The sequence below is a fragment of the Carassius carassius genome, chromosome 19 (genome assembly GCF_963082965.1).
Source record: "Carassius carassius chromosome 19, fCarCar2.1, whole genome shotgun sequence".
NCBI lineage: Eukaryota > Metazoa > Chordata > Actinopteri > Cypriniformes > Cyprinidae > Carassius > Carassius carassius.
The window spans coordinates 26244703-26385117 of NC_081773.1; the positions used below are offsets into that span (position 1 = coordinate 26244703).

The 140415-nt window shown below is 38.0% G+C and overlaps 4 protein-coding genes and 1 long non-coding RNA gene across 5 annotated transcripts in view; 3 read left to right on the forward strand and 2 right to left on the reverse strand.

Moving 5' to 3' along the window:
* The first annotated feature begins 26113 nt into the window (after positions 1 to 26113).
* Positions 26114 to 57316, forward strand: LOC132095478 (integrin alpha-4-like). Its single transcript, XM_059500525.1, has 28 exons — positions 26114 to 26489; positions 27175 to 27290; positions 28904 to 29001; positions 29636 to 29765; positions 29892 to 29959; positions 30039 to 30168; positions 31447 to 31532; positions 32675 to 32737; positions 32823 to 32960; positions 34429 to 34537; positions 43180 to 43274; positions 44036 to 44126; positions 45478 to 45523; positions 46382 to 46536; positions 47650 to 47804; positions 51638 to 51790; positions 51913 to 51989; positions 53718 to 53865; positions 53976 to 54074; positions 54148 to 54224; positions 54793 to 54882; positions 54980 to 55067; positions 55163 to 55270; positions 55521 to 55646; positions 56266 to 56391; positions 56511 to 56609; positions 56701 to 56820; positions 57127 to 57316. The coding sequence occupies exons 1-28, from the start codon at positions 26140 to 26142 to the stop codon at positions 57211 to 57213; spliced, it is 3228 nt and encodes a 1075-aa protein (XP_059356508.1). The 5' UTR covers positions 26114 to 26139; the 3' UTR covers positions 57214 to 57316.
* Positions 57317 to 58764: 1448 nt separating this feature from the next.
* Positions 58765 to 115913, reverse strand: cerkl (ceramide kinase-like). The gene is made up of 13 exons (XM_059500526.1): positions 115452 to 115913; positions 103423 to 103656; positions 89012 to 89143; positions 84966 to 85029; positions 79143 to 79285; positions 71098 to 71172; positions 67641 to 67818; positions 67345 to 67401; positions 67052 to 67083; positions 66274 to 66382; positions 64298 to 64394; positions 61224 to 61423; positions 58765 to 59413 (listed from the first exon to the last, which is right to left on the reverse strand). Exons 1-13 carry the CDS (start codon positions 115774 to 115776, stop codon positions 59332 to 59334), a joined length of 1728 nt encoding a protein of 575 aa, XP_059356509.1. The 5' UTR covers positions 115777 to 115913; the 3' UTR covers positions 58765 to 59331.
* On the forward strand, positions 73258 to 73915 carry LOC132094789 (uncharacterized). The gene is made up of 2 exons (XR_009422398.1): positions 73258 to 73334; positions 73427 to 73915. It is a non-coding gene; the product is annotated as an uncharacterized LOC132094789 (long non-coding RNA).
* Positions 115914 to 117714: 1801 nt separating the features above from the next.
* LOC132095480 (neurogenic differentiation factor 1-like) lies at positions 117715 to 119926 on the reverse strand. The gene has a single exon (XM_059500527.1). The coding sequence runs from the start codon at positions 119736 to 119738 to the stop codon at positions 118692 to 118694; it is 1047 nt and encodes a 348-aa protein (XP_059356510.1). The 5' UTR covers positions 119739 to 119926; the 3' UTR covers positions 117715 to 118691.
* Positions 119927 to 126863: 6937 nt separating this feature from the next.
* Positions 126864 to 140415, forward strand: part of LOC132095481 (protein ITPRID2-like) — a 46514-nt gene continuing 32962 nt past the window's right edge. The window contains exon 1 of the mRNA XM_059500528.1: positions 126864 to 127002. The gene's annotated coding sequence lies outside the window, so the exon portion shown is untranslated. The remainder of the gene's footprint in view (positions 127003 to 140415) is intronic.

A 140415-nucleotide genomic window follows, 5' to 3' on the forward strand; every position in this document is an offset into this window, starting at 1 on the left:
ATTACGATAAATGTATGAATTACTGGATCATTCATTCCAGCTATGCAGTACTTTCCCATGCATCCAGGAAACGTTAACATATATATATATATTTTTTTTTATAAAAAAAAAAATGTGTAATGTATATTGAACTATTATTTGTTATTGTTTAGCTAAAGCAGATGTTTCCAAAGAAAACTAAATATTTTCTTGGTAATAGTGTCCCTCACTATCTTTATTCCATCCTGTTTGTCTTTTGTAATATAACAAAGACTCTTTTTTAATGACATTGCCATGCAGGAAGTGACATCATATTGGAGAAAACCAACAGCACAAACATTGAGTATTCAATGGATTTAGTCTTGTTTTATGGTATTGGTTTGTCTCATTTGAAAAAATTGCACCCTGTTAGATAATATGACAGATTTCATTTTGCTAATATCAAAATGTCAAAATAAGGTTATAAATGTCACAATAATCTTTGCATTGGATGTGTTTGAAACCTGTTTGAGCGCAGTCATTATATTTGTGGTTCTGATTTATACCACTTGTGCTCCACCTGTTTATTTTGAGACTACTTTGCAGTTTTTGTACAAACATTCAATATTCAACAGCCTTTATGCTTTAACCGGCTGAAATTATTGACATTGCTTTTGAGGAAAACGCAAACTTAAAAAGCCTTAAAGAGCCAAGGGAAGTACCCTGACTCACTCAGTAGTAGTCTGCCAGGAACATGACATCTAGTTATAGACTAACTTTATAGTGTTTCTTGGAACTTCTACTTTCCAGTAATTATGGTTGTACTTTTCTAATGAAATAGTAGTGATATGAATTGCAAGAAACTCCCAAACAATTCCTGAGTACTAAGATCAGCTGAAAGATAATGGAAAAACTATGACAATGATGTGAATAAAATGAGCGGTCATTGTGTTGGTCTGTCATATCGTTCAGAACCCTTCTGTGTTTTCTATATGTTTAATGCAAAAGATCATGATACCACAGACAGCTAGTATATGTAGGCAATCATGTGTTTTGGGAATTGGCAAGTAGCCATCTGAAAGTCCCTAGATGACTACTAATGAATTGGGCTTTCAATGGCTACTGCAGCTTGGGGACTCCAACCTCAGCTTTCACACAATGTTTTTGTGTCTGGTGGTAAAATGTTTTGCATTGTTATAAGACTATTTGATAATCATGAACTTGTTTGTCTACACTGAAGCCCATATATTTTCTGCCGATTTTCCTGTAGCTGTAACTAGCAATGGTCATGGATTTAATTTATATCGAATTATATTTACACCTTAAATGCAATGTAAGTTGATTTTGATATTGTTTTTACAGGGTTGATATTGTTTGAGCGTTATGTCATATATATTTTTTGTATTTTCCAAGCTTTACTTGTAAGGTTAGCTGCCACTTCCATGATGTCAACAACCTGTTTCAGTTTGTGTAAATAGATCTAGCATGCAGCACTGTTACTTTGCAGATTCAACATTATTTTCCAAAAAGAAAGAGCTGAAGTTGAATTCCTTCCTCCGAATGGCTAGCTAATGAATAATCATCGGTTGGGGGCCAATTAAATGATCTTCAAAGGCATTTTGGGCAATGAACTCTGATATTAGCTAGTGTGTGTTAGCATGCAGAGTCTTGGTGGATAAGTAATAAGACCCACTTAACTCTTCAATTATTTTCCATTACAGGGGAGCCACGGCAGTGTTTTGCCTGCTCAGTTTATTGGTAATGGAAGGCTTCATACTGGGGAGTGTTAATTGGTAGGTGTCAGAACTAGAGAGTTGCGGGTTATGTTTAGAGAATCTTCATTAACGCATAGAGCCTTAAGTGAAACTCGTCACTGCCTGCGTGTATGAAAGTGTGCATTTTATTGTACTGCTTACATGGCGCTTTTTTCATGCTGGTCTCCAAGCTGAGGCCCTTTCAGAAGGGTGGATAAATTATGTACATTTTTTAGCATTTAACTGAAACTCTTTCATTGGGCGCAGCTGCACTCATGGGCACTTTTTTGATTTCCGTGGTGATTAATTCAGTACACATCTTTATTTTCAAAAGACGATTACTTAATTTAAAGTCATTACAGATTTATTCTCATTCAATGTCTCTGGATAATTCACACAGCCAGAATTAATAGGCTCGCTGTCCTTTGAAATTGACCATAAATATCTGAAAAAATGCACCATCGATTTTTTGCTGTTGTTATTTTTAATTATAGTAAACAAATATGTTTGAGTGTTTTTATTCACACTACCTGCTGAAATAATTTTTGAATAAAATAAAGTGCATTTAATTAAGCAAAAATGACCTAGTTAAAGGTTAAAAATGCTCTACTTCAAAGCAATTTTGTTTATATATATATATATATATATATATATATATATATATATATATATATATATATACTTATGTACAGAAATATATTATTTTAATAAAATATAAAAAATAAAATGTTATAAAAATAAAAAAGGAAAATACAATAAAAACATATTAAAACAAATTTGTTTATTATAATTGAAAAAAAAAGTCTATGAGACCCAAAACAGAACAATGATGGTCAATAATACGTTTTATTGAACTTTATTATCTTTTATTGTATTACCGTTGCATCCACACTGTAGTGCATTGCCTCTTGTGGGTTATTTCTTTAATAATAAACTCAGATTTCAGAGAGTGCCATTTGATCAGAAGGGACATCAGTGGAGATAAAAGCCATTTGTTCTGACAGAGCATTTCGGTTTTGTTTAGGGGGTGTGAGGACACTACATGGACTATGTGCATACAGTCATTCCTCATTGTGTATACGGTTTCATTAAACTTTAACTGCAGAGCCCCTCTGGCTCAAAATCTGTTTAGTTTAGTCCCAAATCCTGCACCCCTCCCCCCAAAACCACCCTGTCTCCCACGTCTCACGGGACAGCTAGATCCCATTTAAACACGGCCAAGTCACACGAACACATTCGCCCTAGAGAAGTTTGCTTCCTTTGACAGACTACCCTTCACCGATAGCGCATTTTCATTAAGGCTTGCAATTTGGAAACTTTCCAAATCACCTCTATTCTTTCGGGCGAGAAGCACACTAATTATGCCAACGTCTTAAGGAGAACTGGAAACACAATTACGCATCTTCCTTCTGGTGCCTGTGCACAGTGGTTTGTAGGTCAGAGGGACGCAGGCCCATTTCATCACAATGAACGCATGAGCTGCATGGCTAATGTTTTAATCGTAATAATTAATACCACTTCGCTCTCATGCTGCTGCTAATTATGCATCCACACGTTACAGCGACGACCTCATTGATATCTGGAAAGAGGGGATTTGAGCCAGTTTTCCAAACCCCTAGGAAGTCAGGGTTCATTTGGCAAGCCAAGACATTTCCAACACTTTATTTAAATGCAAAACGTGCAAAAAGTTGTGCACTATGTTTCAGCTATGTTGAAAAAGCAGACTGAAAATGGTCTGTTCACACCAAACATAACATTTATATTAGCAAGTGTTTACAATATGTGCCACTGTTTGATGATCAAATGTAACTAGTAGGTAATTTCGGGTGGGGGGTTGAGATTTTTGTAAGCAACTCAACTGACATTCACTGTATGGACAAAACAAAACCAAGACATTTTCAAAATATCTTCTTCTGTGTTCCACAGAACAAAGAACATCAAACGAAAGACATGAGTGAAATATTAGGGCATTATTTGCAAACATTTTCAGGACTCTTAATAATTCACTCATGTCTCACTTTGTTCTGTGGAAAACAACAGAAGATATTTTGAAAAATGACTTTGTTTTTTGATTCATAAAATGTAAGCTAATATAGTCCAATGTTGTTTGAATTCCTAAGTTTTTCAAATATTCTTTTGTATTTCGTAGAACAAAGAAAGTCAAACAGGTTTGTTATGACTAGATTGAATTTTTAGGGCATTATTTGCAAACAATTTCAATTTTTCTTACAATATTTTTTTTTTTTTTTTTTTTGGAGAACTCTTGATAATTCACTCTTGTTGTTCCAAACAGCTTTGACTTTGTTTTGTGGAGCAAAAATTTTTTGAAAAATGTCTTTGTTTACTTGTCCATCCATGTTGTTTGAAAATCAGCGTTGTTCAAATTTTTTTTGTGTTTCACAGAAGAAAATGAGGTTAAGTAAATGATGACAGAAAGCTTATTTTGGGGTAAACAAACCCTTTAAACGTGTGAAATTAATTTGTTTAATTGACTTCCTGTTGTAAGCAGTTAGTGGCTGGCTCAGAAATTGACTTTGTGATCAATTGCCGTTGAGATATATGGGAATGTTCATTTTCATTCATGACCATTTCTCCAGGAAGCAGACCATATTGGTTCTCCAGATCTTTCCCCGTTTACAGATCCACAGATCATTTTTCTGAGGAAACACATCACTTCCCAACTGACAGGAACACTTCAGCGCAGACGGGGGTGTAAGTCGGATCATGGGGGAAATTTTTTAGCAGCAAGGTTACTAAGGAGATGAACGGAAACGTCCGTTAGTGGGTGGAGGTCCTTGGAGATAATAAAAGAGCAGCTCCACCACTTCAGATCAGGACTGAAATCAGCACAAACACTCCAAACGCAGATGTTCTTCAAAAGACCTCTGATAACATGGAGATATCCCCCTTCATTCAGAGACATGTTTAGTCTGTCTGTATCTCTCTGGCCTGTAACCTAAGCTCTCCAGGGCAAGTGTGACTTTACAACCCTATATAATTCTATAGTAGTGCATAAATCCTGTATGTATTCATTATAGACACTGTTAAAGAAATGTTCAGAGTAATAAAAACTTTCTTTAAAGATGCAGATAAACGTTTGTGTTTTTCTGATCAAATTCCAAAGTGTCACACATTATTAATTTTTACTTGTTTTAAAGCATCGACTATAATATCAGTTGGAGACTCACACTGTGCATTTAATGTATCTATCTACCCAATTAAATAATGTCACAACCATGCAGTTCATTAACATGCAAATGGCGTCTTATGAAGAGATTAGTTAATTGCAACTCATTTGCATAATTAATGAACACTCGAATGAATAATGCTTTAGTGAATTTGTGCTGCGCTGTCAAGAAATAAATTATAAAAGACAGGCTGAGACCATTGTGTGAAATCCCTGTGAACTGCATAAAATAATAAGCAGGTGAGAGATGTATAATAAAATCAGAACATGGGAGAAATATGCATGTATGGTCATTTGTACACATTACTTAAAGTTGGATGGTAGCCTGCCACAGTGACAGCACGCAATATCTCTGTAGGGTATCTGACTCTGTAATGAAGAAGACTGATTGTCACTGGGAAAAGTTATGATGGCAATTTATAATACAAAAGCGACAGAGGGTCTATCAGAATGATTTCGTAACCTCTTTGAAGTGTGTGGTTATGGTTTGAAGTTAAGATTTTTGTCCTCTAGTCAGAAAAACAGACACGATTTATCCATTTTTAAGCTGATAGTCTCTTTGTGAATTCCAAATGTCATCTAGTCAGCTGAGAAGGGTACTGGGAAAGGATATTGCTAATTAACTTCAGCAACCAAATCCATTCACTACAAGGTCTTTCTAAAAGACTTTCCATGTGATGAACAATTTAGATAATAATTTTGTAGTTTATGTGGTCCTGGTTGATGCCTGTCGGTCATTCATTTTGAAGTCTTTACCTGAGATTATGTAGAAAATATTCATTGTATGTTACATAATCTCAGGTAAAGACTTCAAAATGAATTTCCGTTTGTTTGTTTGATTTTAATAGCCCCAGTTGGAGAGATGCGTCTTTACACCCAGTACACTCTCACTGGGATGCTTTTGTACCTTATTTACCACTAAAAGGTGCATATTGGTACCATAATGGTACATATTAGTACCTAAAGTTTAGTTTTTTACAATTGCTAGCATCCATTTGTCTAAACACTAGTAACATTTTCAAAACTCTAAACACAATTAGCATACCATCCATCTGTTGTGACCATACCATTAACACAATTTTTGTTGTTTTCCCGCAATATGCAGTCAATTACCATGTTTCTAAAATGCTTACATTTTCTTTTTATTTAAGCTTATCCAAAACCATGGATCTTTTTAGTATTATTTACAAATTCTTAAACCCAGCATGTCAGAAATGAAGACCTAATGTTCCAAACTTGAAATGTAGTATAAAGCTTCTACTTCTGAAACAAAAGTATTGAAAAAAATCCTTCTGTATAAAATATTGTAACAACTGAAAAGCATTTTTAAGTAACAGATCACTGAAATAGCTGATTCCAGTCTCAGTTGGAGGAATAGTCAGGTGTTGAAGCTCTTTGCATTACATCAACAACATAGAGTAAAAAATGCCTTTTTGAATTGGTTTTGTGGATGCAGAATGCATAATTAGAGAGAGAGATAAAAAATAATGCCTGGAAGAGGGAGAGGAATAATTGTAGGAGGGCGAGGAGTAGTAGGATCAGAAAAAGGGAGAAGAAGAAGTAGGGTAGAGGAGTGAGAATGTGTGTTGGACTGTGCATTTTTTATGTTTGTTTATTTGTTTTTTCCCCTTGCATGTGGAACTTATGAAAGCTTATTTCTGCCATGGAATATAAAGATTTATTGTGATTTTATCTCAGAATTCTTTTCAGAATTCAGAAGACTTTTTTCTTGCGATTGTGAATTTACAGTATCTCACAATTCTGATAAAATCTGAATTACAAGATGTAAACTAGCAATTCCAATAATATAATTCTGAGTTGTGACATAAAAAGGTCACAATTAACATATTTACTTTTTTATTCTGTTACGGAAATAAGCTTGCATGGTAACCAAAGGCCATGTATGTTGGTATTTTTGTTGATCACTGGCATCATACCATTGATGCACCATCCACATCCAACCTCTACCCACTGGAAAGCAATTTCAATCAAGGTTCCAATGGAATTTTTGCATAAGAGACCCTTTTTTTTTTTTTTTTTTTTGACTCGTTCAGCTTTAGATAGTATGTGGCCAAGAAAGAACACGTTCAACACTTAAAAATGTAAAATGGGTTTCAGTTGAAGGTAAACTCAAAGCTAAATTATGTGTTTTGATAGAGTTAATATACAGAATGTAGAAAAAAGTATTCAGCATTTTGACATGTAGAGTTTTAACAGAATGTGGTTTTGGCCAGAAATGTCAATTAGTAAATTTTGGCCAATTGTGCGATGTAGATGTGTTGCTGGGTTAAGAGTTTAGAAAAAGTACTTTAAGTACTGGTAAATGCTTGTTAGCAATTGAAAAAAACTGTAGTATCTAAATCTTAAAAAAAAAAAATATTTGCCTGCAAATGTGAACAAGTGAGAAAACTAATTACAAGAATATATATAATTGTTTTTATTGGTTTTGTGTTTAAAAGCAATAATCTCTATATTCTGGTGAACTGTTGAGCGGGTGTGCTTTCTGAAACATGACAGTAAGATGTTTAATGATATTGCTTGAACGTGCAAATATAACCGCAACCGCTGAATCAGATGCTACTGATTTAGCACATTATTTTCCTCTTTTCTGAGATTTTGTACTTCTGAAAGTTCAGTGTCCTATATTAAGACAAATCACCGTTACATGACCCCGCAAAAAAATTAGGAAGCCAGTGTACACAGTGTCCTGTGTAGAATTAAAGAAATAGTTTGCCAAATAACATTAACTTTTATTACATCACCCCATGTTGCTTTTCTCCTATGGCGTTGCATAGAAACAAAAATCACATTTACACAGTAGCACGCCAACTTGTCTTTACTCTAAAATATATAATTTTAGGGCTCCCTGCCCTACTGACACAAAAAAACAAATAATTGTTTCAAATTGAATTGCAATATCACACAACCCCTCCGCTTTTATAAAGTCAGTGAGTCTGAGATTACATTTGCTTTTACTTGCCTTTAATCTTTCGCAGCATTCATATTACATTCTTTCTGGGGATTTACTTGCTGCAGTTATTAACCTGCGACACTGAATTATATTTGAATTTGTTTCCCTGCAGATTTGCTCATAAATCACATTCACAGTGATTACTATGGTTGTTATGTTGCTTTTTGTATACTGGACAACTTTAGTACCAATTTTGAACCATAATGATGTTGTCCTTTTCAGAAACTCTTCAGGACGCAAATTGCTTGATGCATTCATGCAAATAAACAAAATGGTGTTATGACTGAACTCATTGAAACACTGTGTTTAAGTGCTGAAGCAGTGGTTAATGTAGCACTTTCTCAATGTTTTGCTGAGAATTTCAAAAGCTAGGCATATCATATCTAGTGCAGTGGTCTGGGGTGGTCAGGAAGGAAGCTGTAATCTTTGGGGAATATTGCAGCTTTGGGCTTGGGGGGGTTAAACGGCATTCAGATCCTGCTGACTGCTGGTTTATTTAGACGAGACACAAGTAGGTCATTGATATATCACTAATCAGTGTTCCCTTCACATCCCTGACTTTGTATACAGACCTAGAAAATCCTTGACGGTTTCAGTGTGTGCTTGACCATTGTGAGGTCAGATTCCCCTTCTGTTTATTTGGACATGCAGTTTAAGGTAAACTGTTGAGCAAATATGGTCTACTGTACGTCTTTGGGGTGGTTTAAATGACATTTGTACTTAATAGACCAACTGTGACTGCACATTCTTTGTTCTAATGGATGATGTTGAGTAACTTCATGTCATTGAACTTGTTAAACTGGCTTTATATTATTTTGTGGACAGTGTTGCAAATGCAGTTGAGCAATGTCATTCCATTTAACCTTCACTGAGAAAACAGTCATCAGCTAACCACAATTCTTTCCTGCATCCCTCGTCGTCTACTTCATTTTGACCTCCCAGGGTAGTTCTCCATGACTTTGACCCTCAGAATCCTCTAAACACAAGGGGACCTTTCTGAGAAGGTCTTAATAAACTTGTGAAGATGTTGCTTGACTGTTTTATAGCCTCTAACACAATGAGTAGTATAGTGTGATAGAGGAGAACCAGGACTATATGACAGGCCAAGGATATGTACACAGGGGGTTCGAATCCCTAAAATAATTTTAATCATGTAAAGATCTTTACATTAGATCTTTAGTACTCAAAAACGTACAGTAGTTGATACTGTATCCTGCCTAATGTCAGTTGCCTTCCAAGGCAGAACATTATAGTTTAGTTGTGCAAATTTGATTTCATGCATTTAGAAATGTGTCAGACTTCAGATTATATTGAAACTTTAAAGGGATAGTTCAGCCAAATATGAAAATTCTGTTCTCATTTCCTTCCAGCCCCATATGATTGGCTGTTATCTGCAGAACACAAAAGATAATAGTTTTAAAAATATCTTTGGGTAAAATGGAAGTCAGTGGGGTCCAGTGTTGTTTTTCAAGAAAGAAAGTAAGTCCTAAGATATGAGGATGAATAAATGATTACAAAATGCTTAATTTTGGGGGTAAACTGTCAGATTAATTTTGCATTACATGATGGCGTGATTGTCTCGTGGGCAGAGCACCGTCATGTTTATTTTACTTAATCCACCACCTTGAATGCATTATGAACTGGCAACCCGACTGAGCTTCTCCCATGTTTTTTTTTGTCTTCTCTCCATTTCTGTCAATGATGGAGTTTGGGTTCCTTGCCACTGTTGCCTTTGGCTTGCATAGTTGGGGACACTTCATTTTTGCCAATATTGACGTCTTGATTGCACAGACACTTTTAAAGAGAACTGAACCAAGCTGGACAATGAGCTTATTTTAGCTGAAAAATTGACTGTTTACTATTGTCTTCTTTTTAGAGCTGCTTTAGAGCAGAATTTAATTTTGTTTGCATTATTGACACACTGTTTCCTGTTTATCACTGTAAAGCTGCTTTACAGCAGCAACATCCGTGATGGATGCATGCACTGCCTTAGTATTTGGACAACACACTGTATCTAAAAAAGCAGGATTAATATGAATTTTAGGTAGGCAGCTCAAGGTAGGCTGGACAAAAATAATGTATTTGCCCATTTCTCCTACTCGCTTTGTCTTTCTCTTTTTGGACTTTTTTCTCAGTCTCTCTCTAAACCCTGAATGCCATATTACATTGTACGCTGTAGACATAGTGTGTGTTAATAAGCTGGGACATCTGGTAACCAGCTTCTTTTCTGATTCATTAACTGACGTAGTTGCAGTGGCCAGAGGGGTTTACGGTAGATATTTGAGGGGAGGTTGAGGTGCTGGAGTGGGGGAAGAGGGGTTGGGTTAACCAAGAGACATGTGTATAGTGTATATGTGATGTGAGAAAGATAGTGTGCTCCCTGGGATATGTTCTCTCTCTCTCACTTTCTCTCTCTCTCTCTCCCTCTCTCCTGCTCTCTCTCTCTCTCTCTCTCTCTCTCTGTGTGTGTGTGTGTGTGTGCGTGTGTGTGTGTGTGTGTGTGTGTGTGTGTGTGTGTGTGTGTGTGTGTGTGTGTGTGTGAGTGTGTGTATTAGTGGAAAGTCCTTGTAATGATAGGGGTGCCAGTGTGGAATGTGTGCGCTCTTACTCACCAGTGGGTTAACTATAGACCACAGACATAAATGACACCATTTTGAGTTCAGGTTCAATACAAGTTTAGCTTTATCAAATTCTGCAGTGTTTGTGGTATAGTATCAGTTTCCACAAAGTATTTTGGCTTTTTAAAATGTATGCCTCATATTACACTTTTTATTACAATTTGTCACAAAATTACACTTACAATGGAAGTAAAATAAATGTACAATGAACATGTATACACACCATTTCAAAAGATAACAAATGCAATTATTGAAAATAGTTTGTGTTAATTGAATTAAATCTGAAAAGAAATATAAATATTAGATGAAATGAGAAATAAAAAATGGTGCATCGGCAATGGATTAAAGTTATGTTACTAACTATTACTTTACTTACTAGTACCATAGTGTAACTAGCATTAATAAAACTTAAATAAAAATGAATTAAAGCTCTCTCTCTCTCTCTCTATATATATATATATATATATACATATAGGTCAATATATTAGGTTCCTTGATTTTCTTTTGTGTTTATTCCCAATTTATTGATACTGATATCATATTTGTATTGAAAAATAACAGGAAAAAGAGGGGAAAACAGGATTGGAAATGTCAAAGTGCTTCAGGCCTACTTTATATGTGTTTCCAGTATGGATAGATAGAATAAACCTGTATGAAATGTTGTTGTATTAATTGAAGTTTAATGGCAGCAGCAGTAAATAAGATCATCGGCCCGCCGCAAGAAAGCCCCTCCCACTGCTGAAGATGATTGAGCAAGAAAAATACGATTTGATGGCACACATTGAAGGATGAAATGGACAATGAAGTTTCCATATGTTGTTTTTACACAGTAATTAGAATCTGTCCTATGCTTTTTCTCTCTCTCTCACACACACACACACACACACAAACACATATTTGAACAAATACTGATTTAAAGGCTTCTCTTGTGTTTCCTCGATAAGATCTACTGACACATATGATTTCATTATTCCGGTCAGTTCTTCTGATGATGCATCTGTTCTCAGACCACAATCCGCTGAGGCCTGAACCGATTATACAGCGACAGATCATCCAAACCAAACTAAATACCTGCTGCGAACTTTGACCCCAGGAACATGCAAAGGTCGAATTCCGAGTTGCTGTTCCACTGAGAACCAGTCTGTTCGTACTGTTTGGCCTGCTTTCGATTAATGGCAGTCACAATGAGTTCCCAGCAAATAAACATAAATAAAAACAAAAGGGGAAAGCGGAGCATGCAAACCGCCTCATTTATTGTGATATCACGTCTGTTATTCATCACCATGGCAACCTACGAGAGAGCCTTGATGCGTCCCGCTCACAGATGTGACCGGTTTGTATTCATTGGATATGCAAATGTGTTGATCCAATGCTCATTGTTATTCACTGCCCCTGAGACAAATGAGGTTGATTCTGTTTGTGTATTTGCAGTCTGCCTTTAGTCCTGGGATGGAACGGCGACACAGATCACTGGATGCTTCAACAGGGCTGAAAACCAATGCTGATTTTTTTGAGGGTCGCCTCGAAGCAGCTGCGAAAGCGAGAGGTAGAGCTTTGACTCCTCTCTTCTCTAATCTCATCCCCCGTGGAGGGAGGCATTGGGCCGTGAACCTGGCTGTGAGCTGATTGGCTGCCGAGGTGATGGGTAGGGGGCTGTCAGTGTGAGGGCCGCAGCTGTTTTGGAAGAGCCTGTGTCGGTATCTGCAGCATGTCGACGTGTGAAGTACAAAAGATGAATCCTATTTCTCAAGAGAGCCCCACATATGTCAAGTATATTGTTTCATTATACCAATTCATTTATCAAGCCACTGAATGCCAATTAGATTCACAGGATGGTGCAGGTATATGGCGAGTGGTTGGTGCCAATGCTCTGCCACAGCTGAGCTCCTCTGGCTGGCTGCACCTCGAGGGCCGCCGCTGTCTCCCTCTCCACTGTGGGGCTTACCGGGGCGTTGTAACCTTCCCAAAAGGGCAAGAGGCCTCCCGGCAGTGATGCCTTGCACCGAAACCAGAGAGTTCGGTGAGTTCGGCTCGGCCCCCCTGATGAAGATGTCAGGGAGAGGGGCCCGAGCCACATGCCAAATGTCTCCACAGCCTGGAGATCAGATGAGATGAGAGGATCGGATGATGAAGCAGCCCGTTGCTCGCCTTCAGCTGGGTACGTCCCAGCTGAGATGAGCTGAGAACGAAGGAAGGGGAGGAAGCTGGATTGGAGAAGTTGGAGAGTGGAAAGAAACCGGCAAAAGGAGAAATGGATAGTGTGACATCAGACTTAACATGTGTTTTCTGTTCAGTGTCACAACTGGATTGCATTTAATAAATCTAAGATGCGTTGTGGTCAGATCATTGAAACCACATCAGGAATCAACTGATACTGTTTTTTTTAATGATATTCAAGTCTTTAATTATTGTCATGTTTCTTCTTTCAGACACAATAATAACTACAAAACTGTAAATCACTCATTTTTAGCATCAAGTGAACAATCTTTTTTTTTTTAATAGGCCTATTGCACATTGTCAAAAAAGTATTAATTTAATCTGTTTTTTGTTGTTGTTGTTGATTTGTCCAATGCTCTTCACTTTAATTAATGCACTGCATTAATTAATTAATGTAATTAATTCAGATGATTTTTGAAATCTAAGGTTTTGCACACATTGTTTTTGGTTATGTCTAACTTAATTTATAAACCCATATACTTGTGTCTTTAAACTTTGTCTAAACTTTGAATTTGTCATCTACAGGTTATAAAACTTTTAAAAAGTTTTGGTCAACAAAAACAATAATGTAAATGCTAATGTATATTAATTATTCATATTACAAATAATCATTGTGCATTTTCTGCCATGCTCTTTTTTCCTGTTTGTTGGTTTGTTTTTGTTTTTATTCTGCTCTTGTAATGTGAAAAAGGCAACACACCAATACTCACAACATTTGATCTATTTTTGTAGAGTAACTTTCTCCCCATTTTCACTGTTAATCTCCATGGCATCCTTTACTGTGTGAATGTTTTTAAAGTAGCGAAGCATAAAAAGACCACCTTGTGTTTATCTTTCAAAATGATAGGAAAGCATTTTTAATTGTCTCTATTTATTTATTTATTTATATTTTAAGTTGGTAGCTGACAGAAGATTTTGAGGAACTGTAACCTCTGATGTAATAGAATATGGTGAAACAATGATATAATTAATGCCAGGTGAAACGGGCCAATGATAGTAAAGTCATAACTGTCAAAAAGTCCCTCATGTCAATTCAAAACGACAGCCAGTGATTGAAAAGTAACGATGACTAATTACAGTCCCACATGAGAGATCTCCCCCGGTCCCCGGCAGCGTAACGTCATAAGATTTAAATAGTTTTTATTCCCATGACTGTGGTTCACATTCTCCACGGCTGTGCTCATGTGCTGATGGATTCAATTAGCTGGGCTGTATATGTGCCTGTGGACGATTAAGTGACCGTTTGTTTGCCCAATGGGCCTGGAGTTGCCTGGTTCTCTTACGAGAGCTCTCTCGTACTGCGTCTTAGCTAAGACGCTACGGGAAAAGTATCTTTTCACGAAATACTGAAGCAAAAAATTATCCTTAATTTTGTATTTTTGTAAAGCGCATTTGCAGCAGTACACAGCCATAGGCGAGACGGCTCGCTCGCTCATTGGCTTGTTCTGCGGCAACTGCACAGCCTATCGAGCGCAGGCTGATGCAACATCAGACCAATAAGGGCGCTTCGCGCCCTTCTTGCCACTTCCCGCCGAAACGGGTGTGGCCCAACCTATAAAAGGAGCTCGAAAAGGCTGACTCACCTGATTTTTCATCTCTTCAGCGAAGCTCACGCATCGCTGGATCACGAGGAAGCAAGCGCCATCTGGAAGAGCATATCTGGACGAGCCATCCTGAAGCTGCGTCTTTTTAAAGATGCCTTCGTGCGGCTCGTGCAGAACCCCGCTCAGCGAAGGAGATCGTCATGTCATCTGCGTCTCCTGTCTGGGTGAAGACCATGCAGCGCTCGCGCTCGCTGATGGCGGATGTCCTCATTGCGAGTTGATGCCTATGGTGACTCTGAGGACTCGCCTGGCATCCTTCTCGAAGCCTGCATCATCCGCTGCGCCGCAGCGCCGTAAGAAGCGCCGCTCGCAGCGCCTACCAGAACCGCCTACCAGAACCGCCTCCAGCTCGGCCGAGCTCGCCGGTTCCCTCCGCTTCGCCGGTCTCCCCTGCATCGCTTCCCGATGCTCAGCGTCCGCTGCTTGCCGACGCGTCATCGGAGGAAGTGGATCTCAGGCCCGCGTCGGAGGAAGAAGACACGTGCTCTCTGCTTGCTTCGGGCAGTGAGGGTTGGGCGAGCTCCGTAGATCTCGCGCCCGCTGCTCAGAGGCCCAGCAGACGGGGGGATATCGATAAGGAGCTGATGCGTGTACTCTCGTTGGCCGCGGCGAGCCTCGGCCTCGAGTGGTCTGCACCAGCGCCCCCTTCACGTTCCCGGCTGGATGGTAGCTATCTTCCGGATGAGCGCTCTTCCTCAAGCTCAAAACACGCCCCTTTTCTTCCTGAGCTTCACGAAGAAGTGGCGAAGGCTTGGGACGCTCCATTCTCGGCGAGAATCCGCTCATCTGTTTCGTCAGCATTCTCCACACTGGACGGTGCTAAGAACAGAGGCTACCTGTCACTTCCGCCGGTGGAACAGGCTATAGCAGCGCACCTTTGCCCGCCCTCTGCTGGACGGCGGACTAAGGCGGCGTTGCCATCCAAAGCCTGCCGCATGACGTCATCGCTGCTCGCACGGATATTCTCTGCTGCTGGGCAGGCTGCGTCTGCGTTACACACCATGGCGACGCTACAGATTTTCCAGGGCGATCTTCTCCGCAAGCTGGATGAGATGGGACCTGAAGCGATCTGTCTCGTGGATCTGAGGAGTGCTTCGGATCTCTCCCTCCACGCTACTAAGTCCGCTGCACAGGCCATGGGACGGGTTATGGCTTCCGCTACGGTGGCTGAGAGGCATTTGTGGCTGACGCTTTCTGACATCAAGGAGTCTGAGCGCGCTGTGTTTCTTGACGCTCCGCTAACTCCTGCCGGCCTCTTTAGATCTTCCGTCAACGAGTTTGTGGAGAGATTCGCCGAGGACCAGAAAGCTTCACAGGCGTTCAAGCACTTCTAGCCGAAGCGCTCCAGTTCTGCAGCTAGCCGCTCTAGACCGGCCCCACAGAGCTTTCAGTCACGCCCACCGCCTCCTGCTGCGCCATCACGACAGCGTCAGCAACGCAGCTCGGGACCCCGTTCTCGCTCTTCGAGCTGTCGCCCCGCGCCGCGGGAGCCGCGGCAGAGGATTGCGGTGAAGCCAGAAGCCCCGAAAGCATCCTAGCACTGCTGGGAAAGCGCCGGTGTTCGAGTTCCGCTGCGGCCGAGCTCTCACCCAAGCGCGCCGCTGTTGCAGTTCCAAGAGTTGCGACTGCCTCAGTGTCTTCTGCAATGCGCAAGCCTGCACGAGTGCCCGGTTGCCTGCACACAAAAGCCATTATCACGGCTACCCAGATGTTTCACAAAAACAGTGTTTTTTCTGGTGTTCCGGCCACGGCCGATGGTGCTATAAATGTTGTGACGATGCCCACTCCTCAGTGCCCATCTCCACATGTAAGCACAGCCCTACTCACAGGGCCTGCGCTCATAATGTCGACTCAAGTCGGTCGCGCACACTACATAGTAAACGTGCCCACCCCTCAGTGCCCACAATTACTATGTCACACGCGTCATGTGGTTTCTGTAAAAACGAAACCCGTGCACGCTCGTCCGGCCACGGCCGATGGTGCTTTAAATGCAGTGACGATGTCCACTACCCAGTGCCCATCCCCGCATGTAAGCACAGCCCTGCACACAGGGCTGGCGCACATAAGATCGACACAGATCGGTCGAGCGCGCCGCATAGTAAACGTGCCCATTTCCCAGTGCCCACATACACTATGTCACTCTGCGCAGGCAGACGGCGAGTTGGAAGTGGTAAAAGTGCACACATGCAGCCCACGGTTACTCGCAGATATATTGAGTCCCACGGGACCCGCTCAGCCTCCCTCCAGTCGGTTAAGCGCCGGAACGGGGTCGAGGATGAGCGATCTGCCCGCTGTGATCAGCGCGCTCCCCGCCTCAGATGCGCAGCACACTCGAGCGCCGCCGTTGCCCAGTCAACAGAGCGCGTGTCACATCCAGCCCTTAGCCATTCATGCAGATGCATGGTCAGCGCTTCCAGGGGTTTCGGATTGGGTGCTAGGCATTATAAAGAGAGGCTACTCGCTACAGTTTTCTCGACGCCCACCGCGCTTCTCAGCGCGCGTCGAAACTACGGTCAAAACAGAAGTAGCACACATACTTCGGGCCGAAATATCAAAACTGTTGAGCAAAGGGGCTGTAGAGCCTGTGTCTCAAGCTCAAAGCGAGGGGGGGCTGTACAGCAGATACTTTCTGGTGCCCAAGAGAGACGGGGGTCTCAGGCCCATACTGGATCTAAGACAGCTGAACAAGGCATTGATGAAACGCAGTTTCAAAATGCTCACGACCAGGAAGCTCCTCGCACAGATTCGCGGAGGGGACTGGTTCATGTCAATAGATCTGAAGGACGCGTATTTTCAAATACAGATAGCGTCAAACCACAGGCGGTTTTTGAGATTCGCCTTCGAGGGCCAGGCATACCAGTTTGCAGTCCTGCCATTCGGCTTGTCCGTAGCTCCTCGTACGTTTACGAGGTGCATGGATGCAGCGCTCGCTCCTCTCAGACTCAGAGGCATACGAGTGCTGAATTATTTGGACGACTGGCTGGTTCTGGCCCAATCACGAGCGGAGCTCGTGGACCACAGGGCCGTTTTACTCGATCACCTCGAGAAGCTCGGCCTCAGTGTCAATTGGGCGAAGAGTTCGCTGAACCCCAGTCAGACGATCCTGTTTCTGGGTATAGTTCTGAACTCGTGTTCCATGACGGCGCGACTGTCACCACAGCGCACGATGGGCATTCAGCACGCAGCGAGTTCTTTCCGTCAAAAGATGCTGGGTCTCATGGGCTCAGCATCTCCCGTTCTGCGGCTGGGCCTGCTCCACATGCGCCCCCTGCAGTTCTGGCTGAAGGCTCGGGTGCCGCGCAGAGCGTGGGCGTCTGGCCGGCTGCATTTCAAGGTCGATCAGAGCTGTGTTGCGGCTCTAGCACCTTGGACAGCGAACGGCTGGTACCGATCAGGTGTAAGCCTGGGGACTTCCCCGAGTGTGAAAATGGTGTCGACAGACACCTCCACTTCGGGATGGGGAGCGCTGCTCGAAGGCAGACCGTCCTTTGGCCTATGGTCAGAACGGGAAAAGCTCCATCATATCAACTGCCTGGAAATGCTGGCAGTGGAGAACGCGCTGACGCGCTTTTGTCCCCATATCAAGGATCACCACGTCGTAGTCCATTCGGACAACATGTCCGTGGTGTCCTACATAAATCGCCAGGGCGGTCTCGGGTCCCGAAACCTGTACAGGCTGACAGAACGCCTCCTGATTTGGGCTCAACGCAATGTGCGCTCGCTGAGAGCAGTGCATGTGCCTGGACTGCAGAATCTGGGTCCAGACAGGCTGTCCAGAGGCAATGTCCCTACGGGCAAATGGTCTCTACACCCGCAAACAGTTCGGCTGTTGTGGGAGAGATTTGGCATGGCGGAGGTGGACCTCTTTGCGTCCCACGAAAACGCTCACTGCCCCGCGTTCTTTTCCAAGAACGAAAGCGCGCTGTCACGGAAATGGCCGTGCTGCCCGCTTTATGCGTTCCCTCCCGTCTCCCTCCTTCCGCAGGTGATAGAACGGGTGAGAGAAACGAGATGTTCAATACTGCTTGTGGCACCTCTTTGGAAGAACCAACCATGGTTCCCAGATTTGATGCAATTAGCAGATGTCGCCCCATGGCTGGTACCGTTGAGGAGAGATCTCCTCTCGCAGGCCAGGGGCTCGATTTGGCACCCTCAACCGGAGTTGTGGTCCCTCCATGTATGGGCACTCAACGGTTACCCGCTGATCTCGCAGTGGGAGTGCTAAATACCATCACTCAGGCTAGAGCTCCGTCGACACGACGTCTGTATGCCTCGAAGTGGTCGGTGTTCTCCAGCTGGTGCACAGCTCGAGGTTATTCACCCCTTAGTTGTGAGGTGACGGAGGTCCTCTCCTTCCTACAGGAGCTGTTGGATAAGGGCAGAGCCCCATCCACGCTCAAAGTTTATGTGGCGGCCATCGCGACGTTTTCTGAAACGGCGTCCGGTCAGTCAATGGGAAGGAACGATTTAGTCATCCGGTTCCTCAGAGGAGCTAGGAGGCTGAATCCTCCCAGACCTCCGTCAGTCCCTATGTGGGACCTCGCGGCGGTTTTGGAGGCCTTGAAGGGTCCCCCTTTTGAGCCTATCCAATCGGTTAGCCTTCAGCATCTGTCGTTCAAGACAGTATTCTTGTTGGCTCTCGCTTCTGTGAAGCGTGTGGGTGATTTGCACGCGCTCTCGGTGAGCCAGTCGTGCTTGGAGTTTGGGCCCAATGACTCAAGGGTCATACTCAAACCTAGGCACGGTTATGTGCCGAAATCCCTCAACACACCATTTCGGGCTCAGGTTATTGCCCTGTCTGCCCTGCCGGTGTCAGGGGAGGATGGAGACTCGAGTCTTCTTTGCCCTGTCAGGGTTTTAAGAGCTTATGTGTCTCGCTCTGCTGCCTTTTGGCAGACGGAGCAGCTATTTGTCTCGTTCGGTGGACGTTCCAAAGGAATGGCTGTTTCGAGACAGACTCTATCCAGATGGATAGTTGACGCCATAGCGTTAGCTTACGCTTCCAGGGGCCTTCAGTGCCCGTTGGGCGTCAGAGCACACTCCACAAGAGGCGTCGCCTCGTCGTGGGCGTGGTCTACTGGGATCTCCTTGCAGGATATATGTATGGCGGCGGGTTGGGCCTCGCCGTCTACATTTATCAGGTTCTATAACCTGGAGGTTCCCGCCTTGCAAGCAAGGCTGCTGTCGGTATAGAAGAATCAGGGCCCTGAGGGGAATTCTGAATTCATGAGCGCTATGCGCGTCCGACTGTTATATGGGCAGTATTGCGTAAGACCCGCATTGCCACATTGGTCAGGCCTTGCCTCGGCTGTGTGATGTCATATTGCCGCATCTACGGATGCTGCTAGATATGGGACGGAGGGCTTTCCCCCTTTTCTGTCCCGGACTCTCTGTGAGTCCCTCAGGTGACTGTGCGCTGTAAATCCTGGGCGTTGCTTCAGGTTTATTGGTGTGTGATCCCTGCGTGCACGGCATTTTACATCGGGTTCCCGTAGCGTCTTAGCTAAGACGCAGTACGAGAGAGCTCTCGTAAGAGAACGTACTCGGTTACTAAACGTAACCTCGGTTCTCTCTAGAAGAGCGAACGAGTACTGCGTTCTCTGCCGTGCGTACGATTCACTCTGGTTCGCTTCGGCGATGAAATAAATCAGGTGAGTCAGCCTTTTCGAGCTCCTTTTATAGGTTGGGCCACACCCGTTTCGGCGGGAAGTGGCAAGAAGGGCGCGAAGCGCCCTTATTGGTCTGATGTTGCATCAGCCTGCGCTCGATAGGCTGTGCAGTTGCCGCAGAATAAGCCAATGAGCGAGCGAGCCGTCTCGCCTATGGCTGTGTACTGCTGCAAATGCGCTTTACAAAAATACAAAATTAAGGATAATTTTTTGCTTCAGTATTTCGTGAAAAGAGACTTTTCCCGTAGCGTCTTAGCTAAGACGCAGTACGAGAGAGCTCTTCTAGAGAGAACCGAGGTTACGTTTAGTAACCGAGTACGTTTTGTACATCCGTTTTAATTTGGCTTGATTGGTTTTCACTGGCTTTTTTGGAATTACTAAATTTTTACATAGAAATAGTTTCAGAAATGACTTCATGTTGCCGTTTTTTCTTGAGATGCTGGGCGGCCTACTAAAAATCCTAAACCAGTTGTTCTCTGCTGGTGTGTTGCAAACCAAAAAACGGGCACAGAGAGAAGGAAAAAAACTATGCTAAATTCTGGTGAAATCTATAGCTATAGTAGCAAAGGGAGGTGAAAAAGACCATGTATCCAACGCTTGGCAGACTAATAATTAATGTGTCATGTTATTGATTTTGCATAGTTCATGGTAATATATAAATCACTTTTTATATTTAATTTAATGTTTTTGTTTTTGTTGTTTTATTCAATTTTTTTTTGTAATTTATGGTATTGAGTTAACATTTGATGATACATTTGTTGGATGTTTGGTCCACTGCTGACTGTTTTAAAACACTGTTGTTCTTTGTCTCTTAAATCGCTTCCTCAAACAGAGGGTAGAGGAGAAAGATTTAGAGATTTAAAGCCCCCTGGAACACCGCATGCCACGGCCACAGCTGGGCTTCATCTTTACTGATAGCTTTGGGTGCCGTCACTGATGTTGCCTCTTATCATATCTCTCCTGAGCTCCCTAAACCTCCCAAACAGAGTAAAATCGTACTGCTCTGAGCTATTTCTATCATTAATGTTATGGTTTCTCACTTTAGTCTCATATTAACTTTGACTCAGATGTTTTATTTATTTGTTTCTTTGTTTGTATATTGTCCATGCATTTTGCATTTACCCAAAATAATAATGCAATATATTTTTATCATTCATTTGATCGTTTTGGTTTTGTTGTATCGATAGTATTTTATGCCTTGAAAATGATTTCTTAATGTCTTTGAAATCATTTGTCATTTGTTTTTAGTTTAATTATGGAGGTCAGGGCCATTGACACACAGGAAGTTCTACATTCTTTTTGATGAAAAAAAAACAAGGTTTCCAGTCATATTTTTTTATGTTTATACTGGAGCTGGAACTCAAGAATATTGACATTTTTCTTGTGTAAATGTAAATAACTAGCTCATATTGTAAAATAGCAAACAGAGAGCAAGTCTGGACGGTCTTAACTTTAACATCCTCTATAATGTTTGTATGTCTCCTTACATGTTTTCTTCAGTAATTGAGAGGTGATGAAGGTAGTGATCTCATGGGGAAGTGTTTCTGGGACAGTAGCGGGGGAAGGAGGGAAGGTCTCTGTCCCACTGTGAGGCCCCATTCTTGGGTCTGCATAGGTAAGAGGTGAATCTCATTAGCATTTCTGCTGATAGCGATATCTGCCAAGAACAGCCTCCTGCAGAATCTCTGCTGCTTTGAGAGATCTGAAGCCTCGTTGCAGACTGATTAGCAGGCCAGTTTGAAATCTGTGCATGTTATGGGCATTCTGCACTGATTCTGAATGGATTTAAACATGCTAAAATGTGTTAAATGAAGGTGAGAATACTATGGTTGTATTGGTGGCTAAAAGCATTAGCTAAACATATACTTCCTGTAATGACATTTGTATTCCATTAACACAATCCACAATACCCCGATCTCTCATAAATTGGACAAACAGATAGTCCTTTGATTAGTTGAGCTAATGCAATTGGGCTGGTGGGGATGTTATTATAGTATTGTTTATGTAGTATTTATTACTATTTTGATTTGGCTTTTATTTTTATGCTTTCAGTGTTCACTTTAATTTCAGCTTATTGTGTTGTATTATATGTGTAATATTATGATCATGATGTATATATATATATATATATATATATATATATATAGATTGTACACTTAGAATTGCAAATAAACTCAAAATTGTGAGATAAAAGTCAAAATTGTGAGAATAAAGTATTTATTGATTTATTTAATATTAATTCATTAATTTATTTATTTGGAATTGTGTCTATAATTTTTTATGTAGTCAATGTTAAATAAAAGCAAAAGGCCACTCATTTTACACAACTACCTCTTTTGACCATGATTACATTCACATTATTGCACTTTCAAACCTTTATGCAACTTGATGGATGTAATGATAAAATCTCCATAATCATCAGAAAGAAGGAGGTGGGAACCGGCGGACAATTGAATGATATTTTAATGATCAAAATAAAACAAAATAAAAACTCTCTCGTCCTTCACTGTCGTCGCTCCTGTTTTATATCCTTCCATCTCCTCCTTAGGACTCGAGACCGGAGGGTCGAACAGGTGTCGCTCATTTCCAATCACTCCACCGGCCTCGCTCTGTTCCCACGTCTCTCGGCCCCGCCCCACTCGTCACAATGGACATTTAAATTTTTGGGAAATCTGCAGATCTTTATATGAAGTTTAGTAGTAGCAGTATCCATGTTGACCAGCTGATTAGCAAAACTGCTTTTCTATCGCAGCTCCAGATAATCCTTATTTTATCTTAACAGATCCAGTTTCTTATCACTTTGTTTGCAGGATCAGGTAGCAGGCCCTCGATGTGTTCAAAATGGGAGCTTTCCAAAAGATCTCTGAGTCTGGAATCTGGGTCACATTTTAGAATAACTCCATTCATGTGCTACTTTAACTAATCTGCGGATTCAAAATAATCCCATAATGCTGTAATTAACCCTTTATATAATTATGTATGGCTTTTATTGCAATATATGTAGTAGTTTGAATAAGCACAACTGTGGAAACGTTCAGCGGTTCATCTGGCCGGTGTTAGCATGGACATTTTTCCCAAACTGGTTGTGAATCACTGGAAGGTCATGACCTGCAGGGCAATGAAGGGAATCTGTGACAGTAAAGCTTTTTGTTTAATATTAATGTTTAGTACAACATGGCTATGGCACAAACTAGTATATTGTAATTTGCATTGTTATGTGCACCCCATTACATGATAGTTTATTAAATATTTCAGCTAAATAATAACAAAGAATTAGATTTTTTTTAATCCAATACATTAGTTGGTAATAATAATAATAACAATAATGATAATAAAAATAATTTAACAATATTTAATAAAAGAAAACAAATTTTTAAAACAGATACTCTGCAGACTTTCCCCTAAAATCAATGTAGGAAAGTTTTGTCTGGTGTTTATGTACTGTGATGCTGAGGGGAACATGAAAAGTGAAGTTGTGAAATGCATTTGGCTGAATGTGTAATCATATATAGTGTATATGTGCATGTGTTTTTCATGCTTTGCATGTGGTGTCTTGCGCAAACATTAGCAATATGTATCGCAATGACCATGCAAAACACCCATGAAGAACTACGTAGTCATCCCTTCTATGACCTTTGCTCTCTTTTTTTGCTCTTTGCATTTGCAAGTGTTTGTAAATTTAAACTTTTGCACCTCTTAAAATTCAATTCATTCCTTTCTCTCTCTTTTTTTCAGGACCTCCCAGAAGTTTCCACAAATCAGCCCCATTTTGTCCTCCAACACACTTTAAGGATTGTTTGTTTATCCAAAAACGTATTTCATAAACTCCATCAGCAAGGGTGAAAATATCAGGGCCACTCACTTGGACAGAACAGATGTTTTTTTTTAAAGCATTTAACTCTCAGCATAGTTAAAGGTGCAGTATATAATTACGGCACCTCTACTGTAAATGTAAAAAATACTGATTGTTTTCAAATAGGTTTCCCAGATACTCCTACTATTTTCCATTGGTCAAACAAACAGCCAGTGATACAATATTGTCATATTTAGCTTGTTTCGCATGATCCAGTTAGCGCCACAACAGTTCAGAAGTTTGGGTAATTAAGTAATTAATACATACACACAATTCACAAAGATGCATTCAATTTGTAAATTATTTCACAGCATTGCTGTTTTTACTGTAGGCCTATTATAAAACAAATGAAGGATTGTAAAGTATAATTCTCTGTTGATGGCTATTCAAAATATCAAATATGTTAAGGTAAAAGGAAAAATAAAAACACTTTTAAGACGTGAAATACAACGTCCAGAATAACCAAGCAAGTGATGCAGCTGGCTGGTCATTCATTGCCTCGCATTCTGAAAGAGAGAGAGAGAGAGAGAGAGAGACAAGACTCTCTTTCACACTTATTAAAGAGTCTCTGTGGATTCCTCCCTAAGGAGGAAGGAGAGAGCGGCTGTAACTATTGATAGGTACTGAAAGAAATGCACACATAAACTGTGAGTCTCAGAGCAAAAAAGTGACACACAAATGTGCTTAAAGAGTGTCTGAGAGACTTGATGATGTCCCAGGACTCACACTGTGCTCCTGATCCACAGCACATGTGCACTCGCTATTATCACTCAGAGGGGAATTGTGTCTGAGGCATCCTGAGACTCACACATTTAATAAGGCCACGTGTGTGCGTAATAATCTGCTTTGTCATAGTCATTAGTCTCTCATGAAAGTGAAAAAGGATTTAAAAGATGGTTAGATTGATAGATTGTCTGATAGAACAGTAGTAGACAGACATCACCCAAACTAAACAAGCTTTCACAAAGCCTTTAAAATCACGGCTTTATTTGTGTACATTGTTTGTGCTGCAAGACATTACCATCTGTCCATAAAACCCATTGCATTCCTCTATAACTGCTTCCACGACCTGTAAATCTAAAGTTTATGTATAAACAAATGTAAGCGGTCTGAGTCAAGTCAACCATATGAATTGAAAAATCGACTTTCACATTGTTTTGAAAAATATTCTGTATATCAAAATGTTATTTCAGATTCTTTTAATATTCTCTACTGAGAATTCTCTACTCTGTTTTACCACAATAAGTCATGTCATTTTCAAAAAGATGATTATCAAGCATTGTAACACTTTTTTTAGGGTTAATCATTTATATTTTAAATAAAAAATAAATTTTATTAAATTGTTTTATTAAATATTAAATTTTAATTTCATTTAATTTTAAATTTAATATTTGCAGTGTAATTCCAAATATAAAATGTTGTTTTGTTTTTTTATTAGATGAACCCCTTAAGTGTCAACCTCCATTTTTGAACATAGATGTGAAAGTGGACTATCCAAACTTAAACTGTTATAATTCAGGAAAGCTTTGGAATACAGACTCTTGTTTTGGTTGAACTCTCCTTTAAGAATACAATCTGCAGATTACTTAAAAAAAAAAAAAAAGAAAAAAAAGAAAGAAAGAAAAAAAAGAGGTTCCTGTGAGATTTTATTTAGGTCATTCATTTCTACCACGAAGAGCAACCGAGTGCCATGAAAACTCCATTTAATTTTCTTGATGCATTTTCGTGTCACATGTCTCGTCAAACCAAAGATTAAAAAAAAAAAAAACTCAGACCTTTCCGGATTTTTATTATAATTTTGACTCTAAAAGACCGTTATACATTTTTTATATGACACTTGACTCCACCCACTAAGGGTTATCTACCATTTACATGGTAACGCAATGTCCGATTTAAAAATGAAGTTGGATGCTAAGGTTTTAAGCTTTTAAGTGATACCAGAGACAGTTTATAAAAAGAAAAGGACTTTGGAGATACATAGTTTATTATGATTCGCCTACTGAAAAAATGTGATAGAGAACGAAAAGGCATTGGGGCCACCGGTGGGCGGTGAATTATAAGTAAAATTAAAAAATAAAATAAAAAAGTCGGATCGTATTTCTAAGCAGTTCTCAAACAGAACATCTGACGGTTTCTACATCGTGTTCTTCATCATTTCCTCAGTTTCTGGAGTCTGGAGACCTTAGAGCGTGTGAGAAGCGTCCGCGCGTTCCCGTCCCTGCGGCGCGTCCGCACTCACTTCAAAGGCTTCCCGGGACTCAGAGCGCTGTGACGTCATGAGACGCGAGGCGCGCATACGCTCGAGCAGATGAGATGCCGGAGCGCAACAGGCGAGCGCACATCTCGAGCTCACAACTGCAATGATAACTTCCTGATATCTTTACCAAAAGTTTATTCGAACTCTTTGCACTTTCGTTCCAAGGCAGCATTGGCTTTCTTTTGTGTTCTGTGTGGTGCTATGACTGCTGAAGGGATGAATTCATCACAACTCAATAGAGATTCGCTGAAGTGGAGATGTGTAGTTGGGATCATGTGGTACCTGTTGATTCTGTGTGACTGCTATAATCTGGATGTGGAGCATCCTTTAGTTTTCCATGGACCCAATGGATCATTATTCGGATACTCTGTTCTGCTTCATCAGCATGCTGAGGACTCATGGTAAGTGACTCGTGCTTTAGAAGTTTTGATGTTGTAGGCTAATTCAGAGCTGAATGGGCAACAATGAGATTTAAACTACTGTAATATTTTCCCTGCTCAGGAGCATTTTCTACAAATTTAGTGCATTTGTATTTCTAACCCAAGTCGAATCAATTATATAAATTATATTCCCATGTGTGAATGATTATGACTTTCACCTTTACAATCAAACTTTCATGCCAGTGTACATTTTTATACGCAATAATCACTGTGTCAAGCTTTAGAGTTGTTGGGAGTGGTTTTTCACATTTATTGTTCCAGAGATTACTTTATTATTTGTTTTTAATTCAAAGTCTTAATTAATAGGCCTAGAAGAATATTGTGAATTGCATCAAATGTTGCAGAAGAACTTGCTCATGATAGGATCTCACATGAGCATATCTGAGAGTTTCTTTTGCCCCAAGCCCTGAGTAAATTCAGACCATGGATTCATGTTTGCAAAACATGCTTTTCTCCATCTAAAACTATTTTAAACTGCATGCTTGTTGCTTTAATGCTATCTTATTAATTCACTGGCAAATATTTGTACTTATATTCATTTGTCGCACTGATGGATTCATTTATAATGAATCATTCTTTCTAAAATATTGATGTTGGTTTCAAAAGTGGCAAAACCCACTTGTTTAATGTCATATTTATTGTTAAGGCTGATAGTTGGAGCGCCTGTGGCAGATTCCAGCTTTTATCCTAATACTACCAAAAAGCCTGGAGCCATCTACAGCTGCAGTGTGAGGAGCTCCCAATGTGTGCAGCTCCCTGTTGGTAGGTCTTCCCTCCCTTACCTTCAGAAATCCAGCTTCTCTAAATGTTGTTTTATCTATAATCTGAAAGGTAGAGTTGTGTAAGAAATTCTTTTTAAAAAAGGTTACTCTTAAAAGTTAAGTAATATGTGGTCATTTGGCAATGAGTTTGGAGTAACAACAAATTTAATCAGTAAACTGTTATAGAATACTTAAGAGATCAGCAGTTCAAGTGGGGTCCAAAAGTTCACCAAAACATTGAAATCCCATTTAATCCTGAAAAAAATAAGTTTTAGGATTTTGCTAGATAATCAGATCTTAAAACTGCTCTCAAATCATGATGGAGAACATGATCATCAGGTTTTAGTCCATGTCAGCTCCAGTCATTAATGCTAATGGGGACAAAGAAAATAACCAAACAAAGACTGATCATATATTTATGTATGTATGTATATATATATATATATATATATATATATATATATATATATATATATATATATATATATATATATATATATATTCCTGTGGATCTCGTTTTTGTCCTTCTGTTTGCTGTAGACCAACTCTAAACAGTCAAGCATTTCCATTTGACCACATTGTCCCGTTTAGACTTCACACTTTCTGAGAGCACTTTGATTGAACTTTAGTATGCTTTATAGACCACTGACTGTGAAAACATCCTGTGAATGAATTCCCCATGCGGGGTAAGCCAGACTGTGGAGGGTTTCCTCCTGTCAAGAAGAGGATGCTTATATTCCCAGCCTGAAACAAGGGATGGGAGATAGTCCTCTTTGTAGATCAAGCTACAGGATATATATAGGTCGCAAATAAAATATCTCTGTTTAGTTAAGGGAAATGGCATTAAACAAATAATTTCCACCAAAAGCCAGGCCGGAGAGCAAACATGTTCATTTAGAGAATGTTGATGTGTCTGAAAAGGTTTCATTATTAGTGGCATTTGCTAAGAGAGGTATCACTATTATTATTGCTTGTATCTACTGTAACTTTCCCACGTAATTCACCGCGATTCATGTGCTATAGATGGGTTTTTGAGGAGTTGTGTGCTGTTACTTTTCTAGCCAATCAGGTTTATATGGGTTTCCCCTGGGAATAATAAAATGGCAGAGAAAAACTACAGTATAATAGACTTTCATTGAGTGACTGAGCCATACATAGGGACCAGATTTGGTTCTTAGAGACCTTTTCACTTGGGCCAGGAGGCAACCACAGGCTGAAAACATTCAAAATACCTTAGCAACCACATGCAGTACCCTGGCAACCATCTACAAGACCGCATTGTGTAGTTTTGTTCTGAAATGTAGGAATCTAGTTGCTGTTAATAGTTTTACAAGAAGATTTAATATGGTTTGGAATGGACATGGTTCATAAGTGATGCTCAAAGAAATTTTTTTACATCACAACGTGATACTTTCAGATATATTTGTAGACTTGTTTTTGCAAGTTTCACCACATGCTCCTCATCCGGTGTCATTTAAAACTGAGCTTGTGAGCCACAGGTGTGAATATGCTTGAGATGAAAATAATTTAAAAACAAGTTTGGGCTCTTGATTGATTGTGTAAATATTTTATTTTAGGCATATTAAGTGTATTAATTTGACTGCATGCTTTCAGGAGGGGTACAGCGCTGTGGAAAACACTGTTTGGCAGAGAATGATAACCAGTGGCTTGGTGTCAGTCTGTCCCGGCAGCCCTCAAAAGGCCATGTTTTGGTATGTCTTTTGGTCAAAGCATGCACTTCATTCACCAAGGCTGCATTTATTTGATCAAAAACACAGCTGTAATATTATGGTTTCTATCTTAATTCATTTTGAAATGTCATTTATTCCTGTCATGACAAAGTTGAATTTTTAGCAGCCTTTGCTCCAAAAATCAGTGTCACTGGATCTTCCAGAAATCAGTCTAATATGCTGCTTAAGAAACATTCCTTAAATATTGTAAATGTTGAAAACAGTTGCCGCTTAATGTGTGTGTGTGTGTGTTTAATGGAAACTGTGACATGCTAACATATAAATGTTTGGTGTAAAAAAAAAAGAGGCAGCAAAAACAGTTTTTTAACATTGGTCGTAATAAGAAACATTTATTAATAATGGAGCACCAATAATAATTGATTATTAAGTACCAAATCAGTATATCAGAATGGAGCAGTAAAGGCTGAAAATGTAGCTTTGCCATCAAAATAATAAATTAGTTGTTAAGATATAATAAATAGAAAACAGCTATCTTAAATTATAATATTTCATAGTATTGTTGTTTTATTGTATTTTGATCGAAATATGTACTGTATGATGATGGGTATAGTGAGTAAATAATTGTTAAGTAACACTGTTCTGGTTTAAACTTTAGGCATGTGGACATCGGTGGAAGAACGTCTACTACACTAGTAAAGACAATCAGAACAAGCTGCCACATGGTGTTTGCTTCCGTTTCAGCCCAGATTTGAAAAATGCCAATCATATTATCCCCTGCTATAAAGGTACAGATATCCATAACTACTGTATTGGTTAGGTTGTGATTCACAGGTTTAAACCTAGCATATCCTACAGCAAACTAATTGTTGCTTAGTGTCAAATGAGCACCAGTGTTCACTTTCTCTACTTAGATCATCAAAGGAAGTTTGGTGAAGGATATGGGTCATGTCAAGCAGGGATATCAAATTTATTCACAGAGGTATAAGGAACTTTTATGGCATTTTGATTGAGCTGGCATTTAATTCAATCGATTTGGTAAGAATACATTGGATTTGTAGGACATGATGGTCATGGGAGCCCCTGGTACCTCATACTGGACCGGATCCGTTCTTGTCTACAACACCACAAGCAACATTTCAGCTGCTTATGTGGATGATGAAGGCGAAGTTCTCTATGGCAGCTATTTAGGTGAGTTCTGAAATTGATAACAAATCCAAGTAAGCATATACAGTAGGCACAGTTATAAGAACTTTAGGCAGAATTATTGTGCTGTCTGCTAAGATACTTCATTTTATACAAATTCTAAGGCAGCATTTATTTTTCATGGAGAAGGCCATTCCAAAATGCATTGCAAAAAGATCATTGCATAAAAAGAGTTGAAGCTTCTTAGGCAGGTGCAAGATCAAGAGATACAACAAATCATGGAAAAGGGATCTGCACACTTGTTCTCACTTTATTTAGAAAAGTTAAAAGCCACAAGATCATTACATCTATAATGGCAGGTGTGTGTATGTGTATTCCTGCCTGTGCAGGTTTTGGAACAGAAATACTGTATGGTCTGTTTTTTTGTTTATTGTTTATTGGGTCGTGTTGGTAATAAGTGCTTTTCCTTTTGGGGTTTAGAGATACAGTGGTCTAATTTTGCTAAAATGTTTATTATTAAGCATGTAAAAAGATAAATATAATCCAGGGATCATCAGCTTCTTAAGACGTGCAGCAGGATAAAGACTTTTGCTTTTATATGGCATTAAGTTTTTCAGTTTAAACAGGAAACAGACACCGTTGCATAATTTACGAGCATCACACTGTTTCAAAATATGACTGTGTCACTTTGTTTTGATCTCATGGCAACCTATTTATACTTTCTAAACAAACATACATTTCAGTAATGTTTCATTTTAGTCATGGATATTGCATTTTGTACATGCGATTTTGTGGGTTCCTCTCTTAACAGTAAAGTAGTCAGTCAAATCAAATGTATTTGTATAAATTAGATTTTCACAATACATTTGTTATAAGCAACTAATAATAATATTGTAACAATGTTAATGTTTGTATTTAATATCTTAAAATCTTCACGCCCTTCAGACACATTTTAGTGTTTTTTGTCATTTATATATATATATATTTAAAAAATATGTCTTTACAGTTCTTTTTTATTTAAATGTTAGTTTTTTAGTTATTCGAGTTAAACTACATGAAAATAAAATTTTTTGACTTGGCAAATAGCTAAAGTAAAATATAAATATTTTTATATTCAATACAATTTTTATATTTTGTTTTATTTCAGTTAATGTTTATGTCACATTTTAGTTAACCATAATAACTCTGTAGATTAGGAAGATTTGGTCTTTAAATAATTGCTTTTTACTGTTTTTTTTTTGTTACAATTTTTACAGTGTTTTTGAAGACTTTGAATGGGCATTTGGGACATTTCATCACAATGTATGCTTTCCTTCCCATCAGGTTATGCTGTTGGTGCTGGACACTTTCTAGATCCTCAAAGCACTGAGATAGTGGGTGGTGCTCCCCAGCATGAACAGACTGGTAAAGTAAGGGTTAACACCACAACCACCACCACCACCATCATCTATTTATTAGAACAGACCCAATTTTGAAGTATTTTAATGTCACAGTTCTCTAGTTTGGTCAGATTGTTTGACACAGCCTGTAGGTTTTTGTAGCTTCATAGCCAGGGGTGCACATCATTTTTTCAGCCTGGTTCTCATAAGAGAACCTGGAGTTAGGTTTGGTTCTCACACTGCATATTGCATGACACATTAAATATAACTATAAAAAATGAATTAATAATAGTTATAATATTATTGCACTTTATTCATTTCGTTTTTTTAAAATAAAATAATAGTAAATAAACTAAATAATAGTGTGTGATAATATTATTAAAATAAAAGGCAGTTCTAGTATTAAATACAAAACATTTATTTTATAGTAAACTTCAAAATAAAATGTTAATATTTACTACTACTTTCTTTGTTTGCCTCTTTAAGAAGAATCGCTTTATGTATTCCCCAATTTTAAGTCGCTTTGGATAAAAGCGTCTAAAAATAAATAAATAAAAGCGTTTTTTTTGAAAACGGCATGGCATAGCTTAGATTTATGCTTTCAAGTTGAAAATAAAACGTTTATAGTACAGTTTGTGATCTAAAATGGTAATTGTGTATTAACAGCTGTCAACCATGTCGCAAATGCGCTGTCAGAACGTATTTATATTACGCATTTTTTATTTTGGTCACGCATGCGGACCTGCGGACCACTTATGTGCACCCCTGTTCATAGCAGTCTTCTGAATACACTATACTGAATATCAGTAGTTGTGTATAAATGGATTTAAATATGAGACCCTCTTGACATCTATACTCTTTAGACAGATGTAAAAGGTAAAACACTTAAACTGAACTCTTCTTCCATCTGTGCGGAAGAGGAAGTAGGTTTTTATTTGCAGATGTGCTGAGTTTGCAGTGTTTATGAGTTTTGTGGATAACGTTATGGTGTCTGTCTGATGATTTTACCAAAGAAACAGAGACTGGAAAAAAGCTCATCAGTGAGCTACCATTCATATTTGTGTTGAAACTATGTGAAAATGTATTTAATTCACCAGAATAAACAATCCATTGTTAGGCTACTGTGTGTTATAGTTCCCATTTCCAATATTCCTGTGTTTTTTTTACTCCAGGCCTACATATTTAGGATTGAGGGCAACACTTTGAAAATCGTTGCCAAAACCAAAGGCAAGAAGGTAAGAAATGTAAAGAATTTCCTAGTGTTCCTAGGTCATGTTCCTGCTGAATGAACACAATAGTGATGTTTGCTCCTGTTTACAGATTGGCTCTTATTATGGAGCTAGTGTATGTGCTGTTGACCTGAATGCAGACGGACTGTCCGATCTGCTGGTTGGGGCTCCTATGTTCAGCTCAGTCAGGGAGGAGGGACGTGTTCATGTCTACATAAACCAGGGAGAGGTGAGTGACATGATATGTGACCCTGGACCAAAAAGACAGTCTTGAGTGCTGGGGTATATTTTTAGCAATAGCCAAAAAAACATTGTAAGGGTCAAAATTAATGTTTTTTATTTTATGCCAAAAATCATTAGGATCTTAAGAAAAGGTCATGTTCCATGAAGATATTTTGTAAATTTCCTACCGTAAATATATCAAAACATAATTTTGGATTAATAATATGCATGGCTAATAACTTAATTTGGACAACTTTAAAGGCAATTTTCTCAATATTTAGATTTTTTTGCACCCTCAGATTCCAGATTTTCAAATAGTTGTATCTCTTTGCTCTATCCTAACAAACCATATATCAATGGGAAGTTTATTTATTCAGCTTTCAGATGATCTCAATTTAAAAAAATGTACCCTTATGACTGGTTCTGTGGTCCAGAGTCACACATATATTTCATTATGTTTTGATACATACCTATGATCTCACAAAGAAATTGTTTACTCTAAAAATAAAAGCAATAAAATAATGTTTGTTTGTTTTTAGGACCACCAAAAGTACCTTTAAAATACATTTTGTGTTTACACAGACACACATAAAATAATTTTTAAAAGTGATTTTTCTGGACCTAAACTATGCATAAAAATAAACGAAATTAAAAATAATAAATAAATAAATAAATATTATTGTATTGTTTTCTATGTAAATTAGCATAAATTAAAGACATTAAATCAAATTACTACCAAAAGATTTTAAAATATTTTTTTCTAAATTGTATTTTATTTTTAAATAATAATGAAGTAAATTATATTTATTTTATTATATATATATATATAATTTTAATATACATTATATTATTTTATGTTTATTCAACTGTATATTTTTTATATTATATAATATTTACTTATTTAAATATTTTTCTAAATAATATGTTTATATTATATATTTAATAAATTTGCATCGCTAAAAAAGATGTTAAAGGATGATGAGAAAATGTGCTTAATTTTTTAAACCATAAAGCTTTGGGTGGAATATGACCAGTATGTGATCTTGATGGGTTTGATGCAATTCACCCATTTATTCCTAACCATATTAATAATTTAATGGTACGAGTTTTAAATCTGCATATTTAGGACTGTTTTATATTATTGTGTTTGTTCAGTGTAGAAGTATGTATTCTGGCTTTGACTGTGACCACCAATGCCATATCAATAGAACAGGTTTCCCTTTCCCATAATGTCAAAAATTAACCAGCTACTCCAAAAAGCACCATGCTTTTAACACTTGACATATGAGTGCTTGACTATCACCCTTTTCTGTGTTGTTTTATGCTACCGCAAACAATAGTTAGCAAATTTTTTTGGTCATTGTTGAAGTACAAAAACCGTTTGGTCAACTGTGGTCAATTGTGCATCTGCTTCTAACACTTAACACCATGCTTCTGTTATAAATATCCTCAGCATCACTGTGTCTCTTTCTCAGGCTAAACTGAAAGAGGCAGACTTTGAGTTAGTTGGGAGTGACTCTTACGCGGCACGTTTTGGAGAAACCATCATGAACCTTGGTGATATTGATGATGACGGATATCCAGGTACAGTACTGTATGTCTGACTGACACATCAATGTCTGAGTATGGATCCTTTATAAACCACTTCAGTTTTGTACGTTTTTCACGGTGAATTGCTTTATGTGACTAGCCAAAGCCCCTTTCACACTGCCATTCCAGCAAATACACGGCTAAAGTGTTCCAGCAATTGTTCCCGGGTCGCTAGATTTTGCACTTTCACACTACCAGTGATTACCTGGGATATGTGCGTGCTTTCACAAACAACCCGTAAAGGTCCCGTAATGACACGTGACATCAGGGCGTGACGTGTAATGTACGAGTCGAAAACGTTAGGCACGTTATACTTTCACTGAAGCAAGCAAACGATCTCGGCGTCAGCGCGGAAAGTGAGGAACTAACAGATCTCTGTTTCATTACAGTTTGCACATATTTTTTCGTCGCGAACGTTGATCTTCCTTCAAAACAGCCGGTAAAAGAGTCGCACGATAACGTGCGTCATCACTTCGACACGGCATTAGATCTGGCTTTTGTTCACACAGCGCTCGTCCCGAGTTGAACCCAGCAATGTTACTAGGTCCCCGACCCGGGTTCAATGCCGGAATCAATCCCAGGACGTGTTTGCTTTTACACAGAAGGCGACCCGGCAATGTTCCGGCAATATGCCGGGTCCGACATGCAGTGTGAAAGGGGCTCAAGTGTACTAAAATTGTACTGTATCATGTTTTGCTGGATTTTAAAAATGGTTTTGTTTCGTTAAGGGTTTTTTTTTTTTTCTCAAGCAAGGTTTGATGGTAAACCTCAATGTTTCACTTCCTCATTTTGTATCTTCTTTATATTTCAGTGTCTGTTTTCTGTCATAGAAACCCTATCTTCACTTTAGAGTGGTTTCATGGCTAGATATTTCTTAATGTCTGAATCAGATTTGAAGATGATCTTGATAATTTTCAGTAAATTAAAGACAGAGGTTTGCAGACAGAGCATGGTTAGAAAGAACAATCTCACATCTACTATAGTGGACCACAGTAAAACAGCTGTTAAAAGAGTGAAACACGCCTGCTCACACATACTTAAACTTGCACAGACTTTACTGTCATATTGTCACATTGTTACTGACTAGTGCCAGTGCATCAGCATAAACCAAAACTATTCTATAAATAATGTTTTCAAGACTAGGATTTTCTCTGTTATAAAACGTACTCGGTTACTAAACGTAACCTCGGTTCTCTCTAGAAGAGCGAACGAGTACTGCGTCTTAGCTAAGACGCTACGGGAAAAGTCTCTTTTCACGAAATACTGAAGCAAAAAATTATCCTTAATTTTGTATTTTTGTAAAGCGCATTTGCAGCAGTACACAGCCATAGGCGAGACGGCTCGCTCGCTCACTGGCTTGTTCTGCGGCAACTGCACAGCCTATCGAGCGCAGGCTGATGCAACATCAGACCAATAAGGGCGCTTCGCGCCCTTCTTGCCACTTCCCGCCGAAACGGGTGTGGCCCAACCTATAAAAGGAGCTCGAAAAGGCTGACTCACCTGATTTATTTCATCGCCGAAGCGAACCAGAGTGAATCGTACGCACGGCAGAGAACGCAGTACTCGTTCGCTCTTCTAGAGAGAACCGAGGTTACGTTTAGTAACCGAGTACGTTCTCTTACGAGAGCTCTCTCGTACTGCGTCTTAGCTAAGACGCTACGGGAACCCGATGTAAAACGCCGTGCGCGCAGGGATCACACACCGATAAACCTGAAGCAACGCCCAGGATATACAGTGCACAGTCACCTGAGGGACTCACAGAGAGTCCGGGACAGAAAAAGGGGGAAAAAACCCTCCATCCCATATCCAGCAGCATCCGTAGATGCGGCAATATGACATCACACAGCCGAGGCAAGGCCTGACCAATGTGGCAATGCGGGTCTTACGCAATACTGCCCATATAACAGTCGGCAGCGTCTAGCGCTCATGAATTCAGAATTCCCCTCAGGGCCCTGATTCTTCTATACCGACAGCAGCCTTGCTTGCAAGGCGGGAACCTCCAGGTTATAGAACCTGATAAATGTAGACGGCGAGGCCCAACCCGCCGCCATACATATATCCTGCAAGGAGATCCCAGTAGACCACGCCCACGATGAGGCGACGCCTCTTGTGGAGTGTGCTCTGACGCCCAACGGGCACTGAAGGCCCCTGGAAGCGTAAGCTAACGCTATGGCGTCAACTATCCATCTGGATAGAGTCTGTCTCGAAACAGCCATTCCTTTGGAACGTCCACCGAATGAGACAAATAGCTGCTCCGTCTGCCTAAAGGCAGCAGAGCGAGACACATAAGCTCTTAAAACCCTGACAGGGCAAAGAAGACTCGAGTCTCCATCCTCCCCTGACACCGGCAGGGCGGACAGGGCAATAACCTGAGCCCGAAACGGTGTGTTGAGGGATTTCGGCACATAACCGTGCCTAGGTTTGAGTATGACCCTTGAGTCATTGGGCCCAAACTCCAAGCACGACTGGCTCACCGAGAGCGCGTGCAAATCACCCACACGCTTCACAGAAGCGAGAGCCAACAAGAATACTGTCTTGAACGACAGATGCTGAAGGCTAACCGATTGGATAGGCTCAAAAGGGGGACCCTTCAAGGCCTCCAAAACCGCCGCGAGGTCCCACATAGGGACTGACGGAGGCCTGGGAGGATTCAGCCTCCTAGCTCCTCTGAGGAACCGGATGACTAAATCGTTCCTTCCTATTGACTGACCGGACGCCGTTTCAGAAAACGCCGCGATGACCGCCACATAAACTTTGAGCGTGGATGGGGCTCTGCCCTTATCCAACAGCTCCTGTAGGAAGGAGAGGACCTCCGTCACCTCACAACTAAGGGGTGAATAACCTCGAGCTGTGCACCAGCTGGAGAACACCGACCACTTCGAGGCATACAGACGTCGTGTCGACGGAGCTCTAGCCTGAGTGATGGTATTTAGCACTCCCACTGCGAGATCAGCGGGTAACCGTTGAGTGCCCATACATGGAGGGACCACAACTCCGGTTGAGGGTGCCAAATCGAGCCCCTGGCCTGCGAGAGGAGATCTCTCCTCAACGGTACCGGCCATGGGGCGACATCCGCTAATTGCATCAAATCTGGGAACCATGGTTGGTTCTTCCAAAGAGGTGCCACAAGCAGTATTGAACATCTCGTTTCTCTCACCCGTTCTATCACCTGCGGAAGGAGGGAGACGGGAGGGAACGCATAAAGCGGGCAGCACGGCCATTTCCGTGACAGCGCGCTTTCGTTCTTGGAAAAGAATGCGGGGCAGTGAGCGTTTTCGTGGGACGCAAAGAGGTCCACCTCCGCCTTGCCAAATCTCTCCCACAACAGCCGAACTGTTTGCGGGTGTAGAGACCATTCGCCCGTAGGGACATTGCCTCTGGACAGCCTGTCTGGACCCAGATTCTGCAGTCCAGGCACATGCACCGCTCTCAGCGAGCGCACGTTGCGCTGAGCCCAAATCAGGAGGCGTTCCGTCAGCCTGTACAGGTTTCGGGACCCGAGACCGCCCTGGCGATTTATGTAGGACACCACGGACATGTTGTCCGAACGGACTACGACGTGGTGATCCTTGATATGGGGACAAAAGCGCGTCAGCGCATTCTCCACTGCCAGCATTTCCAGGCAGTTGATATGATGGAGCTTTTCCCGTTCTGACCATAGGCCAAAGGACGGTCTGCCTTCGAGCAGCGCTCCCCATCCCGAAGTGGAGGCGTCCGTCGACACCATTTTCACACTCGGGGAAGTCCCCAGGCTTACACCTGATCGGTACCAGCCGTTCGCTGTCCAAGGTGCTAGAGCCGCAACGCAGCTCTGATCGACCTTGAAATGCAGCCGGCCAGACGCCCACGCTCTGCGCGGCACCCGAGCCTTCAGCCAGAACTGCAGGGGGCGCATGCGGAGCAGGCCCAGCCGCAGAACCGGAGATGCTGAGGCCATGAGACCCAGCATCCTTTGACAGTGTTTGAGCGACACAGTCGCGCCGCAGCGGAAAGAACTCGCTGCGTGCTGAATGCCCATCGTGCGCTGTGGTGACAGTCGCGCCGTCATGGAACACGAGTCCAGAACTATACCCAGAAACAGGATCGTCTGACTGGGGTTCAGCGAACTCTTCGCCCAATTGACACTGAGGCCGAGCTTCTCGAGGTGATCGAGTAAAACAGCCCTGTGGTTCACGAGCTCCGCTCGTGATTGGGCCAGAACTAGCCAGTCGTCCAAATAATTCAGCACTCGTATGCCTCTGAGTCTGAGAGGAGCGAGCGCTGCATCCATGCACCTCGTAAACGTACGAGGAGCTACGGACAAGCCGAATGGCAGGACTGCAAACTGGTATGCCTGGCCCTCGAAGGCGAATCTCAAAAACCGCCTGTGGTTTGACGCTATCTGTATTTGAAAATACGCGTCCTTCAGATCTATTGACATAAACCAGTCCCCTCCGCGAATCTGCGCGAGGAGCTTCCTGGTCGTGAGCATTTTGAAACTGCGTTTCATCAATGCCTTGTTCAGCTGCCTTAGATCCAGTATGGGCCTGAGACCCCCGTCTCTCTTGGGCACCAGAAAGTATCTGCTGTACAGCCCCCCCTCGCTTTGAGCTTGAGACACAGGCTCTACAGCCCCTTTGCTCAACAGTTTCGATATTTCGGCCCGAAGTATGTGTGCTACTTCTGTTTTGACCGTAGTTTCGACGCGCGCTGAGAAGCGCGGTGGGCGTCGAGAAAACTGTAGCGAGTAGCCTCTCTTTATAATGCCTAGCACCCAATCCGAAACCCCTGGAAGCGCTGACCATGCATTCGCATGAATGGCTAAGGGCTGGATGTGACACGCGCTCCGTTGACTGGGCAACGGCGGCGCTCGAGTGTGCTGCGCATCTGAGGCGGGGAGCGCGCTGATCACAGCGGGCAGATCGCTCATCCTCGACCCCGTTCCGGCGCTTAACCGACTGGAGGGAGGCTGAGCGGGTCCCGTGGGACTCAATATATCTGCGAGTAACCGTGGGTTGCATGTGTGCACTTTTACCACTTCCAACTCGCCGTCTGCCTGTGCAGAATGTACGTGCACGGGCCTCGTTTTTACAGAAGCCCCGCGCCGTAAGTGACATAGTGTATGTGGGCACTGGGAAGTGGGCACGTTTACTATGCGGCGCGCTCGACCGATCTGTGTCGATCTTATGTGCGCCCGCCCTGTGTGCAGGGCTGTGCTTACATGTGGGGATGGGCACTGGGTAGTGGGCATCGTCACTGCATTTAAAGCACCATCGGCCGTGGCCGGACGAGCGTGCACGGGTTTCGTTTTTACAGAAACCGCATGACGCGTGTGACATAGTAATTGTGGGCACTGAGGGGTGGGCACGTTTACTATGTAGTGTGCGCGACCGACTTGAGTCGACATTATGAGCGCAGGCCCTGTGTGTAGGGCTGTGCTTACATGTGGAGATGGGCACTGAGGAGTGGGCATCGTCACAACATTTATAGCACCATCGGCCGTGGCCGGGACACCAGAAAAAACGCTGTTTTTGTGAAACATCTGGGTAGCCGTGATAACGGCTTTTGTGTGCAGGCAAGCGGGCACTCGTGCAGGCTTGCTCATTGCAGAAAACACTGAGGCAGTCGCAACTCTTGGAACTGCAACAGCGGCGCGCTTGGGTGAGAGCTCGGCCGCAGCGGAACTCGAACACCGGCGCTTTCCCAGCAGTGCTAGGATGCTTTCGGGGCTTCTGGCTTCACCGCAATCCTCTGCCGCGGCTCCCGCGGCGTGGGGCGACGGCTCGAAGAGCGAGAACGGGGTCCCGAGCTGCGTTGCTGACGCTGTCGTGATGGCGCAGCAGGAGGCGGTGGGCGTGACTGAGAGCTCTGTGGGGCCGGTCTAGAGCGGCTAGCTGCAGAACTGGAGCGCTTCGGCAAGAAGTGCTTGAACGCCTGTGAAGCTTTCTGGTCCTCGGCGAATCTCTCCACAAACTCGTTGACGGAAGATCCAAAGAGGCCGGTAGGAGTTAGCGGAGCGTCAAGAAACGCAGCGCGCTCAGACTCCTTGATGTCAGAAAGCGTCAGCCACAAATGCCTCTCAGCCACCGTAGCGGAAGCCATAACCCGTCCCATGGCCTGTGCAGCGGACTTAGCAGCGCGGAGGGAGAGATCCGAAGCACTCCTCAGATCCGCGAGACAGATCGCTTCAGGTCCCATCTCATCCAGCTTGCGGAGAAGATCGCCCTGGAAAATCTGTAGCATCGCCATGGTGTGTAACGCAGACGCAGCCTGCCCAGCAGCAGAGAATATCCGTGTGAGCAGCGATGACGTCATGCGGCAGGCTTTGGATGGCAACGCCGCCTTAGTCCGCCGTCCAGCAGAGGGCGGGCAAAGGTGCGCTGCTATAGCCTGTTCCACCGGCGGAAGTGACAGGTAGCCTCTGTTCTTAGCACCGTCCAGTGTGGAGAATGCTGGCGAAACAGATGAGCGGATTCTCGCCGAGAATGGAGCGTCCCAAGCCTTCGCCACTTCTTCGTGAAGCTCAGGAAGAAAAGGGGCGTGTTTTGAGCTTGAGGAAGAGCGCTCATCCGGAAGATAGCTACCATCCAGCCGGGAACGTGAAGGGGGCGCTGGTGCAGACCACTCGAGGCCGAGGCTCGCCGCGGCCAACGAGAGTACACGCATCAGCTCCTTATCGATATCCCCCCGTCTGCTGGGCCTCTGAGCAGCTGGCGCGAGATCCACGGAGCTCGTCCAACCCTCACTGCCCGAAGCCAGCAGAGAGCACGTGTCTTCTTCCTCCGACGCGGGCCTGAGATCCACTTCCTCCGATGACGCGTCGGCAAGCAGCGGACACTGAGCATCGGGAAGCGATGCAGGGGAGACCGGCGAAGCGGAGGGAACCGGCGAGCTCGGCCGAGCTGGAGGCGGTTCTGGTAGGCGCTGCGAGCGGCGCTTCTTACGGCGCTGCGGCGCAGCGGATGATGCAGGCTTCGAGAAGTATGCCAGGCGAGTCCTCAGAGTCACCATAGGCATCAGCTCGCAATGAGGACATCCTCCATCAGCGAGCGCGAGCGCTGCATGGTCTTCACCCAGACAGGAGACGCAGATGACATGACGATCTCCTTCGCTGAGCGGGGTTCTGCACGAGCCGCACGAAGGCATCTTTAAAAAGACGCAGCTCTTTTGTGAACGTGCGTCGCAGGGCGAACACACACACAGATTATGACAGAACAAGGATTATAAAGGATATGGGCGCCGGATAGCGCAGCAGGAACGGCAGTGGAAGGCGGCGGTGCCAGCGGCTTCAGGATGGCTCGTCCTGCTGATGTGCTCTTCCAGACGGCGCTTGCTTCCTCGTGATCCAGCGATGCGTGAGCTTCGCTGAAGAGATGAAAAATCAGGTGAGTCAGCCTTTTCGAGCTCCTTTTATAGGTTGGGCCACACCCGTTTCGGCGGGAAGTGGCAAGAAGGGCGCGAAGCGCCCTTATTGGTCTGATGTTGCATCAGCCTGCGCTCGATAGGCTGTGCAGTTGCCGCAGAACAAGCCAGTGAGCGAGCGAGCCGTCTCGCCTATGGCTGTGTACTGCTGCAAATGCGCTTTACAAAAATACAAAATTAAGGATAATTTTTTGCTTCAGTATTTCGTGAAAAGAGACTTTTCCCGTAGCGTCTTAGCTAAGACGCAGTACGAGAGAGCTCTCGTAAGAGAACCCAGATAGCTGCCTATTATCTGAGAAAACATCTATTAAAATCTATCTATTCTAATAAACCTAAAAATGTCTAGCACACAAATTATTAGTCTATCAGTTCTTGTCAGTATTGCATGCATTTTATGTATATTTGTAATGATTTCTCTGAAATCAATGCTTTCACTGAGCCTTTTTGTGAATAATATATCATGTGACCATGAACCACGAAAGCAGTCATAAGTTGCAGGGCTATATTTGAAGCAATAGCCAACAATACACTGTGTGGGTCAAAATTGGCTTTTGAATGGTTTTATGGTCCATATGTATATTATATAATGTATGCAATGCTAGGTTAGAACTTGACCATTTGACCAAACTAAGAAAATAATAGAATGTGACCAAAATAATGTACAGAACCATTCCAAAGTTTAGGAATAGTAATTTGTTTTTAAAGAAATTAATATTTGTATTAAGCAAGGATGCATTAAATTGTTTAAAAAGTGACAGTAAAGACATTCAAAAGATTTCAAATATATGTGCTGTTTTTTATTCAGCTTTCTATTCATCAACAAATGTTTTACTGTTTCCACAACATTTATAATAATTTTTCTTCTTAATAATTCTCCAATTCCAAATCGGCATATTAGAAAGATTTCTAAACGATTCTGTGACACTGAAGACCGGAGAAATGGCTGTTGAAAATTGAGCTTTGTCATCACAGGAATACATACAAATAATATTAAAATAGAAAACTGTATTTAAAAAAAATGCAATAGTATTTTTCAGTATTGCTGTTTTCACTATATTTTGATCTTATAAATGCAACCTCGGTGAGGCTTTTTTCAAAAATATTTTAAAAATATTTTTAATGCTATACATTAAAATGCTATACCTTACAGTTTTGCAACACTCATAAAATGCTGTCTCGTTAGACTGAACACTAGGTTTTGGAACAAAGCTAACGCAACAGTGCTTGTGTTTCAGATGTGGCCATCGGAGCCCCTCAGGAGGACGATCTGCGTGGTGCTATATATATCTACAATGGGAGGAGAAGTGGTATTGGACAGAGTTTCTCTCAAGTACGTTCCCCAGCTGCTGTTTATGCTGATATTATGGGTAGGGAAGCATGAAACGGAGGCGGGAAAGGTCAGACCTGAGCAGTCCTTCCCATCCTGTGCAAATTGCCCTATTGTTTTGAGTCTTTCTTCTTCTCTCTTCCACACTGGATTACTAAGTCTTCAGTCCTGAAATCCTTCTCTCTCCATGTGTAGTTTCGAGCAGTGATCAGGACAAATCCAAATCATGAGAATCCAGTTATAAAGACAAATGTTTAAAAAGGACATCATCTAATTATATTAACTTCAGGCCAAAATGATTACATACAGGATGTTTGTAGTGATCAGCAGCAGCTCTTGTGGCCTAGTGACACTACTGTTTCTACTGTACAGGTTTTTACAATGAAACCCACTCAACTGCTACTCAAAACTAGCCCAATTATGTTTTGAAGGGGGTCCCCCAGTAAATCGCATTAAGGTGGGGGTAAAATATATGTTTTTGTTGTGGTTTCCCTGGGGCTAAATATCACGTTAATGGAATCGCTTAAACCTGCGGACATGAAAAAAAAAACTGCGGCAAGAGTATTAAAGTAGCCCAATGTTTTTCAGTAGTTGCGGCACAATTACAATGACATGAATAATCCCGCCTACTCTAAAGCGATACTAAACTGCAGTGGAAACGCAAACGGAGCCGTGCCGTACTGAGCCGCACTGAATTGTACCGCGCAGTGGAAAAGTGCCATTAATATTTTCTGAATGCTGTCTTTGTGCTTTCTTCAATGCAGAGAATAACGGGCTCTTTGTTGGGCAACAACTTCAGGATGTTTGGCCAATCAGTGTCTGGAGGAGTTGATGTTGATAGCAACAATTACCCAGGTAACGCTTTAAGCACAAAAACATAAATAGCATATGTTTCCTCTGGGAACAGGAAGCATGTTCAACCTACACTACTTTCAAAAGTTTGGGGTCAGTAGTATTTTTTTTTAACTTAATACTTTTATTCAGAATGTATGCATTGTAAAAAAAAATTGACATAAAAAATACATTTATAATGTTACAAAATATTTAGTTTAAATAAATTGTGTCCTGAAAGAATCTTGAAAAAATGATCATAGTTTCCACAAAAATATTAAACAGCACTGTATATTGAAATATTAAGCTTTTTAACATTAGGCATATTTTAGACTGATTTCTGAAGGATCCTGTGACCCTATAGACTGGACCTCAGACAAAGTATTAGAGAGTGGTGTTACTGCCTCAACATATAGTTGTTCAGTTCTGTGCACACTACTTGTATTTAATGTAAATGTGGTCACCACTCCCTGACATTTTGGGAGTGAATTCACTAGTCAAATGTGGTTTTGCTTTCTGTAAACAACCAAACTCTGCATGTACAAATGAAGAGCAGCCAGTTAGTGTGTGTACATGGCCATATTATAGCACCTCTTTAGAGGAAATGACATGGTGCGACGTTTTCAGATCACCATTTGTGTTATTAATTATGCTGTGGGTGTCAGCTGTGAAGAACTTCCTTAGTATGTATCACAAATCAAAAAGAGACACAAAATAGAGCTGACACAATATATTTTTTCTCTCAAATGTGTGTTTTTCAAGGCTGAAAAATATGCACAGAACCAGAATGGACAAGTACTACATACTGTTGTGAAATAAAGTAGTAGTACTGTATGTTTACTGTGAACAGTATGCAAATCTTCTGTATGAAGGAAATACCCTGATTACCTAGCCCACTACTTTTTCTGAAATTTGCAATTAAAGCACAGTGTGTGGAATATGATGTACTCAACTTGAACTTCCATTTAATTAAGAACAAGCTGCAGCCTGTTTTCAGGCTCGCTATTTGTCATGAACTGCCTTTTTTATTATTTTGTACTGTTCTCTGAGGTTCACTTACAATGTTATCAACCTGTGTTTGCGCCTTTGTTATTTACACTATATATTTGTGAATCTGCATTGATCTTCTTCTGTGTAGGTGATGTTTAGCCACACTATTACGTCATAGAGTGGTACATTACACAATTTGTCGTTTTCGCAATATAGCTTCAATATAAACTGTTTTTAGACTAATGGGAAAGTTTTGAGTTCTGAAGGTTCTGAGACCTTGTTTATAGAATTATTTAATATTTTAAAGAATACTAGTGCACTTAGGAATGAGTGAAAGAATAACCCAGTCAGGTATGTTTTATGGGAATTTTATGTTCTCACCCAGATGTTGCAGTGGGAGCTTTCCTGTCAGACTCAGCTGTCGTGTTCAGGTAAAAACAGCAGATGATTTTTTCACACACATTTGCTGTGGTAACTTTTAAGATTTGGTATTGTCATAGGAATTTATTTCTGCATAACTGAATGTGAATGCTCATCATTGAATTCTATACATCTTCCACTCCTAAAGTTTACTTAAGCTAATTTTATGTTGTTTTCCATTTCCAATAAGACTATATAACTTTATTTAGAACATTTAAATACATTCCATAGAATTATGTTAATTATCTTCTAAAATCAGCATGTAAATGCAAAAAAAGATAACATATTATGTAGTGTATTCCATAGCAGGCTTAGCTATAATGGAGACGGGTGCTAATTGTAAAAAAAAAAAAATTGGATCCTGCAATTAAAAATCTATATACTAACTTAATTCATCAACTAAATTTTATTAAAAACTCTAAACACTTTCGTAACACTTTATGTCAAGCCTTTTTGTACCATGCATTATAAAGGGTTTTTAAAGGGTATAATGCAACATAATGATTCATAATGTGTGTTGTAATACATTATATATTGTTGTAAATAATTGCAACCAGATTTAAAATGCATAATGTAACAATGAATCGATGGTTACAGTTTTTCACGAGATAATATAATGCATTATAAGGTGCATTAGAAGGCATAATTAATCTATTAAAACTACTTTTGTAATGCATTATGCATGAAGACTTTAAGTAATGCTACCAACACTTTAAATGGAAAAGATAAAGTTTTTTTTTTAATACAGCACAATAAAAAAATATACCAATAATTAATCACAATATGTATGACAGACTCCCTGGATAGCCCTGGCCTCCTGTGGTAATTTTTGGACCTGACAACTAACCCAGTAACTCTGGTTGTTTCAGGACGCGTCCAGTAGTGAAGGTGGATGCTGTCATGTTGCTGCCTGAGAGCTTGAACCGGTCCATAGCCCAGTGCACTGAAAACGGTCTTCCTGCTGTATGTGTCAAAGTTAAAGTGTGCTTTAGTGTCGAAGGGAAAAAAATCCCAGGACTTATAGGTAAGAGCATAACCGTTTTGAAAACTGTACTTTTGACTTAAATTCCCTTCAAATCAACAGCATTTGTTCAATAAAATTCAAAACAGTGATTCAAGACCATTACGCAACTTCCTGCAGTGCTATCTGACTTTTTAGATACGATTTGAAGTGACCTGTGATATTTTGAGCTTCCCACACATGCTCTCAGAGTTCAAGGATGGACTTTGTTTGCGAGAGGTTGTGTGTTAGCTGGTCTTATCAGCATGTGCTGAAGGCAGTGGCAGTTCGCTGTGCTTCACATCTTTCCTAGCTCTTTATCTCAGCCCCACATCCCCTCTTTTGTTGTGGCGGTTGGAGGGCTCAGGGTGTGTGTAAAGGCCTGCCTTCAATGATAGATTGACGCTCTCTGTCCAAATAGAAAACAACAGAGCCGTGCTTGATGACAAATACTCATAATCTTGAAACTGATATGAAGCAGCGACGGCAGAAATGTGCCACCCAGAGATTTTGCTTTGGCGCTTATACAACAGTAGATTGATACAGTATATCTGTCCATTTACAGGACTGCTTCATGTGTTATTTAACAGTGCGATAATAAAGAGCGGGATGTCCCAAACAAGAGTAGAACTGTTTCGTTTCATTGTTAACAGTCACACAGGAACATCATAACGGCTTTGACTGTAGCTCATCCAATCTGAATTCATAATCAAAATTGTCTATTTTATATTATTAGAAGTACTGTTTTTACCCTGATGCCACGTTTTCATTTTTTTCCCTAATGAATAACCTTTTGATTAGCCTTCATTAAAGAGAAAATAATTAACTTTTAATTTGTATTTAAGTATTTAATTCACTTGCTCATCTAAAACGGGTGTTATTTATGACCAATTTTTGTTGCATTTGCATAGAGCCTTTCTGTCCGCTAAATCTGTATGACCTCAATGTTCAAATGTTTTTAGGCTTTCTTTTTTTTTTTGCATTTGATGCAATTAAAATATTTTCAGCATCTTACACATCCCCTGAAGTTCCTTCACCATAAGATGATAATGAGATTCTGAATTGTTCTGAAGATTTAACAGGTTGTCTTTGCCTAACTGTAACTTTGTCTCTGGATGCCATATTCCTCCTTTGCAGAGCTGAAGTACAACATAACAGCCGATGTTCACCACAAAGATGGCTTCCCTTCCCGATTTTATTTCATTGGAAATGCCACATCCAATGTTACATCGGGGAAAGTGAAGGCCAAGCATCAGCAGCTCACTTGTGCCACCCATCAGGCCTTCATGAAGGTGCGAGACTCTGTTTATGTTCTTTGCCTGTATTGGAGGATGTCACGTTATGACTTTAGTCTTAAACAAATTACTGTACATTTTATGACAAAGGCAGATTCATAATTTAGTTTATTTTAGAAGTTACCCCGACACTGTTTTTTGGATTTAGAAATGTTGTTGTTTGGTGTTTTATATATTTATTATATTTATATTTATAATATATTTATTATATATATATATATATTATTTATATATATATATATATATATATATATATATATATATATATATATATATATATATATATATATAAACTTTTCATGTTTCTGTTTTGCTTTAATTTATTTTTATTGTAGTTCTAGTCATTTTAGTACTTATTCTGAGTCTTTTTATCTAATATTTATATGTAATTCCAGCTATATTTTAGTTAACAAGGATGGTTTTTATGTTTGGTTGATAACACTTGCATATTGCATGTTCATACAGAATATATAAACATGAAGGATCTTATTAGATAAGGAGTTCTGAAGGTTAAAGTGATTCAAAACATGTGTTCGTTGTAGGACATATTTTCCTCAGTTGATTGTACATAGATTTAGATTTGCCTCTTTGATGTCTTTGATTTGTCACTTGCGTGAGGGTCAAAACTAATAGTTAATTTATACCATTTATTATGTTGGAGTTCTTTTACCGTTCATCGTTCGCTAGTGAGAAACATTAGTTAGATTAAGTACAGGAACGAAAATCCCTTAGGTACAGAAAACTCCTCCAGCATTTCAGTGTATGGATGAAATTCATGTAAAAAGCCAGATGGGTCTTGATGTTTTCTTAGATCGACCCCTGCTGTGTGTCCCAAACGTAAATCCTCTATGCAAAAGTGCTGATTCAGACCGAAGCGCGTGGACTTCGCCACCGTCACTCTGCTCTTCATGCTGGAGTTAATCAGCCTCTCTGAGAAACCCAGGTGGTGTGACTCTCTCTCTAGGTTTACAGCGTGGCTCCACGCAGGAGGCCGGAATGATAAAGAGGCTCTTACAGATAGTTTGTTGGAGTCGATAGCAGGTTGTCGCTGCTGGCGAACAGGAGGAAGAGCCAGGCAGGATGGTGCAGAAAGACACCTTAGACAGTTGATAAAGTGCAGATAGATGGCTCTGTGAGTATGAGTGAATGTTCCAGGTGTTTGGTGGGCCCCTCTGGACACCTCTCCCTCTGTCTCTTCCCGTAATCAAGGCCATCTGATCCAGCTCATGTTTTACACAGTAATTAATGGAGGCCTGTGTGTAGCTTCACTGTTATTAATGGCTGCTGATGGAGACGATGGCCATAAACAAGTGTGATTATCTGTCAGAGGTAAACCTAAACAAGGAGGCTGCTATATTCCAGGTATTTTTAGAGCTTAATTATTAAAGAGCAATAAGAGTAATGAACGGAACAACAACAGATGAGGTGGACGCTTTGTGCTGTGTTTTAGAAAGGTGACAGAGGAGCTTGTCGAGCCTTGTTATATTTTGTCATATTTACTATTTATTATTAGAACAGGAAGTTTGAGATGGGTGTATCCAATGGTGTGTTAGTTTTTAAAAATAGCTATAGTCTTGTTTATGTCAGTTGCTGCTTGCTAATATGCAGGGGGTATTGGTGAGAGCGACGTTGTTGACATTTTTTTGGAAAAAGTCTCTTATGCTAAGCAAGACTGCATTTATTTGATCACAAATACAGCAAAGACAGTAATATTGTGAAATATTATTTCAATTTAAAATAAATGTTCTCTATTTTCGTATATCTTAAACTATGATTTATTTCATGTGATGGCAAATTCACATAATCCTTCACAAATCATTTTGATATGCTGATTTACTCCTTAAGAAATCTTTATCTTATTTAAATTCTCATCCTAATTAATGTTGAAAAACACTGTGCTCTTTAATATTTTCTTGTGGAGTTTTTCAGGGCTCTTTGATGAATAGAAAGTTTAGTGCCTGTCTTAAAAGTGCTAGTGTGATTTGACATCTACTTTTACATTTAATGCATTTGGCAGGCACTTTTATCCACATTGTAGCTCCTGTAGCTATGGGCTTGACTCCTAGGCAGATAATGAACTGATCAAATGTATTCTGTGCCTTGAATGCAATCTAAGTTGAAGCTGCTTTTGATAAAAATGTCTGTCAAATGCATAAATGGAGATGCATTGTAAGTGAAGTTCCACCTTGAAAACGAGTCCAACCTCAGAATTGTGGTCTAGACAGCTTTACTTTAGTGTTTATTTATTATACAATCCATTACTCCCATTTCCGGTTTTAAATACTGCAGTGCAGGAATGAGTTGATATTATTTTCTTCAATACCTCTCCACCGAAAACAAAAGGAAGCCTAACTAAAGTGCTGTTGTTTTGATAGTGTGTCACTGAGAGTTGGAAATGTACCAGGGCTGAATTTCTGAAAAAGCAAGCAATGTTTTAGCTCTTGTTTTGAGCTGAATAAAGGTGTGAAGGAAACACCCAGTTGCTTCATGACCATGTAAAGCCATTCTCACCACCCATAGTGAACCACAGCAGTTTTCTCATAAAATCATTCTACAGGTTCCTTGAAATATCACCCGTCTGTCTGGGCTGTACCTATGAGATTAGACATGCCAGTAATACACTAGATGCGTGTGAGAACATTTGGATGACTGAGTTTAGCGGCCACATCCTGAGCAAAGTATGCAAGTTCACAGCTTTGACTTTGAGTTTAGCCTTTGCTGCAGAAATGAGTGTCTCTCTGAGGTTGTTGTTGTGGCTGGAGTCCAGCTCATTTACACTGGCCATGGAAGAGCTTTCCAAAACCCCGGTCACACATCTCCCCTGCAGCTACATACGGGCCCGAGAGACCCCACAGGACAACTCCCAACCACTGAGCCCCCAATTAGAGACGGCCATCACAGCTGACAGAGCAAACCTGCATGAATTATCTGCACTTAGGTTAGGAAAATGAAGATGATAGGAATAAAAAATATTGGGTCGGTAAGGTTTTTAGATGTTTTTAAACAAAGTCTCTTCTGTTCAACAAGGCTGCATTTGTTTGTTCAAAAATACAGTAAAAACAGTAATATCGTGAAATATTGTTATGATATAAAATATCTGTTTTCTATTTTGTTATATTTTAAAATGTAATTTATTCCTGTAATGCAATGCTGAATTTTCAGCATCATGGCTCCAGTCTTCTGTGCTACACGATCCTTCAGAAATAATATGCTGGTTAATTATTATCAATGTTTGAAACATTCGTGCTTCATATTTTTGTGGATACCATGACGTATTTTTGTCCTGATTTCGTTGAGTAGAAAGTTAAAAAGAACAGCATTTATTTTAAATAGAAATGTTTTATAATGTCAAGACGTTTTTTTTTACTGTATTACTGAATTAAACGTTTTAATTTCCTTCCAAAGATAAATAAATAAATTGTACTGATTGCAGATTTTATGACAGTACTAGTGCACAAGTAGAAACTAATCGAATCATGTGAAATTTGACCAAATGGCATATAGCAGGAATGATTCAGAAACCTGTTTGGAAACAATTATTAAAAATATAAATCAATTGTAATATTATAAATGTCTTTACTGTCACTTTTGAACAATTTAATTTAAGAGTATATCGGAGCACCTTGCATTGGTGGAGGTGACATTTGGATGGAAAAACTTGCTATTATTTATATATATATATATATATATATATATATATATATATATATATATATATATATATATATATATATATATATATATATATATATATATATATATATATATATATATATATATATATATATATATTTTTTTTTTTTTTTTTTTTTTATTTCTCACATGTGCAGAAAGACATCCGGGATATCTTCTCACCCATCCATTTTGAGGTGAAATATGAACTTGGAGAGCACCACGTGCTACAGAAGGACTCCGGGGACTTGCATTCGCTCAAACCCATTCTACAGCAGAAGGACGAACAAAGCAACGTTGTGAAAAACAATGTCTGTCTTTCTTTATTTCTCAATCTTTGCTTTGTTATTGTGGTTCATTTCTGTGGCCACTTTATTAACCTCATTGTAAGTCACAATGTGTCTTGATTTGAAATCTTTCTCTGTTTCTGTAGACCATCTTTGCCAGATATTGTTCCTGGGAAAACTGTTCGACCAACCTACAGGTTTCTGCTCATCTGGTTTTACCACAGTAAGTCATCAACGTGTTTTCTATGCAGACTGGGTGCATCTCTTGGAAATTGCAGAGAAATGTATGTGTTATTTAATATGATTTAAATAATACAAAAATTACAATTGTACATATATATATATATATATATATATATATAATCTTAGAAGTCATTTATGTACTAAATTTAATTTATGCTGATTTTCATAAAAAAAGAATTGCATTTAGAAAGAAATTAAATTTATAATGACATTTATAATGTCACAATACAAAACATCTAAACAATCCTAAAATAAGCTTAAAAATACTCCTAATAAAAAATATTTATTTTGATTGTGGGGTAAAATGAGGATATTTACTCAGCTGTATTAAATGTTGTACATTGTACACTGTTGTAAGCTTAAGCTTTAATACTTATAGTTTTCTTGAGCTGATTTTCTTTTCAAGTGCACGTGAACAGGTACAGACCTCTCTAAATATTCTAGTTGTGCTGGTTTTGTTCGTGACTAACAGGAGGGCTTTTGAGATTTTCTGCTCTCCTCATGGATACACCCATTAAACCAGCAAGCACAGCAGCCAAAGCTTTATATCGATGTATTTTATGCATCACATTTCTTGGACTCGCCCGATTGAGGCGAAAGCATGAGTGTGCACATTAGCATTTTGGATCATGTTTGCAGCCCTATGCAAACTAATTTATGGACCCCCACAACCCCCCCCCCCCCCTTCACCCATTGGTGATAATACATGATCTGATTATTTATAAGGGCTGTGTGTGTAAGTGTGTATGAGAGAAAGAGAGTGAGGGGGAGAGTGTCTTGTCACTCTCCCAGATGCACCTGGTGCCTTTAGATGAGAAACATCAGGCTTTAGCTACACAAATACATGCAGGAAAAACACTGGTTCATTTTCCTATTAAATTCTACAATAATGAGTCTTTCAAATATTCTAAAAATATTCTTATATATATATATATATATATATATATATATATATATATATATATATATATATATATATATATATATATATATATATATATATATATATATATATATATATATGCAAGGTTGGGGGTTCGATACCCCGGGAACACATGATAGGTAAAAATTAATAGCATGAATGCACTGTTAGTCGCTTTGGATAAAAGCGTCTGCTAAATGCATAAATTACATTTTAATTTAATATATTTATGTGTGTGTGTGTGTGTGTATGTGTGTGTATTTACAATTATCAGTTTAGTTAATTGATCAAAACAAATATTTTAAATGTTTATATTTGTATTTTTATTTTAATTTTTAAAATGGGATGAAATAAAGAGGAGTTGATTGCAAGGAACTGATTACAGTTGCAGTGGCATTGAATTTTTATATTAAAGTATTTAATTGTCTTGCACATCCGTTGGCATACAATTATTATTCAGTTATTCACTATTTTTTAATGACCAAACTTATTATGATTTTTTTTCTAACTGACATTGTTCTTCCTTCATTTGGCAGCTTTTAAAATGTGTAATATTTTTCAAATATTGAAAATGGTATTTCATACTCAACATTTTCTGTGGTTAAAATTATGCTTAAACCATTATAATAACTATCATTATTATTATTTGTATTTTTTTTTTCCGGAGTATTTTCTTCACTCTGATATAAGAATTATACAAACTAAACAATAGATTAAATATGGATTAAAAATGCTTCATTTATAAAATGAATTCATTTATGTTTTAAATAACTGTTTCCTTAACAGGTCCTATGGGAACATGCCATACTTTGCGCTGGGTAATGGAAAAAGCATCATGTTAAACACCACACTGGTCAACATTGGAGATGATGCTCTTCTACCCAAACTTCACCTGAGGTTTCCCAGTAACCTGCATTTCATCAAAGTGCTGGAGGTCATTTCATTTGGTTTGGTTTTCAGACAGCTTTTAGCTCTATTTATTTCCAATGCACTTCACTTCAGTCTTGCCTCTAATGTGCTTTAATATTTGTGATATTATTTCAGGAAGATAAATACATCAGCTGTGTAATCGCAGAGGAGAACAAAGTGGCCATTGGACTGGACTGCAATGTTGGGAATTTATACATCTCTCCTTTCTCAAAGGTAAATGTCTTTAGCAATGGTAGATAAATGAGTTTGCTTGTTGGAATATAAACATCTCTTTGCTTTCTTCCAGATCAATATCACCTTTTTATTGGATGTGATGCAGAACAGCAGTGCGGGGAACCTTAGCATTAACATCAATGTGACGAGGTGAGAGATCTCAGCACTAGATCTGAGGAATTCATTACAAACCATGGTTTACACAAATGCAAAGACATCTGAGCCAAAAGTAAACATTTGTGTAGAGCATCTCACTACTGCTTATGGTTGTAAATTGACATCAGCACGCAAAAGACAAACAAAGGCATTAAACAGCACACTGTGTGCTTTCAGTTTTAATGTTAGAAACAAGAAAAACTGGATCTAAAGATGGATGCCTACATAGCCTATGTAATGAGTTCCTATAATGAAATCTCAGGGTATATGAGGGTTGTACTCCGATAATTAAACTCATTAAACATTTTCCCACATATACAATGACCCCAAAAAGCATTTGGACACTTACACTTCACTTAACATGACATTTCATTAGATAGGGCACTATCAAACTAAGCGGCGTCTGCAAATAAAAGCTGCTAGAGCTTTCCTCAGAGCTAACTACACCCTTTTAAGAACCATTTTTAACTGTTAAAAATGCATAAAATGGCTAGTTAATTTTTGTCGCTGTTGTATGTTCCCTTCATAGTGAATGTGAACCAATCTAATGTGTGTTTTTCAGCGAGAACTTCGAGAACACAGATCTTCAGCACGACAATGTGGCTGTTCTCACGTTGCCCTTGAGATATGCAGTTGACCTCAATGTTCACGGGTAAGTTGTCTGTTTTGCTAATGAATGTGGATCCCGTAAATGTCTGAAGAATAACAGGCCTAATTACGGGATGCTTCTCTTCATCTCTCCTCTGCAGATTCGTCTCTCCGACTTCATTTCTGATTGGAAAAGAAGAGTCGATGCCGGTCGACTGCTATCCTGAGAAGTTCAATTATACGTTCAAGGTATTTTAGCTCTCGTCAGACAGACAACAATGTCATTAAGCACTAATGAATCATTTGACATGATTTGTTTCATTACAATGTCTATTAACTCGCAGGTGATGAATATGGGTCCTAGTAAATCTCTTGATACAGGAGTAAAGATTGGCTTGCCTCTGATGCTGGTACCATACAAATACCAGCTAATCAGGATCACCGATTTACAGGTGAGATTTACATATTTAACAAATATGCAATTAGAGTCTGTAAGATTGTTTTGGAATTAATTAAATTAATGCTTTTATTCAGTAAGGATGTATTAAAATGATCAGATGTGACATTAAGACATTTATTCACAGAAGAAACACAACTATTCCTAACGGGGTCCTATTACTTGGCTTGTAATATATGCTATACATAATCTATATGTACACATCTTTTTCTTTACTTAAACTTAATTTGCCTTTTGTCTTGCAGACAACTCTTGGGCATTGCTTCCAGAGGAACGATTCAGTACAGATTATTGATGACTGTGACATCCCAGAAGCTTCCTTTATTGAAGAAATTGTTTTCTTTTTCCCCCCAAAAACCAAGCGCATAATGGTAAAATAATAGTCATAGTATTGAGTTCTAGTGTGTTTAGTGTAAATGAGGGCTGTCAAAATGGCTAAAAAACTAAATTCAAATTTTTACTTAAATATGATCAAAATCCGAATTATATTCAAATTTAAAATGCATAATTTCAGTAAGCGTGTTTTGGCTTCTCTTCTGAGACCACAAGAGGGCACATCGAGCATAAACAAACTTCTTTGTGCAAGACACGATTGAAATAGTAATAGATCTCCCTGTAGAAAATGCACGAAATATGTGTTTTGTGTGAACGGCTTGGTTTCAGTTTAATCTAAATAAGATTTTCTCCACATTGATGCTCTTTTTTTCTGCAATATTTTTAAGGAATAATGCAGCAGCGCCACATCTAGTGGCGTCAACTAGATAGGCTAACAAAAACATTATAATGCAATGAAACTTACATTATTATCATTATCTTGTGCGCCGCTGATAAGACTGCCTCCTTAATGCACATCAAAAAATTTGAATGCAACGTTTTTGCATTTGAATGTGGATTTTTATTTATAATTTGACGGATATTCGAAATTCAAAACATTTTCGACAGCCCTAGTGTAAATGTTATGAGAAGGTCTCACGCTCTGTTGTTCTGCAGTTCTGTGCTCCTGAAGATAAGACCTGTAGGATGGTAGAGTGTCACTTCGGTGACTTGGAAGTTGGAAAGGAAGTTACCATCACTATGGAAGTGGAGCTCAACCCTAGGGTTCTCCAGATGAGTCCAGTGAGTATTTGTTAGAGATGAGAAGAATAATATGGCCCAATCAAACCATTGTTTGACAGATAGATAACCTGAATTTCATAACCAAAACAGATGACCTTATGCATGTATATTTCCTACAGGGCAGACACAATGTCATGACGATACGTGGCATGATTGACCTTATTTCACCAGTGAAGGATGCCGACACCATCCTACTAAAGGATGACGTTTCTGCTAGAGTAAGTAGTCTGAATCTCTAATACCAGAAATACTTGACGAGATGCTGCATTTACAGCTTTTTGTTACACTTGAATGTTTGAAATGTTTCAGGTCTCCTTGGAGGCTCTGTACAGCAATTATCCTGTGATGGCTGTGCAGATTTTTCTAATAGTATCCAGTCTGATCGTTGGACTGATGATTTTAGCAATGCTTGTCATTGCCCTCTGGAAGGTATGTATCATATGACACATTCTCAAGTGTGACTTAATGTCATACCCTAATGCAAGACTCTTAGGAAGACTCATAGGAATTGTTCATTCATTTCACTAAAGCTAGACCTGAAATATCTGAAGATATGTCTTTTTTTAGAGATACACCATCTCACAGATGGTTTAACTTCACAGATGGTTTAAGTAGCTAAGAAACTAGTCTGATTGGTTTCTGGTAAATGTGAACCAGTTCTAATCTAGCACGATTATATATGTTTGAGACATACTTTTGCTTATTGACTATTGTGCATTCTCTTGCTTTTATTAGTTTGGATTCTTTGAGCGGAAGTTGAAGGAGGAGCAGTTTGACCAGGACAGTTGGGACTATGTACCTAAGAAAGAGTCTGTGTCATAATAAGGGATTTACATCACAAAACCAATTAGATTGGAAGGGACAAACCATGAAGGACTACTGCTCTCTCGACATCAAGAGCTGGACTCATTATAACCTACAGCCATGAACCGTAATGGCTGAGAACATTCATCACAAAGCGATGAAGAGTACAAAGACTGACAAAAGAATCTGCATTTCCTGTCAGCAGGATGAAGCCAATGCACTTTAGAGAACGGAACATACTACATGAGCTCAATGAATGGCTCCGGGACTGTCAAGGGAGAAAAGGATTCAGAATGTACTGTCGCTACAGAACGTTACGGCTCTGTTCCAAAACCTAGTGAGCAACCTAAGTAGGCAGCATTTCTTTGGAGGCGTTTCTTAAAGGTAGGAAGCGTGGCCAAATTTTACGGCAGCATTACAATTTATAAGGTGCTATTTGAGTTCAGATTCTGCATTAACAGCTGCCTATTTAGGCTGTAGACAGCAAGGCAGCTCACTAGGTTTTGGAACGGAGCCTAAATGGTTCATCACAGGTTTGCCTATGATTTCTGAACATTGGCTGACGGCCTGCTGTAGAGAAGAAATTGCACTGCTGTAGCTTTTCTTACTAAGGTTATTCCTGTGTTTATCTGAATAGAGGCTTGCTCTTTTACGCCAGCAATTTAGTATACCCTCTACAGAGGTGACACAGGATTTTCTGGCACTTTCAGTCACCCTTTGCAAAGCAGCACATTGCTGCGATAAGGGTTTTCACACCTTTGCATCACTGCAGTATCGGATCTTCTTGCAGAAAAAAGGATGCATTCTCTCCCTCCTCCCAAACTCTCTCTGCTGAGTTCAATAGTTAGAAGTTTAACTGAGACGCCAGATGGAAAGAGTGAGTGTTTGCTGTGTGCTCTGGCTGGATGCCATGGAAACGGGGCAAAGGAGACTGCTGTTGTGTGTCTATACTGTGCTACAGAAGAGTGACAGGATTGGCATGTGTCTGGCTCCCAGCCATTGCTTAAGAGAGTGTGTGTGTGTGTGTGTGGGTGGGGCGGGGGGGTGTATTCATTTATAGGACATGAAATCCACAAATATATACAAAGTACCATGACCACTCACTCATATGCAGGTCCATAGCAAATCCGTGTGCGAAATCTTTCCGCCATAATCAAATGTTAGTCAAAAATGATATTCAATACAATATATATTTAATATTATAATTTCTATACTATAATTGAAAACATTTGAAAAAACAGCACAGAGTCAATAAAAAAAATAAAAAAGGAAAAATTAGAGAGAGGAAAAAAATCTATAAAATTAATAAAATTATGATTTTTTCAATTACATTTAATTTCCCAAACGCGATTATGTCAAAGGTGTCATCATAGGCAAAATGATTTTGGTGCTGTTATAAGAAACTAAAATGTACTGACATTTTATGAATACATATGTTTCTAAATATTCAAACAAACAAAATTATGAACTAAACTGAAGAAAAAAAATGATTTTTTTATTATAATGGTTGTTGTAGTTGTTAATAAAAAAAAAACATTTTATAATTAAAAATGTATATATATATATATATTTTTATATATTCCAGATTATAAAACATCTATATATATATTTTTTTTTTACAAATCTCTTTTTCCCCAAATAATTTTACATTTTTTTCCCCAAATATTTTTTCCTCTGGTTTTGCTTGGGCCTGGTCAAAAGAGTGTGCTAGTGTATGAATAAAAAAATGATTAAAGCTGAAAATGTGGGATATAATCTTTAGATTTGGGAAGCCACATCGGATGAGTTGCTTGTCAGTGCTTTTTATATAAAATATACAAAGAGAAAAAAAAATAAGTCTCTACTGTTCAGGAAATGGTGTACGAAAAATGCAATTATAATTTTTTTTTTATCATTATTTTTAATAAGTTAATGTTTTCATTTTATTTCATGTCTTTAGAAATAATTACTTTGAAAAAAAAATTACTTTGGTTTAAGTTTTTATGCACTGGAATGTACAACAGTACGTGTCATATGTTTTTGCTCTGTCTTAACATATAAATGTTAAAGCTTGGCTCTGGGCAGTTTGTTCTTTCAGTTTCTCGTACTGTAGCTCTACTATCTAGCACAATCTCACTTTAATGTGGTTGTGTGTGTTCAGATACAGCTGCATTTAACCGGCGCCTCCTCCGCCTCCTCCATGTCTGCTCCAAAAAGTGTGAGAAGCTGCGGGTGAACTCTGGAAAATAAACAGAGCTGTCAGGACATTTAAACATTACAAGGAATTATCTGATATACGCACACGTCCCTCCCTTTTCCCTTGAAGCTCAACACTGTTCTGTTTATTCTTCTGTCACTCTTTCTGCAGCTTTAAGAAGATGAATTGAGATTTTTTTTATCAAGTTCTGCTCAAATAATGTTTGCAGTGTCTTTAAACAACACGGCCTGTGCTTACACAGGTCATCTGAAGTTCAGCTCCTACAAGTATACAGTGGCTACCTTTACTACTGTTTTGCAAATAAATAGAGATGGGACTTATTCAGTGGTTTGAAATGGAAAATTCTGACTTGGGCTAGTTTTGTAATACTTTTAGGAAATTGAATATTTGTCTTTTATGATATTGCTGTATTTGCATCTTGCAAGAGACACTCAAGGTTATGTATCACAGTGATTTTACTATAGTTATGAGTCAGTTTCCGAGTCAGAAACACACAAAACACAGTCCTCTAATGCAGGGGTTTTCAAACTGTGGGTCGCGACCCACTCGTGGGTCACGGAATGGAACAAGGTGGGTCGCACAAAGTCACTTGGCTGCAGCTAATTTTGCGTTTCAATGACACACAGACACTAACACAGTTCAGTCTAGGGCTGCACGAATGTGACGAGTGGGGCGGGGCCTAGTGCCATGGGAACAGAGCTAGGCCGGTGGAGTGATTGGGAAATGAGCAACACTCACCGGTCTCAAGAACCACGGAGGAGATCGGAAAGATACAAAAGAGGAGCGATGACAGTGAAGGACGAGAGAGGACCAGGCCTGGGTTTTATTTTGTGTTTGTTTTTTATTTGTGCACGGCAGTCATCCGAGAGGGGCTGTCGCGCTGTTTTGTGTTTATTTGGTTATTAAAACTTTGTTTGATTGTCCGCCGGTTCCCACCTCTTTCCACGAAGGAGTCATCGAGGCGGTGGGCTGGAGTGAGTTCGCCCCCCCCCCCCCCCCCCGGGCAACTCACTCCAGCCCACCACATCGAGCACCCTCGGCGGCAGACTCCTTCGCCCTGCTCGATGGCACTGCGGATTCACCCCAGCGGCGAAGGATCTTCGGCAGCGCGCCCCTCCTTCCTCCCTGGCTTCGGCACCAGTGTAAAACATTAAAATCTTCACAATCACAGGAAGAAGGAGGCGGGAACTGGGAACCCACTCATCACAACGATATAGCCCACCAACATTAATAATGAACTGCAATATCCTTAGTGTGATTTTCAAATTGCAATTAAGTCCGTGTGCGTTGCGTGTTTTGAAGGTCTCAGAGCAATGTCATTAAAAGGTTCAATCGGTCTTTTTTTACCTATTTCACAATTATTTTAATCTCCAAACTGTTTTAGATAGTTCTGCTTTGCTTCTTATGCTTTTCTAAAAAAGTGTTGGATTGTGCTCCGTTCTCGCCGACACACACGGAAGGATCATGAATGCAACAAAACACAGCAGCGCAGATCACACTTCACTGGAGTGAGCCTGCTTCACGTTTTTATGGACACTACATATTTTAACGCCAGTAAACAAAAATTAAAACTTGTAAATTTGTAGTGAAATTTTCAGTTGTACTCTAAAATAAAATGGTTATTTTTCTTAAATACTTAATTTCTGTCATAAAAATTTTAAGTAAGATTAGGTTTAAAGTAATTTCACTCGTTGTTTTTTTTTTTTTTTTAATATTTTGGTGGGTCGTGAAATATATTACACTTGTCTAGGTGGGTCGTGGAATGGAAAAGTTTGGGAACCACTGCTCTAATGGATTGCTGCTGTACATTTGTGTCTGACTGAAATTTTACCTGATCAGGAGTTCAGATGAGATCTCCAAGAGATCTCCGTCAATGTTCCAGGGGTATGTTCCTTCAGAGGAGATGATGGGCACGGTTTTTGAATCGGACTCCTCATTCTCCTCTGAGGCATCATCAGCCCAACTTCCCTGAGAGCATGGCCGCAGCTTCACAGCCTTTACGGTGTGTGTCTCAATAAATGAGAATCCAAACTGCAGAGGGATAAAGAACATTCTCTCATTTAATGATTTTGGCAATTACCAAACCTCAATGGAAAAAATATATACATATCATGTATAAAATATATATTTGACTGTACTGCATTATTTGTATTTATTTGATTAATCTGCATGGTTTATTTTTCTTTAATTGGTTTTATTGGAGGCTGTAGTTTACTTTAGGTCCACAAGGAGGCAGTAATGAACAGCTGATCCTCATCGGCTCACCTCAGTCCTTTGTGTGTGTGTGTGTGTGTGTGTGTGTGTGTGTGTGTGTGTGTGTGTGTGTGTGTGAGTGTGAGAGAGAGAGAGAGAGAGAGAGAGAGAGAGAGAGAGAGAGAGAGAGAGAGAGACCGACCTGGAGTGAACCTGGATACAGAACCAGGCCAGGACTGGCCTTTCAGTCCATCACATCATATGCCCTTATATTTAGATAACCAGGTATGTCCATCAAATTCTTAATTAGATAAATGGTTTAGCAGTCATTATAATTTTTCAGTGCCTTCAGAGGTCTTATGTTAGTACCATTTACCTAATGTAAATGTGATGTATATTAACCCTAGTGTTTTGGTGGAATAATACTGGCTCTGACCCAAATCCTTACAGCAGTCATGATTGACCCAGACAATGTGTATCAACTACAGGAATGTTCCTGTTTAGGGTCTTAGTGGGTGATGTGTTCACATGCAAATTGATTTCACATTCCCCCCCTGAATGACAGGAAATTACATTTTGCTGTCATTCGGGAATGGAATGTGACCTGGACACATGCTGTACATTACATTTAATATAGTTTACATTAATATGATGCAGGGTAACAACTCCATATATGCAGTTATGCCCTAAAATTCAAGATATTTTCACAAAATGCCCCTGTATGAGTTTTTGTCTCATATTTATACAATTAGCGATATCACACCAGCAGACAGCGAGAACAATATCAGACGAGTTCTGATTTTGTCCTGAATATCATGAGTTTAAATTTGATTTTATTAGGGCTGGGTATCGATTCAGATGTTTCAGATCGATTCGATTTCGATTCACAAAGCTCTCAAATCGATTCGATTTCGATTCTCGATTCGATTTTCTATTAGAGCTGTAATCGGGCCTTAAAAGTTAAGCCCGCCAGGACCCGAGCCCGACAAGTACATTTTGATTGACAGCTATTTAAAAGCCCGAACCCATTTACAACCCAACATTATTCAAATGTACGAACGCACCCAGTTCTTTTGCCTTTTGTCAGGAATGAGTCATTTATACATGTTTTAACATAATTTATACATGACTAACGTAATAGGCCACTAGGAGGTTTGAACAAAGAAATAAAATAAGTCCTCTGTAACATCGTAATATCTCAGCACTCTATAAATACCCCTAGGTATAGGCTCATTTAGCATATAACGCACCAATAAAAACAAGTCTTTCTTAAAAAATTTAATTAAGATATATTCTAAATTAAGATGGGTATTTGGCAATAACGAAATTAATTAAAGATAAAGGCTCTGCCGGATTTGCTTCGCCATAGCAGCTAAGAATAATGCCAACATTAGCTCATAGCCTACTCTGTCTACATTATGCATTTAAGACTCAATTAATATTTAGTTATTATTTGAAAAACATTTACTCACCAAGATTAGGTAAGGCCTACGTGTTTTTGTGGAGGAAAATGATTGAAGTACAAGTACAAGTCTCGCGGGCCGCACGCACATTAGGCTACGTCACCATCATTGTGGAACATAAGAGAAGGTATTTTGTTGGTTACAAAGCTGTTTTGGTTATCAATTACATTCACTATATGAAAAAAAAATACTGAGATGTTTCTCAAATTATCCTCTTTTATGTTTATAGTTTATGTTATGCCGTTGTAGCCTTAATGTTTATGTGTATTAAATGTTATGTTGAATCAAATAAAATATTTATTTCTAAGGCTACAATTTGTAATGTCTACTTGATACGCTCATTTAAAACAAAAATAACTCTTAACTTTAACAGTAAAATATATTTTGTGATTAATTAATCAAAACATCATGTAATTAATTAGATTAAAAGTTTTAATCGAGTGACAACCCTAATATATATAATTACATTGTATATTGTAAATTGTAATTACTTTTAATTACAATTTTCCATTACCAGAATATATTAAGTTGAAAGTAAATGATGTTTTATATTTCAGTTTTTAAACTTTTTATCATTAATTCTCAATGGTGATACACATTAATTTAATATAATTAAATGTAATTCACGTTTAAATTGTAAAAAAAATACTACAAGGATTTCAAAATATTTAAAGTGTAAATAATATATACAATTTTTTCAAAGCGCTGAAATAAGAATGTTTGTTTTTATTTTTATTCTCTTGTTTGCAATTAGTTTTAAAAATAGATTTAATTTGAATACATTTCTAGAGACATTTCTTTTTTAAATTTCAATCATATTTAAATAAATGTGACTTTCTTCATGTACAGTAAATGAGCTGAACACACACAATACAAGCTCTTTTAAAATGGGCAATAAAAGCCCAATAGGACAGCACAGAAACCCACTTTGTGGCACAATGACATCTCACGCGAGAGTGAAGAGCAGTACCTCCACAGTACACAGATTATTTATAGAATGTGGGTTAACAAACAGCACTAGATTGGATTGCTTAAGAAAAAAGAAGAAACAGGCTCTGAAATGGGCTAATCTGTATTAGCCTGAAAAGTGTTTTGTGGGAAGCTGACAATCAGCGACTAATTTGACTTGACAGTATGCTAATTCTGTTTAAGCTGGGGAGGATGTTAACTCTGTTTGCGTGGGCTGGTTTTCCTGCGTGTCTGGCTGATGTGAGTTCAGTAAGTTCCCTCAGTAGGCAGGTGAGCTCACCTGGTTGTTTCTGCTGCTGTATCTCTTCAAGTGCTTGATGAACTCTGACCTGAAGGTGTTTCCAACAGCTATCAGTGCCATACTGCCATTGTCTAACCTGCGGTAGACAGAAAAGGTTATTTGTGTTTATTGTGTTATAGTGGTACATTTGTTAATAAAATCCTCTGTGCCTGCCGTGTATGGAGAGTCTGTGGTAAGCCAGTTCAACGTTATAATAAGCCCACACTCTTTTCATATGGAAATGAGAGTTGTTGATTTAATAAAACCAGTTTCTCTTCTGGTTTACCACAGGTCTATAAATAGATGTAGCTCCTACTTGTACTGTTCCATATCTACACGTCACAGGAAAATGTAAATGGGAGCTTCAAGACATAAACAGGTCCTGATAGAATCTATTATACTATAAATGTTGTTAATCCAATTGGTTTGACCAGTGTCGTCTTTAGCTATGAGGTAGACTCTGATATTTATATATATTTATTTTAAAATTTCTTTTTTATTAATTTTTTAATTGATTTCTGTATTATCTTTTTTGAGAGAGAGCAAAAAATTATATATATATATATATATATATAATTTTTTATACACGTAAAGTTGTAAAAGTTTATGAAAAATAAAAAAGTTGTGTAACTGTATTTGGATTTGATTTTTCAATTTTTCTTGTTTTCTGCATAAGCATCACAAAGTTTTGTCCGATTTCTGCTTAGAACAAGAAAAAAAAAATTGCAAATGAGGTCAGAATAATTCAAGATATATTTTCAGTAAGCTCGTCTTCATATTTTATGCAATGTCCTTCAAATATATGTATATTATTGAAAGGTTGTTTAGATTTTTGTACTGGAAAACAAATAATATCAAATAAAGAAGTTATTTTTTGCAGGGTGAACTCTGTGACCGCATGGACTCCGTCCCCCAATAAAGATGCTGCTTACGAGAAGCTGAGCTTAACTTGTGTCGCTCTGTAAAGACAGGAAGGAGAGACAGATGCTCAGTCCTTAAGTCTGCCCGGTCACTCCCTTTAATCAGAGTAATTATGTGCTGATTAGTCCACTCAGGTGGCTTTGACCTTACGAGTCTGATTCAACCACTGATTCCAATCTCCAGGATTATGTTGGCCTACTCTTGCCAGCTTCACCCACCAAACACCCATGACACGGACCAGAAAACAGTCAGGAAACTCAGTTAGCCTTGCGTGTTGCTGACACACTGACCCGGTCTCAAGGTTTTACAGTCTACTCTCACATCAGCTTACTTGCTTTTAAGCCGTACAGTCTGAAGGATTGAGGGCAGTGCTTAGTTTGTACATTAAAAGCCAAGATATAAATAAATATAGTAGCCAACATTTAAAATGGATCCAAACCTTTCATCAACGTTGTCCAAAAACCAAAACAATACCTGTTCTTGTATTAGGACAACTTTGCTTAACTTTTTTGATCCACTTCAAATGTTGACTACTCTACATAAACAGTGTTTTAAACGGAATCGACACGAAAAACTACATCGTTCCTACTCTATTGACATTTAACAAAGCTTCCGGGCAATTCACTGAACATAGTGGGACTGATCTGGTTTTGTTAAGTTGCAACGGTCGCTTGTAGTGTAGATTCAATAGAACAGATGCATTGATATACTGCTACATCACTGGTGGTGAGTTTCATGCTTTCAACATTGATAATTATTGGAAATGTTTATTGAGAATTAAAGGAGCATATTGGAATGATTTCTGGAGAATCATGTGACACTGAAGACTGGAGGAATATGCTGAAAATTCAGCTTTGCATCACTGGGATAAATTACACTGTAAAATATATTCAATTAGAGAATGTTTTAAATTGCAAAAGAAAAATACTTTACTGTAATTTAAATCAAATAAATGCAGGCTCTGTGAGTATAAGAAACTTGGAAGAATATTGTCATGATTACTGCAAAAAAGTTTTCCCCTGAAGGGATTGAGGTGGTGTGGAGGAAGTTCTGACCTGGTGGTTGGGGCCAGGCCCCTGGGGGCCATGGAGCACAGGCAGGGAATAGCCATGATGCTGATATTCAGGTACAGGCCTTGTCTGGTCTGCCAGGATCCATCTTCACCTATCAAAAAATGGAGAGAGAGTTTTTCATGTGTATATAATACTCTTATGTGCACTTGAATGTATTTAGTGTCAAAACTATCATAGAAATAGGAAAGAACGGCAGCTAGCATTGAAGCAGGGGTCCAGCATCCATCTGGATGATTTTTCTAAATGGTTAGTTATGATGACGCTTAATAAAAATAAATAAATAAATAAATAAATAAATAAATAAATAAATATATATATATATACAATAAAATATGATATAATGTAATATAATGCAATTATAAAGTCCTGTATAAATTATATTATTATTTAATTGCAAGGCATTATAATCCAGACCACTGCTGAACTAAGATGTAAAACATTTTTGTCACATGGTGCATGTTACTATTCTCAGCGCTGCTAGAGATGGACCATATAGAACCGATCACAGTCATTTGTGATAACAGGCTATTTTAATCATTCATTTTCAGATTTGTATTGTGTATAAATCTCTAGTATGCAAAGAAAAATAAAATAAAACTATTCTCAAATTTGAATGCAGCTCATTGGAGAATTCAGCTGGTAAACACCCCCTTTGTTTGTCATAGGAGGCACTTATTATCCAAGAGCATTTGCTGCCCAATGAAGCAGATATCTAGTGGTGCATTATCTTCAGACTATCTTCTAATTTAGCTGTACTCACAAATGTCCCCTCCATCTCCATTTCGCTCAGCTCTGTGTAAAAGAAGAGATGTTTTTAGTGCACAACTATTATCTGCATTTGGGTAATAATAGATTTGCATGGGCTCCTCACAGTGTGGGGCATCCTGCCTTATTAGCATTAGCTGGGTGACCTTCAGCATCTCCAGCATTTTGATTTCTTTCCAGTGGCCAATTAAGCAGGGGTGGTTTATTTAAAATAGCATTCAAATAATTATGCTCAAAATTGGATGGGGATGAGGGGCGAGAAAACCTTAAAAATGCACTTTAACACACTTTGTCTGATCCTCGGCTCCTCTGCTGGTTATAAAGGACAGCTCGCAGTCTTCAGGTCTTCACAGGCATCGTCGGTCAATCGGGGAGGGACACGAGGAGAGAGAACAAACACGTTAGATGGAGTGTTATGATAAGAAGAGGGTGATTTCTAAGAGATGCTGCCCATGTGTGCTGTGCCAGGCGTCTCTGACACTAATCCCAGATTTGATAGAGCACCAGCCAGTCCCTTGGAGCCCACCAGATGAGAGACAGCTACAGCTGACAACACAACTGAGAAAGAAAGAAAGAGTGCTTACTTGAGGTTTGCCAGTGTTTTAATGAGAGCGAACTCGCGGCGCTGGCTGGGTGGCATCCAGCGGTGTCTCTCTGCCAGTGCTAGTGTCCGCCCACCGAAACCAAACATGGCAGAGAAGCCGAACCTCAGCAGGCGACCCATAGAGCTAAAGCTGCACACGTCCACAGGCTGATGATGACCTAGAACAAGCCACGTAATGCAGTCAGTATGCTGAGGTACCAAGGCACTGCCCTAAAAAAAGTACAAACCACTAGGAACAATGAACACTAGAGCCACAGGAGGGCTAAACACAAACCCATTACAAATGAAGATTATAGTTCTGTTACATATGACCAAATTCGAAAGCAGTATGGCATCTCATAAAGCATTTCGATGAAAAAATAATGGTAAGAGATTGGGTGTTAATTTGAAATACATTGGATTCCATACCAAAAAGTTTAAAAATCAAATCAAATTGACCATTCTACCCAAAATTTGACAGTTTTACTGATACATTTTTTTGTTAACTTTGATGAAAAAAGAACAGCATTTATTTGAATTTTTTTTTTTTACTGTCACTTTTAATTAATTTATTGTGTCCTTGCTGAACAGAACTATTATTTCTTTCTTTCTTTCAAAAAAAAAAAAAAAGTCAAATCTTTGACCAAACTTTTGAACGGTAGTGTACAGTAAGTATATGCATGTATTTATGCACATATATGTATATGTACATATTTAAGTAGAAGTAAATGTGCATCCTATAATCAGCAAATTTAATTCTAGTCCATTAGGAACAATAGAGTCATCTATCAAGTGTCAATGTGACATCTCTTGAGTTAATTCATTGCATATGTTGAAATGTGAACAGGAATGACTGGATCTGGTGGCCCATTGGTTGAGTCCAGTCCCTGTCGCCCGGCACATTCCTGACCTCCTTCTGTCTCCCCATGCATACGCTCTCCCCGCTCATGAATTATTCATCCAATACTTCCAAATCCCGCCAGTTGGCCTTATTCACATGCGTAAATATTGCTTAATTAGAAATGTACAAGCCCTATATTGGCCATCCTAAATGGGCATTACGCTCTCATTCGTGTCAGGTGTCTTATGTGCTGTTGATGTTTCTCTTGTGCCTCGCAGCGACAAAAGCCATTTTGTGTAGTACAGAAAGGGGAAAATTCAGTTCACTTAACATAAGATGCCTAATGCCTGCAAGTCAGAATGTTTTCCAAGGAAAAGCTGTCTTTTGTTGAGCGAGAGCCTACACTTAGCTCAGCGGTTTGTACCAAGAGCCACAATGTTTTGATGGAGCAATTAATCACGACGGTACGAGGATGTCTCTCAACGTTCCTGCTGAGATGGCGAGCGTACCGCGGTGCTCAGAGAAGGTGCCAATCTCAGCGAACAAAAGAAATTCAGCACTCCTTAAAACTCACACCTCCCTTTAGTCAAAAGCTATGAGTTACAATACCATATGGCTCAATTCTTAGGACTTAATGATGAGACGCATTCTCGCACACGTGGAGGTCAGACTGTGGTTAATCATCCAAGTCTGTAGCCAAGCAAGTACAAAAATGGGCCGCTAAATTTTAGGCAGCACCAGTTCTGAGGGTTTGTCATCCCATTTTGTCACACAATCCAGTTTTGTCCCTTTAAAGGATTTAATCAAACCTGCATGATTTTTTTTTTCTTTTTTGTCAGTTTTTGTCCATACAATCCAAAAAACAACATAGAACTCCATAAACGAAGACATTTTTTTAATATACACAGAAATATTTCCAATATATTTGTGTTGCACAGAAGCAAATATTTGGAACAAGATGAGGATAAATTACGACAGAATATTATCTTTTTTGGGTTAACTGTCTTGGGTTAACTTGGATATCTTATAAGTCTTAGAATATAGTGCATGAGTCATATTTATTGTCAATGTATTAAAAATGACTATGGAAATTCTCTCAAATCTCCTTTTGTCTTTTACAGATGTAAATATGCATATATCATTCTGGAATGACATAAGGGTGAGTAAATAATTACAGAATTTTCAGAATTTGTGTCTTCACACAAAGCTATGATATGACTTCAAATGACTTCGAATATATTGTGCATGTGTCATGTGGACCACTTTTTTGGTGCTTTTAACATTGTTTTTGTACATTTTGAACCCTGATTATCATTTTATGGAAAAGACCTGTGAAAATTCACTGACAATTCTTCTTTTGTCTTCTACAGAAGAAAATAACTGCATACATCATTCTGTAATGATATGAGAGAGAGTAAATGACAGGGTTTTCATATTTGGGTGAACTATCATCCTGTTCTTCACCCAAAGCTTTAGATGAGTCATTTGGACTAATTTTATGTTGCTTGCTTTTTATGCTGTTTTTGTACATTTTGAAGTTTGATTGTCATTGTATGGAAAATAACAATATTAAGGTTCCCTAAAATGCTCTTTTTGTCTTCTCCAGAAGTGTTTTTGAACAACGTGAGCATGAGTAAATAATGAAAGGATTTTCATTTTTGGGTGAACCATCCCTTTAACGCAACAAGGAACTTCATATGAAGCCTGTGATTGGAAAACAAAATATCACCAGATAATCATTTCTCAATAATCCACAAAGAAAAAAACGATACAGTGACAACAACAAACAAAAAAATAAAAAAAAATCATTAACTCACACATACAACTGATTCTGTAGTGCAATTCTGATTGTGTTCATCCCAGTTGTAATTCATCTGTAAAGCAAAGATTTTGCCAGTACGTGTTCTTTTTCTTTTTCAGTTTTTTTTTTGGAGGATGCGAGCTTAGCTTGTGCATGTAATCCCCTGACACAAGCCAAATCCGCTTGTCTGTTAAGCTAAGCCCAGGAGAGCTTGCACAGTCGACACAATGGCCCAGACATATTGGTGCTAACTTCAGAAACGCCTCGCAGAAAGACAGACAGACAGGAACACGCAGCACTAAAGCCAAAGCGAACACTGCCAGCCAGAAGTAACACTTCCAACACCGGCCCACAGCAACGTCAAAAAAACTCAGTGTTTGTGGCGAGACCGTATGGGTGATTGACGACAGACGTATCTCCACCTCTCCCGGGACGTCTATCGTTCCATGGGACCTGTTAACCGTGATCTCCAAAGCTAGAGAGGCAGAGCCCGTCCGGGGGGTTTGTCTTCTCTCGGCCCCCATAATAACAGTCTGTGCACTCTAATTAAACAACAGATTACAGAGAGCCACCGCATGCGCCGCCATTATGATACACCAAAAAGAGGGAGAGAGACTTCCAGTGGGTGAAAATTAAACCGTTGCCCCTTCACACATAACTCAGTGGAATTGAAAAGTAAATACGAATCCCATTTACGTATTATTATGATGTATATGTGTGCTCCATTAAGTCCCATGGTTCCTCGAGGCCTTACTGAGAATGACTAGAAGCTCATGCATGAAGGAAAGAAAGAAACTCCAAATTAAAAAAACATACCCATGATGATGTGGAATGCTGCAGTCACAGCGCGTCTTATTCCATGCACGGAGCAGGCCACCACATCAGTAGAACCTATAGAGCGATGATAAACACATTTTAACACAGTTTAATAGTTTATAGTGATTAAGCCCCAAAACATACTAAAAGAACCAAAAACATAGTTCATATGACAGTATTACAGTACTTAAAGTGATAGTACCAAAAACAAAAACTGTCAAGAAATAGTGTTAAAGATATCGTGTTTATATTTTTAATAATTACATTATACATTTTATTAAGAGCAAGTGAATAATGGCATATATACTTTGGTCTGCTTGTTCTACAGAGCTATGTTTTAGAAGACTTGGAATATAGCACAAGTCTTATATTTGGAGTTTGAGTCGTGGTAAGAAAATAAGTTGAGTTAAGATTAATCAGTATTTCTCTTGTGTGCCACAGACATAGCACTCAGATTTGGATTTGCTTTTAGGGTAAACTGTTCCTTTAAATGGACTTGTGCATTTCATAAACAAGCAAGCTTTCTGTTTGAATAAATTCTGTTCTCCGCACAGGTGATTTTATGATAAAGCTTTTTCTCGTTAGACACACACTGATGCTGATGCTATGAGACCGTCTGAATGCTGTGGCATATGGTCCCATGATGTTTGCTATAGTGTGTATCCCTGCACAGACACTGTTTACTCTCAGTGAGTGATGAGATTCCATTAAGAATGGCTACAGAAACGTGAAAAAATGTAGCTTTGCTTTATTATAGTAGACTCTCTCCTCTGCATATCAATGTTCTCCAGCACCTGCTACAGGGGACAGAATGGGAACCTGTCCATTCAATTTCTGTTCGACCAATCACGGCTCACTTAAAGTCCTCAACAATCTATGGCCTTTATACTCTCTAACTGCAGTTTTCTTTGTTTAGCATGTTTTTTTTCAGAGCATAACAGTATTAAAAGATGAATTTTAGCCGATATTTTAAATTATTTCTATTAAATTGATACACTATGCACTAAAACCAAGTGCATGCCTATGAGTCTGTAGTGATGCTGTTGTGACATACTGTACTGCAAAAACTTGTCCTTCACTTGTCCACAAACATCATAGCACAAGAAGTTATGGGCAATATTATTATATTATATTATATTATATTATATTATATTATATTATATTATATTATATTATATTATATTATATTATATTATTAGTCAAATATGAAATTTGTAAGTAAACATATTCGTAAAAATTTAATTTATGCTGCCTTTAATTTTAAAAACTTGTCGACCAATGGTTGTAAACCCCCACCAAAACTCAAAAGTCAGAAAATGTTCTATTATATTATATTATATTATATTATATTATATTATATTATATTATATTATATTATATTATATTATATTATGATCCTAAAAATGCAACTATTTTTGAATATATTTTCCCTTTTGAATTTAGTATATAAAAATGTCATGTATGCTGCTTTTGTGTCCAAACAGTCGATAATTGTAATACAGTTTATGTTAAAATGAAAATATTTTATCCATTATAATCATAATATTGTACACAAAACTTGATTTGTCAATTTTACAATGTTGTTTCAACAAATGCTATAGAAAATGCACTATATTCCAAGTCTTCTGAATGTGATATGAAACTTTTTGTGCAATTATCATTGAAAAACATCCAAATTTGGTCTGTTTGTCACACAGAGTTATCATATGGCTTCATAAGGCTTGGAATATAGCACATTTTAATCGTCTATTTAATATAATAATCTGTTCTCTGGACAGGTGATTTTTAGATAAAGCTTTCTCATTAGACAAATGCTGATGCTACGAGATCATTTGAATACTGTGCAACATATTTGTTTTTAAGGTTAAACGGGAGATAAAGGCATTACGGTCTTAATATTCACCCTGTAGGAATATCAGGAAAGTTTGCAATATTATTGTGAATGTCCTGTGATTTGGGACACACTAAATCTCGTCTGGCACACTGTTTAGATTGTATGTGAGTTGGGACGCAGTATTGATTTAAAAACAGCAGCAGCTTCACCCATCTAATGAGTGAGGTAAAGTTAATCATTACAGGATGAGGACTTTGTTAAAGGGCATTAATTTAAGTTAATATCGCCTTGTGCCAATTAAGGCAGTTTACCTTGCTGGCAGCTTGCGAAGGGAGAACAGGTGTGTGTATTTGTACTGATTACTACCAGAGACAAACAGCAGAGAGAGGCTTGTCCTTGTCGGGTGAGTAGGCATTTCCTTTCATGCAGTTATCTGGCCAGTGTGTTTGCTCAGATCAACAGGGTATGAAAGCAAATGTCTGTAAATGAGAACAGGACGGAGGTGTTGGATGAAACCGTTCCCTCCCTTTCTGCAGATAGAGACGGCCAGGCCTACAGTGCTGGACACACACTCACTCACACTCCAACTGAATTTGGCTGCAAGTACATGTGCCTCTTCCCACCTACCAGGTCACTGGTAATGTAGCCCTCCCTCACAAACACATCCATGATGCTTCCGGGCCTCTCTGGGAGTTTCCATATGTTGTGATGATTTCAACACAAAAGCCCAGCTCTGAGACTCGGTAAAGATCACAGCTTCTGACGGACTGACTTCCAAAACCGTGAACTGCTGTGCTGTCTACTAGCTACTAGGGATGGACATTTTTAGTCATTTTGTTTACATGAGTACTCAGTAGGTGAGTACATCCTGTATGCGTCAGACATGGCATTGTTTCACAAGTCACTTTTTTGGAAGCATTTTGTATATTTATTATTATATGTCCCATTAAAACATAAGGCAAGACTTGCTGCCAAACTCAATAAAACTGAGTATCTCTGAGCTTTCTGCAGAATAGATATTTGCCCCATATTAAATTAATAAACTATTGGAGCATTTTTATCAATGTTAATTATTAATGTTTTTGAGTTAAGTGGTAATTGATAATGGGCACAGTAGTTAAGTGATAAGATTTATTGTATTGTGATAATGAGGATTTTAGTCTTTTGGGGATTTTTTTTTTTAATACAATAATAATAATAAGTTTCTCCCCAAATAGTTATTTAAATGTTATGTAGATGATATTGTAGTTTTATTGTACTGAATTTAATTAATACTAATTCTAGCTTTAAAAAAAAAAGTTTGGCAAAATGTCATTATGCAAATTGCTTTGAAAAATGGGATAACAAAGACACTGATTGCAATTTTTTAATTAAATATAATTTGCAGTAATTTTTAATCATTCACATTTCACTGTAAATATTTTTCTGTACTCTGTAAAAAATTCCCACCTGCTTAAACTTAAGTTCAGTTGCTGCCACAAATTTATAATCACAATAGCTATACAAGTAATTTAGACTTGTATTAAAATGACTTAAAATTTTGCTGAATCTTGTATAATTATTATTATTATTTAACTATTAAAGGTGAATTTATTTAAAATATAATAACATATGTTACCATGAAGTGTTGATCACAAAATCTTTTACAGTGTTATCTTTAGATTATAATATATCCTATCTTAGAATTTTTTTAATTATGGGGCTAGCCTTCTCAGCGTGAAGATGCTTCAGAATTTGGCCTGATGCACATAGTTTCTTTTTTCGTTTTGAAACAGCCTTCACATCAGGAGCATGCATATTACATCTTAAAATACTGCCTACGTAGGCAACTCACTAGGTTTTGGAACAGAGCTGATATCACTCCCCTTTGTAAATGTCAAGCTGTGGCTTTAGCAAAGCGAGTTCTGCAGGAATAAATTCCGGTGCAAGCAATAGTCATGTGAGAATCTGTAATATAAGGAGCGAATGGTCTACAGCCAATTAAAATAAATATAATGAATGTGGTTACTTAACAGTCTCAGTGAGTGTGATATTAAAAACTCATTATCTGAATGCTAAAATTACCATTTCTAACAAAGATCTGGTAAAGCCCACTTGAGGTTCACCCAAGTGTTGTCCTACCACATCGTATGTATTGCATGTAAGACAATGTTTTTCGGTGTTTGACATTGATCGTTTTGTTCTTTTGTTTTTGGGTGGTGTCTGTAGTGCTGCTGCCGTGCAGTAACACTATATTTCAAGCGTGCATCTGTCTCTCCCACAAGGCTCAGAGCAACAGCCTGTGCCAACATCATCGGGAGTTCCATATATTACCAATCTCCATTCCAGAACCCAGTGACGAATGGTAGTAGTGCCCAGATATTAGAGTAGGGGGGCGAATAGGAAGGAAGGGGGCTTTGAAAAAGAGAGATGTGGGGGAGTAATGGAGAGAGAGAAAAAAAATTGTCCTTGGAAGTGCGAGCACTTCTGCAGAACAATTAACTTAATTAAGCAGACAGCATGAATATTCATAAGGCAGTTAATGTCTCCCTCATCCAGGCAGATGAATGTGATGCAATGACTCGCTAGTCAAGCATGTCTAAGTGTCTCGTGGAAACGGCACCAACATTTTGGTTCTTTGCCTGGAATATCAAAGAAATTAACAGTCCCCCTGAAACCCTTAAAAGCAGGCAAATTAATTAGATGCCTGCAATTTATATGCTATATGTACCAAGGAGGAGTATATACTATAGTGCAGTGGGAAAGCCTTTAATTGGGCAGGGCGCTGCATTTTTGCATGTTTATCCTGCATTGTGAAAAGAAGGTATTTGAAACGCTCATTGTAATTAGTCTTTCGAAAAAGAAAAACTTGAATGTTTGTTCAACTTCACTGTGTTATGAATACTGACAAAAAGCATAAAAATGACAAATTAAAGTGTTAAAGAAGCTAGTCTGTTTTCCAGCTAAGATAATTAGACATCAACTTGGCTTGGCATTTCTTGTATATTTTATTGATGTGCACATTGTAACTACTGGCGGTAGTTGATTCGGGTTCTTTATTGGCATAGATCCTTCCATGAGTAACCTTTAACCTCAGTTGAACCTTTCCATTGCACAAAAGTTTTACATTGTTAAAGTTTCTTCATTGACATCAATGGTTCCATTAGGAACCTTTAACCTCTACTGAACCTTTCCATTGTACAAAAGTTTTGTTACCTTTTTAAAAGTTCTTCATTGGCATCAATGGTTCTAATTAGAACCTTTAACATTCATTGAACGTTTCGATTACACTAAAGGTTCTTCATTGGAATTGATGATTCCATGTACAACCTTTAACATCCATGGAACATTTTCATTATACAAAAGGATCTTTATAGTGGAAAAAGTGTTCTTCACACACAAAAAAAAAAAAATCATCGAAAGGTTCTTTGAAGAACCCAAATTGTTGTTCTTCTGGGAAAAAATTGTCTTTAAGATTGTAGATTATTAACATTTTGTTCACACCACATCCTCTTTTAGGATCTGATTCTGATTACTGAATAAGTCCAATAATGGTCCTTCTATGGCAATGCTATGAAAGCCCCCTTTTGGAAACCTTTATTTTTAAAGGTACCGTTTTACATGCTTTTTTTGAAGCTTTGATTGTGTTTACAGTGTGCAGTATAACGTGTTCATGTTTTGCGTGTAAAAAAACAGTATTTTTCACACAATTCGCCTATCTGTATACCGCTGTTTTCACTGTCATAAAAACAGGCTGATGACTTCCTTGTTCTATGAAGCCCCTCCTTCAGAAATACGTAACGAGTTCTGATTGTGCCAGCGGTTCCTGTGTTGTGATTCGACACCAGCTGAGTGCACGCGGCCCTCATGGAAAAGCGATTGGGCTAGTTTTGGACTAGTTTTGAGAAGCATGTGGGCAGGATTTGTTCTGAAAACTGCTGGAGATGTACTTATAATCACAGGAGCATTTTTACTGACGAGATGCGCGTGAAAATCACATTTGATTTTTTTTTTTTGCACAGCCCTAACATCTAGTTAACAAAGCTAAACAGCGTTGCCCTTTGTGTAATAAGTTACAGAAACTGTTAAAAGCACCAACCTAAATAATAAAATACACTTAATGATTGTAGTCAATAAACAACGCCTTCTCCAGACAAAGAGGGAACTGCTCCATCTTTCAAGAATAATCTTTGTGGGAATCCGGCATTAAATTGATTGAGATTGAGGAAGCTGTCCTCAGCAAAATGTTTTACATAGTTTTACATGTGGATTATAATTTTCGGGAACCGAGTTAAACATAAATTGTAACCATTAATCTCCAAGTACAGCGTCCCTGGGAAGCCCAAACAAAGGTGATTGGACTCCGAGATGAAAATAACAGCGTTTCGACGACATGGCGACAAACACAAACGCAGCTCTTCCTCTTCTCCGTCAGAGTGCACCAAGACCACGCCCCCTTTTTTGTGTATTCATGTGGGCGGAGGTTAGTCAAAAAACTGTTTTAGTGACGTCATTACTGCAGGAACTAGAGGGATGTAGTCCAAACGGGTCGATCGATGTAGGCGAATTCTGTTAAATAAAATATCTCGCTTGGCATTGAACTTTGAGCTTTATGATTTTACAGATATTATTTATACTCTAACAACAACATTACACACTAACTAAAGTTTAAAACATGTGATCACGAAGAACGGGAACTTTAAGAGATTACATGGGTGTTTTTGCAAAGCTGTAACAAAGAGAGTCAATTTGACTCCATTTCCTCTATCCCTGAGGATTGACCTGGGACTGATGTCACACCAAACGACACATCCAAACCTGCCCAGGAAAACGGCAGAAGCAGGGGGTCGTTTTTTCCCCTCTGCATTTGTGACAGGAAACTGTTTACAAATACTCCTGTGGGATTCGGCACTAATGAAGAGAAAGCGTGACCCTGATACGGTCAGTCTGCAGCGGGTGTGGAGTTGGAGGGCTTCCATTGCTCCTAACAACAGCACTCCATTTTGCTGTGCCTGAAATGACAACTGAAGGTCAATCTCTTGGCCGAAAAAGTAGAGGCCGCTACCGAACCCATCTACCCTGCTCTCCCCTCCTCTTCCCAGCCCAGTTTGGCAGCTCTTTGTGGTTGGTTTGTGCCACACTCCCGCAAAAAAGAGAAAATATCTGAGCTTAGTCAGTCCTGTGTGAGTGTGTACAATAGTCAGGGCTCTGGGTTGCTGATCCAAGGCCAGTGGAGTCTGTTTCAAAGGCAGCAAAGGAGAGTCAAATGGAGGATGCTCCATTTCAGACACTCTTGAAGGCAATTATCTCAGTGTGCGAGTGGGCCATTCGGAGGCCTGACTGTGATTAAATCAATTTGATAATGATACACTCACTTGCTGCTGTTATGAGCTGCCTGTTTGTTTTCGCTAGAGGAGTTTCAGAACACAATCAAACTAAATCATTCTGACAGCACAGAAACTAGAGACCGAAATTACTACAGGGTTCGATTTTTAATTGGCAGCACGCCTCTGATTGTTTTAGTGCTGGAATGAAGCATAAAAAGTCCCATGGTTTACCCACAACGCTGATGTTATAAATTATCATGTTTTACCCCTATTTTGACATGCTGTGATTTATCAATTATAGGTTTTATTTGTTTCTTCATTTAAATACCTCATAAAGGTATTTAAGTACCTCAAAATTGTTTGTGGTTTTTAGTTTTTGTCTTTTTTGAGAATGTAAACGTATGCTTTTGTTCTCATTAATATTTTGGTTTTGTAATAAAATAAATTTGAAAGATTATGCAAGTGAAATTGCCATTTACTTCCATACTCTAATGTACTTCTGAAACATGATATTCAACAGGAATAACCATTGGGAATTTGTGTTTCTAGTTACATACTAGAATGGAGCCAGGTGGTTTAAGGGGGAGGGGTTAAAGGTTTGGTTTTGTGACATCATCTGGAAAAAGCCAGAGATATGTTGATATAAATATGCAAAACTAAAAAATGTAATTCTTACTTTCAGAATAACATGTACTCTGTATAACGTGTCTAATGCATATGATGAATTATGCACAGTAAGATCAGAAACGTGTGTAATAAAAGCAAATTGGGTCAATTTTGAATTTGTGTTGACTCAGCTAGGACACTGAGCTGATTCTCATGCGCTCTTTTGAAAAGAGCTGGACATTTTGGGCTGTAGTGGGGACAGCTGCAGGAGAAAGAGATACACCACCCCTGATCCTCACCTGCTGGTATTATGCCGAGAGGAAGTGCTGCTTGGACAGGCGTGAAGATGGAATCTGTGTCCCTCCCAGCGTCCATCTGGGCCCGGAGAAGCAACCCGTGGGCCACCTCAGCTACAGAGCCATCTCCCCCAACACATACCACACTAGAGAGAAAGCAAACGGATGGGCAGTGAGTCACGTGACCCAAACTCATGGCCAAGGGCTGGCTAACACACATGTAACAATTAGGCTGTTGTTCACTCATATGTGAATAAATGTAAGTCCATATGGACGAGTATTTGATTGAATATACAGATAACACATGGCACAGTTATTCCTTAAATATGATTAAAAATTCCTAGCAAGTCTTTATTAGAGGAATCCATTTCAATTAATGGAAACCATAATTCCCATTACGGCGTATTGAACAATAGATTAAACTGTGGAAAGCGTGTATTCTAATTGGGAAATGTCCTTTTTTTCAAGAATAGCAGAAAATCTGTCAGATCTCAGCAGCAAAATAAATCATTAAAAACGGCTGAGCCCACTAATCTGCTTTAAGCACATTACTAATAAATGAACACAGCCTAGTAAAGCTGATTACATTTAATTCAAAAATGCCCTTTAGCAATACTGTACAATCTCACAAATAGATTTGTTTAGGAGACAGGGCCAGCACTAATAAGCAAGTAGTCATGCCACTCACAAAATGAGTTCTGTGACCTTGCAGTCGCAGGTGTTTGGGATAAATCTGATTGCAATGTTTTGATCCGCCATATATGTTAAGCCTCGAAGGACGCTGCGAATCTACCAAATCGGGATAGTAAATATTAAGCGATACATCAAAGCTCACCTATTCACCTTTGGGTTATTTTATGGAGGAGTGGAAGGGACTAACTGTGATCCTTTTGGCAGGTGTCAGAGACTGTGCCTTATCTTCATCTGTAGAGGTTAAAGCTTCAATCTAGAGGCCTCACCAAACACACGGCGTGCAGAGACAATGTAGAGCTTTATGGGAATGATGGATGGGGTCCAGATGAACATGTCCCATTCCACATTAACCAAAGTTCACTGTTGAAGTTAACATGTTGCATGTAGGAGGAAGTCAACTGATTAAGAATATTAATCGGATCAATTACATGATTTTGCAGTGGTACAAAGGCAAATCAGGGTACTTTCTTTACTCTCTAATGGTACATATTAGTAACTTTTGAAAGTGTACTGCCCCAGTTTTGTACTTTTTATTTTTAATTGTTTTGTTTGTTTTTGTCTGAGAGCCCATTATAGCTTATATTAGGCAAGCAAAACTGAATTTTCAATATAAAAATGCCTGAAAGTTCCATTTTGAAGGAAAGAGAATATTGGGGAGCTGAAGGTTCGGAAAACTAAATCAAAAGTAATGTAATATACTGATTACATAAAAGTAACGTTCCTCAATGCTGCATGTCTGTGTAATATTGTGGCACTTATCTCACTTCCCATCTATCAGCAGTCAATGTGACGGCATTAAAATTTGCACAAATAAGGTCTTTCCATTCATGGTGCTGATAATTACCATAAATGTGTGAGGGGAATAATTGCATCTATCGCTGATGTGCCATCACTTTAACGTCTATTGTGTGTGGCACGTGAGACACAACTGAAATAGCAGCACTCCATTTAAACTGGTGGAAGCATCAGTTGCTGAAGTAATTAATGAGTGATGATCTATTAATGAAAAAACGTGTGATTAGTATTACCTTTGCAGAATTAGTTCTTCAGAGGTTAATTAATCGAGTTCAGAGGAATGAGGACAGGGGACTGAGTTTAGAGCGCTGTAACACATTTCTTAGACCGGGAAAAATGGGATGTGGGGAAATATTCAAGTTCCTTCTTTCTTTTTGCTTTTGCTGAGGTGTTGAAGATGGTGTGTTTTAATGTTTCTAATAATTGTTCTTGCCAAGCTGTTATGTAAAATCTGGACTAGTATTATCACCTTGATAAAGCCTATTGAAATATATATGCAGCCTATGTATTGTATATGTACAATAATTTACTTTTCAAAATATCTTCCACAGTAGTATGACAGTCATACAGATTTGGAATAACATGAGAGTGACTAAATGATGGCAATTTGTATTTTTTCAAGCAAACTATCCTAGTGAAGACCTCTCCGTGTAGCACTATCGTGTGACTGAAATGTGCCCCATGTTGCTGTAACAATTGTATTGACACAAATTCCCTTCTTGAAGATTATCCTGTTTAGCAAACAACAGAAAGAGTGATCTTTTTTTCTCTCTCTCTTTTTTCCCCATCGGGTTAAGTAGCTTAGATATCCTCAGTGATTTGTCATGCTGACAGAAAATTAAATTTCAACAAAAATCATCGGAGCATCATTTCTATAATCCTCGATAAAGAATAAGCTTTGTGAAATTGGAATACACAGACAGATCATGACTGATGTCGAAATTCCAGGCATTATCCTCAGCGTTAAGCTTTACAGGAACAAGAGAAATCTATTATCTGTAATGAAATCTATTAGCATAAGTGCAGAGAAATGATGTATGATGCCACAGGGTCATAATAGTGAGGAGTAAATAAAGGTGTAACTAAAGCAATAATGCTACTAACATAATGTTAAGCTGAAATTATAACTTTTTTAACATGCAGAGAAAACTAGAAGGTATTTGTGGGTTGAAGTGTTTGAGCAGCTCTACACACTAAAATTGTCTCAGCCAACTGGGTAAATTTAAGTTGGATGTTTCTGTTTGTTCAATGTTAGAAAAAAACCTTTGGAATTACTGTATATGTTTACACACTTCACCTATAACAATTTTTTTTTCAATAGCATTACTTTGAGTTGTTTCTTTGTAAAATTATTTAGGTTTAATGTAATCACTTTAATTGATAGCATTATTCTGTGATTTAATATTGCTCTTTTTTTAGGCAGTTATATAATCTGATCAGAATTTGACTTAAATTATATATCGGTACATTTCTGTACAAGTTAGTACATTTTTTTATTTTTTTTTATTTTTTTTTTTAGAAATTAATACTTTTATTCAATAAGGATGCATTAGATTTACCAAAAGTGACAGTAAAGACATTGATAATGTCACAATACATTTCTATTTTGAAAAACTTTGAATAAATGCTGTTCATTAAACTTTGTTCATCCAAATCCTGAAAAAATGGCTATGCCAATTATATATATATATATATATATATATATATATATATATATATATATATATATATATATATATATATATATATATATATATATATATATATATATATATATATATATATATATATATATATATATTGCCTTATCCTTGCAGGAATAAATTACATTTATAATGTATTCAAACAGAAAACAGTTATTTTAAATAGTAATAATATTTCACAATATTAAAGCTTTTACTTGATTTTGATCAAATAAATACAGCCTTGGTGAGCCTAAGAAACTGTAAAATTAAAATAAAAAAATCATACAGCCCCCAAATAGTAACAAGATAATATTTAAAATATATGTATATTTCTATTACTATAAAGAAGTAAATAATAATATTTATAATAAAGCAGATAAAATTATATTTTCTCTTTTTTTAAAAAATGTTTCCCCTCTCTCAGCCCCCCCCCCCCCCCACCCCCTTTTATCCGTACTTGGTGCGAAAACAGCTTCACTTCAATTAAATTTAATATAAATGTGGCAAATTTCTATAAATCACTAAAATCAACCCGCTTTTCCTCATCTGGACTTCATCTAGAATAATACATGCTCTCTATTTTCTCATCACTCCATGTTTCTTCATCACTCTCGCATATAAAATAATATAAGGCAGTCCAGCACACATCTCTATCATCAGTAAATTTTGTGATACCACCCAGCCCTATAGGTCTCACTGTAATACCAACACCACGTCTTTGATCCGCAACCCTGTGGTTTTACGTCTTCCTGTGCAAACTTCATCTTACTGTTCCACTTCGACCTCGTACAGTGTCTGATCTCTTTATTTCTAGATTCGCAAGAACCCGGCCACCAAGCCCTCTTACCACCTTCATACACCGCAGATTAATCACCATTCAACATGAATGTGTTCTTCACTCGGCGCTTGCCCTTGCCCCTTTGTCACTGCCGCAAACCTGCACGCTGTGTTTTTAATCAAAGACCACTGTGCCAGACCCAGCACGTCCCCTCCCACCGAGCCCAGAGGATGCAGCGGAACAGTAGGGCGGCTGTAACGGATGAGCGTTAAGCCGGGGCCGGAGATATTTAAGAGGAGCTAATTGTGAGAAGTACTGGAGCACACGGAGAGAAACCGTACAATGTGGTGTGAGCGATGCCCCGCACCCGCGGTCGGCTGGATGGCGGTACTTCATCACTGCTTCCAGAACAGGTAATTAAGGAGCCACCTGCCGAGCCACACCGGAGAGACCTGCTCTACCGGAGAGCTCCACACTGGGCCCTGCGGCACGCCGCTCCAATCAAAGTATTATCACTCATTTTGCAAAAATCAACCTCTGCCTTTCTCTCTCTCTCTCTCTCTCTCTTCTCTCTGTCCCAAACACTACTTTATTTATTAAGGCTAAATGTCACCTCGAGAGAGGCAGGATTACTCTGTCATCTGGCTTTGAATCCATGCCATCTTCACTCGCATCGTAAAACGGCCTTTAAAGTCATAGTTCTCCTTTTGTCATGCTCTTTCTTCCTTGCTGTCTTATATAAAAGAATGACCATTCTCTTCCATAAAGTGAATGGCGACCAGAGGTTGACGAACTCCCAAAAGGACTACTTGTAGTTTATGGAACTTGTGTGCTATAATACAAATATTCTAAAACCGTATGATAGCTTTCTGTGATGAATAGACTAAAATGTATTTATTAATTGAAAATCCCATCGGAAACAATAGCCTCTTGAGCTGCATTCCGACATACAGTGCAATTACACCTCCAGTAAACCGGAGATCGATTTCCGAGTCCTTTACAGATGCTGTTCACCACTTTCATGCCTGGTCTGTATATTTTCCTATCAGTAATGGCAAAAAATGCATGGAAATTGTAATATTTTAGTTTAGGGACCACATTATATTTAGCATATAACAGGAATATTGGCTGTTTATTAGTACTAATAAAGCACATATTAATGTTTTATTCTGGATTGCTTAATTGTACCCCATACCTAAACGTAACAACTACCATGCTAACTAGTTTAGAATTAGCAGTAAATTAGGAGTTTGAGGCAAAGGTCATAATTAATAGCTAGTTAATAGTGAGCATTCTTCCCCAAACTAAAGTGTGACCAAAATCCTGACTGACAGCCGTGATCACCATTTACTTTTACTGTATAGAAAGGAGCAACTTGAACATTAAGTATCATAAATGACACTTTTGATGACAGAATTCTATACTTTTAATTAGTTTAGTTTACTTTTGCTATTCTTTTGGTTAGCGTTTGTTCAGAGAGGCCACTGTTATTTTTATCACTGAGATTTTTTTCATTTATTTAAATTAGTTAAAATGTTTCTATTTTCATTTTGTCATGATTATCATTTTTATTAGATTGGTTAAATATTGTTAAAGATTGTGAAATATTTCCTTGGCTTTTTTTTAAGTTAACATTTATTTATTATTCTTTTCTTAAATTTAATTGACTTAGTTTTAAAATAAAATTATTATTATTAGCATGCACATATATATATATATATACACAAACACATGATTTAAAAAAGAATATATCTGTTTAAAAGCGAGTCATATTTATGACAGTTAAAATGCACTGCTCCAACCCACTGCTAAAATGTTTCATAGACAGAATCATACTATTTTTTTATTTTATTTTTTGTCATGAAGTATACATACCCATCATAGTCTTCCAGGCTGCAGTCTTTCAGAATGGACAGTGCATGGCCCTTTCTTTTGGTGACTGTGAAAAAGAAAGAGTTAATTTTTTATTATTATTATTATTTTTTTTAAACCAAAGCACTCCAAACTGCCTTTAGTACCCTTTTCCAGGCATTGGCAAATGGCTTAAGCCGAACATATGGTCCTGGCTGTAAAGCAGAATTTATACTTGCATGCTGTTTGCATTTTTAATCAAGAATATGAGTTGTGGTACCATGAGGCAACCGCTCTTGTGTTCAGCTTGCCCAAGCTGCACAAAACAAGGTCAAGATTGTTCCCAGCATTCACTGTGTGGTTTAGACTTACTGCAGTGCTGTGACATCACTTGGGTAACAAGGTAATCAGAGGGTCACGGGTCCAAAAAATAAGGTTAAATGTGGTCAGTTTGTTGGACAAAGGCTTGATCCAGTAGAATTGTGGATTCAGGTTTGGTGTCGTGTGGCAGAAACCCCTGGCCTGTGTGGCACGAAAGAATGCCACTGAATTCGGGGGAAGAGGGGTGGCACGCTGCAGATGGTATTGTGCACGCCCGTGCCCCACTTAGCATTTTCTGGGGCATCTCCGCCATTGAGCAGGTCCCAGCTGTGACCAACCATCAAAGGGCTCACCGTGGCTGATGTGACACTTGCAGATGGATGTTTTTTTTTTTGTTGTTGTTGTTGTTGTTTAAGAACGTGTTTTACGATGCACACAGAGATGCAAGTGCTGTGTCTGTTCATTATGACATGCCTGGCTATTCCTGGTACCAGCTCCAAAACGGAAGCACACAGACTACAGAACCTGCACACGACTGTGGGGACAGAAGATCATGTGATTAAAGCTTTAAATCAAACTGTTTATATTTTTCTGTCTGAGTTTTATTCATTTCTGAAACTGGGTTACTAAGATATTTTTTGTTTTTGAAAGATGTTTCACCCAGGCAGCATTTATTTGATCAGAAATTCTGTAAAACAGCAGTATTGTGAAAAAATACTACAAATAAAAATACTCTTATTTTAATAGATTTTTAAATGTATTTTTTGGTAATTCTTTTTTTTTTTTTTTGGATCACGTGTTGGAAAAAGTACATTTTCAGTAGCCATTACTTCAGTCTTCATTGTCACATGATTCATCAGAAATCATTCTAATGTGCTTATTTGCTTTGCAAGAAACATTTCTGATTGTTATCAATTTTGAAAACTCAAGAACCATGATACATTTTAATTTCATTTGATCTGATTAGGATTCTTTGATAAATAAATAGTTCAAAAGAACAATTTATTAGAAATATTTTTTTGTAAAAATGACAAAAGTTGTGATCAATTTAACATGTCCTTGCTGAATAAAATAATAATAATTTAAAAAAAATCTTTAAACTTTTAGAAATAGTAGCATGTTAGTATGCTGTTCCAGACATTCTGAGTTCAATTCTTATTGCTGACCTGTAGGGGGAGAGCTTGCAAATCAAAGTGAACTTAAAGGATCATGTGGCCCTGACCTTGCCAAACAAAACCACAACCCAGGTACCTTTTTCACATTTCACTGACTGAGCCACATTCTGCCCTGAGCTGGGAAATATCATTCATTTAGATTAAAAATTAAACTTAGATTTAAAACTGGTCTAAGCACACAAAATGCTAAATTAGACTCTTAAATGACCATAAAAGTGCAAAAAATAAGGTATCCATGTATAAGCTTTAGTTATCAGAAAATAGCCTTGAGTTACGCACTGTAATTGCTCCTCTCAATTGTGACAGTTCGCTAATATTGCCTGTTCATCTCTCACAAAGTCTATAGAGCTAATTCAATCACATATATTCTCAAAGCTCTGCGTTGTGAGCGGCAGAATGAGATATTTAATTTCTATTAAGTAAAATGTTGTTTAATGGCTCCACCTCGAGCTCTCAGCCTCTGCCCTCGGGAGCACATCATCAGGAAACGGATTCTATTACTGTTCAAATGGCTTCTGGAATCAGGTAGCCACATTCATTAGAGCACAGATTGTGGAGTCCCCTTCCCAAAAGCAGGGGGCGCCTGGTGCGTGTTCGGGTGTGTGTGTGTACTAGTGTGGATGTCTATGCGTATATAGTATGGGGTCCTGTGTGTGTGTGTGTGGAGGTGGGTAAAGGGGAGGAGAGGGGGGAGTCCCACACTGTGTAAGAACAGATGGGTGCAGTCCCTCCCCTTGGGTCAGGTTACTGACGGAGGATACACTTCTCCTGTCATTATGAGCGTGAGATGCATTTAGGACCATCCACAGCAGTTTTGTACAGCTGCTACTTCCAGTATGAGCACACACACATACACAACCTCAAACATACTGCAAAGAGATATCGAGAGAGGTGGGAATAAAAGAAAAGGAGAGCTCGGTTTTGCAAACATTTGCGCATATTCATAAGCATCACATCTGTGTACATTTTATCAGTTCATGCATTTCCTGAGAATGTTTTTGCTAGCCCCATGCTCTACTGTTTGAGCTACAGCAACCCCAACACAAATTTAAGAAAGCAAAATAACTCTATTGTATTCATTTGATCAGTTTTTGCTACAGCAAGCCAAATTTAATAAAGCAAGTAATTTATTTATCTCAATCCAGTTAATGGGAAAACTTAACTATTTTACGAAGTGGTGATTTCATTTAAATTTGAGCGTATGATTTTAGAAAAAAATAAAATAAAATAAGCATTGAGGTTTTCCCTTAAACCTAACTGTTAGCAGGGCATAAGAAGATCTATCCATATGCATTTACATGTATGCACTTGGTAGGTTTGATCAGTATGTGTATTTCCTAGGAATGATTTTTAAAGTTGTTAGCACCAAACTGTACTGTTTCTGCTACAGCAACCCAAATCTAAAGAGCAAGCCAAAAAAAAAAAAAAAAAACAGCACAGTATTCATATGGAAGCATACAATTTTTAGAACAAAGCAAGCATCAGGGTTCTCCCCTATATTAAACCACCAGTGGGGCGTAAGCAGATCGCAGTATGAAAATGTAAGAATAAAATTTTACAAATTTATTCAAATGAATGGCTGTTCACACCAAGATTGACAACAATAACTATGAAGTTTTAATAATTATTCTAATTCAGTGTCCACATCACAACTATAACACAGAGGAACGAAATTACTGGTATCACTTTCACAACCTTTTTCTTTTTTCAGATGATGAATGATCAAATTGAGCAGCAGATGATGTAACTGCAGCACACTGTTATATTAAAGTTTGGAAAGTTGGCTAGTCTGATGCTATGTGGTTGCCAGGGTATTCTGAGTGGTTGCTAGGTGGTAACTTGATGGCCCACTCTTAATATTCTACACAAATCCTATTTTTAGCAATGCTTTGTCCAATTTTCGAGTAGTTAAAATATCAAAAAATACTTTTAAACAAGATAAATGTATTAAAAAGCATCACTGCATATTAAATACATAAATATGTTTTCAGAGCATGAATCAGTAACACAGTTGTACTTTGTTTAACTGTAATGGCAGTTTCTATCCACTTGTTTTAAGTATAAACAAGTTTTAATAATCTGTGAATTCATACTATGAATCTATGAAAACAAGTTTAAGTATTTCATTTCAAGCATTTTTAGAATTTAAAAAAAATTGGTCAGTGCTGGATATTCTAATATTTAGTTATTCCAGTAACGTTGGTTTTTAGTAAATTGCACGGAGAGATGGCAATTACAATGGTAAACATGATTAATTTGGCTTTTAAGTGTGCATTGAAATTATGCATTAACATAGGGACCTTGACATTACTCACCCTAAAATATTGATTTCCTATGATCCACTACCAATGCCTAATGGCGTTGCACCAGCACAAGCTTGTTAGCATATAGGGAATTGTTGAGCACTGAGGGATGAATCCTATGAGTGAAAAGATCCTGAGGGCAGACGTTTATGCACATTGACCTTGGGGGGCAGCAATCACCTGTGGGTGATGATTTCAAGCTGAAAAAGTGAGGAAAAGCTACCTATGTAATTATTTGTTATCCTGTACAGCGCAGATGCATGAGACTTACTGGTCACATCGGCTTCTATGTCAGCCAGCTTGAAGAGCGGGGCAACTTCGTCCAGGTAGAGCTGGTACGCCTCTTTCTTGTGGCTGATGGGGTTCACGAAGACTTTGAGAGACTTGGGACGGTTCTTAAAACCTGCAGAGCAAAGAAAAAAACAAAGAGCGGGAAGATTCATCAATCCCCTTGTGTCATGAATCCCATGGGCATTCATTTAAGTGCTTGATACTCATCCAGTTTAGAGAAGTGCACATCTGTTAATGTGAGCCAAAGCCCCTGTCCTACATAATAACGATTTCTTGTCGTGAGTTCAGCTTTTGTCTGCCACCCTTGCTGCAGAATGGCTCTCACACAGTGTGAGTTCAGTCTCCACCAATTGAAAAGGTCAGATCAGTGTCTGTTGTTTACAGCAGCTGAACCTCTGCCAAGAATGAGGAGAAAGCTTGAATAAATACACCATGTAGGATCTTGGTCTCTCTGTTCATGTTTTTGTGGTGGGAGAAGTGGTCGATTGATATGTGGTTTTGATGAGTGATACCAAAAAATATAAAGTGTGGTAGTCAATGCATTATATGTGAATATTATATGGGTACAGATCTGTACCCAGAATTGAGCTAAATCTGAAATATTTTAAGCTGTTCTTATAACAGGTCAATCTGAGGACAAACAAGACAGTTTGACAGTTGCACCGGTTAGTTAATAGTTAATACTGTTGTCAATCCCAAATAGCAATTACGTCTATGTGCACCTACGCTACCAATCAAAAGTTTGGGATCAGTAAAATATATTTTTTTGAGCCTGTCCTCCAACAAAAAACGACCATATAGGTCGTTTGTGCAAGCACCTTATTACGACCTATATTTACGTTTTAAAGTTAAGTGCCCTCTAGCGGGCGTAAAAATAATGACAGTATCGCGTTGTGTCTGTCGTCATCAAATGACGTATAACGTCATTACAAATCAAAATGCACGTTTATTTAAATGCAATGTGTGGGCTTTTTACACCGATCTCACAGTATTTCCTACATATTTTACTAGGTGGCTTATTCGTTCGACTGACAACACCTAACCACACCCCTAAACCTAACCCTCACAGAAATCATGCTAAATTATGATTTATTGAGCATATACATTTTCGTGCACATCCGTTCCCTGGGATCGAACCCATGATAGCATGATTACCTATCAATGTATAGCGCAACAATCTACCAACTGAGCTACACGAAACGCAAACTAAAGTGCAAATAAAAGAGTTCAAAACATTAATATGAAAACGACCTTTTGCAGATAGGGGCGCAATTGTAGTATACGCTCTGATGGGTCGTATTTCAGGGATTTGGACAAACGACCTATACAAGCGTATTGGTTGGAGGATAGGTTGATTTTTTTATGTTTTAGACTTATGTTCTCCAAATCTGCGTTTAATTGATCTAAAAAACAGTAAATAATAATAATAATAATAATAAAATAAAAAATAACTGTTTTCATATTTTCATATGAAGAGTTTATTTGCAAAAGCAAATAACTACATTTTTATTCATTTTCATAAATCATGTTTTATTGTGTTATGTTCTTATTTGTTTTATCATGTTAATTAGCTGTATTTTTTATTATTATTATTTCATTAAATCAACCTAATTGCAGTTTGATTAATATTAATTGGAATGCAGGATAAAAAAAACATGATTTTTGAACATTAAAAAAAAAAGTTATCTGTTTTTGCAAATTAACTCTTCATATATTTTAAAACATAATTTATCCCAGTGATGCAAAGCTGAATTATCAGCATCATTACACCAGTCTTCAGTGTCACATGATCTTCAGAAATCATTTTAATGTGCTGATTTGCTCAAGAAACATTTCTGACTACTATCATTGTACAAAACAGCTGTGCTGCTTAATATTTATGTGAAAACTGCGATACTTTTTTCTTTTTACAGGATTTGCCATCGATGTTTGATTTATTGTTTTCTGTACTTCTTCCTTCTTTGAAGGGAGAATCCAGTATTGAGTAACAGTGGATCATAATTAGCAGAAATTAGGGAGCTGCTATCTCTCCCGGCCTTCCTGGAGTGCCTGAGATCGATGGAAGCTCAACGCTCTCTCTCCTTCCTCCATCATCTCCCTCATTACTCTAATCCTGCCCCTGAAGCTCTCGACCCTCGACCTGCTAACGAGCCGATACCCTCGGCTTGCCCTCCACCGTACCCCATGCTGACATCACAGCACAGGACTTCTAGGGGGTGCCCAAGGTCACAGTTCAAATAGACACAAAACGTGCACCAAAGTAGATGCAGGATGTGAGATGGGGAGGCTGGGGGGGATTTGGGATCTTTAAAGAAGGTTGTGAGTCTCGCTCAGCGTGGGGATGCTGATCCCATCTCCCACTATGTGGCTCTTGGGGGCCGCTGTGCCGGGACGGTGGGGTCCACGCGGGGAGCAGGTGCAGGGGGGAGGCACCACCGCTGCTGTTATAACTGTGAATGGGGCTCAGGAGGCTCAGTAACCCTCATCCTCACCGAGGGGGCTTTGGGCCCACCACACGACACATGAAAACAACGCTGTGAGGAAACACTCATCTATTGCATCAGATTTAGTGGCCACATTTGCATCATCGTTTCATAAATGTAGTTCAAAATACCAACACAAAACATGCTATTTATAAAGTCTCCTTTTAGTCTCTGGTTTTCCCAAGATGCTCTCTGTTCTAAAACCTGGTGTGCTTCCTAAATAGACAGCATTATATTATATTATATTATATTATATTATATTATATTATATTATATTATATTATATTATATTATATTATATTATATTATATTATATTATATTATATTATATTATATTATATTATATTATATTATATTATATATAGTTATATATAGGCGATGACTATGCTCAAAGGTAGGTAGCATAACCATTATGCGTTCTATGATGCATAATTTGTACTGCATCTAATGTACACTTTGCAGAGAGGGTAATCCCAGAAATGCACTGCAGTGAACTTGGTGAAAAGATTGCTGACAAAAAAATAGAGAAATGCTTTTTACAAATGTATATATGATAGCAAGACTTTATAACAAATATTGCAAATTAAAAATGTAAAAACCTTTACTAGTATATATATATATATATATATATACTATATATATATATATATATATATATATATATATATATATATATATATATATATATATATATATATATATGACAATGTTTATTTTTATTATTAAAATGTTTGTTCATGTTTTATTGATTTTTATTTTAAATTATAAAAATATTTATTTATTTATTTTTCTTGTCCTGAACATGTACAAGAAAAATATAAGTCATTATATATTATATCATTCATTCATTCATTTCAGGAGTTATTCCCTCTTTTGCAAGAATATTATTGGTGCTTGACTTTGGTTATTTGTTTATTCAGTTTATATAGAGTTTATTGTATATGAATTGTTGTTTATTAGCATATTACATTAGCAACATGCTAATACCAAACTTGTATGTATAGAATGTTCCAAATCAGTTCAGGTTCTATTCCAGTTAGGATCCTGCCTCAGAAGGTAGTTGTCTATGTAGGCAGTAGACAGCGAGACAGCTCACAAGGTATTGGAACAGAGCCCTCATCTCTTATAATTACACTGAAACAGGAAACTTGTGTTTCTGTTGTTTTAATGATCATATCTGAGCTGGAGTTCAGGATACAGTAAATCTAAACTCCACAGAAGGGAGAGTGGGGACGTAGCCCGTCTTTATGCACGATACCGTGTTACTATGGCACATAATCCCATGTTTGTGTGAGCGATGCACGGTGGCTCCCAGGAGCTCGCTGAAAGACAATCCAGACGAAGGGGCCACACTCAGGTTTCACCTCTATAAGTACTGTTTGTGTTCCCGCAAAAGGCCACTGTGATTAGCAGCCTGAAAGACTTCAGACAACCTGTGTTCACACGTTAATTATAACCTTTTGGAGACACCAGACGACAAATCTAAATATTGTGTTCTGACATTAATTAATTCGGTAGTGTTTTCACTTAAATGGGTGAATTTCACAAAACATGTTTAGAACGTACCAGGGTCACATTTCACAAAAAAAGTTATATTATATAAGTAGTTCAATGTTAAAATATAAATATTTATAATAAAAAAAGGAATAACAATACTTTTATAAATTTTTATTCCAGAAAATGAAAATTGTATGTAAGTGTATAAAAAAAAAGAAAAGTCTGTACAACAAATGTTACCATAAATATATATATATAGACACACACACACACACACACACACTTTATACACCCTTACAAAATGACAGAAAAAAAGCTGTCATTGTCACTTAGGGTATGTCCTCTGAGTTACAAAAGCTAAAAAGTACATATTTGAATCTCATTTACCCCTAAACGGTACATATTTGTAGACCTTAGGTACTAATATATACTTTAAGGTACCAATATGTACCATTTACAGGTTAATACAATATAAAATATGTACCTTTAAGCTTTTTTACCATTGGGAACCATTCAGTAAAATCTTTATGCCTTGTTTTCTGAAAGTGTATATGACCTGGATGAAATGTGACCTGGGCATGTTTTCGTTGACATTAACCCAAATGTATTATGCCCTTCATGTGAGCAAGTTGGCTCTGTTTGTCCTCGCTAAAGCTTTGCAGTGACGTCCACATTTCAGACATGTGTCTCTGCCACCTGCGGACATTCCATGAGGTCAGCATGTTCTGCGGTGATACAGCCGCCTTATGACTCAGAGGCTTAAGGCTGTTTTACCCCTGAGGGCTATCAAGACCGGCTAATGTCACCCAACACAGTAGCTACATCTGTCTCTGTCCAGCCCCCATCTCAGGGCACAGAGGGTGCTGATGGGAAAGGTAAGGAGCATCTGAATGGTGTGGCTGAGGGTCTCCCTGTGGAGAAGATAATTCGGCACAGGGGAGCTTTTTTCCCATAATCAGGGGTAAATTACCTGAAAGTGGGGTCAGGTTACACATTGATTTCAGAGACAAACAAAGCCCCAGGACTGCCCGTAAACACTCGCCCACTGCGCTAATGTGAGGACTGACCATGCGGTCCACTCATGGTTTGACTGCAAGACATCGATGCTTCATATTACAGTACAGTATCATTTGAGTGACTGTGAATTCATTCTGTTTTTTGGGTTATGTGCCCTGTAGAATTCTGATTTTTTTTTTTTTTTTTTGCTTTTGAATTCCAAATAAATTGTTTGGTTTAAAATGTAAGGAAGTAGAATTAAAATAAATTGAAATTCATAAAGACAAACTTTAAATATTAGCTTGACAAATCTTTGTTTGAAATTTTTGGGGAATAAAGCCTTTTGAGAAGATTTGAGAAGCATTTTGGATGGACGGATAGATAGAAACTCAATGGAAAGAAGGATGGATGGATGGATGGATAGAAGCTCAATGGACGGATAGATAGATAGATAGATAGATAGATAGATAGATAGATAGATAGAGTGAGTGAAGTGACATTCAGCCAAGTATGGTGACCCATACTCAAAAATCCACTTGAGGGTGGATAGAGCACTGTACATGCACTCCCCCCACCTACAATTCCTGCCGGCCTGAGACTCGAACTCACAACCTTTCAATTGCGAGTCCAACTCTCTAACCATTAGGCCATGACTTCCCCATAGATAGATAGATAGATAGATAGATAGATAGATAGATAGATAGATAGATAGATAGATAGATAGATAGATAGATAGATAGATAGATAGATAGATAGATAGATAGATAGATAGATAGATAGATAGATAGATAGATAGATAGATAGATAGATAGATAGATCAAAAAAATTATTTTGAAAAATTTTGAGATTTTGAAAAAATAAGTACATTTTTATACGATTCCAGTAATGTATATTAATTTGGCCAAGACCACTTAAAAAGGCACATAGAGGACAAGAAAGTCACAACATACATAACACAGCCATCAAACTGCACTTAAGTAACCCATAAACCGTTCCACTCCCTGAGCCCACAACTCCCAAACGGGTTTTCTGGGGTGCACAGAATATTTGATAATCCTCAAGAACAGATGTCTTATTTTTGCCCTGAAATCCCTGGCTGGCTGGCTGACTGGTGAGGGGAGTGAGCCCTCCAACAGATAAGCCCAGATTGGGGCCTTGCAGTGCGAAAGGTCATGATCGGAGAGGAGCTGGATCCGGCAGGCCCGAGGGGAGGTAAGAGATCTGGGGGCCATACAGGAGATGGAATGGGTGAGAGAAAAAGAGTGTCACTGTCCTGTCCCGCTTTCCTACAGGCCGTGAGATCTCCATACGGGGGACGAGTGCTTCAACATTTCCTTAGATCCTCTGCCAAGAACGGAGCATCTGGCATGGTGTCAGGGACTGGCATTAGCGCGCATTAGCAGTGGGGGAGACCCAGCCCTCTCCAGATTTGTCCCCTCCAGCAGGGCATCACCAGGCAGGAGCTGCTCCAACCGCTAGACGAGGTGGGGAACTGCGGTGGAGGTTTGGGCTTCAAATCAATACACTTGCTTTCATTGGAACAATTAATTCAAACAGGCGCCATATAATGAGACGAACAGAGCTGCTTGGAGAAGAAAATTAAGCGTATAATGCATTCTATTAATTATTCCATGTTAAAACATGGGACACACATGCATATTGTTCAATTAGAGCCATTGTAGTTCTCGGTGTGGACAAAAACACCTTTCCTAATATTAGGAAAGAGAGGGGAAAAATAACCCCATGTGTAAGGTGCCTCCATTGTGTCTGCGTACATGTCTATCTGGGGGCGGGTGTGACAGACAGAGAAATGGGGAAGATCCATAGGGAATATGCAGAAAAAATCCACAAGCAGCAATCAGTGAAAGTAATACTGCAGTCATACCTACAGCAGAGCCCACAGGAGCATCTGTCCACCCTGAGACGTCCCGAAAAAGCCCCAGATACCTCTCACAGTGGGTTGGGAATCTTTAGGCACCTCAAGATTTGATTGAATTTGGACACTCTCAGGAAAACCCTAAAAGGGACATCTTTGTTCCTTATTTACCCCTAAAGGGCTCATATTAGTACCTTTAGGATACACATTACAACTCTAAGGTACAACTATACACCTTTTAAAGGTAGATAAGACACAAAGTTCTCTCTTTAAGGCTCCTGCCCAAGTGATAAGTTGTTGTAACTCTAAAGGTACAAAGGCTATAAACAAATCTTACAATTTATGAGCAAACTTCAACTGCAAAAAGGGAAATAACTGTCAAAATATAGTGTATATAAATTAGATTTTCATTTTAATTAGACTTGTTTTTCAGGTAAAATCTTTCTAAGTTGAATTTTCCTTGAGAAGAAATGCTGTAAAAGACATTAATACTTGTTTTCAAAGATTGTTCCTTTTATAAGTATATTTTGTCTTACTACACTGGCAGAGTTTTTTATTGTTTTATTTATAAACAAGCTAAAACCAAATAGAAAAACAAATCGCCAGTAAGATAACATATAAGTATTTTTAAGATATTACCACAAATCGTGAAATACTGTACATTGTCCAGATACGTTTATGTTCTTTGAAGGATTTTTGATCACACTTTATTTTAAAGTTCAGTTATCTCTATTAACAAACCATTAATTATGACTTTTGCCTCAATAAACTACTAATTTGTTAATAATAGGCATGCTAATATGTAACTAGTTAATAGTGAGAATTGGTCCCTATACTAAAGCAGATTACCAGATTTTTAAATATTGTTAGTGTAAAATAGGACGTAAATACTCACTAAAGATAAGATTTTTTGCAGACTTTTTCATTAGCATCTTATTTTCTGTAGTCATGCATGCATGACCATGTTCAACTTTCAAGTGAAGCCTATGCAAATGCACTGATGTGCTACATTAAACATAATTTTTAAAGGTCAAGTCTGTTATTTTTTACTCCACTAGTAGTGCCAATAGGAACTGCAGTCTCTTTTTAGTGGCATGATTAGGATGCACATAACATTCATTTTGAGTGAGAAGACTTGTCTGAATAATGGAAGACAGGGAAGTGTAAGAAAATTTTCATTTTAAGTAAATTTAGGTTTATTTATTTATTTATTTATTTTCTGTTTGGCAGTGCTGGTGGTGCAGATATTATACACTTCAGTTTTATTATTCAATTTGAAATTGTGATTCTTGAATTTGTGTCACAAGAAATAGAAAGTATTTACTCTTCCACAGAAGAGTAAATATGTAAATTATTCCAGAATTATCTTTCCATTAACTCTGTAACTGTGGACTTGAACTAAACCTTTAACTCTTTATTAACCTTTTTTGGCTTTAATGTAAAAAAGGATCAAAGCAAGACAGAGTTTGGGTTGGTCAGAAAGCATCCCAGCTGAAGTAAGAGTGCTCCAGTCAATAAGATACACAGACTGATCCGTTTCCAAAGAGCCAAGGGGAAAGAGTCACCATGGATACGCAGGTTGACTTAATGGAAAACCTGTTAATGTGTAACATTATCCACACGGCTATCGAGCTATTGTACATCAGCTCACGTAAAGGCAGCGCAAGGCCCTGCTTCCTTCAAATGCCGAACGTGTTTTTAAAATCGCGTTCCGAGGGAGATTTCGCTTCCCCTATTATCTTGTTAAACAACTCAAAGCAATTTCATGCACGGCGCACAATAGCCACTGTTGTGCTTTATGCCAAATGCACATATGAATTCAGATGGGTGACAAAAGCCTTTGGAGGAATGAGATGGACCCGGTGCTTGACCCTTGAGTTCTCTCCTCTCTCTGTTTGTCTTTTTCCTCCCTTTAGGGCTACAACAATAAAGTCCAGCTTGACGCAGGAGTGTAACCATGCGCTTTGACAAGAGCACCAAGAGCACATTATGTGTCCGGAGCAGAGCGCGGAGGGCTTCCCGGGCTCTGATTGGACCTGCCTAGACTAATCCTTCAAAAGAGGGTTTAAGGACACAAGGAGTCTATTCCAGTTCAACTCGATGACTACGTCGGACCCGAGTAGACTGTAGTACAGGTGCTACTATTGTTGCCGGCCGTCTCCCCACACGTTTGGTCTGCGGCCTGGCCCGAGCACTCGCTCTCTGACTGCAGGGTTTAATCTGTCAGCTGGGCGGCCGCACCTCATGTGTCAGCACACATCACATGGCTTGTCAGAAAAACACGGCGATGCTGCAGACGGCATTCACAGCTCACCTTGAATAAAATCACACTGGGGATTGAGGGTCTGGGTGGTGGGTGGTGGGGGGTTTGGACCGTTCACCTTTTGTGCGGAGTGTCAGCTGGGACACACCCTCCATTGTGCCGCCTCCCTGGGAAACATCACTGTAACAGGTGAGCACCCCTGTAATCCAGTGAACCCGCCCCCCCCCCCCCCCCTCCCCGGCAGAAATAGTAAGAGTATAATGAAAGGATGTTTTCCTGATTTCAGCTACAGAATTAAAACAAAAGTAAACATGCATTTTGCTGAACAAGCAATAAAAAAAACTTACTTCACACATAAAGCTGAAATGAGCATCAGGTGTTTCTTTTTAGAAGTGTATGAATTTGTTTAACTAAACCCCAGAGCTATAACGTTTTTTTTTAGTAAGTCTGATTGTTTAAATGAGCAATATCTGATCATTATTTATTGTAAATTAAATGTTTCAATAATTTTGGGTCATGATAATTCATGTACATTATATCTCTTCTATACAGTATGTGACCCTGGACCACAAAACCAGTCAAATGGGTAAATTTTCTAAAACTTTAACTTTATAAATCTATATAAACCCCCCCCCCCCCCCTCCCCCTTCGGGCCTAATGATTCGGCAGCACTCGCTTAAAAGCCAATAAAATAACAGAGATAATCCAGCTATGGAAAACATGTGTCGATGTGCGTGTGAGCGCATGTGCATGGGATGCAGAGAGTGGGGTGGACGTTTCCACGAGGACCAAACAAACTGCCACGCTTTATTAACAACTGTATGTGTTTGTGAAGGTATAAATTTAGCTGGTGATTGTGTAGCACATGACAACTGTGCTGCTGCTTATCAGAACCTGGAGAAGGAAAGAAATGGGCCCTAATCAATGTTTCTTTATTACATACAGTATATGTGATCCTGGACCATAAAATCAGTCATAAGTAGCACTTTTTCTTTTAAGCCAAAAATCATTATGATATTCATGTTCCATGAAGATATTTTGTACATTTCCTACCGTAAATATATCAAAACTTAATTTTTATTTATATTTAGATTTTTTTGCATCCTCAGATTCCAGATTTTTTTTAAAGTTGTATGTCGGCCAAATATTTTCCTATCCTAACAAACCATACATCAATGGAAAGCTTATTTATTCAGATTTCAGATGATGTATAAATCTATATAAAGTATATATAGATTTATAAAGTTAAAGTTTTAGAAAATTTACCCATTTGACTGGTTTTGTGGTCCAGGGTCACATACTGTATAGAAGAGATATAATGTACATGAATTATCATGACCCAAAATTATTGAAACATTTAATTTACAATAAATAATGATCAGATATTGCTCATTTAAACAATCAGACTTACTAAAAAAAAACGTTATAGCTCTGGGGTTTAGTTAAACAAATTCATACACTTCTAAAAAGAAACACCTGATGCTCATTTCAGCTTTATGTGTGAAGTAAGTTTTTTTTATTGCTTGTTCAGCAAAATGCATGTTTACTTTTGTTTTAATTCTGTAGCTGAAATCAGGAAAACATCCTTTCATTATACTCTTACTATTTCTGCCGTTTGCTATTACTAATATGCTATTCTTGCAGTACTCAAACTTGCGTCATCATCATATATTTTTAGCAACATATCTGTTAAACGACCTTCCTCAGGTTGCAAATGAATGCAAGTTTTTTATTTATTTATTTTTATGTATTTTTAATTGCTTTTGTAATTCTGTTTTGTCACTGAAATTACCTCATCTGTAAATTAATTATTCCGTAAAAACTTGTTTATAATTTGGTCTGCAGAATAGTGTCATATCCCTATAGATATAGATAGAAAGTGTTTTCAGGCAGATTTTTTCACTTGTTATAAATAAGGATGTAACGATTAACCGTGAGCCAGTTGAAAATCAATTAAAATATGTGAAGAAGCAGTGGTTGCCTTGCCTGCTAATTCTAAATGGAAAGAGGACAGATAAAGACTTATTTTGTTTATATGAAGAGTTTTCTTTTATTAGCATTTCTTATTTATTTGATTTGGGGCTTGTTTTAAAATTAGTTATTTACATTTACATTACATTTAAATTTTGTGAAAAATTAAAAGTGTAAAAGTGTTCCTGTGGCTCAAGTGGTAGAGCATTGTTTTAGCAGCAAAAGGTTGTGGGTTCGATTCCCAGGGAACACATGTTAGGTAAAAAATGTTAGCCTGAATGCACTGTAAGTCGCTTTGGATAAAAGCATCTGCTAAATGCATACATTTAATTACATTTTAATTTTAATTTCATTTTGTCATTTAGCCAAGCCTTTTATACAAAGTGACTTACAAATGAGGACAATAGAAGCAATCAAAAATATGCAAGTGCTATATTAGTATATTATTATAGTGTTATATTTCAGTGTTATGTCATTTTGTCCAAGCAAAAATAAAAGGACACATTTAATTTATAATTTGCCTAAAATCTCATTTTGTTAAAAAGAAATAGTGAATTGAATCGAATCGTTAAATTAAAATCATGAATCGAATTGTGAGTTGAGTGAATCGTTACATCCCTTGTTAGAAAACAAGTCTTAATACCTGATGTAGAAGTAAAAAAGTACATTTATGTTACTTTAAGACTTAAGTTTTAAATATTTTCACAACAAATTAATCTAATTAAGAAGTAATATTTAGTTGTGAAAAGTGTGGTTATTTTACTAGGTGGACACAATACCTATGAGAGAAAAATGACCAAGTTAACCAGCATTACAAGTCATGAATATGAAAGACTGGATGTAACTTTACAAAGACAAGATCCAGAAGTGATTTCAATTTTATGCCAACAGACATACAGTGTAAATCTACATGCTATATACTTTTTACAACTGTATTTGAATGGTTTTTAAATGTTTCAACAATTCAATTGTAAAACACCACAATGAATCTCATCTTTGCTTATTAATTGTTCTCCTCACAGCACTAAATAAGCATGTCCTCTCTCCTCTGGGCTCCCTCAAGGCATATTCTTTAATTATGCTAATTAATTCATATTTTACCCACAGTACATGCAGCCCTCACTCACAATTACCAGCAAAAAAGCCAGCATTTCAATTTTTAAAGGGCTACAGCTCAGAAACACTTTCGTGCAAAGAAGTTACATGGCCATAGTCTTAAGAAGGATTCATCAAGCTGGGGGAAGGGTTTGATAGTATAAAGTTGTGAGGCCTGGACAATGCCCTCCTTAATTCCCAGTGAGTAATGCACCTCCTGAGCACTGCTGCTGTTACATCACCTCTTACTCAGTGCTGTAACTGAAATTTCAAGGATTAGCTGGCATTAATACAGCATTATGCTTAGGCCCTCATTGGACAAAAACAGTTTCCAGAGATTTCCCCCACACCATTATCTAGTCCCAAACTCACATCTCATATCCAATCTGGTTTGAAATATAGCCTACTACTTGTATGGTGTCCGATATTTATGTGGGGCGGACAGTGGGCAAAAGAAGGATTTCTGAAATTGAACTTTCAGTCTAATTGTGACGCTAGATTAAATTATTGAAAATTTGCAGGGCTGCATTGTCTGCAGACCGGGATTAACAGAGATTAAACATGCTCATTTTCACAAAGGCATCATCTGAATGCTCAACGCTTGTTTAGCTGACGAAGGAAGTTTATACTAAATCATTTTGTTGGTCCTCGGGAGAGTCTCAGACGGGCTTTTACTGAATCCCCCACTATGAAATCTCCTCTTTGCATCCCTCCCCCAAGTTTTGGAGAACCAGAGAACGAAGAGTTCTGACGCATTTGGAAGGACACCTGTCTCCCGTGCAGCACAGCGAAGCACTAGGCAGGCCGCTGGCCCGTCTTGGCAGTGAATGCTATCGAGAGGAGCACAGATAATTACAAACTCCAGGGAGGCCGTAGGACCAACCTGTTCCTCTAGTCTGATCCAGCAGGTCCTTGCGGCCAACACCACCTCTTTCAAGACCCCCTCCCCCTTCAGGCACAACACACAATGATACGGTCATCACACAAAAGAGATGGTGCCCCTCGGCTTTCTCAACAAGAGTACCTTATAATGCAGTCCGTGGAGTTTATTCATGACTGTTTTGTGTAGTCAGGATGTTGCTGACACACCTTGAACATCATTTCACATCATATTTGTAGGTCTGATGCATACTTGAGAAATCATTTAATTGTGATACAAAGGCTCTGTTCCAAAACCTAATGAGCAAGTGAGTTTAATGCTAATAGGCAGCTCAATGAGTTATACATATAGCTAACTTGTTTTGAGTTTGGTGTTCACATTTTGCTAAACTGTACTCTAATAAGCATAAAAATACACAAAATGTCCAAAAGTTAGTCTAGTAAGATTTTTGTCAAATGTTTTTGACTAAATCTGTTATGCATTTATTTGATCACAGCAAGAACAGTATAATTGTGAAATATTAGTGCAACTGAAAATAATTGTTTTCTGTTTAAATATTTTCAAATGAATTTATTCCTGTGATGCAAAGCTGAATTTCAGCATCATTACTCCAGTCTTCCGTGTCACATGATCATTCAGAAATCATTCTTATATGCTGATTTGGTGCTCAAGAAACATTTCTTATCTATTATCTATGTTGAAAACAGTTGAGCTATGTAATTTTTTGTTAGAACGTAGAAGTGGAACTTCATTGTCACTTTTTATCAATTTAAAGCATTTAAAAAAATACCTCAAACTTTTAAGCTTTAGTGAACACAGCACACGAAAATATTGGGTATTTATATAATAATTATATATATATATATATATAAATATATATATATATATATATATATATATATAATTAAAGGTTGCTGTATTTCTCTGACTTTCTCCGTCGTTTGCAATATTTTTGTTTCTCTTCAGTGCATTATGAGATTGCCTTTACTGCAAATGAGACATGCTGCTACAGAATTCGGCATAAAAAGTATCTTAGAAAACAGCATAATTAACACTGTCTTGCATAAAGAGCACACTTAAAATGCTACACACACTAGGTTTATTTACAGAGTAATTGTCTCTGATTCATTACTGGGTTAGGCTATCTTTATTCAATAAATGTCAGCAAGCACAATAAAATTTAGCAAATGTTGACCAGGTTAATGTTTGCATGTCATAAAATTCACTGAAGTTCCTAGATAAAGTAATTCTAAAATGCCTAGTGTTTGATTTGTGACCTTATTTTTTCAGCGTCTGGTGGATGTTGAGCAGCTTTGGTGTGTGAACGTACCGCTAAGGATCTCTTTGAGGCTCTTGAACCAAATCTCACAGTGGTCCGCACTGAGGTTGTTGAAGTGGATGGCATGTTCTTTGAGTTTGAGTCCTTTCTTCTTGCACTGGAAGAGTGTGATGCCCAGCAGAGTTCCACCCGTCTGCTGCCCTGCAGAACGTCGCTTCTTTACCTTCACAGCAAACACGTCCTTAAGCTCCACATAGTCTTCCTGGTTCTTCACATCACGGTCAGCTAAAGCAAACACACAAGAGATATTTCAAAAAGATATTTCATATTACACATTTCTTCTCTCCTGAGTTGGGTTTTAACGTTATGTGTTTAAATGGCAAAACTTGGTGCTTGGGATAAAGTTTTTTCTCAAAACAATAAGCAGATATAATTATGTAAAATATGACCAGCTAATTTAAGTTTGGCTCTCTTTATGTTGACTTTTTTTTTCTTTTCTTTTTTTTGATAACAGGGAAGCAGCACTTGACAATTAAATGGGTTTAACGGCATACTTCACCAAAAAAAAAAAAAAAAAAAAAAATGTAAACATAATTACTATTTCAAAGAACTGTTCCATATTTTAATATATTTTAAAATGTATTTATTCTTGCAATGGCTATCGTCAGCCTTAAGGGTTTTTATTATTATTATTACCAACATTGAAAACATTCGTGCTGCTTAATATTTTTTGTAGAAACTTTTTTTTTTCAGAATTCCCTGATGAATAGAAAGTACACAATAGAAAAGTTCACAACATTTATTTGAAATAGAATTTTTAACGATGTAAACGTCTTTGCTGTCACTTTTTGTTCAGTTAAATCAAAGTATTCACTACTGACTCCAAACCTTCAAAGATCAGTGGGGTCTCAATATCAGACCCCTCTGACTTGCATTGTATAGACAAAATATGTACCAAAAACAAGCAACACAATAAAGTTTTAATGGGTAAGAATTCAGACATTCAACAGCGCCACACTTGATAGCGTCACATTGGGCTACGAGCTTCCTATTCTCCCCTGATGTAAACCGTTACCCACAGACAAACTCCAATTAAACCACACTGAAATCTGTCGCCGAGCCTCAAGATGGACCAAGTTCTGTAGCTGCCTCTCTAAATGACAATCTCTCTCCTCATGTGAAAGCCTTTCTTCATTAGGAGCACCCCAAGCTGCACCTCCGCGTTTCAGAACATTAACTACCCTCTCACATTACTGCGCAGGACACCCGCCGCCATCTGTTCCTACTCAGGCTTCTGCTTGAACCTCTCTATACCTCCACCACTCTATTTATTTAACTCCGAAGCTGCGTTTCATTGTGGTCAATCTACAAAAACCCTGAGTCAATTGAATTAGTGGGAACTGGAGATAATATCTCCCGGCAGAGCTTTCCGAGAGCCGAGGCAAATGACAAAGTGGCCCATGTTAACGGCCGTGTACAGGAAGCTTCCTGCAATGGGGCAAGGGAGGGTCTTGAAGGGTAGGTGGAGACCAGGACAAGGCTGAAAAGGGGGGTTTCTCCTTGCTACATTACAGTAAGCCTGCGCCTTGTCCGAATCAATCTTGGCACATCTGCCTAATGCCGACCGTAAACAGGATTAGAGAACGACTTATCTGCTTGATGCTAATTGTGTTGCAGTTTTTGCACATGTCCACCCTTTTAATAGAGAGACTCCAAATGCTGCTGTGCAACTGCCCTTTTCAGGCCGAGCTTATCAGCATGTGCACTGGTCAGTTTGGTCTGGTTGGTCTGAGTTTTTTTTAAAGTCTTTGGCAATAGGACCTAATTAGTCCCTCCAATTAAGAGCAGGAAAATTGAGTTTAAATGAGCAGCCTGCTAAGTAGAAGCAATGAGATGTAGATTGAGATAATACACCTAGTAAAGCATGAGTCTGACTGGTGTTTCCTGCTGATCTGCTCAAAAAACAGGCCACACAGTTGGAACTTTACTTTTTGCTAATACTGTGCTCCCTCTATTTTTGGGAGCCCATAAATTTGTGCTTACACAAACTTTTTATATATATATATATATATATCTATTGTATTTTAACCACTTTACAGCTGCACACTTGCTAATCTATTTTTAAGGAAATAATGATGCAACTTTAACAACTACATTAAAATTGGCAGCAAAATTAATCTCTTGACGTGGCTTTGCTGATGCAATTAGAAAGCTAACACAAGTATGAGAAAGCTGACGTAAACTGGAATTATGCTAGAAAGAAAGAAAAACCAAGATAAAGAACTTCTTGCTGATGAATGATTGTTCCAGTTTCCTTGTGCAATGAAAACTGGAAGTGTCATGGCTTTGCACAATAAAAGTCACTGAATGATTTTTTTTTATTTATTTGGTCATATTCCAATTATGTATAAAGGTGGTTACTCTATTATCATGATCCAAATAAGAATCCTAAAAAAGACAACAGGCAAATGCCTATATAAGAAATGCTGTGTCAGATAAACCCCTTATTCCAAATATCAATATTGGGGAAGTCGTGACCTAGTGGTTAGAGAGTTTGACTCCTAACCCTAGGGTTGTAGGTTTGAATCTCGGGCCGGCAATACCACAACTTAGGTGCCCTTGAGCAAGGCATCGATCCCCCAACTGCCCCCCGGGCAAAGCAGCATAAATGGCTGCCCACTGCTCTGGGTGTGTGTTCACAGTGTGTGTTCACTGCTCTGTGTATGTGTACTTTGGATGGGTTAAATGCAGAGCACGAATTCTGAGTATGGGTCACCATACTTGGCTGAATGTCATGTCAATTTTACTGGAATAATTAAGTAATAATGGGAGCTTTTCATGATATAGGCAATAGTGTCTAAAAAGTTGTAACCAAACACAATGATATCAAACCTGCCTTATATTTAATATATAGGGCCTATAGGGATATAGTTTAACTTTACTATCTTCTCAAACTGAGGACAACTGAGGGACTCATATGCAACTATTACAGAAGGTTCAAACACTCACTGATGCTCCAGAAGGAAAAACATTATGTTAAGAGCCTGGGGTGAAATCTTTTGAACATTATTCTTATTTTGCCTAAATGTTATATTTCTTCATTTATTACTACCATTCAGAGGCTACGGAAGATAGTTTACATGTTTCCCTGATGGCAAAATAAGTTAAATTTACCCTGATCTTCAAATTCAAAAGGTTTTCATCCCTGGCTCTTAATGCATGGTTTTTCCTTCTGAAGCATTAGTAAACATTTGAACCTTCTGTAATAGTTACATATAAGTTCCTCAGTTACAATATATAGATACATATAAGTTCCTCAGTTATCCTCAGTGTGAAAAGATGGATCTCAAAATCATACAGTCATTGTTGGAAAGGGTTCAAATACACAAAAATGCTGGAAACCAAAGAATTTATGAGACCTGAAGGATTTTTCTAAAGAACAGCAGGCAGTTTAACTGTTCAGGACAAACAAGGGACTTATGAACAACTACTGTATCACTAAACAAACACAAAAACAAAAAACACAGCTGTGGATCATTTAGGCAAATATATGTGGACTATATGTAAACATATTTTCTGTGAAATATCTTATCCAGGTTAGTACTAAATGAACAATAACATGCATTTTGTTTGATCCCAACATCTGCACATTTTGCAGATTCGGAACAGGGGATGAAAACTTTTGACCTCGACTGTAATTGATGAATGAAACTTAATTTTGGGATAAACTGTCCCTTTGTATGCCACAGGTAATCATGTGATCATGTGGTTGGTGATTGCCAGTGGCATATGCACACACTCACAAGTTCATACAGTACATAATCTGAAAGATTCTATATTGCAGTAATTAAAAAGGCAAAATACACCTTTAAGATGCATTGACAGAATATGTAGATTTCTTGTAAAAGCCGTCACGCCTCTTTTGTGTGATCTAAAAGGGATTTGAGAGTAATCCATACAGAAACCCAGTCGGGGATGGAGAAGGGGGTTGAAGAAGATTTTGCTGCAGGGCACACAAGTTCACAAATAAGAAGGTCCATATGTTCAGGGTCATTGGTCTAAAGGGGCTGTAACGGGCCAAATCAATATGACACGTCTGGTAACACACGAGGTCATATAACACAGAGCCCTCCTGAAGACTGACTATGGATCTGTCATCTCCAGAGATCTCATCTCTCTCATTGACAATTACATGCGTGTCTGTGTGTAGACACCACTCACAGCCAGCGATGACACACGCATGCTCTCATCACACTCACCGGCTGCTGATTCATGTTCTCTGGATTATTATGAAATCAGGCTGGATGAAATGAATCTCAGTAGAGTGGGACGAGTAATTACACTCGCTCATTTTTTTCTGAATATGTTGATTGAATTGTGCCTCATACATCTTTAAGATTTATTATCAATAATCCAATTTATTATCAATAATCCAAATCCAAGTATCTATGTCTTCAACAAGCCACATGATTAAAGATTATCCATGTCCAATACACCTTACTTTGTTTAAGTGATCTAAACAAATCCCTAACGCATGATAAATATTATTAGTGATGCCTGTCTTAGCAAAAATTTACCTAAATCCTAAAATTGCATGCACAAGTGCACTGTGCAGCATGCATGCAAAAATTTTAATTTTTGAAAAATTTTAAAATGATATTTTTAAGAATTAAGAATTGGTTGTCATAAAAGCTTTGCATGCTAGGAAACTGTTAATTAGTTTGGAAATACCAATTCTGTTGAACCTTGCCAGGCGGATATCCAGAGAGCAGAAAACAAAGCAAGGAACAACGTGTCTGTGGCCCCCAGCATGGCAAGTGTCATATTCTGGCGCACATGAGGCTGATTTCAAATGACAAGATGGGAACAGCCCTTCATTTGAGGCACAGTAAGACACGGGGAGATTAAATAAAACTGTGCACTCTTCTAGAAAACTTTATTGCTTCCAGATGGATACAAGCTTCCTCTCAGCAGCACTCCAGCAAAGGCGAGACACAGGGGGCCCGACGTCATGTCATTATGCAACTAATGTATGGACAAAAATAATAAATTCTACACCGGCAGTGATCTGAGCTGTTAGATTTTATTACAGTGAGATTTCAGTATACATGTGGTCTGATGTATATGCATTGATTTTAAGAGCAGTGCTTGAAGAATCTTTTTTATTATTGTTCTTACTTAACATCAGTTACATGAAAAAGCTAAGGTATTATGTTACTCATCTTATACAGTTTGTGAGCCAGACATAAATGATATCTGTGGCTAGCTGAGAAGTGTTTTGTTACTTTTTAAGTGATTAGACTAACAATTTTTGCCTGTTAGACAATAAAATAGTCAAAAAATTTCACTTTTAACATATGGACCCAAGCCATATCTAGAGACTTTTGCTAGTGGGCAAGAAGATTATGACACAAATAATCATATTTTTGGACTTGTTTTTCAGTAAAAATCATTCAAACAAAATAAGCAACACTGCATAAAATATTAAGACTTTGTTGTCTTTTCCTACTTGTCCATAAAATATTCCACTTGTTTTTTCCTCTTGTTTTTAACTTAAAAACAAGTTGTTTTCAGATGGTAAAATAAATAAAACATCTGCCAGTGCAGTAAGATAAAAATACACTTGTATTAAAGATACAACAAAACAAGTCTTAATATCTAATGAATCTTGCATTTCAAGTAAATTAAAATCATGTTTCATATATTTTTTGATATTTTAACCAGGAAAATGTAACTTTAAGCATGATTTTGCAGTGTAAAGACTTAAAAGTTGGCTATTCAACTTGGACTAGCAAGTAACCTCATAGAAAACTCTAGTAACTGCATAGCAAAGCCCTGGTAACCACCTACAACATCCTAGCATCATGCTAGTGAAATCTGCACTCTTTCCTTAAGAAATTATAAAAATCTATAGTTACTTCTCCATATAGAAAATATCCCTGAATGTCTTTTAAATCTGTTCACCTGCATTCACAGGGTGCAGTTTGGCAGAGGGTCTCTTTGTCTCATCTTCTCCCTACTCTTCGTTGATGCGTGCAGCGCTCTCACAGATGAAACTAATACGGTGGTTTGAAAAGAGTCCAACTGCGGAAAGCCTGTGCCAGGTCAGCAAGCCACTCTTTGCCCCCATGTTGTGTAGGGCCATGTGGTTCCCAGCATGGTGTCCGAGAGCATATTTTCCACCTGTGCCTGTGGAAGCCTGTGTGCCCAGACCCACACACCAAAACCCAATATTTACATTTTTATATTGCCGTTTTCAAGCCCCCAGGATGCAAACAAAGGAGACAGCGTCTGCTTTTTCCCTGTGTGCAATTAGACTGTGACACTGTATATCCCTATTGTAATACAGAGGGGTCACACACTTGAACTTTGACTGTGTTCGGTACACAAGCCAGCTGAGTGGCATGCATGGGACAATCTGCCTGATAAAGTAGCATTTTAAAAGATTCTATAAAACGAAACACCGCTTTGCATTTGCAGTGCAGCTTATTACTGTATATTTTGGTTTTGGTCTGTGCATGCAGATTTCCATCATTGCATACAGCCCCTTGTGTTTTTAATTTAATTAAATATGTTTTAGCAATAAGTGTAATACTCTCACTTTACTGTTTAAATACATTTTACTGATTTATCCGTCAAGGTCAAAAGTGAATTAGAATCCAATTTGTGGTTCTGGACCGGTCTGGAGCTTTTGATGTTTTTGTTTTGATTTCTGTTTTGTTTTGTTGTTTAATATTGGTTGATTAATAAAAAGTTTTCTTTTGATGTTTTTTGTTTTGTTTTGTTTTTTTGTGGTTTTGTTTAGCCACATTTTGTTTTGTTTAGCCACATTTTGTTTTCATTTGTTTTGTTTTGTTATAGACACATTTTTGTTTTGTTTGTCTTGTCAGTAAGGTCATATGTTGTTTGGAATTTTTCAAAATATCTTCTTTTGTGTTTTGCAAACGAATGAAAGTCATACAAATTTAGAACGACTGCAGGCTTACAGCGAGATGCATTTTTTCATTCAATGCAAAACTGCTCTTATGCTTATTCTTATGCTGTAATGCACTTTTGGAAGCATGTACTGTACGTCTATCTCGTTGGGTCTGTAACCAGAGGCTCCTAACCTGAGTCTCAGGTGTTAGTAGAAGAGCTGAGCATGTCTCAGCATAATGACTCATTATTGATGCTAATGATGTTCTGCTCATTATTTTTAAACAGGCTCTAGAAATAAACAATTATCGTCACCTACTTTTCATTATGCTCCCGGCCAAAATAATTTACGGATATGAAAGAGGAAAAAATGTGATCTGTAAGACTGGATACCTTAATGTGTAACATAACTTCATTAATGTAGCTAAATTGCTAAATTTATATTACTTATCAGCATATCTGAAGTTGCAAAACATGTTTTTTGTTGGTTGATTGATGTTTACTGAAGAGTGTACCGTTATGGAAAACTGACATTGACTCTGCCCAGGATTTTTCCATGCGGAGGATGGAGAATGTGTCTGGACTAAAAAATGTCCCCCTTCTGTCCCTTGGTACTGTGAAATGGGATCAGATAACCTCAGCGGTGCAATTAGCCTCAGAAATCTGAGGCTGAGCCAGTCAGTCCAGTTCCAGAGAGCTACACTGGGGCAGATGCTCCATGCTGACCGCAATGGTCAACCAAAGTCCTCTGAGTTCTGGGAAAAACAGGTCATTTTAAAAGATCTAGTACCGCAGCGTGTGTATGGTAAACCATCTAGCATTTGCTTGCATGACATGCTCATTCAGCTCAGTGCTCATGTAAATTACTAGTGATCGATGAAATAAAAAGCTGAGAACTAAAGTCAATATGTTAGGATCTAATCTGAAACAAAATCATTTTAAATGCATATAGAAGAAGAATGGCATTGTGCATCTCTCATCTAATGTATTATTCCCTCTTAGAGATAAGTGAGCATGCATAAAGAATATACTCTATAAAAGTAATTAGATTCTCTCATTGTAGAAGGAAAATCCCTACAGTGGTCATATCTGATTGTGGATTTAAAAATAGCAGTTTAATCCAACCATGTTCTTTTTTATTATTATTATTATTGAACAGACGTTGCTCTTCATAGCTCAGAAGACCTAATTGAGTTCTTAGCTTGACTTTCGTCAGATGTTTCTCCTAAAATTGCATAGGACACAACAGTTGAGATGTTAAATAATGTCTGGTTTCATATTCATCTCAGATTTCACATGCCGCCTCGAATTTGAAACTTCTGAAACTCTGACACGTGAGATTATAAGGGTGTTTTGTCAGTACAAAATCTGAGAAACAATCTCATTGCTCTCAGGAGAATCAATTGAGATACTGAAGCAATCTCAAGTGTGATTTCTTTCCTATAGGTTAATCTGTTGGAATTAGCCATCATTTAATCAGTAGAATTCAGTGCAAACATTTTAGCGGTGGATTAAACTCACTGTTTATGCAACATGCATCATTTAATTAAACTGTTTCCTTTTGCATCCAGTTTTATGATTAAAAAAATAATTAAAAGCATACATTTGCAATCTCTGGCCCAGGAGCTTTGTCTGTATACATCTACACAGCCAGAGGTAAAATCAGCGCACACAAGGCGTGAACCCACCAGAGTGATCTAAATGAACTGCGTGGACTGGAGGCGTAAACTGCTCTGGCACCCAGATCAAATCACGGTGTTTGTACATTCAGCAGACAAACTGAAGTAAAGCCAAGGCCAATGCTAAGCAAATTCAGGGTTCAAAAAGTCAAACGCAGATCCCTTTGGCAAACAATCCCAGTCTCCCGCGCTTCTGTGGTTGTGGCTGAATATGAGGCCAATTCACCCGGCTCTACTTTCATTTCTGAAAGGTGAGCTAACTGGCCAGGTGTTGACTCTGGATCGGCTGATGCAATGAGAGAATTATTCAATGGTATTTTTAAAACATACAGTAGAAATAGTGCTAAAAAAAAGAAACTCTATATATTATTTACAGTTTGTCTTGTTGTCAGCTCCGTGGATAGTGGCGTCTTAAAGAGATAGTTCACCCAAAAATGAAACTTCTGTCATCATTTACTCATATCATTCCAAACCCACATGATTTTGTTCTGACAAAAGACAAAAAAGTGTCACAAATGTATTCAAGAACAAAAATATATGTATACACACACAAACACACTTTTGATAAAACATTTGGAATAATTATGCAAATACATTTTAGATCAGTCGTGGGATTTTTTTAGGCACCTATGAAAATAACATTGGATAATTTTTGAAAAGAAGTCATTCAAAATAACCTTTTCTTTGCCATTAAAGTGAAATCACTGAACTAAACATAGAAGCCTGATATAAATGCTCATTTAAAAGAAAAAATCTTAGAAAAATCTCAGATGGACTTTGCATCAAACTGTTTAAATGCTAAGAAGTAAATTTGATAACAGCTGTTTCTGTTTTGTAGGTCTAAAGCATGTGACATTGCAAATAAACGCATAACCAGAAATTAAGCAATGGGAGATGTAAACAGAGGTATCACATCATCACTGAAATCCAACACACAGTGTTGTCATAGAAACAAGCACTGAAATGCCACATTGCAATCATGTAATTTGATATTGTGTTTGTCTGCTGGTTAATATCCTTCGATCTCTCTCGTTTGTCTGTAGTGAGGGATCAGGGGCAATATTCTGATCTGTTATCCCTAAGCAGAAAAAAAGCACATGAGCGTCAAATAGAGAACCCCATCATATCGGGATCTCGCTGTCATTTTTTGGCATTTTCAAGAGAACATTTGGTAAAGGCCATAGGGGGTTATTAGATGAATGCTTTCTGTGTAATGAGAGCTCTGGCTTAATAACATTAGCTTGGATCACAGATGAAAAGTACTGTCTATAAAGCTTACGCTGACTGAAAGTCTCTCTTGCACTCGGCAGCACTCACGCTTTGAAGTGCCTGCACAATATAACAGCCAAAGACAGGAAGTACATGCCTCAGCTTCAAACTGCTGGGCGTGTTTCAAAATTGTTTCATTTTCCCCATTCGATTTTGTTCCTTGATCAATCAAACAACACTAATCAAGAATCCACTCTTTAAGAGCAATTTTGGAGGGCTTTTTAAATGAATCCCTAAAAGACGACAGCAAAGGTGGTCTTATATACATATTTATGCACGTTTGTATTTGATGCTGCTGCTGTGTTTTCCAGATAAAGACCCCCTCATGTTTGCATTTATTTCTAGTTACTCAAAATGCGGGTGCGGATTCCTTAAATAAAACCCAAAGCGAAAAACTACACAGCTTAGAGTTTCACTAATATTGAATGAAATTAAATCCTCCTAAAGTCATATGGTTATCTTCTTAGTGCAATGATGCAGATGGTAGTTTTGACTCGAGTATCATTTACTTGGACATTTGCTAACTGTCCACAAGACTGACAGATGCCCTACTTTAGGTGGTCACAACAGTCAGCCGGAGTCCATTACCAACACAGCTGTTACACATGAGTTTCTGGCAGGACTAACATTACCCCCTTTTTCCCCCCTTTATTTGGATTGTTATATTGTTGTACCCCTCTTTTGTTTGTGTAATTATTACAGTAGGGCATAATGCAGCTAAAGGCGGCCCACAGTTTGCTTACTTCTAGTTCGAATGTTTACAATGATCAACTTGTTTTATTGAAAATTGATGGAGCAGGACACTTTTTGTGAAAATAATTGACAAAGAAATTATTTTTTATTTAAAAGCATTTAAAAGGGATCTTTATGGATCTTTTTAACGTTGCAACAAGGTGGCTTTTTTAATACACAGGGATCCATGAAAACTACTAAAAAATGCTGTATTATGCATGCCAGGCCAGTAGTTGGCAATGTCTTTTTCTAAAGAAGCACTGCTCCCCATACTGAATGCATAATACGCATGATGTCACCGTTTTCACAAATGTGACCCTGGACCACAAAACCAATCTTAAGTCGCTGGAGTATATTTGTAGCAACAGCCAAAAATACATTGTATGGGTCCAAATTATAGGCTTTGAATAGATATTTTGTACATTTTCTACTGTAAATACATCAAAACTTATTTTTGATTTGTAATATGTATTGCTACAATAAGAATTTCATTTGGACAACTTTAAAGGCAATGTTCTCGATATTTTGAATTTTTTGCACTCTCAGATTCCAGATTTTCAAATAGTTGTATCTCATCCAGATATTGTCCCATCCTAACAAACCATACGTCAATGGAAAGCTTATTAATTCAGCTTTGAGTTCAATTTCCAAGGGATGCATAATTTAATAAAATGTACACCACTGTTGCAATGTAAGTCGCTTTAGATTAAAGTGTCTGCCAAATGCATAAAATGTCAATTACATTTTTTATATGTGATAATTTCAGTTATTCTCATTGGCTAGATATCTGTCATATCTACATATTTAACATTTGTCATTGAGGCAATAGCATTGTGGATGACATCACTTTGTTTTGCAAACTTTACAGAGACAAACAGGTGTTTAGGAAAGCTGTGCTTTGGTAGAAGGATACATATATTTATGGAAATGCAACTTTCTGATGTGTGATTCTAGAATTTGTGTGTTAATTGTAGGCCTAAGTGTGCATCATTTGTTAGGCCTATATATACATAACCAAAGTATGTGAGAGAAAGAGTATTTTAGAGTATTTAATTCTAAATTCAAAAACAATTCATTCTAAAACATTCATAAAACCAAGTTTCTAACGTCTCTCTCTTAATAAATCTCAGTAAGCACTTTTCTCTTCTTTGTATTAATATGCAAGACAGAAAGATATAGGCCTACAAAACCAAAATAAGAAAAAGTGAATAAAATTCAAGTGATTCATTCTAAAATTTCGAATGAATATTAATTCCAGCATTCTAAAACGGTCATAAAACCAGGTTTACAGGCTAGCCTACAGTCATTGCTTATTTTGAGTCCACGTGCTAATAAATCTCTGCAAGCACTTGCGCAGTGTACAAGAGCCGCAGTCGTGTCTGTAAACACGATACATTAATAGTGTTGTTTGTATGACTTCGAGCGCCAGACACACAGGAAGTAAACAGGAGTAGCACGCAATCACCATGGAGACGGCGGCCTCACCTGTAGGGGTCTCGGGATGAATGGGCGTCCATGTTATCCGGGTTTCCGTGAGAACCACGTCGTGGCTCTTCTTCCCGATTTGGAAGATTCCTCTCACAATCGGTTCGTCCGGTCTATATTTTTTTTCTGTTCGCCCCTTGTCGGCGTCATCCGTGCATAACTGAGGGGCCGAGACAGAGCGGTTCTCGTTTTGCTGCTGCTGTTTTCGCTTTTTCTTTTTTGCCTTGACTCGCTTTCTCGCCACCGGTTGTGTCTCGCGCAACTCTTCCTGACTCTCCGGCCACGCGTTTAGGACATCTATCGATTTACACGGGGATTCAAACATAACGTCAAAGCTTGCGGGGCAAACTCGCCTTTGTGTATTAATTCACCGGCTCTCGGTTGCTAGGCTCTTGAGGAACTTCCCCGTCTCCGTGCACCTCTAGAGCGCGCGCGCCCGCTGGGCTTTATTAGCCGAGCACGCGCGCTGCCCTCACTCGCATTTAGTCTGTTATTACTATTTCAACTGTTCATAACATTTGTGTGGCAATGTGAAATACTATGACAAGCCGTTTTAACATTTATTCCTTTTAAACTATCCATTTTATGCTACTATAAAACTAGTAACAAAATGTTTCATTTAAAATCAGCAGTTAAAGTGCTAGTGCTTGAAAAACAGGAAAAAAGATTGGAAACCCAACTATAAATGTTAAAAAAAAAAAAAACCTACAGTTAGTAGTTAGTAGTACTACTAGTAAAGCATTGGCCTGCTAAAAAAAATTAATAGGCATAGGCCTATAGCTATAGCTGATATGTGAACATTTCCCTATAGAATTTAATTTTAAAAAGTCACTATTGCATTACTTTTAATTACTAGTGATTTTAAAAGTAGCCTAAATACTAGTTAGTTAAATAATAAACAACATCTTGCAATAGAAAAGGAGTTTACAAAAATACTTACATTTTGTCAAATATTGATGGCACTTATGTAACAGTATTTACACGTTAACAAATATATAGGTTGCCTCAGACTTGGACGACTATTTGCATTTGTCTTCTTATTCTAATGACTGCATGCCTTGTTTATTTGGTGTGCTAAAGAATAAGCCCGAGTACTAGGTGAACAGGTGTGAAAAAGTCTTCCTCACACAGCACCTTGGACAGTTCCCGGATGTGGCCAAAGCTTCTGAGACTATAAGCACTTTACTCTCAGTGGATGTTTCCCCTTTTTATATGCCAGATGATTTTTTTAATGTCTTGTCAACAGTCTCGATGAAGTAGTATAAATTAAACACATTTCTAAAGAACGGTATTAGCCGTGATGTATTCCTCCCAAAGCCTCCAAAAATCTTTTACTCAATTAACAGGTGCCTATTTTACAGGATTTTACGATATTTTTATTAAGTCTTCTTTTATTATATTATATTATATTTTATTATATCTTCAAATACTTTGATCTTCACACAGAACTTTGTTTTAATAATTTATCTTCGTGAACGTTTCTAAAATGCGGGGGCATTTCATTAGCTTTAATTTACACCATTATTTTTTCATATTTTTTATTATCTCTATTTTGCGTGACAACTAACGTAATTTATTAGTGAACAAATATCCGATACATTTTAAGAAGATTTGTTTGCAGGCGTGGCACGGACAGTTGTGGATTATAAACGAATCGAGGACAAATTCATTTACACTGATGCATGATGTGAATTTTTCCTCTATGTATTTGGTAATATAGTGTGTAGAAATTCCAAATATTTTTTATAGATGAAAACCTTTTACATATGTATCGAAATTTCAGACTTTAGAAGGTGCATTTATATCGTGGCTCTGCGTTGGGCTCATCTCACTGTTTTAATATTTATTTTAGCTCTAGGCAATGCGCTCAGGTAAGAAACACCATCATTGCTCACTAAATCGATAACACGTTAGTTAAAGCATACTAACAGTGAATATCCTTTAGGACAGAAAAAAATAGGCTTTGTGTTTATTCATATTGAAGGGTATAAATTCACATGACCTTGAGATTTAATATTAATAGGTTCAAAATTTTGCCAACAGTTTCAAATGTCTAAGCTATTCATCACACGAAACTTTTGATACTGTAGCCTTAGATTTTGAGACTAACATGAATCATATTTGTTCATCCATATTTGTGTTTCTATCTAAATTATCAGATTAGAGCAAGTATGTGTTTTAAAGAAAATACCAATCATAATTAATGAAGGTTAAACGTATTCCAAATGGCTGGGAGTTCATTACATAAATGACTGTAATAATGTTCAGTTCAAACCATTTGTTTTATTTCTTAAACCTCCATCATGAACCGATACACACATACAACAGTCTCAAAACTAGAATCACTTTGAAATCAACCTCTTTTTGATTGCATCTTTGTTGTTGTTTGTTTCTTCTTCGCAACCAATTAAAATTCCCAGTCGAAAATACCCGAATAGTTAGAGCAGACTAATTCAGTCCATGATTTATTTTCCATCTTAGAAAGACAGGCCTCTCGATCAGCTTTTACACAGGTGATAGTCAAGCTTTTATATACAACACTGAGACTCTAACATCGATTTTTTTCCCCCCCAGCACTCAAAGCAATTCGCAATTTCACAAAGGATCACTGATTGAACGTAACATTAGACGGGACTCAGAGGATGGGAATTGTGCAACTCTGCATGATTTTACAGTAATTCATTGCTAAGGCAACATTACAGATTTTGAAGCACTTGCCTGCTGGTTATTACTAGATTGAGTACTGTTCTGTATAAACAAGAGATAAATCAGTTTTATAAAACATTAACATGAGGGATTGCATGGAATGGTGCAGGGATCTGACATTATAAAAATTAACAATTCTATACAAAATCACAACAAAATAATTCAGTATGGGATAGATAAGTAGTAAAATGTAATAGGTTGAAAAATATATCAATCTCTATTAATTTCTATAATTGGCCCAGTATTGGATTAAAAATTGCATAGATTCCAAATTATTGCTTGTGATTTTGTAGCATGGATAAGTAACACATTCTGAAGAAGGTCACGCATGTCCCACCTGTGTGTGACCGCAACGTAGAAGCGCTATAGAATACAATACATAAGGTGAACGAGAATAAACGAATTCTCTCTTCTCCTAAAGGCAGTAACAACAATAAATACGTACATAAGATTAAGCATATAATGTTGTTGCTCTTTTTGCATCAGCCATAACAGAAGACCGTGACGAGCAAGTCTCACAAATGTCTGATAGAATCACGAGTCGTGAAATATCGCGTTCAGCTGGGCGTTCATGACCCGCTCGTGATGCGAGTGCCCTTCGTACGACATAATGTTCTCCATGGGTACATCACAGCGCTGCGTGGAGCCCGCGTAAAGAGATGCGTGTCCCTGCGCGCCGGCCAAGCCCGCTGCCTGATAGTGCATGGTAAAGGCGTAGTTCTTCTCGAATTCCGACGAATGCTCGTGTTTGAAGGAAAAGTTCCCATTGACGCTCAAAGGCGGACTAAGGGGTCCGTCAAACGAGGGACTGGTGCAGTCTGTGAGAGCGGTTTCAAAGAACGGCTCCAGTGCGCTCCCGTACGAGTGTGGCTTGACGTGAAATATATGAGAGCTGTCCATTGTACCGTACGGAGGGCTGGGAAGACCGGGCGTCTGGTAGGAGTAGGGAAGAGCGGAAAAGGAAGCACTTGCTGTTTGCATATGAGGGGGCATTTCCTGGCTCTGCTCGGGGAGAAAAGTTCTGGGGTTCAGTTGGAGGCATCCTGCAACCAAATTGGTCGTGGGCTGGGACAAGCCCTTGCACAGGGCCTGCACGAAAGACATCAGATCCGGGCTCTTGCCCGACCTCAGGGTTTCCGATAGCGCCCAAATGTAGTTCTTGGCCAGTCGGAGCGTTTCGATCTTGGAGAGCTTCTGCGTTTTGGAGTAGCACGGCACAACTTTGCGCAGGCTCTCGAGCGCATCGTTGAGGCCGTGCATGCGGTTCCTCTCCCGGGCGTTCGCCTTCATGCGCCTCATTTTGAACCTCTGCAGACGCGCCTTGGTCATCTTCTTCTTCTTGGGTCCTCGTCTTTTCGGCTTGGTGTCGTCGCCGTCTTCTTCCTCCTCCTCTTCCTCATCGTCATCCTCATCTTCGAGTTGGTTGAGTCCTACTTCGTCGTCCTCCATATCTTTATGCATGGGCACGCTGGAGTTCTCCTCGTCTTGCTCGTCTTGGGAGCTGCTGTGACACTTGTCGGTCCAGTTCGTGCTGGTTTGAGACTCCAGCATCATGCTTTCCTCGGTGTAAGATTTCGTCATGTTGGAACTCTGCAAAGCGATAAATAAAGCATTTAAACGTCCATTCGGTCACATTTTCTGTATTATCTTTCAAATGAGAGCCATGCAACATTAAGAAATGAAAAGCGCTACGCTGCACGTCCAAAATGCAACTACACATGACCTGTGGATGAATCATAGCTGCTTACTTTATGCAGCTTTATTATGTAACATCATCAGTGTTTCCTAATCAGATAGAGCCCTTGTTGTTCATTTTGAAGTAAAGGAATTTAATAAGGAATATCTTTTATGTCTTTTTATTCTATAGGTATTCAGAAACTAAATCTTATTTCTGGTTAGATTTAGAATCAATTATTGAATTGAATTCTCACAAGTAAATTGGTATTGCCTTGACTGAACAGCAAGATATAACTAGTTTTGAATTGTATTCCTAAAAGCAAGTGTTGTAGCAACATCAGAAGTTTAGATATTAAGATGGTAAAGTTTGTATTTTTTAAGTGTATTATCCACTGGAAAGAAATGTTAACAGAATCAAATTTGTACTTATTTTTCTTCATCAGCAATTAAATTGAAACGCGCACTTAACTTGTCATTGTAAGTTAGCGCTTCTTCACTATCTAATGTAACAATTAATTTTCAGGTTTTATAGGTTGTTGTGTGGGTTTTACGAATTATATTCTTCATTATAGTGGATCAGCTAGATCTAGCTACGCCGATCAAAATTACACGTCTAATCAGTTGAGTTTACCACAACATCATAAGAATGATCTTAATGGGAAATAGTTCAACACATTATGTGAAATACAGACAGATTTATTAAAGAGAAAAAAACATGACATAGCCTACCTGTGTTGAATGTCTTGTTATGATAGTTTCATGCCCCTCGTATTGCTGTGGGAAGTCCTGCGGATTGAAGCCTAATGTGGCTGCGCCGATGGGATGCTCTGGTTATATAGCGGTGCTGCTGATGCTGGAAGATGCGAGTGGATGTCTGTCTGTGGCTGCCTCTACAGTCCCACCCTGCGTCCGTGATTGGCATCTGGCCCCGCCCCTTCCCCCGGCACGCGCCATATGGCCGGCTACGTCAGGAAAACGGCCTCGAGCGTCACGTGATCTCTTCCATTTGTATTCGCCAGAGCTCCGTATTCCGTCCCTTTGTGGCCGAAAGAAAGTGGCCATCTGTCGCCAGTTAGAGACTCCGTGGACCTGTTTGTACCCGCAGGATGGATTAACCCTTTCATGCGTGGGACACATTCAATCACGACCGGCTCTTTCTTTAGCTAGGATACATCCCGTTGTCTTAATTCCTTATGCGTGTCCATAAATTAGCTCATAATCACTCAGTAGCCTAGGTTTTGTCACTAATTATGAGTGGAAATAGGTCCTGTCTAAAAGAATATAAATAGCCTACGCCAAAATTATGTAATATTTAAATTCAATCACAAGTATTAGGATATTGTTATATTATTATTACTATTCGTACTTTTTATTATCTGACTTGACTAGGCCTATTTTTTAAAACATAAATAAATAAAACAATCGAATTTTATGCTGAATCACAAATTGTTTTTTTAGAAATGTGTGGTTTGTTGGGGTGGTTGGGTGGATTCGTCGCTAATCTTTTACAAAGATCTCGTGATATTTATTGTAAACAGTGATTGCAAAGTCTGGCTCGAGACCCCGGTAATGAGTCCCCCTCTTTTCAACGCTTGTCGGTCGGCACGCGAGTCACACGCGTACTGACAAAAAGCCTGTTTCACGGCTCACTAACCTGATCCAGCGTCCGAAATCTGCTGGTTTCTATTCAATTTAATATCATTGCCAATCCAACCCCCTACAAAAAGATAGACCAACGTGATGACCGTTGAAAAGCGAGAACATAAATGAAGCAATAACTACAATGGCATTTTAACGCATGTGGAGCAGTTGTGCTTTGAGGAAATTACCCTTACATAGGCCTGCTATTTTCCCCCCAGGAATTATTTAAACACCTGACAAAGTAACCTTTTCACTGTAAATATGGGTGCATGATCTAATCATGCATCAATTAATCACGTATTTGTTAGTTTTGAGAGCATTGTCTTTAAAATATTGACCAATGTGCTATTTATTTTTGCGATAGAATCAGTTCAGAAAAACATCTTAATATCAGTCCACCGAACATAGCCTATCCATAAATTAGTATAATTTAGGCTTGCTCAGCTTTGCATTTGTCAACTTCATAAGAGCATATTAAATATTTTTTTGCATGCAGGTTTTACATTTGTTTCGTTGAGGTAATGGAATTATTTTTGTGCTCTCCAAGTCTTGAGTTGACTATCTCGTCTCTGGCCTCCCATGCTGTTTGTTCATGCGTGGAAAATATTTCATTTCCATTGTTTGCTTTTCTGTGATTATCTCTCCTGACATCTGTTAATGGCCTACCGCAGACATTTGATAACCAGGTAACCGTGAAGTGTCCACGAACACTCACGGGCTCTGAGTGCTGCTAATCTTTCTCATAAAAATCGACAAGTTTGCGCCGGTCAAAGGTCCGAAAGGAAGCCGTCTGTTTGCCTGTGAGTGTGTCTCGCTGTTGCCATGCAAACCAAGAGACGTGAGGAGAGTGATTTCAGCACCTCTGACAGCAACTCGATGGACTTGCGTCGCATTTAGTTCATGCTGCTTTTGAAGTCCTCGTTTCTTCAGCATCCCACACACTGGCACTTTTCATTTGATCTGCAATTAGTAAAAATTACAGGCATAAAAATATACAGAGTATGATGTCTTATTACATTGCTTTGCACATACTGATAGCCTATTTTTCTCTGGCTTAAATCTGAGGTGAATAAATAAAGGGCTAAATTTCAGATTATTGCTTAAACTGATATATAAAATAATGTATTTGCGATTATATATATTGCCTATATATATTGCCTATATATATATATATATATATATATATATATATATATATATATATATATATATATATATATATATATATATATATATATATATATATATATAGGCATAATTCAATGACTTTGAGTGATCGACTTCGTAAAATATCGTAATTAATAGGCCAATTCTAGTTCGCTTGGCGCCCTTGGCACAATTATCCAACTGTCACATCAGTTTTTTTTTCTCGAATCTGTGCTATTCTACAACAACTATTTATTTATTTATTTATGTAACGTCGGATACAAACCGAGAACCGTGCTACGTTACCGACAAAGACAATTTGTTCGTGAACTTGTAGGCTATTCTATCTTTTGTGTGTTAAAAAAAAAAAAAAAAACACAGGCTACTTATGCTATAGCCTTTTAAAACAACAACATTCTATCCGGTATTTAAAGAACAGAAGTAGGTCGCGTTCTTTAACGCTTCCTGTTAGCTTCACCTCTCGACACGATATGAGGTCACCCCAATTATATTTATTAATTATTTGACCTTTAAGGCCCTCTGCTTAAACCAACAGACCTTTCCTCAGACTGGAACAGTGGATCCAAACCAAATCTCTCTCTGCTTGTATGGCTCTCCCGACTGAATAAACCCCTATCTCTTATTTCATTGCGAGTTGCTCTAATTACTTATGCAAAAATGCAGATTTGTATTAATTAGTTTGTCCGCTGATTAGTTCTGTGGTATTTTGGCGCAATAAATCATGCAGAGGCCCTCGTTTTGGCTGGTGACCCATCTGTGCAGCTCTGTGGAGTGTTTCTCTACTGTAGTTCAAGAACTCGTTCGGGTTGCAGGTAAGGCCACCTGCTGAACACTCGAGGCAGTCTGCTGCACGCTTCAACAGCATTTCAATTCACACACATTTAACAAGAAAATAAACGGCTAACAGGGGTAAAATCATTTCCTTTAACAAGTCGTTAATTTTGTATAGCCTAATAAAAAACATCAGTAGGCCTCGCCATATCATAGCTTATAAAAACACATAATTAAAGCAGGCTATTCATCTTTAAATAATGATCTGTGCATTCTAATGAAATAATTTTAATTAATGTTGTATTAAAGTGATTAAACAAAAATATTCTTTGTATTATTTATCAATCATTTATGGAATTAATTGCTAGTGTATTAAATGAGCCTTGGCTCCTTTGGTTTTACCATAATTGTATTTAAATGTACTGTAAATATATTATATTATTTAAAATGCTTATAAGTCAACGCATTTTACGTTTAATATTCTGGTATGTTTACTTAGGAACCCTGTGTGTGAGATCGGAAGAGTCGAGCAACGATTCTGAAGAGTCTAAATATGGTCGCGAGCGCCATCTTCTGATTAAATGGAGAAACTACACTGAAAAAAAGGCAAGTAACACTGAAGTAAATGTGAAAAATGAAAATAGACTTGAAAAAGTTTTTTCTTGTAAAACTTAATCTAATGATTTAATTTATTTCTATTTTTATTTATTAATTAATAATCCCTACAATGTATTCTCTTTTTCAAAATATCGGAACATTAAATTATAGAATACTTTATAATAATTCATGAAAAAAATAATTTTATATATATATAGTGTGATATATACATATACATATATATATATATATATATATATATATATATATATGTATATATATATATATATATATATGTATATATATATATATATATATATATATATATATATATATATATATATATATATATATATATATATATATATATATATATATATATATATATATATATATATATATATATATATACAGTACAGACCAAAAGTTTGGACACACCTTCTCATTCAAAGAGTTTTCTTTATTTTCAGGACTATGAAAATTGTAGATTCACACTGAAGGCATCAAAACTATGAATTAACACATGTGGAATTATATACATAACAAAAATAGTGTGAAACAACTGAAAATATGTCATATTCTAGGTTCTTCAAAGTAGCCACCTTTTGCTTTGATTACTGCTTTGCACACTCTTGGCATTCTCTTGATGAGCTTCAAGAGGTAGTCACCTGAAATGGTCTTCCAACAGTCTTGAAGGAGTTCCCCGAGAGATGCTTAGCACTTGTTTGTCCTTTTGCCTTCTGTCTGCGGTCCAGCTCACCCCTAAACCATCTCGATTGGGTTCAGGTCCGGTGACTGTGGAGGCCAGGTCATCTGGCGCAGCACCCCATCACTCTCCTTCTTGGTCAAATAGCCCTTGATGCCTTCAGTGTGACTCTACAATTTTCATAGTCATGAAAATAAAGATGTATGTCTCCAAGATTCTTCAAGAAACCTTATTGCAAAGTACTGTTAAATATTTAAGGCACTTTTGTGTAAAAATGCTGTAAAATGTACAATCTCTGTGTGGAGCACTTGCTGTTGTCAGACTCCTTGTGCAAACCAAAGTCTCTCTGGATTATTACAATTGATGGCAAAATGAATATTTGGAAATGTAAAAATAACTGACTTAAAGCCATTTTTAGCTGGTCAAAATACTAGTGTTCTAATAATTTTGGCCAACACTGTATATATTTGTCCTGTAAACACAGTTCAAGCTTTAATTCATGCAACAGCTGTTAAAAATGCTGATATTGAAATTAATTGATTGTAATTTAAAAGCGCTTTAGAGGTGTGTTACATAAGAGTCCACTGCTAGAACAAACAAGCATTTGCAAAAGTTGGCTTTTAACAGAAAACCTTACTGAAGTTTTTAAGATATAGGTCTAGTCCATGTGTGACAACTAGCTCTGGCCTACCCTACCTCAATAATCGTGAACACCCATTTAACACCTGTTAAATACCTACTGGGTTTTTACCTCACAAGCAAAAAATGTAAAGGTCTTCAGCATTATTTGGGCAGTTCAAAAATTCTAGCAAACTCATGCAGTTCTGCAGTTTTATAGCATATGTTGCCTTTTCCATGAGTAGTGTTTTACCTATACATTTAAGATTAAATCTACCCAGAACTGTAAATACAACAAATATTATGTTTTTAAGGGGGCAGATAATATATTCTACTCATATATCATATTTGGAAACATTTAGGATTCATAATATCAAATGGATACCCATTGTTGTGCACCTCTGAGATATATTGCTTCAGAAATCCTGACAGTGGTCCATAAATCAAGTTGTAACCATCCACTGGGTAATAACATGAACACAATACCTCTTCCCATCTGTTTTATGGCAAAAGAACAGTAATTAAGATTCCACTGAGAAACGTTGGCAATACAATTGAATTGAATTAGCTATTACTTCAATTTTGCTGAAACAAATAGGCATCAAATTTGCAACGATTTTTTTTTAATTAATAATTTCTTGTGAATTATTCTGGAGCACTTAACATAGACTGAATAATTACATTACAGATGTTTTAAAATATGTCTTCCCTTCTAGAAACACAACATAGGGTATTATTCTGTTGGCGAATAGCTCTTATAACAGCTCGAGGGGTGTTGTAAATCAGCTGCCTCTTTTTCAGCAGTAGATTTTATACATTGACCCTCATGCAGGGTAGTGAATAAGATACATTGTGGTTTTATAGTCTCATGGTTAGATGTCTATCACAGGTGCCTCATCATAGATGCATTGCTTGGTGAACCACTTCCCCGCCTTGCTCACAGATGAAACTTCCTTTTTAGCTCATCAATAGATTCACAGACATCTGTTTTTGTCTTTATGACATTAAAGATTTCATGCCCTTTCTTATAAAAATATCTTAACTTTATTTATCCTTAAAGCTATCTTGTTAAAAATGAATGAATGTATTTACTAGGAGAGTCTAATATTAATCTCGCAGAGTGCTCAGGTGACACTTTCATATATATATATATATATATATATATATATATATATATATATATATATATATATATATGAATATGTTTATGCAAATGTAAATACAATAAATAATGTAAATAAAAGAAATATTAGAGTATGTTTTACCAAAAAAAAATACATTTCAGTCTTTCTCCTTCACATTCTTTCAATTTCACGTTCAGTTGAATGTATTTTGTTTTTGTAAACTGTAAAATTGACTAGATCTTTCTGAGTGAAAATTGCCATTCCCCCCCCCCCAGTGTAATACGCAGACTTCACAGTGCAGATGTCAAGTGTGACAGCTCAGTTTTGGATCAGGTAGGAATGGTGCACTGCTTATCATCTTCCAGCAGGTTTCAGGCCAGGCATATTTTTGGGCTCCGTCTCGCCCATGTTGTTACTTTTCACTCTTTTTTCCGGAAGCGGAAGCATTGTACTTGAAGTTTTGGAATAGTTTTGGCAGATGATTCAGTGCACTAGATACTTTCTAACTATCCGCGTGCGATCATCATCACGTCCCGTTGAGATGGTAAGATGTGTTTTTCTGTTATTTCTCTAGTGTTTGTTTTTAATCTTGCGCGCTCTCCTGTATTTGCTGCTGAATTTAAGTTGTTTTACACGCAGATGTTCACTGAAAGACAGACATTTAAGCGGTCTTGCTAGTTTAATGCGTAATATGGCGTTTCAGCACGCTCGCGTTCATTTCTAAAGTTTATTTACAGTCTAATGCAGTTGTTTTGCATGCGCGTGTGATTGAAACGGTATATTAGTATTCATATTTTGGAAAAGCAAAGTAAAGGGAACTTTTGCGCTGTAATGAATGGGCTGTACGGTTCGGTGAACAGTTTTGCAACTAATCGGATGACGTTACAATGATTTCCCCATATCTTTTCTTGAATGCCTCCTTTGGTTGACACTGATGATCATGGATATGTTAGTGGGTCATGTCCGTGTCACCTGCTGCACCCTCCTGCTTATGTCTGGAAAGCGACCAGCTGTTGAGTTTATGGCCTCTTTAGATACTCCTTAATTGCTGGAGTTTTTGTTATGTTTATAGGAATGATAATTACATGCTATTCAAAGATGGTGATATCTCTCTTTTTGCATTCTTGATCCATTGCTAATCAGGTTAGATGACTAGAAGAAAATATGAACTCATTTAGGGCCACTCAAAGCTCTCATCTGAAGTGTTTTTGGATTTGTGATTGTTTTACGTTATGTTGACGAATGTTTTTTTTTTTTTTTTTGGAAAATGTATTTTATTTGATGCTTTGTGCTGTTAAAACGCGTTTTTTGTTGTTGTTGTTGTTTTGATTAGTGATTCTCAAACTTTTTATGAAGGTGGACCAACTGAACAGTAAAAACATCTAGAACAGTTAATTTTTAAATAATGTAAAAATAAGTTTGTAAAATACATTATTGAATGAAAATAGTCTTACTTTTACGAATGCATAATGTTGCTGGAAGTTGGATCCAACATTTTCGTACACTGACATATAACTGTCAGTTATGTTAATTAAGTGAGACAACTAAAGCACTTGATCATTAATTATTTTTGACCAGTTATTTATTGTTATGAGGTAATCACTTGATTCATTAAATGTTGGTGCTCCCTATCAACTTTAATTATGTTATGTAAATTACTGTTCAAAAGTTTGCAGTCAGTACATTTATTCAGCAGTGATGCATTAAATTTACCAAAAGTGACAGTAAAAAATGAACACTGAAGACTGGAGTAATGATGCTGAAAATTCAGCTTTGTCATCACTGAAATAAATTACATTTGAAAATATATTAAAATAGAAAACATTTATTTTAAATTATATTAATATTTGACTTACAATTTTTACTGTATTTTTTGACAAATAAACAGCCTTGGTGGACAAAGACTTATTTCAAAAAGTACATTTTTACTGACTGTAATATAAGGCAAGCTTTAGAGCATACTATCACGTCATACAATTGTGTCTTTTACAGACTGCTCTGACGCATAGTTACACGCACACTGTCACTGTAAACTGGCATGTCAATCATCTTGTCACAGTTAACATCCTTAACATTTCATTTAACTTCCTACCGTTAAGAATATGAGACAGATAATCTGTGAAAAAATCAAGCTCCTCTGGCTCCTCCCAGTGGTCCTATTGCCATTTGCAGAAATTCATCCGCTCCCGGTAAGAAACAACCAATCAGAGCTGCGGTCCGTAACTTTTTTTGTATTCAAGATTTACAGAATGTTTATAATAAGCGAGTACACCATGAATCCATTTTCCAAACCGTGTTTTTAGCCTGTCCTGAATCACTAGGGTACATCTATAATAAGTGTTTATATTCGGACTATTTTAGATTGCTTCGGGGGTACCGCGGCGGAGTAACCCGGTACCTTTGTGATTCTTCATAGACATAAACAGAGAGAAGTAGCTCCGGCTACAATGTTCTTCCGCAAGACGCAAGCAGTTCTGTTTATTAACCGCTAGAGCGTCAAAAGTTACCGACTGCAGCTTTAATTGGCAAATGGATGTTTATAAAAGTTCAAATTGTTGTTCTAGATGCAATATCCTAACACAGATAACATTAAATAAAAAATGAACAGGTTAAATGTTTAGTAATTATTAGTAACTCAAACCCCTTTATCTAAACCTTTCTACCTAACCATTGGTCACTCACATCTGCCATGTTTGTAGTTAAAAAAAAATTGTTAGTGTTTGTATTTCTGAACCAAATCATTCGTCAAAGTGCAATGGATTGTAGGTAGTATTAACCATCAGTGTGTGCACGGATCCCCAAGTTGTTTAATGGTAATGTCAACCTGAAATATTAGCATATTGCCCGCCTATTTGTTGGTCTTTTCTCGTTGGTCTGAATGAAAATGCAAATTCATTCTTTACCCCTAGTTATAAAATAACGGTCTCTCTGGTAACGGTGTACATTAAGCAGCACTGCGCTCACAAACGCTGCTTCATCAGGCATGATGAAATTAAAATGAGAACAATCTGACCAATCACCACAGATTAGCATTACGCAAAGGAGGTGTTTGGAAAAATGAATCATCGAGTGAATCGTTTGGGAGTTGTTGAGCAATTAAAAATAAATGAATATTAAAATACAATGAAAGTTTTTTTTTTTTCACCTTGAATGCATGTCAACCTGTTATTGAGGACTTCCCAAACCAAAATATGAACCTTTTATTACCCATAATAGGAGCACTTTAAGATACTCATTCAAGGACCACTAGTGCCTCACTAACAGCAGTTTGACATGTATTTATTTTTAAACTGAAGCTTTAGTGCTTTTAACCATTGCCAGGACTTCCTAGTTATGTTTAGTGGCTCTCTAGTCTCCTTAAAAGTTCATTCCACTCTCTCATGTTCGTGACTTTAATGTGAATATTAAAAGTAGGGCAGTTCTGTTCTATGCAAACATAAAAGCAGGAGTGCTGTCTTCTGGGTGTCTTCAGATAACATTGGTCAGGTGTAAACACAGCTGACGTGTGTGTGTGTGTGTGTGTGTGTGTATGTGTGTGTAAAAGAGTGTGTTTGAGCAAACAAGAGATACTGATGTGTATTTGCAGAGATAACACGGTTGAATCCGTGTTGTCGCATGATTCACTGCATTCCTGCCACATGGAGAGACCATGTAAACAAATTTTTAAAGGAAAAGTTCATCCAAAAGAAAAAAAAACATACTCACCACTGTAGATTTACAATTATAGGGATAGCCTGAAATTGAAGCCGTCATTCACTGGAAGAGCTCTGAAATCTCATTTGTGGTTCTGTTACTCAAACTCACTGCATTGCAATTAGTAACATTTCCATTTTTTGTGTTAACAGGTCTCAAGTTGCTTCTCGTGGAATATGTGTCACGTTAACTAAACAAAAGGTGCGGCTCTGTTTTCTTAGCAAAGTACTGTTATTTACAGTGGGAAGTTAGATTATATTAAAGTGAACAATTTCCATTTTGAAATGGTCACTGCAACTATATTGCATTTCTTTCCCAGGTCTAGATGCCATCTAGTTTAGTTTGGCATAATGCCTGTTGTTTCAGATCCAAGGAACAATTTACAGCCATCAGCTGTAATTTTCCCATATTAGACATGCAAAACTGTTGTTATGCGCCGACTGCTGATGCTGCTTTACCTTTACATGATGAAGAAGGGAGTCTGTAACACAGAACGAAGCATATGAGAAGGTTTTCTGGTGCATTTTAGCAGCCGTCTGTCTCATGCGTTGCTTCACTTAAGAGAGCTATCTTACAAATAGTAAATGAGTCCTAAATGGTTTGTTTTTCTGCCCTTTGCATAAAAACAAATCAATATGAATGCTATCGAGGGCTTTGTCCGCAGGAAATTAATTCAGCTAGGGGCCTGAAACAGACCCGGCTTATTGAAACCTCAAGAGAAAGGCTTCAAAGATACATGAGGGAAATGACACTGTTGTGTTGTACAGTTTACATCACTCACTCAATAGTTGTTAGTAAGATGAGGGTTTGGTGAATAATTCATAAACCCAAATGGTATGACTACAACAGAATTTTTTTTCTTTTTGGATGTATTGAAATTGAAAGTTTGACAAGGTTTTTGTTTAAAGGCCAGTCTGTCATAAGTCATGATTTGCCACTTATGTTATTTCTAGTCAAATGTAGAAGGAGTGATATTCCTGTTTTGGTTAATTTTGCTATTCATATTTGAATGCTGTATATTGAGGCTACCATACAGAAGTATGAGGGCAAAACAAATCCTATCTTTATTCAGCAAGGATGCATTAAATTGCTCAGAATTGACAGTTAATACATTTATGATGTTCCAAAAGATTTTTATTTCAACTAAATGATATTTCTTTGAACTTTCTATTCATTAAAGACCCTGAAAAAAAGTATTATGGTTTCCACAAAAATATTAGGCTGTGAATGTTTCCAATATTATTAATAAAAAGGTAACACTTTACAATAAGATTACATTAGTTGTTGTTAGTTAATGTATTATCTAACCTGAACAAGCAATGAACAGTACATTTATTAGAGTATTTACTAATCTTTGTTAGTTTTAGTGAATGAAGATACAGTCATTCATTGTTAGGTCGTGTTAATTCACAGTGCACGACTAACTAATGTTAAGCACAACTTTTGATTTTAATAATGTATTAGTAGATGTTGAAATTAACATTAAGATTAATAAATGCTGTAGAAGTATTATGCATTCTTAGTTCACGATAACTAAAGTAGTTGACTAATATTAACTAATGAAACTTATTGTAAAGTGTAACCAATAGAAATGATCAAAAATGTTTCTTAAGCACCTTTCTGAAGGATCATGTGACACTGAAGACTGGAGTAATGATGCTGATAATGTAACTGTCCATCAAAGGGAAAAAACAAACAAACATATTAAAGTTCATAATTGCAGCGCTGCTTTGTTAACAGCATAAACCTTGGAAACGCTTTAATCGCCACCTGCTGCAGAGAGTGAATCTGCATCTTATTCAGCTCGTCTGCCATTTCTGTTTCATGCAGATATTTTTTATGTGTAGTTTCACAAAACTAAAGTCAAACCATTCTGTTTTTGCTTTAAATTTAGAAATTCTACAATCTAATTTGGATTAAAAACTGTTCATGTTGTATGCAGCATCTTTGTTTGAATCATGATTAAAATGCAGTGGTTGCCTCCAATTCTAAATGGAAAGAGCACAGACAAAGCCTTATTTTGTTTATATGAAGATATTTATTTTATTTGTATTATTTATTTGATTTGGGGCTTGTTTAAATTTCAATTTAGTTTTCTTATTTACATTTAAATTTTGTTTAAATTTTTCCATTTAGCAAACTCTTTTATCCAAAGTGACTTACGAATGAGGACAAAAGAAGCAATCAAATCCAACAAAAGAGCAATAATATGCAAGTGCCATGTTAGTATATTATTATAGTGTTATATTTCAATTTCACAAAGGAACATGCAGCATTTTGTCCAAGTAATAATAAAAGGAATGAATGAAATGATTAGAATCGTGAAATCAAAATTGTGAATCAAATCGTGAGTTGAGTGAATCATTACGTCCCTATAAATAATTATAACCAAATTAAAAATGCGTAGTGTAACAATGATTTGAAGTGTGGTAATATATTAGCTGTGGATTACAATTATTCTTGAGATTATAATGCACAGATCAAGGCATAATTAGTGCATTAAAAGTACTTTTATAATGCATTACACATAAAGGCTTTACATAAAGTGTTACTAAAATACTCTTTGCCTACCCCAAAAAGTGGTGGTTTATCTGCCAAGTGTTAATCATATCAACTTTTAGTAGTGTATGTACTGTATGTCCTCAGAGCTAGCCTAAGACACTTAACTCACAGTTTTCTAAATTTTTTAGATGACAGTGATCCTGACAGTTGAGACATTTCAGGAAAATGAGAGCTAGTTTACATGGTCTTAAAAGCTTTTAGCCCTTAGGGTAGTGCTTGCTAAAGCAAAACAGAGCATTTTATACCTCCTTTACTGTGGGAAAATAAGAGTAAAGCTTATTGCTTTTAAATGTGATTATATTAAAGGGATAGTTTATCCAAAAAAAAAAGGAAATTCTCTCACTATTTACTCAACCTCTTTGTCATTCAAAACCTGTATGACTTAACTTCTTTGAAATGTATACAAGAAATGTTTGGAACACATTTTATATTGTAAGTAAGATGACAGTCAATGGAGCTCAGTTTTGTGTGGACACAACTGATGACAGAATTTCATTCATGTGTAAACATTCCCATTAATGTAATTTAGGGCTGTAACAAATGATTATTTTGATAATCGATTAATCTAATAATTAGTATGATTATTCGACGATTAATTCACTGATTAATCAATAGACTTTGATTGATTATTCAGCCTTTGCAATTAGTTAAAATATTAAGTTATATATATTCTAACAAACAAATAAACAAATAATCACTTGAGCTTTTGAAAATCATATTATTACAATTATTATACAATTAATTATACAAATAAATGTATTTGGCACAAAATGAGATGACAAAGAAACTCTCTCATTCACCATTTAGTTAGCCATATGAAAAAGTCATTGAATGACATCATTCTGACTGACATCTTTTGTAAGTCATATGGATATGAAACAAAATAGAGGTAAATGATGACGAGACGCTTTATTTTGGATAAACTATTTTATTCAAGTTCAACCTTCACAACATAATCTCTCTTAAAATACCTTATAGGTTAATGATAATCAAAACAGTCCTGAGCTAGATCAAGTTTTATTCTCTGCAAACCAAACTTTCACTTTAATTAAATAATATAAAAAAAAAAAAATCATTAGCTAGCTCTACACTGGAGAGCTGCTTTATAACAGAAAATCAGGTTGTAATTCTAACTGAAAGCGACACTGACTCTTTTTTTTTTATGTTTAATACTGTATTAATTCTGTATTCTTATGTTTAATACTGTATTTAAGCTGATTGATATAAGGCTATCTATTGTATAAATTACTATATAACTAAACGTGACTTAACTGGCATACCCAACTGCAGAGTTTGTGCAAACATCCACTTATATTTTATACTGCTGCTTTCACACCACGGTCAGTTTTTGTTTTATTCATTATTGAGAGGAAAGCGTGCAGCATATGTTTATATAATCTTCCAAACGCCGCTCAGGAGCTTCAGGGTCAGTTCTGCGTTTGCTCTGAAGTGCTGTCTTCTTCTCTTGAATTGCATCTAGGTGGGCTAAATTACAGTCTTTCACTACATCGCCACACTGGTCAAACCGTGTTATTGCAGCCTCTTACATTACGTCATATGAGATCAAACGACTTCCCCATAACAAAAATATTTGTCGACAATTTTTTGTTGACATTGTCGATAATGTCGACTAATTGTTTCAGCCATAATGTAATTAAGAAACACCAAATAGTTACGTTTATTAATAATAAAAATGCCAAGGATTATTTTTTATTAGTAGATGTTGAAATTAACATTAGTTTATTAGCCTAACTGTGGATCGTTTATTGTCAACAAACAAATGAATATAGAACAGCATTCGCAAGTATTTATCTACTAGGGCTGTGCAAAAATAGAATGGAATTTTCATGCGCATCTCATCAGTAAAGATGCTCCTGTAATTAGAAGTATATCTCCAGCACGTGCGTTCAGATCAGGGTTGCCAGGTTTTCACAACAAATCCTGTCCAGTTGCTTCTCAAAACTAGTCCAAAACTATCCCAATCGCGTTTCCAGGAGGTTCCCCCAAAAATTGCTTCCCGGGGCTAAAATATACGTTTTTTGGCAGGGTTGCCTTGGTAAAATTCGCATTTTAGGGGCTCAATATCACATTATTGGTATTGTCGCTTTGACCCGCGGACATGAAAACAACTGCAGATTTGGCAACACGGGTTGCTTATACTTATATTTTAACCCCCGGGAAGCATTATTTTGGGGAACCTCCTGGAAACGCCAATGGGCTAGTTTTGGACTAGTTTTGAGAAGCAACTGGGCAGGATTTGTTGTGAAAACCTGGCAACCTTGATCTGAACGCACGTGCTGGAGATATACTTCTAATTACAGGAGCATCTTTATTGATGAGATGCGCATTCAATTTTTTGCACAGCCCTATTATCTACAGTTTCCAGTGACGTTAAAAATTACTCCTCTAATCATGATTTAAAGTTTTATAATGACATTTAAGCTTTGACATTTGTTTTTTTGTTTTTTTTCTCCCTTTCAAAGCTTGAAATTCATGTGAAAAAGCTGCCATTAAATATTCATTACTTGTACTTCTGGCAGTGCTCTAGGCGATTCTGCGTGGAGCATCTAAGAGTAGCTGGAACGAAAAGCAGTGCGCTCATAAATCCATCAGGACCATGTGTTGAGATGTTTACAGTGCTGTTCTGAAGAAGCGTGGTAGTCTGATGGATCTCGCATTGGTTTATTTCATCAACTCCCTCCTATTGCTTTCCATATTTCTTTCATAATCAGATCCTTAGCCAAGGTCTAGTTCCCTGGGATTCCAGCCAGCCCTCCTCTGGGTCCCATGTCAGTGCTATTCATCACAAGGGTGTGTGTGTGCGTGATTGTAATGCTATGAAAAAATAAAACATTATTATTACTCACTTAAGCTTGACTCTGTGAGGTGCTGGGAGTCAGAGATTTCTGCTGAAAGGTATGAAATCGGAGCCGCACCTGTTTCTGACTGAATCTCAGTGTCTGTTGTGCTAGCATGCTAACGGTAACATCCTGGGTGCTCCATATGTTTGTTTCACACTGCGGAAATTGAAACCCTGGGAACCACTGACCTTGTTCAGGCTAATGATTAAACGGTTTTATCATAATGCTGGTACATGGTGTGTCTCTGTGGCTGGAACAGGCAGGCAATGAGGAGGCCCGGGCTTGTATAATCAGTTTTTTTGTACGTTGCTTTTCTATTCTGCCTTTTTGGGTCATTGTAGTGCTACAGATCTGATACAGCATGTATAACGTTATACCTAAATCTATTTACTGTCACTTTTGATCCGTTTAATGCATCCTTTCTGAAAAAAAGAAAAAAAAACCGATAAAATAAAAAGAAATACTAAAATAAAATCTTTTGAATTATACAATCAGTTATTGTTGAAGTAGGCTACTAAACAAATCATTAAGGTACCTCAACTGTTAAGAAACAATGTCGTTTGGCTTCATTTTTGCTATAAGTGGCATGATGGCAGTGGTTCGCACACCTTGAGGTATGTTATTTAAGGTCTAAGATAATTGAACTAACTTCACTACATTACAAGCACTGTGTTGATTGTGTAGGTTACGTTAGGTTATTATTAGGTTACATCATCAGCTCTCCAAACGCAGATGACGTCCCACATCTCCCCATCTCATTTCTTGGGTGGTAGAGTAGCTGTGACAGAATGTCCTGTTGCTTTTGCCACTTGTAAAGTATTAAGATCTGTCAAATGTTTTGTTTGACCTTGTGCGTTACCCTGGCACCCCCTTCTCTCTTGTACAGTACCCTTGCTGGCTTTCAAGCTCCAGGACACAGTGTCTGGAATACAAAGTGTGCCATAAAATACACATGGATAAAAATAAAAAACGGTGTGAAGCAAGGCTGAGGAACGCAAATCAGTGTTTTTATCTGCCTCTTGCAATTAGAAACATATTTAGCATTAAACTAACTGGAAAATGAGAAGGCCCAGATGGACTCGGTGTGCTCACATTTTCTGCACTGATTTAAGGGGAATAGTTATAATAGCAATCTTAAAATGAGTGGGCTTTTGATGTTGACATTAAAATGTTGGTCCATCTGTTGCTTAGAAGCTAGACAACTTAGGCAGATGCCTAATTTATTAGAACATACAAAGCTATGCAAGGTAAAATAAATGTTTATAAACCATTCCTTTTGTTTACCTGTGCATCATAAACAGTTATGCTCATTTGTTGGGTCGCCACTTGATTTCGAAAGTATAATGGAACTTTGAAGCAAAAACAGTTAAGTATGGCTGTAATAACACATGCAATAACTGCATGATATGATTTTTGCTTTTGTCTGCTTACACTGTAAAAAAACTGTTATGAATTTGCGTGTAATTATAAAGGAAAGAATCCCCCCACCCCCCACAAAAAAGCAATATTGCAGTATATGAAAAAAATTTAAACAGTTAAATATTAACTAGTAAGCTATTCCATCAACATTTACTTTTAGCCTAATGTGGGCTAATGCAAGATTGTTTTCTTGCCCCGAAAAAACATTTTGAAATATATTTTGTTAATTAAATATTTTACATATATTATCTTTCTATTTAAAAAATATAGTTAATTGTGCTTCACCATTTACAACACACATTATGTGTGTGTGTGTGCGTGTGTGTGTGCGTGCCTGTGCGCCAGAGAAACTTCCAGCTGTTCTGCTTCTTGACACACTGAGTTTGATAGTGTCTGAAATTGTCACAATCCTTCTTCTCACTTGCTGTCAAAGAAATGTAAGCAGAGAGGGGGAATTACCCAAAATGCCATTAAAGTAAGTTCTGTGTCAGGTGTTCAAAACAAAAGCTTGTCACATTCTCAGAGGAGATTAATTTTTGGACTTTAGCCCTCGGGTGAACACTTGCATAACAGAGATGTTCTGAAGCATTTTCCCTTGATCTTTTTTTAAGCTGAAAGCAGCGAGGCAGTTTTAGGTTTAGGTCTGTTCTACGTATTTCCTGTCTGCGGTGCACAAGTGACACATACAATTTGGTGCCCATATCAACATGTTGTGGTATTCACACGGCATGTGAAAGACCAGAAACATACTCTATGCAACTACTGAAATGTTCTCTGTGCAATGTAATGTTCTTATCCTAAAAATTACATTTGAGTTTCAGCAACTACCTCATTATACACATCGTATTACGATTTAGAATATTGTGATACATCAGTGACATAATTGGATTGAGATTAACATTGGGCCAGAAGTGTGGGAGAGAGTGTGAATCTGTGGTATCACTTTAAATCTCTCTCACTCTTTTTAATGCACATCTTGTCAGTAAAGCCGGTTCTGTAATCAGTGGTAAATCTCCATCACCTGCGTGCTTTCACATTTACTACACAGAGCCGTTATTCACTGACAAGCTGCGTAAAAGCACAAAAATGTTTTGTGCATATTGTCAATGAACAACTGCTCTGTGTAGTATATGCTACTCCATGAAAAAAATCACATACGATTTGTCGTGCAGCCCTAGTTAGCTTCACTTTTGGCCAGTATTACAGTATTATAGAAGTCTGTGATGCACAATTTTTCATACCAATAATTGATCTGTAAAATTGATCAAAACAATAAATTATACAATAAAAATACATTATAAAAGTATCCTGACGTATTGGTGCCTTATTCTAAAAGCACTTGTGATGTAGTGATATATGAACATTATGTGTTTAAAAATCCTGAGCTAGAGGAATATAGGGTTGTTTTGCTTTTGGCGTACCACAGGGCTCTATATTTAACCCTAAAATTTTGTCAACAGCAGCACATTCACACCCATGGGATTCATGGTACAGCTACAGAATAACCTTTTCTTTATTAGATGCTGTGGTCTCTAAAACAATATCACAATGGAGGACTTTCGTCAGAATGCCATGTTATTTCACAGGTTAGAGCCAATACCAAAGGTCATTAAGGGTGGCAGTTTACCAAGACACTGGTGCTGGTTTCTACTGGATATTGTGTTTCTAAATTTGGAAGAAAACATTACAGGTGTGGTTCAAAAAGAGCAGCTTGCTGGGTAAGGCTTATCTTGTTCTGCTTTGAAGCCCATGACATCACTGCATGGATGCAAGATAACATTACTTTCAGATCTCTGGTCATTCTTTCTTAAAACTAGTTGTGTTTTCCTCACTGGGATATTGTTTTAGCTGTAGATGTCTGTAAAATGATTAAGCTCCTTTTGACTATGTATGATGAAATATATTTTTAACATTTGGGCATTTGCTATGTCTGGAAACTATCATTTCAACAAAAATGGCCAACCATTTCAAATAGCTGCTAATCAAGGCATGCCCCCCCCCACAATATTTAATAATATTTACTAGTTTGTCCATCCAATGGACATGGTGATAAATTGTTTATTATTTTTGCAATTCTGTTTGATGCTAGTAGCACATACATTATATTCTCCTCCTTCATGTATAACTCAGAATCACTAATACTTAATCTGTCTTGAACTTTCATGCTTATGAGACAAGGAATGATCTTGAAACTAGTCTGACTTTTTAAAGCATAATAAAATCTTATGACATTGTGATATCCTAAATATCCAAAAGTATGTGTTTAAATATATATTTCCAGTGAGTTCATCCTGATTATATTAAATAAATTGCCTGGTTCTTCTGAGAATCAACCTGTTTGGACCGGATATGGTATTAAATCACTAGGTCTCTGTGTAAGCATGATGCATTAACTGTGGGATGTTTCTTAGGATGGGCTTTGATGTTCTGTTGTTTGTGCCTTGTTTGTCTTGGAGCCCCAGTCCTGTTTTTGTTTGGGGCCTTGGGACGTGGGGACGGACACAACGAGCAACCGGTCAAATCTGGAGTGAGATGTGGGAACTGGGACGTACTCACTTCAACAGAAAGAGGTCATAGCGGGAGCATGTGTGGGGTGCATGCAGCGTTTTAAAAATAGTCCGCGTTTTCAGCCAAACAAGCTTTTGTTGACGGGTTTGAGAAGGATGATATCGACAGAGTGTTTATTCTGTGGAATTGAGGGGGTCACTGATTTTCCTCACAGCTCTGACATCCAGCTATTCATCACAGACTCTATTGGTTTACAATGTTTGAAGTGGTTAGTCTGCTTTAATGACAAAGGATCAGGGTTTAATCAGTTTTTTTTCTCTCATTTTAAAGTCTGTTCACTATTTATACATATATTGTCTTCTTCTTCCTATTATTATTATTATTATTATAAATGTATTGAATATTAAAAATGACAGTTTTTTGGTTTCCACAAAGCCATAATAAAAAGTGGTCTGAGATGTGGCAATGTACCAATATGGACCATGTGTACATATAGACTGCATTTTAAAGGTCCCGTTCTTCGTGTTCCCATGTTTTAAACTTTAGTTAGTGTGTAATGTTGTTGTTAGAGTATAAATAATATCTGTAAAATTCTAAAGCTCAAAGTTCAATGCCAAGCGAGATATTTTATATAACAGAATTCGCCTACATCGAACGACCCGTTTGGACTACATCCCTCTAGTTCCTGCAGGAATGACGTCACTAAAACAGTTTTTTGACTTATCTCCGCCCACATGAATACACAAAAAGGGGGCGTGGTCTTGGTGCACTCTGACGGAGAAGAGGAAGAGAGTTTCATCTCGGAGTCCAATCATCTTTGTTTGGGCTTCCCAGGGACGCTGTACGTAGAGATTAATGGTTACAATTTATGTTTAACTCTGTTCCCGAAAATTATAATCCACATTTAAAACTAT

Bases quoted from the DNA above. Each gene is read 5' to 3' on its own strand.
- cerkl (XM_059500526.1), bottom strand. From the start codon at position 115,776: ATGTTTGAATCCCCGTGTAAATCGATAGATGTCCTAAACGCGTGGCCG. The intron at 79,286-84,965 runs GTATGTATACTT...CTTTCTCTCTAG, and splicing joins AGCCTGGAAGACTATGATGG to TGTGGTATGTGTTGGGGGAG. The intron at 67,819-71,097 runs GTATGTTTTTTT...GGCTTGTTCTAG, and splicing joins AGCATTCCACATCATCATGG to GTCATCATCAGCCTGTGGAC.
- LOC132095480 (XM_059500527.1), bottom strand. From the start codon at position 119,738: ATGACGAAATCTTACACCGAGGAAAGCATGATGCTGGAGTCTCAAACC.
- LOC132095478 (XM_059500525.1), top strand. From the start codon at position 26,140: ATGAGATGCCGGAGCGCAACAGGCGAGCGCACATCTCGAGCTCACAAC. The intron at 26,490-27,174 runs GTAAGTGACTCG...TTTATTGTTAAG, and splicing joins CAGCATGCTGAGGACTCATG to GCTGATAGTTGGAGCGCCTG. The intron at 47,805-51,637 runs GTGCGAGACTCT...TCACATGTGCAG, and splicing joins CCCATCAGGCCTTCATGAAG to AAAGACATCCGGGATATCTT.